A 144179-nucleotide genomic window follows, 5' to 3' on the forward strand; every position below is an offset into this window, starting at 1 on the left:
TTTGTTTGCCTGTGTGTGCTCTGTGTTTGGAAGAGAAACAGGCCACAAAGGGGCAAATGTCACAAGGAGCAATATTAAACATGGTAAAACAACAGAGTACAATAATCCTTTTTTAAAAATCCCCTTGGTGAATCAGTCATTTAAAAGAAAGCCTGCCTGAAGAGAAAGGTCTTCATTTGCTTGCAGAAGAACAGCAAAGATGGGGCGAGCCTGGCCTCCTGTGGGAGGGAGTTCTGGAGTCTGGGAGTAGTGACAGAGAAGGCCTTTCCCATGTCCCTACCAAACATACCTGTGATGGTGGAGGGACCCAGATAAAGGCCTCTTCTGATGATCTTAGTATCCAGGCAGACTTATAAGGGGAGATATGATATTTTAGACAGCTTGGACACAAGCCATTTAGCACTTTACGGGTTAAAAACAGCACTTTGAATTGTGCCTGGAAAGAGACTGACAGCCAGTGGAGCTGCTGAAACAGGGAAGTTATAGTTTCCCTGTAACCGGCTCCTGTTAACAATCTGGCTATGTGGCTTTGGACCTGCTGGAGCATCTGAACACTTTCCAAAGACAGTTCCACACAGAGCGTGTTACAGTAATCCAGTCGAAATGTGACTAAGGCATGTGTCACCTGTTGCAGAATTTTGGTTGAACTCCTTTAGCTGCACAGGACAAGTTCAGGGATTCACAGAGCAGAATTAGCTTTAAGTTCACAAGAGCAGTTCATCCTTTTTCTCATCAACTGGCACTTGCAGTCTCAGTAACTCTCTCTGGGGCATTAGTTGGAGAAAGAATAAAAGTTTTCATTTACTTACACTAAACAGATAATAGCAAGATAAACAAAACATGGCTGCCTACAGCTACAGGCTGCAACATACTTGTCAATAGATTTAGCAGAGGGAAAGAGAAACACTTAGCAGAGAGGTGTGGTTCTCTTTGTATTCAGAGGGAGGGAAGGAGCGATTGGTTACTGCTGGCTAGATTGACAGTCATCTCAGCCCAGAAAGATCCCTTCCAGTCACATCTACTAGAGGCAGCATGTGAGGTTGCAATAGCTATAACATCACCATGGCTAGCTCAGATCTCTCCAGGAAAGGGTGTAGCTGGCACACTAATTTTAACTGTGCAAAGGCACTCATGGACATCCAGACTCAGAGACAAATCCAGGAGCAGACCCTAGCTGTGCACCTGTGGTTTCAGAGAGAGTGTAGCCCCATTCAGCGCAGGCTTAATCCCTATTCCTTGATCTGCCTTTTAGCTGACCAGGAGCAGCTCTGTCATGTCTAGATTAATCATCATCATCATCATCATCATCTTGGAACTGCAGAGCTGGAAGGAACCCTATGGATCATCGTCCAGTCCTTCCCAAGGAGGCTTAGTAAGGAATCAAACTCCCAACCTCTGGCTCCACCGCCAGATACCTAAACCACTGAGATACCCGGCAGTTCATTGAGTTTCAGTTTGTTTGCCCACATCCAGTCCATTATTGATACCAAACACTGCTGAAGAACTGAAACAGCTTCATTGGATTTAGATGGAACTGAGAAATAAAGTTAGGTGTCTTCTGCATCCTGGTGACATTGAACCCGAAACCTCGGACGACCTCTCCTAGTGGTTTTTATGTAGATGTTAAATAGAATAGGGGACAAAACAGAACCCCAAGGGACACCACAGGCCAAGAGCCAGAGTGCCTCACAGGAGTCCCCCAGCATCACTCTTTGAATTCTCCCCTCCAGAAAGGACCAGAGCCACCATAAAACGATGACTCAAAGTCCCAGCCCAGAGAGATGACTCAGAAGGATATCATGGTTGATAGTATCAAAAGCCACTGAAAGATCCAGCAGAACCAAGAGGGACATACTCCTCCTGTCTAGTTTCTGGGATAGATCATCCACCAAGGTGACCAAAGCAGTCTCCATGCCATAACCAGGCCTGAAGCCAGATTAAAATGGATCTAGATAATCTGTTTTAACCGGAACCCCTGGAGCTAAGAGGCTAAGAAACTACAACCTCCTCTGACACCTTGCCCAAGAATGGAATATGTTAGAGACTGGTTGGTTGGGGGATCCTACCCTGCTTCAAGCAGGCATTCAGCACTCTTTTCTACCCACTTGACCAGTGCATTTCTGGAAGCTGTTATAAGTCAGGAAGGGCAAGGGTCTAGCCAACAGGTGATTGCCTTCACCTCTCCAAGGTGAATGGAAATTATCCATTCACGTGGGGACTACAGTTACATCTACTGGTCCTGTATCAATGGCAGCATCCAAGTTGGAGCAGATCCAAGCAATTTTGCTGGCAAAGTGTGGGTTTTTATTCATGACACTACCCTGTTTCCCTGAAAATAAGACCTAACCTGCAAATAAGCCCTAGTATGATTTTTCAGGATGCTCATAATATAAGACCTACCCCCCCCAAATAAGTCCTAGTTAAGTGAAACCCCACCTTCCACCATTGTGCAGCAACCAGAAGAAGATGGCATGACTATATTTTAATAAATGTAGATGGTTGTATATGGGGAAAAAATCTGAAAATAAATCCTAATGTGTTTTTGGAGCAAAAATTAATATAAGACCCTATCTTATTTTGGGGGAAACACAGTAGTTTTTCAAACCAATGCTGATTTAGTTTTTTTGCATCCTGGATTGAACTGAGTCAAGCCTCGCCCTATAGCACCTTTTAAATTAGATACCAAAGATATTAGCATGTCAAATAACAATGAAGGTGAAACCGCACAGCTTTCAGCCTCTTCAGTGGAGAGCATCATGGTGATTAATAACGCTTACATGGTGATGAGAAACGTTTGCTAATGTTACTGAAAACATTGATAGCATTAAGTAGATTAAATCTCATACTGCTGCCATTATATCTGCCCTAAGCAAAAACTAATGAATTGAATTTAAGGAATTAAAATAAATGAAATATCCGTTGGAGTTTTATTTGCAGCCTTGCGTTGCTGTCTGTGGTTTGAGTGACTGGGAGGGACTTTCCTGGGCTGGGGCAACTGTCTATCTATTTAGCACTAACTAATCATTCTTTCCAGCCTTTGAGAACTCCTCTGCTAAGTGTTCTTTTTCCCTCTCTTTCATCAGTTGGAAGCAATCTGCTGTTAATCTGTTCAGTTGGTTGCTAAGTATTGTGCAGAAAACCCCCACAACATACACAAGTCTTTAATTTGCTTTTGTTCTGTTCAGTTGTTTGTAAGTATGTGTGCAGTAAAGAAAGCAGTATGCACAGGTGTGCAATTTTAAGCAACTGTAAGTAAAGAAAACTTTTTATTCTTTCTCCTACAAGTGTCCCAGAGTGAGTTTCTGAGACTTCAAGTGCCAGTAACTGAGAAAGGAGTAGAATTTGGGGAAATTGTGGCTGTTCTCCTCTGTGGGTCTCTGTACTTTTACTGCATAGCAAAAAGGGAATATAACCTGAAATTCAAAACTCTGCAACATTATCTCTAGCTTCTGATCATACTACTTCACCCGCTCCGTTGTCTTCCCATACTTTTCAAATGATAGTAACCTAGACACCCAAAATCCATTTTGTGAGAAAGAAGAATTCTATTGCTCCATTCTGCTTTCCTGTATGACTGAAGGTAAATACTGTAAAGTGATGCCAGAAACTACACTTTTGCACTTAAAGAATTTTGAAATAGTAGCTGTTTTATATGAGATATGGTTTTCAAACAATGGTTTATTTAAATTCTGATCCATCTGCTGTCTATCACAATGTAGTTCAGGTATATCTCCTGAATGCAGCTGCACTAGTGATTGCCTCATGCCTCCAACACATTTCCATGATTCCAGGTAAGCCACTGTACTGTAAAAATATAGGTGAAGAAGTCTGGCCAAGGAAAATACCTCCCCTTGGTGTTTTAGGCCTTCAGAGCTTCATCAAAACTAGAGTTCTGTGTCTGATAAAACAAAAGTTTTGGAAGAAGTGTAGCATGCCTTGCGCGGACACAGAAACTTCAGAGAGAAACATTTTGCACCAGCCAGACTGGGAAGAAACTTCATGGGGTAGTTGGGACCAAAAGCATCTTGCAAGTGGGTCAAAGCAAGGGTCTGAACATGAATAAGTGGATTCCAGCGCATCCAGAAACATTGCACAGTCTGGTAGAAAACACCATATGTTTTCTGTGCTGAAGACATATGACATAAAAAAACATGCATATTCTGATAACATTTGGTATGACTATTGGGGTCAAATCACGAGCTGCTCCACACATGGAAACGTGGGCAAGGCCATTTTATGTACTCTGGGCTTTTCACCATCTTGGCATCTTGGAGCACTCAAACTGACACCCTAGAATCACTCCATATTGTGTGTTTCAAGCAGGTGCATTGTAGAACAGACTAATCCTGCTTTTTTACCTTTGGTGGAATGGAACAGATTTGCAGTTGCCTACATTCTGTAGTCCATCAAAGTCTGTCAGAGCAGAATGGACCACATGGTTGAATTCACCCCAGTGAATATACTGAAAACAGGAAATTAAGAGAGCTGTGGGAAGCTACACTATTTACTGGTTGTAGCATGGCCTGCTGTAAGTAGATAAAAAGAATCCAGTAAGAACATGGCAGGAGACTAGAGGGTTTTGATGCTACTGCTTCTAATAATATTTATCATAGAATGCAGCTACCATAGCAGTAGGGAGCGATCTAGTGTAGGCACCTTTGGAATGGATTAGAGTGATCTAATCAAGCCCGATGCTTCACATGGAAATTGCTCCTGCCAATATCATGAAGTGATTAAATAAGTGAGCCACTTCAGGATAGTGGCGTATTAATCACTTCCTCTGCTCCTCAGCAGAAGGGCAAGGGAAATAATTTTTTTAATGTATATGGACTATCTCTGAAAAGTATAAAAATTTTCTTTTTAAAAAAAAAATATATTTTCTTTGCCTTCTCTTAAAGAACTGGTCAATAAGACCCAATGGAATGAGAAACAGAATAAGAAAAGTGAAGAATATGCCACATGACTGAAATGAGGTGTCTTTTTGTTTAAAAGGTTGTGATTATGTCACTGAATTCATCAAAAGTAAAAATGTCCTTTAAGAAGCTTAAGGTCTTTAAAAAGACATTTTTATTATGCTTCAAAGTTTGCATAAGGATTTTTTTTCTTTTTAAAAAATCTTACAGTATCCTCTTTCTGCTTTTGGGTCATGTGGCTGATGTTCCTAGAATGTGAACAGCATCCAAGTAGTTAAGAAAGATGATTTAGTACCAACAAGCAATGTAATATCATCTATGCACTAGATCCATTCAGCAGACGTTTGCAAAGAGAGGTTGCCAGTAGCTGTACTTCTACTTACCTATGCCATTTAATGCTAACCCTACAGAATGGACAAAGCACTCTCTCTAGAAATCTTAAATGCGGATCTGCTTCATTCACTTACAGGGTTAAAAAGTGGAGATCCAATTTAAGTGGTATACTTAAATTGTAAATACTTTACAGAGTAAGGAGGGTACCTAACCTCTCTGTACTTCCAGAACTGCTTATATCCCTAGGGTTTGGGGCTGCATTTTTTTCCACTATGGGTCCCTAGTTTCAAAACGGAGGCTGTATGGAAAATAGCACTTAATTAAAAAAAAAAGCACAGGGTAGGCATGACAGGCATTCAGTTTTCTGCACTAGTGTTGCATTGTTCTTTAAAATGATTCCCTAGCCCTGTTTATATCCACATTTTGTTGCAAAGTTTTGAATTCCTCTAGCTACATAGCAGAAGTGCAGAGATTCAACACAGCAGAATAGCTTCAAGGTCCCCAATATAGACCAACCCAGTTTAATCATTAACTGGCACTTACAGTCTCAATAACTCACTCTGAGACATTAGTTGGAGAAAAGAATAAAAGGTTAGTTCTGAACAGATCTGTCAACAAACTAACAAAGCATGATTGACTTGCAGCTACAAGCCTCAACAGACTGACTGCTTCCAACAGACTGACTAACTGCCAGCAGACAACAGAGGGAGAAAAAGCTGAGCAAAGAGATGGAACTCTCTTTGAAATCAGAGGCAGAACTATTGGTTAGTGCCATTAGGGATTGACAGTCACCCCAGCCCAGAATGGTTCCTCCCAGCCACACCTATTAGAGGCAGCATGTGAGGTTGTAAAAACTCCAACACATGATATCCTTACCTTAAAAGGATTTAAAAGGAAGGACCTGCTGCTCACAAATCAACTTGTCACTAATTTTCTGTATGAGCAAATATTTGTTAAAATAGGTTCAGTGGATGTTGCAACTTCTTAAACAACATGCTGTTAACCATTCCAAACAGGAGTGCGGTATAAAATCAAGTATGTGGTATGGACAGATGAACTGCAAATCAGTGAAATGTCACGACTCTTGAGAAAGGGAATAGAAGTTCATAAATATATGGAATTAATGTAATGTTTAGTTAATATATGTAAATATTATGCAACTCAGCATGCATCTGTTGAAACTGGATATGAGAACATGTGTAGCCAATCAGATTGTGTCTAGTGTCAGCCAATAGGTGCTTACAGGGTTAACTGTCAGATATAAGAGAAAGTGTCAGTTAGTTTGAGGGTTGTCTCTTGATAAGTTCATTTTTCATTTAGGACTGTCTGCTGCTAGGTTGTCTCTTATTAGTGTGTTTGTTATTAGTCTTTAACAGTTAGTAATGAAGATGTTAGGAAACTGATAAGTGTCTATTATGAAACTGTTATAAAAAGTCTGTCAAGCACAAACCAAGCACATACCAAGTCAGTTATTCTTAGCTTATTCTGCAACATATTTTAAAGTACAATAAATATTATTAAAGTTTACTATCACTGAAACTTGGGAAGATTATCTGCCAACACACACACATACACAGAGATCAAGGCAGAATATTATTTATAATCTGTGTTGTTTTATAAAATTCATGTTTAATCTACTGTGTGCAAACTCACAAAAACCTCAACAATATTAATATGTAAACTATATCTCCCCTTTGCATGTAATGCTGGTTTGTTTGTTTGTTTGTTGGGTTTATACTAGACATGGGGACAAATATAAAAACAAATTGTGACATTTGTTGAATATTGCTGATTTGTCGGATATTTGTCCCTTTGTATTCATGAGATCTGGAGACCCCCCACAAATATAAAAGGACAAATAATACACCCTTTATATTCATCCATTCGTCTCTCTGCCTATGCCCACGCAGATCAGCTAATCCACACAAGCATAGGAAGAGAGAGGAAGCCTGACTGAAGGGAATTGGTCCCTGCTGTCATTGCAAACAGTGTGGGGGGGGGGATTTTTCCCCTTCAGTCAGACTTCCACTGCCTGCCTATGCCTGCATGGATCCCATGTGGTCATAGGTGGAGAGAGGAAGCCTGACTGAAGGGAATTCACACACAAACCACATTGTTTGCAATGGAACAGAAGCTAGGCTGCTGGAATGGAAACCACCATTCCGGCAGCCAAGGTTCCATTCTGGCACAGTCAGCACTGGCAGCAGAGCAGGAGGCTGTGGCAGGATAAGGTAGGGATTGGGAAGTGAAATGACAGTGGGAAGGGGATGGGGGAGGCTGTGGGGGCCCCAGTGTAACAATATCCAATGAACTGCCAAATCAATTCGTGAATCATCATGTCACCAGGGACAAATTTGTGGTTTTTGGGTCATGAACCAAGACAAACTACCATTTTGGTGGTTTGTCCCCATCTCTATTTTATCTCCTATAGAAACTGGCTGGATAGCTCAGTGAGTTTGGTACAGTGGTACCTCGACTTAAGAACTTAATCTGTATTGGGACTGCATTCGTAAGTCGAAATGTTCTTACGTCAAAGCACCATTTCCCATAGGAATGCATTGAAAACCATTTAATCCATGTCTGCTGTTTTTTGGTCTTAAGTCGAGGCGCTGTTCTTAAGTCGAAGCATTAGTTCCCATAGGAACTAATGCAAAGCAGCTAATCTGTATCTACCACTAAGGGGTGAATTTTTTTCTTCTTTTGACCTAAGGTGAACTTAGGTCAAAAAAAGGGCAGGAAAGGTTTTTTGTTTTTTGGTTCTTATGTCGTGGCTCCATTCTCAAGTCAAAGCAACTTTTTGCGAACAGAGCCATTTTTAACTTGAATCGTTCTTATGTAGGAATGTTCTCAAGTTGAGGTGCCACTGCACATGACTGCGGCGTCAGAAGTTGGGAGTTTGATTCACTACTGTCTTCTGGGAAAACAGCCAGCCTGTATAGCTTTGGGCAAACTGCACAGTCCCAGAGTGACCCCAGAAGATGTTGAGAGTTCTGGGAACTTGCTTAAGTTCCAGTAAAATGCACAGTGGAAGGCCAGCTCCTTAAGATTAGAATTAGCTGTAGAAGTCCCATTCTTTACCCAATAGTTATTGGTATCCACCCTCACCAAAGCTCAGCACTTTAGAAAATAAGACTCAGGATGCAATCTTTAAGTATAAAAGGTTTTGTGTATTTTACTCACTTAAAAGTCCATTTCTAAAACAGGCACTCATTAGGCTTAAAGTTGATAGAAAGAAAAATAGTAAAAATAAGGTTTGTTTCCTTAGCCCATGTGGCTAGGAGAATCTCTAGGGTTCAGAGATCCAACCTGGAGATCTAGCATCTTCCAAGGTGAAAAAAAGGCTCTGAGACAAAATGGAGTCTCTCAAAACGCGTGAGGAGGAGAAGGGAAGAAACAAGGGCGGAGTTTATCTAGCCCGGCACAAACAAACCCCTCTGATGAGTTAGCATGCAAACAAACAAACATGCCAACAAGTTAGTCTGTGATGGAGGCCATTCCTCCCATATCTTGAAATTTACATCACGATTGCTAACTAGCCAACACCCCTTCTCAATCTAGCATGCATAAATTTCAACAATTCCCATCATGCTTCACAGGTTCTGAAAGCGATCTCATGGTAGAGGTTTGGTCAGAATGTCTGTAGTTGAACAATTGGTTATCTGGATGGTACCCTTCTCAATCAGGTCATGCACAAACTCATATCTCACATCAGTATGCTTGGTGCATGCAAACATCTTCTCTCCCTATGATTGTTTGATGCAGCTTTGGTTGTCTTCCATCATCTAGAATGATGTTTCTTCATCTATCTCAAAGTCCATCAGCAGTTTCTTCAGCCATAGCAGTTCTCTGCATGCTTCTGCTGCTGCAACAAACTCAGACTCTCTGGAAGATAAAGCTACAATATCTTGTTTATGACTGACTCATGAGATAGGGCCGTTATCATACAGAAACAGAAAGCCACTGGTAGATTTATGACCTTTGCTATTTTCTGCCCAATCTGCATCTGCCCACCCTATAAGTTTTGGGTTCTTGTTAACTGGCAGTCTTAGCTTAAAGTCCATGGTCCCTTTCAAGTATCTAGCTACCTTTTTTACGGCTGTCCAGTCACTCTGTGTTGGTGAGCTGACTTTTCTGCTCAGTATTCCTACAATGTCAGGTCTCACAGTAGCTTCCCTATAGCTGCTCTTTACTGGCTATTGTTGGGTAAAGGTTCTCCTTTCTCTTTAAGAAAATCTGTATGCATGGGTGTTGCAGCAGTGTGGGCATCTTGGATATCCAACATGTCTAACAGTTCAAGTATCTTTTGTTTCTGACTCAACAAATTTGAACCATCTGCCTCTTTCTCAATTTGAATGCCCAAATAGTATGTTGCATTTCCCAATTCCTTTATTTCTACCTCTTTGCTCAGTTTCTGTACTACACTCCTGTACTCTTTTTCCTCATAGGTGGCCACAATCAGGTCATCAACATAAGCTAGAATAAATGTGTAGTGTCCATTCCTGTTCCTAGTATACAGGCATTGATCTCCCTTTCCTTGCTTGAAAACTTATTGAAATAGCATCTTCTTCAGTTTCTCTTTCCAGCCTCTAGCTGCTTGTTTCATCCCATATAGACCTTTCTTCACTCTGCAGACAAGGGCAGGGTGCTTCTTGTCCATAAAACCTGGTGGTTGTTCCATGTAGAGTTCCTCCTCAATCTCTCCATGTACAGGCACTGATCTCCTAGATGCTTGACTTGCATCTGTCTGGAGGCTGCTATACTCAGGAGCATTCTTATGGTGCTGTGTCTGACAACTGGAGCAAATGTTTCATCAAAGTCATCTCCATACTCCTGAAGAAATCCGTTGGCAACTAATCTTGCTTTGTAGCGTTCCACATCTCCATCTGCTCCCTTTTTCTCTTTGAATACCCACTTGCATGCAATTGCTTTCTTGCCTGTTGGGTAGCCTTATCAGTGTCCATGTTTCATTCTTATGTAAAGTGTCTATCTCCTCCTTTGCAACTTGTCTCAATTTGGCACCGTCTTGTGCTGGCATCTGTTCAACCTCTTCCCAGGTTGCTGCTTCATCTGTCTGCGAGGACAGGTGAGGGGGTGGCACACCTATGTTGGATTGTGATGAGCGTCTGACTTCTGGTTCCAGAACCTCTGGTGTCATGGTGCCATCTTCCAGTTCTACAGTGTTGCTGACTGCTCCATCTGTATCCCCTTCTTTTGGTGTACTGCTCTCATCCTGTGCCTCATCCTCATCCTCATCCTCCCCTTCCTTTGGTTTAGTTTGTGAGGGCACTGGCACAAGTATGTCTAGAAGAGGTTGGTTGCATTGATCCTGCTCATTAGAGCTGTCTAGCACAGTCCTTCTCTTGTCAGCCTTCCTTTGTTCATCAAAGTGAACCATGTGTCTTGCACTGACTTCACCAGTTCTCAGATTCATGACTCTGTACCTTTTGACATCGGAAGCATATATGATAATAATTATTTGTTCAGTTCTAGAGTCCAATTTATGCCTTTTCTCCTTGGCAATGTAAGAGTATGCAATGCTCCCAAAAACTCTAATGTCTGAAATGTCGGGATTTTACCATGCCAAATTTCAAAGGTTGTTTTTGTGGTGCCTTTTGTTGGCAATATGTTCTGGAGATATGTTGCTGTCATGATTGCATTATCCCAAAGCTTGTTGGGTAGGGAACACCCTCTGGGTGTTGCAAGTTTATCTGGGTAGGGAACAATAGAAAAGGGCTAAAAATTCAAATGGGGCCAAGCACTGTGGATTTCAAACTTCATGGAGGATTGTGTATCTTCTAGAGCAGTAGTTGCTAATCTTGAATCTGTAGATGGACTAGAACTCCCAGAAATCCTGGCCAGCACAGCTAGTGGTGAAGGCTTCTGGGAGTTTTAGTCCAAGAACATTTGAGGACCCAGGGTTGGGAACCACTGCTTTACATTGTAAATTTCCTGCCCTTCTATCCTCTCCGCTTTCTCAAGACTGGAGATGAGTGAGAAGGCATGGGGAGCTGGGCACAATTTTATATTCTTTCCTTGGGTACAAAATTAGCTACTTATGGCTTTGGCCCACTCACTTTATTAGCTGAGAGTGAATTATGGACCCCCTAATTTCAATCTGAGTGAGCAAGCTAATATGAAAGTGGAGAAATATCAATATTAAATTACATTAAATTTGAGAGATTACAGTATGCTTCTGCTTAGCCATTTGGCAGTACTAAGGTGGATTTGTTCAACACATAACACCAAAAACAAATTCTTGATTTAAGGTAGCCCATAAGGACTGACTGTGTATTCGTGGAAATGTGTAAGAAGCCCAACACTGTTTCTAAAAGCAAGGATCCATTTATGGAGAAGAAAATTAAGACCAATGGTGATGAAAGGAAAGATGTTCATCCTTTTTTCCCACCGGCTGTTCCATGTGTGTGTGCATATAGCATGTAGCTAGTCCCTTAGATCACCAGATGTCCTGTTCAATATTGACATCTGTTATGGACATCAGTTTCTGGTACAAGAGTTCATTGTTTCTGCTGCACCAAACTGACTTAGTATATGTTCTGCACTGTATACTCTCTTCTCCCCCCCCCCCATGCAAACATTTATCTGCAAGGGATGCAATGAAAACAGAGTCAGCTCATGGACCACATGTGGGGAGATTCTTCATCTCAAAATTTTGGAAGGACAGTGCCACCTTCCTCTGATTACAAGTTGCCTATGGATAAAACTCAGCAGCCGCTTCATGTTTAGGAGGGCTTAGGCGGAATCAGTGGATCAGATTGGGAATAACTAGCAACTCTGCATTACACAGCTACCTCTACTGCTAGCTGGAGAAATGGCATTCACTTTATATAGTTACTATGGATTTTTTTTTCAATTGAATGTTTTTAATTCTTGAGATAATTGTTTCCTTCTTAAATCTGCAAGCAGACATATAAGCATTAATTTGCTGTATTAGTCTTGGTGAACAGCAAAACAACAATTGCTGTATTTGGAAAGTGTAAAGCACATTATGCAAAATGAAAGGCACATTATGTCCTCCTTCTGCTGCCTAGGAATATGTGAACTACAGTCCAATCCAAGTTAGGATAAAGTTTCCTATGACCCTTAATGGACTTTGAGTGAGCAGAATTGCCCTTGTCATATAAGGATCCATAGATTCCTAGCTGCGCAATAAGACCCATAAAAGAGCATGCAGAAGTTAACACAATGTATTTAGAAATTGGGACACTTCCTGTTCCAAGCTGCTTAATAGCGCCACTTCCTCTACATGGTTTTACCTCATCTTCCTTTCCTATCCAGTTTATTTATAGGAATCAACACTCTTACAGCAGGTCGTGACTTGCTTGAAACTGGATTGTCCAAGGGACTATACCTATACCATAGCTGTTTCCTATGGGGAATTTCAGCTCCTGTGTCTAATCCCTTGAAAAGCCTATCCTAGCTTCCTGGTTTGTGATCTCCTACAACACCTGCATGACAGCACAAAGGTTATGTCATGCGTGATGACTGCCCTGTTACTTCACCATGGTAGCAACGGTTACTGAGTTGTCTTAAACTCTTATTTTGCATGTAAGACCAAGTAGCCTGAATATAGCTGGTCTCACCTGACTTCAGAAGCTAAGTATGGCCAGGACTGGTTAGTACTTGAATGGAAACCCACCAAAGATTACATTGATTTCCATCTTGCCTGAAATCGTGGAGAACCGCTGGCAATGAAGTAACAATGCAGGTGTTGATTGGCCAATGCCCCTATGTTCTTCACCTTCTGGATATTTCCTTTTAACCAATACTATACTGTATCTCACTTGAATGGATGAAAACAGCAATGGAAGGAGGGAGTCACAACACAATGGAAGAGCACCTGCTTGCACTCATAAACTCCTGACCACAGTTCTTGTCATCTCTCGGTAAAGGATCTCTGGATCTACAAACATGAAAAGATCTCTACCTGAGGAAGCTTGGGGAGCCATGGCCGGTCCAAGTTGAGAATGTACTAGCTAAATAGACCAGAGTAAGTCAGCTTCACACATTCCTTTGTAAGCCGACAATGTGACAATACAATGCTTGTTTTTAGTGAATCTTCCCCCTTTAACAGTGCAGTCTTGTGCTTTCTTATTCAGAGGTCAGTTCTGTTGCGTTCATTGTAGTGCACTTGCAGGTAAGTCTGCACAGGACTGTAACACGTCAGAGTAGTGTAGTGAGAGGCAACTATCAAAAAACTATACTAGCACCTGTTTGGATAAACAGAAAGAGGGATGTGTTAAATCAGTGGTTCTTAACCTTTTTGAAAGAAACGCCCCCTTGAGCCATTGCGGAAGTTATCATCGCCCCCCTCCCCGCGGTGATGATTGATTGATTGATTGATTGATTGATTGATTGATTTAAGACAGTTAAATCCAACAACCCCTGAAAACAAAATTAAATTCCAAGAAAATGAAATGCCCCCCAAAAAGTAACATTTAATGATTTAGTTGCAAGTGAATTTTAAGACGCAAAAAGAAATATAAAAAGGGCATAAAAACAAATGCAGGAACTAAAAATTTCAAGACAAAAAGTCTGAAACTAAATTAAAATTGGAGGAAAATATATATTCATGCACACTGTAAAAAGGCTGCAGCCATCTTCACAGGTTTGGCTTGCTCCAGCGCCCCCCTACCGCCCCCTTCTGCTCCAGCGCCCCCACGCCGCCCCTTTTCGTTCTACCGTCCCCCTGAAAAATGAAATCGCCCACTGGGGGGCATTATCGCCCACGTTAAGAACCACTGTGTTAAATGATTGTATATTATGGATTTTGCAGGCTGAATGTGTACTGATGAAGCATTCTACAAATTGCAAATATTCAAAGGAGCCACAGGATCATTTATTCATTTCATGGTTCCCAAATACGATGTATCTCCTGTAAAGTTTTGATTACTGGACTTCAATTCCCAGCCATTCTATTCTGCAAATTAACCATGTGTTCTTTATAGTTTCATATATTTTGTGGTATATTCAAGTAGATGGGGTAGACTGTTGTGTCTTGTGCCTTATATGTGCATGGTTCAAGTAATGATGATTACAAATAATATTTCAGACACACTTTTACAAATATCAATGCAATGTCCATGAAGTAAAGATGGATTCTGAAAATGTAGTAGATAAAAAATGAAAATGTAACAGTGTAAAACTGTTACACTAAGCAGCTGTAATTCTTCCAGAATTTGTTTCACTATCTCTCTTGTATGTGTTTAATTCATATTATCTTCCAGATTTTCAACTATCTGCAGTCTGTCTGTCCCTTTTTTTAAAATAAAGTGAGACATTATTTAATTTTTTTGCTAAGCAGGAAAGAAATTTTCTAGGGAAGCCATAGTACAGCGAAGGAAGAGGAGACTGACAGATGGCACGATAGCCATCTTGTTTGAAGGACTGTCATATAGAAGAGGGAGTAAGCTTATTTTTGGGTGGCTCTGGAGGGTTGAACCCAAACTGAGAAATTCAAATGGTAAACAAGGAGATTCTGTTTAAACATTACAAAGAATTTCCTAAATGACTCTTGGAATCCCTTCCAACTCTACCATTTTATGATTCCTTACCATAAATAATATTCCAGTTGCAGGACAAGCCTGCTGTATTCAGAGGGGACATTGTTGTATGATGAATTTTATAATTACTTGTAATGATGCATGTTTTGAACTCAAGCCTAATTAAATAGTACATGCTTACCTTTTTTCCAGCTTTCAACTTAAGTTGTTCCTTAAAACAATGTGCAAAAGTAAGATCAAGCAATGTACTTGAGCAGTGAAATATTTTTTCCCACATTTCATGTTTCCCCAGGCCCATGGAATGGGCTTTGTAGTGAAATCCCCATATTTTGGTAAACCAGTGTGATTTGCAAAACTGTGCAAGCAAGATCAAATGATCTTTGAAAAAGAAGAATCAAAAAAGGGAAGAGATGGTTCGGGGTTTGTTTAGGGGTAAGTACTGTAATGGGCATAAACAGCTGGTGTGAAATTCTCTGATGATTGCTCAGCTACCCTTTCCTGTCTCTACAAATCCCAACAGAATAGGAACAGAGCTACAGGTTACACAACATGTTGATATCCTCCAATGACATTTAAAGGCTCCCATTCTTTAAGCAGGTCATTAGTAGGAGGTTCCCTTGGATTCTAGGCTAAAATAAACATAAAATTACCACAGGGAAGCTGGGGAAGAGCCTGGGAAACTATAAGTCCTCTTTTGAGTCATGGAGCACGCCATCAATTTTCAGTGGTTTTTGAGAGGCACTACCTCAGAGCTGCCAGCCAAACTGGAAAACTAGCCCTTAAACCACCGCCCCCCCTCCCAATACTGCCCAGCCTGACCTAGAACAAGAAGATGTGGTGATAAATGGCATGTTCTGAGTGGGGGAAATGCATTAGGTTAAGAGAAAAAGAGTTACAAAGGCAATTACAGTTTGGTTAAGATCAGAGGAAAGCCTTATCACAGCCTTTGTGTTAAAAAAATTGGGAGGTTGGGTTGCTTGAAAGAATCTCAAGTAAATGGATCTGTAGTATGTGGTGGATGAGACACAGGAAGAAGAAGAAGAAGAAGAAGAAGAAGAAGAAGAAGAAGAAGAAGAAGAAGAAGAAGAAGAAGAAGAAGAAGAAGAAGAAGAAGAAGAAGAAGAAGAAGAAGAAGAAGAAGAAGAAACAGACTTTCACAATTTTTCTGAAAGAAAAGCATTTTCACCTGCCTAAGCTTCTCCCTGCACATGTACACTTTTTAGTGGGCATATGCCAGTTCAGGACATAAGGAAAATCCACATTTTGTCTCAGTCCACGAAGCTGCTTTATCTGACCTGGAAAAGGGAAGATTAGACGCCATTAGAGCCATCTTTGAACATGGAAAAGGAAGTCGGCTTGTTTTCTGCTGCTCTGGACCCCAGCCAGAGGATTCAAAGGGCCAGCGCGAGTGAGAACTTCCTAATAGGGAGACTTGTTCAGCAGGGGACTGGACTACCTAGGAAGGTGGTGGCCTCTCTTTCAACAGAAGGTTTATGAAGAGAAGATGGGTGGCTGTTTGTCAGCGATTTTTTTCAGCTGTGCATTCCTGCCTAAGCAGGGATTGGACTCCATGAACCCTAGGATCCCTTCCAACTCTACCGTTCCACGACTGGCATTGTTTCCCATACTGTATTTGCCAGCCAGATGCCAATGGGGCATCCATAAAAAGGACGTAACCCCACCCCCACCCCCCACTTGTGCTCCCTAGCAAGGGCATATATATAGCCAATACAACTGCTCTGTTATTAACCTGACCTTAACTTCCACTTTTTGGTAAACTTAAATCGAGTATCACAACGGATCTGCTCGTGCTTCCTGTAAAAGAGAAGATATTGGCGCACACCGGCAGTATTTAGGACACGGACCCTCTCTCCACCCCATTCAGGGGAGAGGCTGCCTGTAACGTTTGCTCCGGTAATGCAAATACTCTTTGGCAAGACGGCTATTCATTTGTTTATCGCGTTTACACTCCACTTTTCCTTCAACGCTTCTCCCGAGCCTTTTTTTTATCCTAACGACAGTCCTACCGGGTAAGTTAGGCGCACAGCCTCGTCTACGGCCGGCCAGTACCTTTCATTCGGAATCCGCGTCTGATCCTGGATCTCCCCAGCCCTAATCCAGCTCGCTAAATGCTACAGCACTTCGGCTCTCCTCATTCCCCAGATCTCTCCAGAACTCCAAGCGGTGACAACAGGGGACCTGGTTCGAGGTAACTGGGCATTGCAGAGCGAAAAGGTTATGGACTAAGCGGGCAGCTCTCCGCCCACCCCATAAGGTGCTCAGGACCGGCCTGCGGGGTGTGTGTGTGTGAAGGGGGGGCACTGGACGCGAATTTGGCCACACCGGCTTCGCGACGACCCGTGGGCTCGGGCACCTGGCCCTTTTCCGGGTCTCGCCCGTCCTTCCTGCGGAGTGATCTCCCTTTCCCTCCCCGGGGTCAGGTGCCAAGCCAGAGGAGGCTCGGTGCCCCCCCCCCAGCCCCGTACTGGACGGAGCCCACGCTCTCCGGGCACTAGCCTGGGACATCCCGGAGCAATTGCAACCGCTGTGCAGAAGCCGCGCCGGCAGCGCCATTGACGGGCGCCAGGATCGGCGGCGGCAGTTCCTGCTCCGAGCTGTCCCTGCTCCGAGCTGTCCCAGCGACCTGATTCTGTCCGTCTCTTTCTTTCCGTGTGTGTGTGTGTGTGTGTGTGTGTCCCTCCTTAGCAGCCGATTGGCTGGGGGGCGCTTGACGTCACAATTAGGAGTTCCTATAAACTCCCCTAAACATAACGGGCTCCGGACAAGTTCGGAGGACTCTGGCTTCCCTGCGAGGAGGCGCGCCGGGCGGGAGCCGACCGATGCCGTCGCGGCCGCAGGCTGCAGGAGGCGCGCCGTCCCCTCGAGCCCCGCGCGCACTTGCCAAGCCTGGCTCTTGTCCCGAGCGCCAGCAGCAACTGGGAGCCCAGCGCCTGCGGGGGTGAGGCGGCCCGGGACTCGCAGTCCGGCGCGCCGAGAGAGAGGGAGAGAGGGAGGGGGCCGACGACCGCCGAGCCTCCGCCGCGCCAAAAGCGGGAGCGCACGGGCTTGCCGACGGCCGGAGCAGCGGCCGAGGGGATCGGGACTTCTCCACAGCTGCCCGGCAGCGCTATGGAAACGGTGAGCGCCACCACTTCTTTGCACCCCACCCTCAGCGCCAATGGCAGCAGCAGCAGTAGCGGCGACCCGAACCCGGGCAATTCCACGGCATCCGAGGAAGGCTGGGTGGTGGGCATGGGTATCCTGATGTCCGTGATCGTGCTGGCGATCGTCTTCGGCAACGTGCTGGTGATCACCGCCATCGCCCGGTTCCAGAGGCTGCAGACGGTCACCAACTACTTCATCACATCGCTGGCCTGTGCGGACCTCCTGATGGGCGTCGGGGTGATCCCTTTCGGGGCCAGCCACATCATCCAGCGCACCTGGAAGTTCGGGAACTCCTGGTGTAACATCTGGACCTCCATCGATGTGCTGTGTGTCACCGCCAGCATTGAGACGCTCTGTGTCATCGCGGTGGACAGGTACTTTGCCATCACTTCCCCTTTCAAGTATCAAAGCCACTTGACCAAGAATAAAGCCAGGGTGGTCATCTTGTTGGTTTGGGTCATCTCTATCCTCACCTCCTTCTTGCCTATCCAGATGAACTGGTACAAAGCCAACACGCAGGAAGCCGAGCAGTGCTACCAAGACGAGAGCTGTTGTGACTTCTTCATCAACGGGGAGTACGCCATCATTTCTTCCATCATCTCTTTCTACTTGCCCCTGGTGGTCATGGTGTTTGTCTACGGCAGGGTCTTCCAGGTTGCCCAGAAGCAGCTCAAGAAGATAGACAAGTGCGAGGGGAGGTTTCACCAGCAAAGTTCACAGCAGGAGCAAAACTCTGGGAAGGGAAGCCACCGGAGAGCATCCAAGTTCTGCTTGAAAGAACACAAAGCTCTGAAAACCCTGGGCATCATCATGGGCACCTTCACTTTGTGCTGGCTCCCGTTCTTTATTGTCCACTTTGTGCATGCCATTGATGAGACAGTGATCCCCAAATTCCTGTACATTTTTTTAAACTGGCTGGGATATGTCAATTCGGCTTTTAACCCCTTAATTTACTGCCGGAGCCCAGACTTCAGGTATGCTTTCCAGGAGATCCTCTGCTTCAGGAGATCTGCCCTCAAAATGTATATGAACGGATATTCCAGTAGCAATGGGAAAGCTGACTTCAATGGGGATCACAATGGCTATCACGTGGCACAAAAGAAGGCCCATGAATTGTTGTGTGAAGAAGGAAGCCCCCCTCCTGGGGAGGACTTTTTGCACTGTAAAGGTACTGTGTTGCATGATAGCATTAGGTCACAGGGGGCTGAGCATAGCCCAAATGACTCCTTGTTAGCATGATTGTTATTGTCCCTATAGAGACACTTAAACAGGGAGTAGAAGATAGTGGCTACGTGGGCAACTACAACTGAATGGAAGTTTACTCCAGATGTGGGAGGTGTCCCATGCTGGCTTATTGGCAGGCTATGAAAAGCATTCAAGGAAGGGCATCTTTGGATGTGTGTCTGTCTGTCTACCCATATTAGAATGCTTTCGTCTATTGAGAGTTAAGCCACAGCTGAAGCTGCCCCACAATGCAGTTTCCTGCTAAAGTGTAGTTTCATCTACCTCACAGATGTAAGAGTAATATTGCTCAGAGCTGCTGTTTCTAAAGGTGAAATGCTTGCACTCCGGAATGAATTTGGTGCTATTAATGGCTCACCCTTTCATCTGATGCTAGCTCTAAAGATTGCTCTAAGACAGGACATTAGGGTTGCTTGTACATGCTTTAGGAATACTGTAAAGTCAAGTGTTTACGATATATATTATTGTCCATAGCGGCAGAATTGCTTGAACATGTTCTTTGCAGCATTTGGCTGTTCAAGTCCTTTGCACAGGGAACGTCCATAGTGCGGGAATCAGTGCAAAGATGAACTGAAACTGTTGATATTGGAACAACCAACAGCCCTTTTGGTTGAGACCTTTTCATTTGAGACTTACCTTTGTTTTCTACCTAGACAATGCCAGTGTTCAGCTTGTTTTCATTAGCCAGAACTGTACAAATCCTAGATAGTTATGTAGTTGTGAAACCAAGACTCGTATGTCTAGAGTTGCTTGGTGCCAAAACCAACTCACCTTCCTTGCCCATTTCTTAGATCATACCTGTACAGATAATCTGTGGGTATCTGTCTGGGCTTGGGCTCAATGTTCCATATTTAGAATCCTGACAGACAAAACACTTTCTCTCGAATAGCACAGAACTGGTGTAGATTCAGCCTCCTTTAAAATAATATATATATTATCCCAAACTTTATGCTCCTGTTGACCATAATCCATTTGTCGCTTGAGAGTAAAGTTTCTGCTACCCTGTAAAATAACATTCCCCCCCTAATGACGGAGAGAATTAAGTACCTGCTTACGCCCATGATTTTGTTTGCCCTCCTCTGACTTAATAGTCCAGTTATGACAGGAAGGTAAAGGTATTTCTTGCTCACAGCAGCAGCGCTCTACTGGGTTTGGGTCAGCCTGTGGTTGCAAACAGTTCCCATTTAAGGACCTTGGCTAATTGGTTGTGGAGCAATTTTAAAGCATTAAGGTGCTTAAGTTATAACAACACAGTAAAAGTCCCTTCTTTGGAAATGCTATTTTTTTCTATTTGGCTCAAATGCAGGGCACTCAAAAGAACCTGCAGGCAATGAATTCTGGAATAAAAATAGGATTGATCTGGGTCATTTGTATTATATTGCCAAATTAGTACCCAGTGTGCTTGATGCTCTTGCTCTGCCTCCTCCCTGCTGGGAGGTTTTTAAGCTATATAAAGGGCTTGTGTGTAGTCATTAGCATTTTAGGTTCACTGACTTGTACTAAATAGCTGTTTCCCGGTACCCTATCAGATTATGCCATGTTAGTCTTGATCAAGACAACTTTAGTTTTCTACTGTTCTGTGGTATTTGAATCTGAAATATGCCCCATATGTATTGCATGACAATGTGCAAAAATAACCAGTCTTGATGTCTTTCGACAAATTTGCCCAGATTGCAGAGATGGAAAGCACCGTGCCGCATAACAGTCTTGTCCCTATTCTCCAAACCTCCATTCTCTGATCTGAGTGATGGACGTGGTTCATGTGTACTTTGGTCTCCAGTACTAGAAGAACTGGCCCTTCCTTCCTTCCTTCCTTCCTTCCTTCCTTCCTTCCTTCCTTCCTTCCTTCCTTCCTTCCTTCCTTCCTTCCTTCCTTCCTTCCTTCCTTCCTTCCTTCCTTCCTCCCTCCCTCCCTCCCTCCCTCCTGCTATAGTCTTCTATGATGCCAAAAACCTGCTCCATAGGGTTTCCAAGCCCACTGGAACAGGTTTTTAGGGGGCATAGGAGCCGGAAGAATGGGTGCATGCATGCATCACAGATTCTGGCAGAATCCAGAACAAGTATCCCAGACTGGATTCTGAGTCATGGATTGCAGCTGCCTTTATATAAGAAAAGGGGAAAATTTAGAAGAGAACTTCACTGATTTATTAGGATACCAGAGAAATATAATGTTCTTGAAATGTTTTTAAACCCCTTTGGTTTCACGTTGGTAACTGAGCTAAGGAGGCATAGGGAGTTTCTGGAAATGCAGGAATAACCTGCCAGAGACCATTCAGTTCTGGTTTAAAAGTGTGTGTATGTGGGAAGTGTGCACATGCATCTTGACCGGGCCAGCAGACATTGCTAGTCTGCCACGTGAGTGGGTGTATATGCCCCGCCTCACCTGATTGCAGATCATGATGCTGCTCTGTGTCATACACAAGCCCATATTTCTAAGGAGAAGTTTGACTGCACTCCCTCCCTTGGCACAGAGCTCCCTCCTCTGGCAATGATAATGTAGCTTCCCCCCTTTTTTTTAAATTTAAAAATGCACTGGCAGGGGAGAGGAAGAGACAAAAGAAAAGAGGCATGTTTTCTCACATTGGGAAGACTTGTTGCAACAAAACAGATGATTCATTAAGTTTGTAGTTGAATTGAATCAGCATTTCTGCATTTTTTGGAAACAGTTTCAAGATGTTCTCGAAATGTTGTACAATTCTCTATGAAATCAGCCTAGAGCTGATTATGGGAGGAGGAAAACAGAAACTCTAAAGTTATGTACTTTAGTGAAAGGATATAACTGAATTTTAGGGAAGTGCCCCAGGCAGTGCCTCTCCCAAGCACTGTACATGAGGTTACTCCAACCTTTCAGAACCTGTTTGCTTGCTGCTGTCAGTCTTAGAGAACAAAAAAAAAAAAAAAAAAGGAGATCCTTTTCCTAGAACTGACAAAACTGAAATACAGGAGCCGTTGGAGCCCAGTCACCACTTGCACGGTTGTTGCCCAGTTGATTTGGTCTGTTAGAGGGTTTGTGTCATGTTGGTCACCAGCTCTCCGGGGTTGTCAAATGGGAACCTGATAGTCAGACAGGAGTGAACAGGTGAAGGAAAAAAGAGGGAGTAGGGGTTGTGAGGTGGGTAAAAGGCCAGGCTCCTATGCTTGCTACAGGGAGAAAAGTGAAGTTCTAAAGGCAGGATCTTTGGTGGTAGCATGACGTCAAACAAGTAAGCAGATGAACCGAGCAATCACTGTTCTTCATTTTATAATTATAAATATAATTATCTGCTCCATCGGTACCATATTGATTTATTTTCAGATCCTTGTTGAGCAGAAGGCGTCTACATCCTGTACAAGGTAGTGGCCCATTTTCCATCCATGTTTGTCCGTCCATTTGCATGTAGCATTTTTATTATTCCCCCCTTTAGTGTTTGGATTGCAGACTCGAGACCTTTGCAACTGTTCTGGAGTTATGAACTATTTTGAGCTCCTCAAGAGATGTGTGTTCCCACTGTTGTGAACGTTGGAGAAAGTGAAAAGAGGGAAATGCCCCTTGTTTTGGTTTTATATTTATTGACAAGCTCCTCAATCAGCAATCTCGGTTCCTCTTGTCCACCACTTTTAGTGGGGTTAGTGTACTAAGTGTCAGCTTCACTGAAACTGGTTTACTTAACGGGGGGGGGGGGAGGGGACACCCTGAGGTGAAACTAAGAATTGGATTTAGGCCTAAGTATCTGCCTTGTACTTTGAATGTATTGGTTTAGATTTCTTTGCATGAAGAACTATCCGGTGATGGTGTATCTCGTCCTGCGAGCAGCCAATTAACAATATTTTCATTGCTCTTTGAGAATTCTAATGGGAAGTTTTCTAGAATAACGCCTTGATGAGGAAAACATTAGGAAAGAAAATAACCTGCTTTTCAAAAAAGAGAGGAGAGCTGCTTACAAGCTCTTATAATCTCACCTCATTAAAAGGAGGTCAAAGCACTTTACTTCTATATACTGTATGTGCGTGTGTTTGTGTGTATATCATTACATATAAATATACTATTTTCTTTATTGTCTGAAGTATTGAAATTTCAAGCTAAATATTTTAAACAGGTTTTTATAAAAGCAGTGGCAGTTGGGTGGTGGTAAGGGGGAGAAATCTGCACTTTGCTATGAAAATTGGTATTTATTGTTTTCATTTGGGTGGTTCATGACGTCTGCAGGACAGACACCTCAATGCGGGGCAGGGGAAGAGGACTGTGTCAGTTCTCAGAACAAGAACCTGATCCTACAATGGACTGTTAAATTAATGGCAAGTGTATAAAATGTGTTGTGTTGACCAAAATGAATCCTCTGACGAAGAGCTGTTTGTGCTCAAAATACATTTGGGACCTTTGTTTTGTACATATTAAAGCACTGATTGTACTTTCCGTGGTTTTACACTTGAGTTTTTTGCTTAGCAAACACCACAGTGGGCATAAACACACTTCACTAAACCTGATGCATTTTAATTTGACTCCTGCTTCACGCAACACTCCTGTGTTAGAAAATGCGGACCCAGACCCTTCTGCGATTACCTCCTTTGGCTGAGCTGTCAAAAAAGTCGGTGAAGTTTGTGAAAGAGGCTGTTTTGCAGTTCATGCAGCATTTTGTTCTTTGCAAAACTTCCTCCTCTCACTTTACTACCACAACTGAGCATTTGTGAAAATGAGGCTTGCACGAAGCAGAGCTCTATATGAGTTCCCATACCAGAATGCACCTTCATAAACTTTCAACTTGTGTCCTCTCATGCTCAAGGTTTGTTTTTATTCAGGCTGAGTTATTAAGGGAGTGAAAAGCCCTGCCCTTCCTGAATCTGGATGCAAGAGGAAGGACATACTGCTTCAAGCTTTGGAGGGGAAGTGTTGTGGGGGGAGAAGGAGAGAGAAACTGACAGCCCTTCTTTCCATTTTGGAACAATTGTCAAGTATATTGTGAAACGGCCGAGAATAATTGTATTCCTCACAGGATTTTAACCTATATTTCCTTATTCACTCTCAGGTTCCAATCCTAAACTTATTTATTGAGGGGCAAATATCATGAAATAGCATGGGGTTTATTTCTGAGTAAATATGTATGTATTGGCTTATACTGTACTGGAAACATGAGACAATCAGTCTCACCCTGTTTACTTCTCATGTTTACTCAGAAGGAAGTGCCCCTGTATTCAGTTGGTGTTATTATTTGTTAGCTACAATTTATATCCCACAATCAAAATTGTATATTTGCCCATTGAGTTTAAGGTAGCATATGTGATTTCTGTCCTACCACTTTTTCCTAACAACAACCCTGTGAGGTACGTCATGTTGTTCAAGTGACCCTTGTCCAAGGTGCTTCAGTGTGTTTTCTAACTCAATGAGAACTAGAACCTGATATTCAGAAATTGCAACCCACCTCTCTAACCTCTGCATCACAATGGCTCTCATAAGTGATTGCAGATTTGAAAGAAACACATTGCAAGAATAGACAGGTCGCTGAACAAGCAGGGGGAAAGTACTAGGGAGATAATCAACTCATGTGGCCAACCATAAATCAAATGAACCTAATTTGGGTTGGTCAGAGTTACTTTAGCTTAATTCAGCAATCTGGACAATAAAGGAAAGCCAGAATGTAGCTCTGTTCAGGTATTCTCCCTGAAATCATGGAGGGCAAAATAGGTGGTGGGGTTAGAGAAGTGTATATGAGCCCCACGCAGAGATCTTTCAGATCTTTACATGATTAATCCAAAGATCTGAACAGAGCCAACGATTGTGTTCAGTCAAATGTGAAGATCTTCCAGACTTCTAGATAGGATGGAGACATTGGGTATGTCCACTTCTTTCCCTATCCACAATTTCAGGTGTGAGGCCTGAACAGAGCTTGTGTTTCTCCAGAATGATGTGAATCAGCACCATACAAAGAAGACGCTAGGGTGGGGGAAGGAGGGAGCCTGGCCTTCTCTCGCTGACTGGCCTAGTTTCCCACCAGGGACTACAATCTTACCACTGCTCTCCAGTCACAGCACTGTAGGGGAAAGGGATGATGACATTATCTCCCACTTGCTGTAGTTATCCATTAACATTTCTCAAAGACATTGGCTGGGCTCTGATGGCAATTTTATATTTACTATCACTTGTGGCTCTCTTTTCTTCATCTTAACAATATCCAAACTTCAATGCCTTTTTCTCAATCTTTCCCAATGAGGCTCATTCTTATTTTTACAGTTTTATTTTTGTTGCTCATTTGAGTGAGTGGGTGTAGTGATCTCAGTGCTGTAATAACTGTGGAGTTACACTGTTCCACACCAGTCTGGCACTAGTTATTTAATTTTGGCTTGATTTGCTCTCAGTCTCTCTTGTTTGGTTGGAACTTTGTTTCTTTCTTGCATTATCTCTTTGTTCTTTGTGTTTGCACATACATATATATTAAGTCTTACTGGACAAGCAGCATGCCTCCATCAGATATATTACCAAGTGCAAAAAAAAAAAAAAAAAGCAGCACATGTGTTAGCCAACAGATACCAAAGCAAAATTTAAAGACGGTAGCACAAAAACTGCTGGCTCTACCTGTCTGAAACTGAGCAGGATCAACCTTCTCTTGAGACACAGTAGTCCCTCAAGAGGGGCTTAGTAATAAAAACCTGTCTAGAAATGGGCCAAATAAATCTCCTCTAAGGGGACTACTAAATTTCATGCACTTACCTGAAAAAAGGGGAAAAGATACAGTGAGTTTTCTTTCCCCCAAAATATAAGTTAATGAGAAATATGACTGTTTGGATTTCTTTATGGTAGGTTTCGGTTCAGATCTGGATCACGGTGGAATTGGCCCAAACCAGATCAGGCTTCTCTCTGAATCATCAAATTCAGCTGTGAAAGATGGTTCTTACATAGCCCTCTAGTGGGAGAAAAATATTAATTTGTAGCACAAACAACATCTTCAGAACTATTGTACTCAGAGGGTGATGATTAGAGATGGGGGGTATTCATATTTGTATACAAATACAAATATCCCTGCGCAGCTGGCTTTAACGAGGTTCCGGCCCCTGGGGCTGGACCGTTCACTCACACATCTGGGGGTGGCAGCGGCCCCTCTCTTCCTTCCAATCGCTCTGGAGCACCACTCAGTTAGCCACTCAGCAGCCTTGCAGGGAGACTCATCTTCCCTCCCTCTGCCAAGAGTGGCTAGACAACTGGGAAGAGAATGGTACCCAGGAGTGATTGGAAGGATGTGAGTGGATGGTCCAGCCCCAGGGGCCAGACACTCCTTAACTCCAGCTGCGCGGGGATATTCATATACAAATACCCCTTTCTCTAGTGATGATTAATGGCTCCTTTTCAAACAGGGAGGAGATAACAAATAAGGTACACCCCAAGCTCAGTCCCGGGCACAGTGCTCTTGAACATTTTTATTAATGACATGGATCAGGGGATACAGGGAATGTTAATCAAATTTGTGGATGACACAAAATTGGATGGAACAGCTAATACCCTGGAAGACAGAAACAACATTCAAAATGATCCAGATAGGCTTGAGAGCTGAGCAGAAAACAACAGAATGAAATTTAACAGGGATAAATGCAAAGTACTGCACCTTGGAAAAAAGAAACCAAATGCACAGTTACAAGATGGGGGATACCTGGCTCAGTCAACTACAAGTGAAAAGTATCTTGGAATCATAATAAATCACAAGCTGAACATAAGCCAACAGTGCAATGTGGCTATAAAAAAGGCAAATGCTACTTTAAGTTGCATTAACAAAGGTATAGTTTCCAAATCCCACAAGATGCGAATTCCGCTCTATTCAGCACTGGTTAGGCCTCACGTTGAGTATTCTGTCCAGTTCTGGACACCACACTTCAAGAAGGATGCTGACAAATTGGAACAAGTTCAGAGGAGGGCAGCAAGGATGATTAGGGGGCTGGAAACCCAAGACTGAAAGAACTGGGTATGTTTGGCCTTGAAAAAAGAAGACTGAGGGGAGATGTGATAGTGCTCTTCAAATACTTGAAAGATTGTCATACAGAGGAGGGGCAGGATCTCTTCTTAAACATCCCAGAGTGCAGGACATGCAACAATGGACTCAAGTTACAGAAAGCCAGATTTTGATTGAATGTCAGGAAAAATGTCCTAACTGTTAGCTCAGTACAGCAGTGCAACCAGTTACCTCAAGAGGTGGTGAATACTTCAGCACTGGAGGCATTCAAGAGAAACTTAGACAACCACCTGGCAGAAATCCTTTGATTTGTATTCCTGCCGTAAGCAGGGGGTTGAACTTGTGTAGGCCAACTTCCAACTTCCTGATTCTATGATTGTAAACAAAACAGCATTCTATGTTTTCCAAAAACTCCTTTGTATGTTTTCTTAATGGGCTTTTATTATGGTCATTATTATTCTTATTACACTGCTGTCTGCATGAAAGAGAGGAATCTGATATAAATCAGGATGAGGACAGCTAATTTTGATAATCTAATTGCAGAAGGTTAGATAATGAGAGCTGTCCAACCAGAAGAAATGTGGGAGGAAGGGGAAGCACTTACAGCCCTCTTGCAAGGAATCACATCCCAACTCCAGGATGAGATTTTGCAGGGGAGGCTAGGCCCAGAGAGACTTCATTGGTGAGAAAAGTAAGCATGGATTGAGAGGGTAGCTCTATGTGGGATATGTTCTAGGGTTTCTTGTTGTTATTTTCTACAAACTAGCCATGCACATTCAATAAGCAGAGCATTTCTTTAATGTAATGTTTATTGGTTCCCTTTTTCCTGTGCATTGTAAGGTCATAAACAGATCCAGTGTACACTGTCATTTCAGGATAAAGGGTATCCCTATCTCAGGGCAATACGTGGAATAATGAAGTTGGATGGGTACACAATTGAGAAATGTCACCAAGTCTAAAAAAAAACACATTCCCCTCACATAAACATTAACTGGGTATCCTAGCAGAGTGAAACCTGACACAGGGAGAGACCTGTGGACTTGGAAAAATCAGGTGCTGTTTGTTCACGAGGACTGTTTAAAAGAACATTAAGGATTTAGGTGCAGGACAGTGGCATACAATACAGCACATGCACTTCTCCCTTCAGTGACATTGGGGTTGAGGTTCTGGACAGAGAGAGAGAGAGAGAGAGAGAGAGAGAGAGAGAGAGAGAGAGAGAGAGAGAGAGAGAGAGAGAGAGAACAGGTCTCTGTATTAGGGTTCTCTTCCACATGGTTGACAATCCTTTCCATATTGTACCATGTATAATGAGCCTTAAAGGTCCTTACGACCACCTCATCAAGAAGCTGAATTAGAGATGTTGTTTTTGGAGCAGGTTGATCACTTCGACGTCTTCAGTGTTTAACTCATGGGGTTCTGTGGGAGGCAGGGGCACTTTCTTTCTTTCTTGGGGGGGGGGAATGTGTAGAACCAAAACTGTGCTGTTCAAACACATGCAATTTAAGAACTGTACAGCAAAATGCCAACAAGGTCACTCTGCACCAAAGCTTTCTCAAGAAGATCAATTCACATTTAGAGTTAAAGCTGCTTTTTGTTTATTTATTACATTAGAAAATATATAGATCAATTCTTAAATCCCAAGAGCTTGAGCAGGTATGCATGGTTCTCCTCCCCTGTGCACAGTCCTGTGTGGTGAGTGAAGCTGCAAGATGATGACTTTCCCAGAACACCAAGTGAACTTCATGGATAAGCAGTGTTTTCAGACTGGGCCTCCCATATTCTAGTCTGGCACACGAACTGTTATTCCATGTTAGCAGACACCAGCACGTGTCTGTCCATCCAGTCCATTCATTTACCAACAGTTTCTGAGCTGATCATTGGAAGTGGATTGTTATAGGTTCAGGTTCTCCCGTGTTTGGATGGGCTGCTCCATATCTGTCTACTTTGGCTCCATGAAACTCTGTGGAGCTACCCTTTGTAATCCAAGGTGGATGACTGGCTATGTAAGGTTTCTGTGACGTTCTAGATTCTTGAACACCAGGAGGCTTGAAACGGCATTCTTCCCATGAGCCAACATCCACTGTAGCTAACAATCTCTTTACGCAAGCAAGCATGGGTGGTCCTTCTTTAAAATAAGTCTCACTGACTAACACATGATTTTTTTAAAAAAATAATTAATTAATCCTGCATCAGCATGCATAGAATTAGGACTTCGTGTTAATATGCAGAAGAAACTGTTCTAAATTTGAAATCTGCCATGATTAAAAGAAGAAAACAAGCTCATGAGCATACTCTGCATATCAGACAAGACACTGATGGTTTCAATTGCTTATTTGTGAAGATGATTATGCTTCCTTTGTTATGCAATGCAAAGTGACTGGTCATCATGTTCTGAGCTGCAAAAATATGAAGGCATGCAGGGCAGGATGATAAAAAGATTCTGCAGTGTTTCATGTTGTCATTTTTTAATTTGGTGTTTGTAGCTTTAGGGTTCCTGCAGGCAGGATTGTAGTTTAAGAACTGAAATAAAGCTGGATGTTGTTATTGATGAGGGGAAGGTCCTTTATATCCTGCAAAGATAACAAAGCTGTGTAGTATGATATTGGAAATCCTACAAACAAGAAAACTAATGGCTCTTATTGTATTTTTGAGAAGCAAGTGAAGTTGTGGTATAGCTGGAAATTCTGAAAACCGGTTCCTCATGCATGCCAAGCAAAGAAATGTACCTATGATTTATAATCCGCAGAAGTGAAACACTCCTGAGTCACTCCCCCATGAAGTGCCATGGATGGAAAAGGACTTTGTTGGCTTCACTTTTCAGCACAAACTTACATATTTAGCACCTCTAAAGACTGCTAATGGAACATAATTGATCTTTCTTGGGAAGTTATACATTTGTCAGGCTTATGAGGCATTTCATATATCCAAAAATGCACACAAACCCATTATTAACCCTGTTTGGAGACTGCAGAACTTTAAAATGTGCACATTTAAAGAAGATGTTTTACTCATTGAAAAAAATGTGTTCATTAGAAAATTGTATACAAAAGATGCATACAGTTTGAAAAAAAAGTTTGAAAAAAGTGTGCATAAAAATATTAATTTCTGGGCAGGGGAAAAAGTCTCATAATCCAGTATGGAAAGAGAGTGGAAAGAGAATACCAGAAAGAAAACGAGAATCTCAGAAGATGGCTATATGGGCATTTAACCCATTGTTTAGTCTGCTGTGGGGATGGGGTGGTTCACTCGAAAAGACACTGGTAAGAGGACATACAGTATTTGCTGGAGTGAGCCTGCCTGCCTCCAGAGTGTTCCTTATCTGCACCTATCTGGAACTTGTCAGGGACTCCTACATTTTTTGGAGCATATAAGATCACTCCATTTCGGTTTCTTTCTAATGTGTGAATCAATTTGAGCCTTCCCCTGTCAATTTGCATAATTTGAATTGGTTTTAGAAGAGAGACATTTCAGGATATTGGCAAATTAAATAAAAAATGAAAAAATGTGTGAGAGCAGTGCCGATGTGCTGCATCACTTTACAGTGGCGCCTCGCTAGACGATTGCCTCGCGGGATGAAAAACCCACAAGACGATTGTTTTTTTGTGATCACTATGGTGCCTTGCAAGACTTTTTTTTCTATGACCATGCTTCGCAAGACTTTTTTTTTTTTGAGACCGATGCATGGGGAACCTCACAAGACGATTTTCTCACAAGACAACGATTTTCATGGAACAAATTAAAATCGTCTTGTGAGGCACCACTGTAAAAGAAATGAAAGCCTGTTGGGGGCAGGCTCTTGACCAGACTTTTAAAAGCAAACAACCCCACCCCCCATCATTGCCAACTCTTGTCCCCACCCACTTTGGGGAGAAACTGCTCCATTTATCTTTTTTTTTTCTTTAAAGTGATACAGTACATCTGCATTGCCCTAATACACTTAATTCCTCCCACACACTTCCTTGGCCCCTCCACAGAGCCAAAGAAGTGTTTAATTTGCCAATATCCTGAAACCCCGTTCTTCTTAAGCCACTTCAAGATACCGGCAGATTGACAGCAGACTGGTCCACACAAGGTAGGTGTGCCTGAGGTCCATATGACATTTGGATGTCAGGATCACTCCACAGTGACGTATTAGGCTTTATAGCAACCCTATTTAGACTGCTCCAGCCAAGCTGTGTAGCCAGGTCCTTGGTGAGACTGATACTGACAGACATACACATACTTATGAAATGCACTGTGGCCCATCCCCTTGAGTCCTATTCTGACACTCTGTCCAGTGTACCACACTGGCTCTCAATTTATATGTAAAGTGGCAAATTTAAAATAGACGTATATTACATTTCACCAGAATGGAGAACAGCTGTCATCAGGTAGCCCATGTACCAGGTCAGTCTGCTTGACTGTTGCTAGTTGCTTATGGGCAGCTCAAAGGTCCCGGCTGCTCTCTTTAAGCAAGAACTAGATGTTCCTTAGGTGGCCTTTCAGTTGATCATAACTGCTGCCCAGGTGCATATATCCTTATTCCTCCACATGTTGGCTATTCAAATATGACGTCAGCTCTCCAAAAACTAAAGCTACAGTTCTTACGTCCAAAGCCTAGGCCGGTGTTGTATATTTACACAAGGCATTGTCTGCGCAGAAGTGGTAAGCAGTGCATGGAAGCTGGGCGGGCATGGCCAGCACATGCAATCTGATCCTATCCTCTGTTGCTTAAAACGTCAGAAGGCTAGGAATGTGTTGTGGGTGTGGGCGTGCTATCGCCTTCATGTCCTGTTTGTGCACTTCCCAGGTGCATGTGGCTGTCCAGTGTGGTGAGAGAATGATGGGCCTGAACAGCCTTTGGACTGACCTAGCTAGGACTCTTCTGGTGTTTGTCTATTAATCCATGTTTGCATAAGTGGCTCTGTGACTATTGCTGACTGTCCCTATACATGCATTCTCCCTATATGTGTGAACCAGCCTGCCTCAATGTTGACTAATCAGCACTCACAATGCTACTGCTTGCAGATTTTTTAAAAAGCATTCTGAGATTGGTTAAGCTTTTACTGAGGCTGTTACTTCAGCACCACCTTGTACACTCCATAGAGGCTATGGAGGTGTTGCGCTGTGTTGTGTGTCTGGGCCCTCATGACAACAGGAGATAGGGGAAAATTTACAGCTCTACCAGCTGACACTTCAGGCACAGACAAGGTCTTAACATCAGCATATTATATGCTGACCTCCAATGTTTGTATTGTATCCAGGTGGCTCTTTTTTTGTGCTGTTGCCAACTGCTACTACTACTCTAATTCCGAAAAGAGGAGATTCAGTGGATGGTTTCTGCTGCTGGAATTTCTGGCAGAGTTTAGACCTGATGTTTTCCTGTCCATACAGGTGTTCAAAATTAAATTTTGCTGGCCATTTATTTATTTATTTATTTATTTATTTATTTATTTATTTATTTATTTATTTATTTATTTATTCCATTTATACCCTGCCTATCTGTTCATCGCGAACACTCTAGGTGGCTTACAATATTTAAAATATTTGCCATTATGCTTCTAATTACTATTGTTTAGATACACTGATAGTTTCGTGGTTATTCCTCTCTGCTACAAGATGGTTATTCCCCCATAAATGCAACTGAGTTATTCCCCCATAAATGCAACTGAGATGAGGATGAGGAGGGGGGGGGAATATGTACTTTGAAGATAGTATGCCTGCCCCCTTCCCACTGCCCCTGTTGCCTGCCTACCTGCTCCTGCTGCCACCTCCTCCTCTGCTACTGCCATCCTCCAAGAAGCTGGCCCCACTGCTAGGCCTGCCGCCTGGCTGATATCTGGGTGCATGCAAAGGGGCAGTGGGCCTGGCTTGCAGGGAAGCTAACCCGTTGCTTCTGCACATGCACCCATCACTCAGCTAATAGGTGGCAGTGGCACCACAGCAACGCAGAGGCAGCAGTGGTGGCTGCAACACAACAGGAGGAGGTAGCATGCCCCCAAGCAAAAACCCAAAATCAATTTTCTGGTTGGCTCATGGTGGGTTATACTCGTGGCTTGTGGCATAGTGGCATCTTAGGACACCGCTACAAACAACACACTGGTTCTGTCTGCATACATAAAATAATGATGAAAATTAGTATACTGGGTAAAGAAGCACTTCCCCAGACTCCCCTGTCCCCAGATCCCCACTGATATACTTGGAGTTGTGCTTCCCGCAAGAGGTGAAGGTGGGAGGCTGGATGACTCCATCAGGAAGTGAATGGACAAAATGCTTCTTGGCTGTATCATCAGCCAATGCACTGGGATATTTAGGAAAGCAATTCTGAGGTGGCGATGGCTAAGGATGAATTCAAGTTGCAATGAAACAGAATGTCTGTCTGGAGGACTCACTGAGGATTCATCCGGACTCATTTTTTTTAAATCAGTAACAACACTGGGATACACTGTTTTAAAAACCCAGTTTCTCCAAAAAGTGAAATAATAAGCCTCAGTTTTCTTAGTGGAAATCTGAAAGAATGCCTTGTTTAAAGTCACAAGGAAAACAGCACCAGAGCAGTAAACTGACTTGTTAACTTCTCAGTAAGTGTGGCCTATTTAAAAACAACAACAAATCATAAGAAATCAATTGAGTTAAAACTGTTCTTATCTCAGGACAGCACAATCACTCAAAAGATACCCTGTCAGCAGAAGGGAGTTTTATTTTTTAGTTGCACAGTACTGTTGGAAGGAAATCATCAAAGAGAGCACAGGAAAAATGTTTTCAGGGGTACATTAGCACATATGTACATATGAGGCAGGGGAGCAAATTGTTACAGCAATTTTATTCTCAAAGCTAATTACCCATTATGGATGGTCAGGGTTTTAAATGAGGCATGCAATTTGTTCAGCATGCTGTGTTATCAGAAAAACAGTCATTCTGGTACTTCCAATGGTTGAGTTTATTTTTGAAAGGATTTTTTCTATTACCTTACTATGCACTTACTTTAAGTCTTCCAACTGTAATGACTCATTGCTTTAATATCAAAAGTTGCTTGGTGATGAATAAGCAGGCTAACATGACTGGGAGTCTACAGAAGGCATTCCTGTCTTGTGATCTCCTGTGTACCGTTGTTGTTGTTATATGCTAGCAAATTACAGTGGTGCCTCGACTTATGAACTTAATTGGTTCCAGAACTCTGGTCGTAACTCGAAATGGTTGTAGGTCGAAGCACCATTTCGCATTGAAATGCCTTGAAATGCAATTAATCCATTCCAGCCAAAGAAAAAAATGACACGCACACACTAAAATCACTGCAAGACCCATCGGAAATGCGATGAATCCATTCTGGCTAAAGGGGGGGGGGAGAAAAGCAAGCAAAGTGTGCAAGATCCATAGGATATGCAAAAAAAGCAAAGCAGAAAGCAAGCGAAGCATGCAAGACCCATCGGAAATGCAAAAAAGCAAAGCAGAAAGCAAGCAAAGTGTGCAAGACCCATCAGAAATGCAAAAAAGCAAAACAGAAAGCAAGCGAAGCGTACAAGACCCATCGGAAATGCAAGCAAGCAAAGCGTGCAAGACCCATTGGAAATGCAAAAAAAGCAAAACAAAAAGCAAGCAACTCCCCCAAGACCCATTGGAAATGGGGAGAACCCAAAAAACAAACAAACCCCCCAAGACCATTCACAGCACAGAAACATAAACCCCCCCAGCCCAAAACCACGCTGCAAAACCCACCCAGAACAGTTTTTTAAAAGCAGAAAGCAGCATCATACCTTACCAGGCAGCCCAAAGCCTCCTCCAATCACACTCACTCTAACCGTTGGGGCAAAAGAGCTTCAAAGAAGCAGCCTCTCCACCTACCAACAGTTAGCAATTTGAATTTCCCGTCGTTTTCCCCTGCCTTTTTCTGTTCATAACTGGAAGCTCCGGCCACAAGTTGAAGCAAAATTTTGCGGCCAGAGCTGGTCGTAACTCGAAATGGTCATAAGTCAGGACGTTAGTAAGTTGAGGCACCACTGTACATCCAACTTATGGCAAGGTATGGGAGATATTTAGTTGTGGTTTTATCAGTGCCAGTAAATTTCAGTGGCTGAGCAGGAATCTGAACCCAGGTCCCCTGAGTCCTGGTCTGACATTCTATCCTTTACACCACAATGGTTCTCTTTCTACCCTACTTCAAGCTTTTTGTGGAAATCAGTTGTTGCCCACGTGTTGTAAGGGAATCCAGATGGCTTTGCTTATGGTAACAGAGAAACTTTATTCAGCTTTTGTAAAGCAGTGAAGTTCTGTAGATAGTCGGGCGAAATATAATTAACATAAAGAGAATAGAGAAATATGTCGAATGGTGCATCCATCTATTTGCTCCAACAGTGAGCCACTATCCAGAAGCCCAGTGTGGCAAAAACATTCTTTTTTTCCTTCATGGCACCTGCAAAAAATTAGCGAGCTGTAGCAGAGTGAAGAAAGGCTGGCTTATATCCTGAACATTTCAGCTCTTGCACATTTGAATTCTTTACCTTCCAAACACAGAGACACATGTGAAGATCCACAAGGATTTTAATTCGGTGTCATAAAACCTACACAATAGGCAAAACTGTAAGTCAACCGTCTTAAGTCCAACTTGACAGCAAGTCCTACCACTTGAGTCCCCATACCTGGTGATCTCATTATGGATATTCTAGATGTTCAGATTCTAAATTGCGATGGGCAGTCTCAGGAGTCTAAGAGCTCCACATAGCTATTGAGGGGCTTTGGAAAGTCATACCCAGTCCCATAATTCCCATTTCCCTAATGTTCCTTCAAAATGATATTTTTAATAGAAAAAAAAAATGACACACACACACACAAAAATCACTGCAAGACCTCTCTCTCTCCCCCCTCTCTATCTGTCTGTCTGTCTATCGATCGATCGATCGATATAGATATAGATATAGAGATAGATAGAGAGATAGATAGAGAGATGGAGAGAGAGAGGGGGAGAGAGAAGAGGGCATCACAGGGATGGTGGGCACCCCTCAAAACAGGACAAAATTGCTCCTCACATCTCCTAAACAGCGCAAGGAACCTTTTTGAGCTAAATACTGTACAGTATTTAGAACAACATTTTAATGGGTTGGAGATTGGGGATGCTGGGGGAGCAGGGATGTGTTTGGATTGCTGGGGACTGCATGTGGCCTGGGAGATGCATTCTGCCCACTCTGTATTAAATAATAATAAGTGTGAAGGGAGGCTGGTCTATTAAATAGAAATAGACTGTCTTTTTCTATTGAAATAATGAGAGATTGTTGTTACTGTTGATGTTACCTTTTATTAATGTTACTATTACTACTGTTATTATTATTGTACAGTATGTCATTAAATGACTGCATTGGATCTTTTAGAATGTTAAAAGTAAAATATTGGGGTATATGTTGTGAAAGCTACAGCCAATATAAACTCAGTAAAAAAAGAGAAAAGAAATGAAATGAATACTGCACTCCCAAAGCCTACTATACCAGAGCACAGAGTGCTGTCCTCTGAAGATGCCGGCCACAGAGACTGGCAAAACGTCAGGAAGAACAACCTTCAGAACACGGCCAAAGAGCCCGAAAAACCCACAACAACCATTAGATCCCAGCTGTGTAAGCCTTCGCGAATACATTTCCAAGGACTCCCTTCCTAGGCATCCCTTTCTTACATGCATCTGCCTTTCTATTATTATGTACATGAATGCCTTGCAAATCATAGCTTTCCATACTTAGAAGGTACTGTTTCATTATGTCCTGGGTGGGGAGTACAGCAGGAACTTTACATGCTACAGAGATTAAACCATATGACTGTCCCTCTCTGTTAATTTATGATTGATCATGAGATGTCCATACTGCATTCTCTCTAATTGAAGTTGTGTCTCTGTTTGTACTATCTCTGGTGAAAATAACTTGCGCATGCTGCCAAACATGTTCTCTAAACATCAGGTTCAACATTCACCAATGTCTCATATGTTAACTCCTTATACTGAATCAAAACACAAAGTAGACCAGAATTTGGAAGCAACAGCCAGTGATGTAGATATTTGGCTGCATGTTTGTTTGTTTTTTTTAGAAAGCAGGCTATGTATGTTGGCCAAGCTGGTTGAGATATTCTGGAAGAGGAAGGATTCAAAAAAGTAACTTTTCCCATCTCTGAGCTGAACTCTGTTTTCCAGAAAAATCCCCAAATCCTAGCTGACATTAATGTACATCATGCAATACTTTCCCATAAATTGTAAATGTATACCAAGGAATTCTGTGGATTTTAATCAGTTAATTGATGGATCATTTCAATATACAGAGGTTTGCCTGTGGATAAAACAATATTTAGTAGAAAAGTAAGCTCTGCTTGTTTTAGATTATGTGCATATGTCATACAGCTGGCTGGACAGCTCAGTGGTTTAGGTAGCTGGCTCCGCAGCCAGAGATTGGGTGTTTGGTTCTCCACTGTGCCTCCTGTGAATAGAGTTAGACTGTGTAGCCTTCAGCAAACTGCATAGTCCCAGGGTACCCCCAGAAGAAGCAAGTGGGAAACCACTTCTGAGTATTCTCAACCAGGAAAACCTGAAAAGGGTTGCCATAAGTCAGAAAATGATGGCACATCATCATCATTAAAAAAACATGAGGCACAGTCAATCAAAATTATAAAAACACATTGACTGGTATTATATAACAGATACAAGTTTTAAGCAAAAACCTAAGTATCTGTTAAATATCAGCAAAGTATGTATGCTGTTCCTAATATTGCAGTTTTTTTGTAGTTTGGTGGTGTTATTTCTGAGATCTGCAACTGCTTATAATACTGTGTGAAATTTCTTGATGTTGTTCCCAAAGCCCAGATGACTATGGGAACCACTAAAGTGTGTTTCATCCACAAGCAAGATGTTTCGATTGGCAGGTTGTTAGTTTTTCCCCTGGAACTGCAATGTCAATCATCCAGACATTTCTTCATTCTATTACTACTACGTCTGGTGTGTTATGTTCAAGGCGTCTATCAATTTGGATCTGGAAATCCCACAAGATCTTGACATCCTCTTTTTCTGATACCTTCTCTACCTGATATTTCCATGGGTTTTTGGAGGCTGGCAAGTTATATTTTTTGCATAATGACCAGTGCACTAATTTTGCCACTCTATCATGTCTAATTTGATAATCTGCTTGTGCAGTCTTTGAACATTCCAGGGGCTATAGCATCTGAGGGGGTCCTTGTTGACCCAGGCGATGACCGATGTGATATGGATTTCTCTTTATTTCCTCTCATCATAATTGATGGTTGGTGGACACAGTTGGTCTGGCTTCTCAGCTGAGACCTGTCTGGCTTGGGAAACCCTTCAGCATAGCTCTCAGCCTCACTGAAGTGCGCAAGACCCACTGTCTCAACAAGGCAAAGGGAATGATGTGCCCATGGTGGGGATGATGATGATGATACATGTCATGCAGGTTGGAGCATATTAGAAGAATATTATTTCTTGTGTAATAATGATGCAGCTATTTCTTGTGTGAAACAGAAGACATAATGCCTCTTCTTAAACAGTGTTTACCACTTTGAGTTTTTGTAAATCCAAAAATTTAAAATAATTTAATTTTCAAGCACCTGCTGTTCAGTTATTCAGTAGGAATTGATGGATTGACGAACCATGAATGACAAATTTCCAGATGCTTTACCGATGGACCACAAATCTGTTCATCAGTTCATAGGTGCTTTTTTGTCTTTTTTTTTTTTTTAAAAGCGGAGCATTTCTGCCCCCACAACCTGCCCCCACCCCCTTTCCACTACCTTGTTCTCATTTGCCGCTGTCCATGCTGCCACGGCCACCTTTACAAACAGCGTCTGGCTTCCCTTCCAGCAGCTTAGCTTGCCCTGTCTGCCTATAGCCTGCCGATCACTAAGCTGCCGGAAGGGAAGCCGGCCACTGTTTGTAAAGGTGGCAGCAACAAATTAGGACAGAATAGGGAGGCAAAGAGGGGCACTGGGAAAGGGGCGGAAGGGTGGGAAGAGACAATAATGCTGGGAAAAGTCAAATGCAGAAGGAAAAGAGGAGGACCAAATATGAGGTGTATTGACTCCATAGAGGAAGCCACATTCTTGGGTTTACATAGCTGAGTAGGTATCTTAAACACAGGACACATTGGAGGTCACAAATTCACAGGGTTGCCATAAATTGGAGGTGGCTTTGATGGCACAAAACAACAATGTGTATTTATTTATTTATTACCTTTATACCCTGCACTTCTACTAAAATATAGCACTCAAGGTAGCTTTCAGACTTATTAAAAGAATAAAAACAAATAAAACCACTTTTAGTAAAAATATTAGAAAACCGTGTTACCAACTCTACTGTAAAACCAAGTAAAAAACATTAAAAACAATTAAACTCAACAAATGATATAATTGAAACAACACCAGTGGGCAGATTAGACAACGGGTAGGTAATGTATTGGTAAAAAAAAAGAGTTAACATCCTTATTAGAGTAATAGCTTTTATTATTTAATTTATTTGATTTCTGAGTTTCTTATCAACAAAAACTCCTTTCCATTTCTAAAGCCATGGACTTTTCTCATTGCTGCCCTTTGCTATACTTCCTAGACTCTCACCAGTTGCATAAATGCATTCTCTCCATTTGGAAACTGTCTGAAAAAGAGCAAAGACTCATTTTTCAAAAGAATCACAATCTAATGCACATTTATAGAGTAAAATAGCTTCAGATCTTTCTTGCTTATACTGACATATAACTTCATAATAGCATTTCAGGACCATAAATTATGGGATTCTTCTGTCTTTCTTCAAAACAGTTTTCATTTCCCAAGCCTGGTCTTGCTGTCTTGTGTGCCACTGTAAATCAAGAATTAGTTCACAGTGCAATGAAAGTAGTAGGTAGGTAGATAGGTAGGCAGGCAGGCTGGCAGGCTTCTGTGTTTTAATGTTTTTTTTCTGCCTTCTATTAAATAAATGAGAGAACAAAGGTCTTTAAAGAATCTTATAAGCACTGGATTACATAGTTGAAATACTTTAACCATTTATCTGGAGCAGTCCCATTTAGTTTTGTGTCTGTATGGTAATTAGCTTCTCAGAAGGGTTGAAATGGCTGTTCAGCATTGGGGCTGGCTTGAAAATCCCCATTTCCCCTCTCAGCACAGAGAAATGGTGCTGTCACTTTCATAGAATCATAGAAAACTGAAGTTGGAAGGGGCCTACAAGGCCATTAAGTCCAACCCCCTGCTCAATGCTGGAATACAATAAAAGCATATCTGCCAGGTGGTTATCTAAGTTTTTCTCAAATGCCTCCAGTGTTGGAGCACTCACCAACTCCCGCGATAACTGGTTCCACTGTTGTACTGCTCTAACAGTTGGGAAGTTTTTCAAGATATTCAACCAAAAACTGGCTTCCCTTTAACTTGAGCCCATTGTTGCTTGTCCTGCATTCTGGGATGTTTAAGAAGAGATCTTGCCCCTCCTCTGTATGACATCCTTTCAAATATTTAAAAAGTGCTATCACCCCTCAGCTTTCTTTTCTCAAGGCTAAACATGCCCAGTTCTTTCATCCTTTCCACATAAGGCATGGTTTCCCTCCAGCTACATTATGCTCAATGCCTATCTCCATGTCTCATACCATAATACAGTATTAATCCTGCTAATATATTACCTGATTCCCAGAGTGGTGTAGCGCCTTTTTGGGACCACTGACTGGCTGAGCCTCTGAGGAAAGCCGGGTACCCCCCTGTGCTCATGCGCTATCTCTCTCTCTTGGGCACATGCACATGTGCTTTCGGGTGCATGCGCAAAGTGGTGGGGGAGTGTTGCGCCCCCGCCAGCACCGGCGTGAGTGCTCCCCGACCCCTTTGCACATGCGCGGGAGTGCCTGCATGCCTGTGTGTATGCCTACCCCTTAGCACGGGTGTGCAGGTGTTCAGGCGCATGCGTGAAGGGGTGGGGGAGCGCTCACACTGGCGCTGGCATGCATGTGTGTGCACAAAGCAGCTGTGCGGAGGGGAGTGCATACGGGGGGGGCGGAGGTCTGTCTCCACGGCCTGGTCCGGCTCAGGCCACATACCGGCACTGGGTCGCAGACCGGGGGTTGATGACCTCTGGTGTAGCAGATAAAGTGATGGACTACAAGATGAGGGTTCAGATCCCCACTTGGACATGGAAATTCACTGGGGGAGTAAAACTGGTAAAGCCACTCCTTAAATATCTCACTTAACTTGTCGGTTCCAACTTGATGGCACACACCAACCACCAGTATGTCACCCAGAGAAATTAATTGAAAAAAAAAGCCATCTCCTGTAGTCCAGAAAAATAACTTGTGCAAGAAAAAGCCATAAAGCTCTGGTTTCATGCTAGATTACACCAGTGTCTTCTCTGGTCCAGCATTTTTTGATTTTAGCCCATGTGCACAGGAGTGGCTCTTCCAGGATGGAAATCTTACTGAAATGGATTTGCATTTTTATTATTGAATTTACATTATTGAAACATGTGTCTAATCTGTGTTAACACCCCAAAGAATGACCTCTACCCTCACAACAACGTACAAACTGTTCCTGGGGGTGGGGTGGGTCTTCCGTCTGAACCTGCAGCTGACGTGTTAGCGTATGTGAAGTGACAGCTGAGGTCAGATTTCTCTAACAGCAGGAGGTGACGACAGACTCTGTGCAGTACTGTACAGTGCTCTACTGACAAGGGGCGGGGGGAGGGTGAACAGCTGCAATGAACTTCACAACAGCAGAGCTGTAGAATTCAGGTCTGCAACTGAGTGCTCATGAGCGGATGCTTAAAGACATTCTCTGGCTCAAGAGCGGTTGTGGGTATCACAGGAAGTGACACAGTTATTTAACACAGTCAAGTTTTCTTTGGCTTGCAAAAGTACAAATGAAGAACTGACAACATACATCAACGGAGAGAAAACTCTGGCTTTTGTTAACTGCCGACTTCGTAACCATCCAGCCCTCCTAGTATCCCAGTGTTTTTGCTTTTTACACATGCCAGAAAGTTACTGCTAGGTTCTTTGGGGAATGCCCTGTAATCGAAAAAGGGGCTGCACTTTTTCACATGCAGATTATAACAGAGAAACACTACGCTAGAGTAGATTGGTGTCTTTTCTGGCCCATCATTCTGTTCCAACAGTGGCCATCCAAAAGCTTAGGGCAAATGCCCAAGAAGGATACTGACACCCTCCAGTTCACGTTCACATGTGTAGCAGTGCAGATTCTGTTACAGAGTTTTGAATTCCTTGCAATTTCTTGTAAAAATCCTTTTGCTATACAGTAGAAGTCCACAGAAACGGAATAGCTAAAATGTTCCCCAGAGTCCACACCTTTCTGACACTTAAAGTCTCAATAACTCACTCTAAGACATTTGTAGGAGAAAGAATAGAAGCATTTATTTACTTACAGTTGCTTAAAATCACAGACCTGTGTTTGCTGCTTTCTTTACTGCATACATACGTACAACAACTGAACAGATCAACAGCAAACAAACAACAGCTATCGACCCCAGAAAGAGAGGGAAAGAGAACACTTGGTAGAGAAGTGGGCCTCTCTTTGAATTCAGAGGCAGGAATAAATGAATGATTGGTTAGGCTGGATAAATAGATAATCACGCCAGCCCAGAAAAGTCTGTCCCAGTCACACAAATTACAGACAGCATGTGAAGTTGCAAATCAAAACTCCAGCAGATTCTGAAAGTAATATGTGACCATCATGCCCAATTACAATTAACCGTTCATACCCATGAAGATACTACAGTGATGGAGATTTGTTGAAATCCAGTATTAGACCTCAAGTACAGCACACACATAACAACCAAATGCAAGCAAGCACTATTTTCAGGGGAACCACAAATACTACCTCATACAGTATTCTGCTGAGAAATTAAACTGAAGTCTAAGAATACTCATTATTCCTTTTAACGCTTTAGGGGTGAGGAATGTTGGAAATAATGAATCAACACAAGTGGGCAGGAGTACTGTATATAGACAGGTAGACACCTCAGGTATTTTCTGCTGTTTTGTCTTTTTAATTTATGTGTAGATTAGTACTCTCAAGTTTCCTTCTTTCCTTCTCCTTATACACACACTATACTTTGCTCTCCTTGCTAGAGGAGCAGCAGTACATGGCCTTTCCATAATGGCAGCTAGCAGACCTGTGGACTACTGGCTTCTGTGAATAAGTGTAAGGACATGTCTTCCTTTACTATTCATTTTCTTGAACAATAACAAAATATGCTTGCTCTCATTAGCACTAGTATTCAAAGTGCTCATTTCTGCTCCCTACGTAGAAGTTCAGTACAAGACTGCTGTACTGTATCAGTACAGTATAAAAGATTGGATGGAGAGGATGGGTTGTAAAGAACAGATAACAAAAGTGTTGAGAATGGAAAAGTTATGGTTTAATGTTATTCAACTGGAATGTTGGATAGAGAATGGGTGAAAAGAAAAGATGAATGCAGAGAGTTTACAAAATTTGAAGAAATGCTATTACAGAAAGAAAAAAACCAGGAGTAAAAAATAAAGGGAATGATAAGTAAAATTTGGGAGAGGAAATGAATATTGAGGAGTGGAGGAATATGTGGAACAAATAAATTTTAAAATGTATGTTTGTAAGAATAAAGTATTTTTTTACAAATTGTTTTGGAGATGGCACTTAACACCAATGAAACTGAATTGTGTGGCCAAAAATATTCCTAAGATATGTTGGAGATGTGAGGAACCTACTTCCATATGTGGTGGGAATGTAAATATATAATGAAGTTTTGGAAGTTGTTCTTTAAAGAGATGAGTGAAATATTAAAGATAAATTTAGGAATTTATCTTAAAGTAGCACACACTTTTATCATTCTTTGAAAGGGAACAATGAAACTGGACAATGAAAGAACTGATCACAAATTTAGTTACAGGAGCTAAATTTATAATAGCAAAGAACTGGAAAGTTAAATGTGACCTTCAATTAAATGAATGGCATAAAGAAATTTCCCTTTCATGGATTGCTGCCTTGTCGTGGCGAAGGGGCTTGAGTAACTTAGAGAAGCTATGGGCTATGCCATGCAGGGCCACCCAAGACGGACAGGACATAGTGGAGAGTTCCGACTAAACGCAATCCACCTGGAGTAGGAAATGTCAATGCCACTCCAGTATCTTTGCCAAGAATGTCCCATGATCAGAAACAAAAGGCTAAAAGATATGACGCTGGAAGATGGGCCCCTCAGGTTGAAAGACGTCCAACACGCTACTGAGGAAGAGCGGAGGACAAGTACAAGTAGCTCCAGACCTAATGAAGTGGCTGTGCCAAAGCCGAAAGGACGCTCAGCTGTGGGTGTGCCTGGAAGTGAAAGGAAAGTCCAATGCCGCAAAGAAAAATACTGCATAGGAACCTGGAATGTATGATCTATGAACCTTGGGAAGCTGGAGGTGATCAAACAGGAGATGGCAAGAATAAACATCGACATCTTCAGCTCAGATGATTATCATATCTACTATTGTGGGCAAGAATCCCATAGAAGGAATGGAGTAGCCCTCATAGTCAACAAAAGAGTGGGAAAGGCTGTAATGGGATACAATCTCAAAAATGATAGAATGATGTCAATACGAATCCAAGGCAGACCTTTCAGCATCACAATAATCCAAGTTTATGCACCAACCACCATTGCTGAGGAAACTGAAGTTGAACAGTTTTATGAAGATTTGCAACACCTTCTAGAACTGACACCAAAGAAAGATGTTCTTCTCATTCTAGGGGACTGGAATGCTAAAGTAGGGAGCCAAGAGATAAAAGGAACAACAGAGAATTTGGCCTTGGAGTTCAAAACGAAGCAGGGCAAAGGCTAATAGAGTTTTGTCAAGAGAACAAGCTGGTCATCACAAACACTCTTTTCCAACAACACAAGAGGTGACTCTACACATGGAAATCACCAGATGGGCAATACTGAAATCAGATTGATTATATCCTCTGCAGCCAAAGATGGAGAAGCTCTACACAGTCAGCAAAAACAAGACCTGGAGCTGACTGTGGCGGCTCTGATCATCAGCTTCTCATAGCAAAATTCAAGCTTAAATTGAAGAGAGTAGGAAAAACCACTGGACTACTCAGGTATAATCTAAACCAAATCCCTTATGAATACACAGTGGAAGTAAAGAACAGATTTAAGGAACTTTGGATAGAGGCTCATAACATTGTACAGCAACAAAAACCATCCCAAAGAAGAGGAAATGCAAGAAAGCAAAGTGGCTGTCCAACGAGGCCTTAGAAATAGCAGAGAGGAGAAGGGAAACAAAATGCAAGGGAGATAGAAAGTTACAGAAAATTGAATGCAGACTTCCAAAGAATAGCAAGGTGAGACAAGAGGTCCTTCTTAAATGACCAATGCAAAGAAATAGAGGAAAATAATAATGATTTTGTACTAACAAAGGGGAAGGGCTCTGTACCTTCACAAGACTCAAAGTATTTTTCGAAGAGCAATGTTGTTGTTTAGTTGTTAAGTCATGTCCAACTCTTCGTGACCCCATGGACCAGAGGACGCCAGGCCCTCCTGTCTTCCACTGCCTCCCAGAGTTCCGTCAAATTCATGTTGGTAGCTTTGGTGACACTGTCCAACCATCCCATCCTCTGTCATCCCCTTCTCCTCTTGCCTTCACTCTTTCCCAACATCAGGGTCTTTTCCAGGGAGTCTTCTCTTCTCATGAGATGGCCAAAATATTGGAGCCTCAGCTTCAGGATCTGTCCTTCCAGTGAGCACTCAGTTGATTTCGTTCAGAACGGATAGGTTTGTTCTCCTTGCAGTCCAAGGGACTCTCAAGAGCCTCCTCCAGCAGCACAGTTCAAAAGCATCAATTCTTCGGCGATCAGCCTACTTTATGGTCCAGCTCTCACTTCCATACATTGCTACTGGAAAAACCATAGCTTTGACTATGCGGACCTTTGTCAGCAAGGTGATGTCTCTGCTTTTTAAGATGCTGTCTAGGTTTGTCATTGCTTTCCTCCCAAGAAGCAGGCAACTTTTAATTTCCATTGTTTCTGGGGGGGTGGTGGTGGAGAAGCACATTGACTTTATGTGCACTTAAAAAAAAACCTTTTGTTTTGTATGTACATTTTTTAAAAAAATTAAAACATGCCACATTCTCCTGTGGGACCTTTTCCATTCTCCAAGCCATAGTGTTACTAATCATAAACTTTAGAGAGGAGGGTTATACATAGTTCAGTCTCATGTCTCTCCAAACATGAACATTGCTAACAACTGTAACAGTTGGTGCTAATGATTAAATGTGCTTCGGTATCACGTGAATCCAGGTTTGCTACATGGAATTAATTGCTCTAAGAATAGTAAAATGCTGACATAATGAGTCAAACTGTTGTCCATTATGTATTCGGCTTCTGTTAGCAGTCCATACTAGATTTTTTTAAAAATTAAAGTATAAGCTTCTTACATGTTAGAAGCAGATGCAATCAATTTTAAATTCTGGAAGATTTTGGAAGAAAGATTATAAACTTTGATTCTTTATCTGTTATTGGTTGGTTGTCACTGAAGAAACTGATTTTCCATGAAACTGCCACTCTCATGTGTGTATAGAACAGATCCTCTTATTAGGCAAAGGGACATGGTTATGTGGTGGGAAGACAGCAACAACATGCTGGAGGTAAAGGATGTGTTGCTTGAGGAAGTGGATTTTGATCTATAAAAGTTCCCATGAAGCAATTCATTAGCCTTTAAAGTGCCACAATATTTTCCTTCTTTTTTCCCCCTTTCCTTTTTCTTTTGCTTTAATTTTGCAAACATACCGAGTCAGAATGACACCGTGGCTTCTTTGGAAATGGTATACCAAGTAGCCTGCTCCGCAACCCCTAGGCATAAACTACATATTACAGGTAGCATTAGAAGAGGAGATCCTTCAAGAACAGGAAAAAGTGTGATTCTCTCTGCAAGAGTTTTTTTCACTTCTGATAGCTGGCAAACTCACTTGCTTTTTTGGGGGGAGGGGTGTAATTGATCACCAGGAGGTAAGCAGAGATTTCATATGATCAGATAAAAAGGTGTGCTGGAATCTAATCTCTGGAATGTGAATGTAATTTCACCATCTGAAAATGTACTATCTGACCCTTAGCCTGCTCTTTCCCAGCATGGTAGAGGATGTTGTCCCATCAGCTTTGTTAAAAAATGATTCAATTCTCAATCTAGGAATGAGAATGGGAGGGGACATATATAAAGCCCTAGACATTTTGTTTTAAATAATCATGGTGCCCTCTGAATACAACTAGCAAGATATACTCTTGTTTCAAGATATATCTGTGATCTTGCAAATTACTGGCCCACTTCATTCATGTGTGTATCTTTTTCAGCCATAATTGCAATCATCACAAAATGCCAGCCTGATTAGTTTCAGCTCTTTATGTCACATGATCTTTTCAATACCTCCTTTTCTTGTGCTCCAGGACTATGATATGCCTCAGTGATAAGTTAATCTTCCAAAAGCCGCCACCAGCTGGGAGCAGAGTCAAGCTGGACCTTCTCTTGACTTCATTCCGGGAAAGTTCATAAAGAGGAACCTTGTTCATCATTGACTCTCCTCCAGATAGGCCTTCCTGAGTTTTCCACCTCAGGCTTCATTTCACACTCACTCATGTGATAAATACTGAAGTTTGCATTTTTGCTGAAGAGTTTCTACAGAACCTTTTTGCCTGGCAGTTGCTGGTGAAAACAGTGACCTCATAGAGGCAAATTTGGCAACAGGGTGCCTTGTTTTGCTAGTGTGTTGTGTCCATGGGCACCTGTGCTTACAAGTACACATCATAACCTTACTCATTAGTCTGACCCAATTTGGCCTGTGTTTCACAAATTGGAAACAAAAATATTACTAATTATGGTATATTTACAGCCCCCCCCCATGCAAGTCTCCTAGCGGTGTATAAAACAGATTTCAAAATTGGCAAATGATGAAAATAAGGAATCTGTGTTGGCCATATTCAGCTGCCGAGTTTTGGAAAGCAGCAAAAATGGAAGGGCAAAAGGGAACCCTGTTTTCTGTACTTAGCAAATCCAGCCCATGGGGATGTGGACTGGAGAATGGCAGAGAGAGAGAAGGCAGTGAGTGAGATTTGAATTTTAAAAAGTTGTGGTGTCATTTCACTTAATTATAACATATTTAGTCACTTGGTGTCAAGCGAAAGAGGCAGCCGAGTGGAGGAGGGTTGTTTTCTTGACACCCGGGGCTTCCCTCCACCCTTCTCTCTTTGGCTCGGCCTCAATGATAGTTGGTTAAAAATAGTATATGGATGCAGTACAGCTGAGAGAGGCGATGGCCCAACGTCAACCCAGTTTGACTAGGCTCCCTTCTCAGAGCTGCAGGTGCTCTAAAAGAAAAAGAAGAACTTCAAAGCATAGTTGTACACCTCATTGACTGAAGAGGGCCGCAAAGTGTGCCAGTAATTCCGGCCTTAACTTCTAAATCTCTCAAGTGCTGGATCATGAAAATCGCTTCAGAGTGATATATTTTCAGAGATGAAAGAGGAGGTAAGAGGATGCTTTACTGGTGATGGAGGAGAATACCTGGTCACGGGGTGTCAATGTTTGTATTCACATTATAGCCAGCGAAGCACAAGGTGGTGAAATTTCCTATGACCCCATGTGAACTGTGTGGTGCACTGTTTCTTTGTGTACCCTGCTTTCCATTTTCCACCCTTCTTGGCTGAGACTCCTATTTTTCATACAGCTGCTGTGAATATTATTGCCTCCTCATGGGTTTGGGGCTAAATGAATTTTATAATCCTCTGAGCAAATTCAAAATTTGTTATTGTGTTTTCCAGTGAGTCTTATGAAAGTCTCACTTATCTTAGTTATTTTAGCTTCTAGTAAAAAACCAGCTTTGTCTAAAAATTACTTCTTTTGTCTTTTTGATAAGTCGGTACACGGAAAATAAGAAATGCTGTTAGAGATACAAAATGAATATAAAGAGTATCTTGATCTGTTTAAATACTTTGGAATTAAAAGAGCAGTGGTTTCATTGCCAAAGCAATAGAAGTCAGAAAAGAGATGACCCAGAGCAGTTTCCTCAAGATAAAGAATTCAATATGCAACAACAAAAATTAGAATTGGCTTAGAAGGCACATGTTACAATGCCAAGTATTCTTACTTCTATTGTTATGATATGGGAACTATGGACTTTAACACTGTTTTTACATGGTGTCACTTCTGACTTATGGAGATTCTGTGAATTAGAGATCTCCAAACTGTCCTGTCCTTTACAGCCCTGCTCAGAAACTGCAAACTTAAGCCAGTGGTTTCTTTAGAGAGTCAATACATCTTGTATTTGGTCTTCCTCTTTTCCTGTTGCCTTCAGGCTTTCCCAGCATTATTGTCTTTTCCTGAGAATCTTGCCTTCTCATGATGTGCCCAAAGTAAAACAGCTTCAGTTTCTTTTTCTTTTTCTTTCTGCTTCCAGAGATACTTTGGGCTTAATTTGACCTAGGGCCCACTTGCTGATCATTCAGTGTAAACTATATGGGAAAAGAATTGCAGCAAGAAGAGGGAGGGTGTAAAACCTGGGAGGGTGATTTGGATTCAATATCATTGTTTAGAATGCGGCATATGAACTCAGGCTACCCTTAAAAGTGCAGAGGTGGAAGGGACCATATAGATCATCAAGTCCAGCCTCTGTCAAGGAGGCACAGATGGGAATTGAACTCCCAACCTCCAGATCTTTTAGATTTACCTGGATCTTTGCTCCTTCTGCCCCTTTTTGCAGCTTCTGCTTTAGTTTACAGTCTTACCAAAATGACCCATTTCCTCACCAAATTCTAGCATTTACTATTTTCCTTACTGGGCAGGCACTTTTTCCAGGAATACCTACCACTACAAAAGAACAGAAAGTCACAAAGCAGTTCTAGATGAATTTGTTTCATTTTCAGGCTGGACTTGAAGTATCTCCTCCTGGGTGTTGATTTAATTTTTTTTCCCCTTCACTTTTCTCCATACTTCTTACTCGTATTTCAAATATTTCCATGAAGCATGCAACAGCCAGCAGTTCTGTTGGCGTAGTGCTACAATCACTGAGTCGTTTCCTGTCAGCTTGAACTGCAGCATTGGGAGTGTACCTTTCTATCGGTGGTTTTAAATATACAGTTAACTGCTAATTGCCTATACTATTTCTCTGCTGTTTCTGTAGATTGCACACCTGCTTGCTCAAAGTACATGTGCTGTTCAATGAAGTGAATGTTGTCTCTTTTTAAAAATAAATTGATAAAGGCAGCCACAGGAAGCTGCAATTCGGAGTGGAAATTTGCCTGGGTTCTGGGACAAATGTTAAGAGAAACACCAGTTGCCCTGTGTGATCTTACACTATAGATTGCAACTTTTGTGTCTGCGTTGTTGTTGTTGTTGTCGTCAGAGGGACCATTCTTGTGGCTAATAACCCACATACCTTGCCCTTCCTTATTGAAAACCAGTATTTGTTCCAGGGTAAAGTATACTGTAAGGTGTTGCAGGGCTGATGGCCTATTTTATGGTCTGTGTTCTGCCTTCCCTATCCCAATGCCACATCATCTTGTCTCTACAGTATCACTGGTATGTATTTCAAGTGATGCCAACATGCTGCTCAGCCTTGGGTAGCCATTTTGAAACTGCAGAAGCTGGTGCTTAGAGCACAACTGAAGAATATTTGGCCTTGCGGACATGGTCGACTTTACCTCCCAGAAGCTTTCCTTCTTTGCAAGGCATGCTTGTCCAGCAGATGGCTGGATAGAAGTGGTAGCAGTGGCTGAGGAGTGTGTTGGCAGCGGCAGCACCAGCAGTCCCCCCAGCTATCAAAGACACTGATGCTCCCATCCAGGACAAGCAGGTCCAGCAGAGAAGGAATGGCTGTCTCGCCAGGCTGACTGCAGAGGAAGACCTACTAAATTAGAGCACAGTGGGTGTTATTTTAAGCAACAAAAGTAATTGACCATCGGCCAGTCATCCCGGGGTACATTGGCTCTTCATGCAGAATCTGCATGTGTCATTTCAGCATAGGTTGCCTTCATAAAGTCTATGCTTATTGCTGAACACACACACTCCGGGCAGGACCAACAAACATAACCCTGCCCCTCACGGCAGTGTCTTCAGTTGTGTATCCCATTTAGACCTCTACATGTTGTTGTAGAGGTCTAAATGTTGTAGAGGCTTGCTTAGAGCTTTAATTCCTCATACCCTTGTCATTAGTGGTGTTTTTATCCACAAAACACACAGTGTAGTCACCTAAAAAGATTTCTTCCTCTTCCTCTTTTGTAGGTGAGATGGAAACAGAGATGGTATGAGGACAACTGGTGCACATAAGGTGGCTGGGGTGTCTGACAAACATTTTTGAGCCTCTTCTTACAGTCAGGTCTTGTGGTAATCCTGAGTCATTTCATTGTTTTTCCTTAGATGTGACCAGGTTTGGGTTTTTTGTTTTGTTTTGCTTTTGCTTTTTGAATTTTGAATGATGGGTCCTACTAAGCTGATGATGAATCTCCCAGCCATCTAGTTGTGTTTATGTCCACGCACACCCAGGGTGTGGTGCTGCTGGCATGTTGCAGTCTGTCAGTGTTACAGCCAGGGTTTAGTGGTGAAAATACTTTTTGATGTTCTACTTCCCAGACATTCTTTTGACTATCACGAGTATGCGAAGTGACCACACCGACGACAGGTAGCAACACACCTAGCTTGTTTTGGAGAAAATCACTTGTGGATATAGAGAATGGATTTGACTAACATGGGTTGTGGGAGCTGAGGAGGAAGATGAAGTGATTGCCAAAGAGATTCTAAACTGTGCTAAGATCTGTAGAGAAACACTGTGTACAACAATGTCCTCCAACACACACCCCTCTCCACTCAAAACCTGGTGTTTAAATCACTTATTAATGCAATTGTTTGCTACCTTTCCAATATGAAGGCAGTGAAAAGAAAAAAGCTAGAACCAATAGAACTGTTACTAAGCCCACTCATCCACCACAAGTGTACAGCACTGAGAAAACAAATCAGCCAGTACAACTGCCAGCAAAACAAAAGAGATGGGATTTGTTTTATATACTCTTTGGATGACTAATAAAGAGTGAGTATTTAAGTGTTATAAATCTTGTGGGGAAGCTTGTGATCCAGCCTCACTGTGGCAATGCTTCTGGGTTGTTGTTTTTTTATTGAGTTAGGAATACATAACAGTATTTTTGGAAACCTCCTGACATTGTGCAGTGGTGATATATTCTATGCCAATGGAAGCAATCAATCAATCAATCATTGCTGAGCCCTGATTAATTAATGCCTTTGCAAGATCAATGAACAGACTTTAATTTCCTTTATAATTATTAGGATGATGCTATTTTTCAAAGAGTCATGGTTAAAATATGCTATGCTAGAACACTGATCTAGGGGTAGTAACAGGAGCAGTCATCCATAAGATTGGGAGGGGGATGTTCTGTTCCCCCAGAAATGCTTTTAAGAGGTAGTGGATGCAGAACTGAGCGAATGTGTGTTTGAAAGCAAGACCTCTCTCTTAGCTTTGAGACAGTCGTGTCAAGGAATGTGTCTTAATTCCATCAAAGGCTGCAACTGCATGGTCAAATACTGTGGGATCTACTCCCCTTATTAAATGGGTGAATTTATTTGAATTGGTCCAGCCCTTTTTGCTCCTAAAGTGGTTTTTTTCTCTGCCACTGGGAGACTTCTATTTTTATAAGCCAGGATAATTCAAACAGGCTTTTCCCCGTGTGGTTAGTTGGGATATATTATTTTAATGATGGAGGGCATGTCTATAGGTAGTGTAGGCTGTTGGGGCATGGTGTTCAGGACCATGGGAATAGAGCCCCACATTCTTTCTTCTCCTCCTATCATCCCCTGAATTAATTTTTATAAACATTTCTTACATATATGAGATAGTGCTAGGTCACCTTATCACCTAATCGCTGGGTCATCGTTGTTATTATTTCCTGTATCTACACCCCTGTCAATTCCCCATCGAAACGACAGAGGCAGGACCAGAGGGAGGGAGGGAGGAAGGAAAAGAAGAAGAGCATTGTGATCTGGAATGTGAATTGCATCACATGCATTGTGGACAGTGAACTCCCAAATCAATCCAAAGTCCCTGTGTGGGCACTGACTATGGTTTCAAATGTAATAGAGTCTGTGAATCAAACCACAGCAAAGCTGAACCACTCCATTTTGGCTTTTTGGTCATACCCATAGTTAAAACTGTGAAGAGAGTTACCTATTTCAGTCTGTTCTATGGCTGACAAGATTCATTATAAATTAACTGTCCTCCTCAAGATAGTTCCTCTACGTCTTCACTTACCTCTTGGCTGTTTAGAGAACTTTTGAGGTGGAGATGGCCATGTTAGTCTCATGCAGCAAAAACATTAGTCTCATGACACTTTAAAGTTTAATACGTTTTGTTTAGTTCACATTTTGTGGACAGAGGAAGCTGCATCTGGTGAAATGAGATGCAGTCCATTAGAGCTTGTGGCAAATAAAATGTGGCTCTCTTGGATGTGACAAGAATTGTTGTTGTTGTTGTTGCTGCTGCCGCTGTTGCTGTTGTTCCTGCTGCTGTGTTCAAACATTGTTTTGTTTTACTGCCCAGACCACCAATGAAGTTGCTTAAAAGGAATGCAGTGACTTTAGCTAAATAGGTATCTGTTTCAAAATGCAGTGGTGCCTCGCAAGACGATGTTAATTCGTTCCGCGAAAAATGCTGTCTTGCAAAAACATCGTCTTGCAGAACGCAGTTCCCCATTGGAATGCATTGAAATTTATCTAATGCGTTCCAATGGGGGAAAATCATCATCTTGTGGAAATCGTCTATAGAAAACATCGTCTTGTGAAGTGCAACAGCGATCGCAAAAACCAATCGTCTTGCGGATTAATCGTCCCGTGAGGCAATCGTCTTGTGAGGCATCGCTGTAATTGTTCTTTTCAGATGCAAAGCCTTTGGGGTGATACTAGGGTATTTTGGAGTTATGTGAAAACTAACCCATTGGAGATTTATCTCTCTTGGATTAAATATTATATGATACAATAATTGATTGAAGCAATTTCAGCTATGGACCTGTTCCCAAATTGTTGTAGTTACCTCTGAATCAATGTTCACCAAACTAGTGCCCCTTCAATGTACTCACCACCCTACCAATGGCATGCTGGTTGGAGATGGTGGGGATGGTGAAGGGTACCATATTGGGGAACGTTGACACCAAAGCATGTGATTTTGTGTTCTACCATTTCAGTTAAGCCTGTAGTAATGCTTATCCCAAAGGTGTAACTTTTTCTTTCACACTAACTGCTCATTGCCTTTTTCTCCACTTTGTTCTGTGTGCTGATTACCAAGTGGCTTCACACCTAACTTCTCCCTTCACATCTGTTTTTCTGGGTGCTTTTTCAGGGAGGCAATAGCAAGTTTATTAGCCCAACCCTAATAAAAGCATAGTTGCATAATCAAAAGTGGCACTTTCACATACAATTGGCCAAATCAGTTATGTGGAACCGAATATATGCCATTGAACCATAATTCAAAGATCTAGAAAGAAAGAATAGCAGCAGAAGAAGAAGTAGAAAACAAGAAGATCCTAAAGTGTTGCCTCACTACAATTTAGTGTTTGGTGATTGGCATGTCAGAAGATGAATCCTAGGAATGGAATGCAGAAAAGATCAAATGATCGTCTCAAACAGTTTTGGATTGATTATAGCAGCCCTGAAGCTTAGCCCACAAAAGTTAGTTTTCCGCAGGATAGGTCAGGATAGGTTACTAGCCTGCGAGACAGCTGGTAGACTGTATTTCCATGCTGGCCTCATCTTGTTTTCATGCTGGAGAACCTTTGCGTGAGTCAGCAATTTTGATCAAGCTGTGTTGATGACTGGAGGCAGTTAATCTCCCTGAGACCATGAAATTTTGCAACTATTATTCACATCGCTAGCCTAAATGGAGGAACTTATTGTATTTCTTGGCCTTTGTTTCTCTTATCTCACTTTAAATTCCTTTTACAATCATCTTTCTTTTCATGTATTTGCAGATTTTTTTATTATAAATGCCTATAATGTGATGGTTATAAAACATATTACTTTTAAACAAAAAGCCATTTGTTTCCTACTACCTCTCCAATAATTTCTGCAGCCAAGAAATGAGGAAAAGACTAAGACTCGGAAGGGCAGCAATGAAGGAATTGGGGGGGGGGGGAATCAAGTGTAAGAATATGTCGCCGGAAACCAAGACCATGCACACCTTTGTGTTCCTGAACACCATGTATGGGTGCGAAAGCTGGAGAGTAAAAAAGGCTGAGAAGAAGAAAAAATGATTTATTTGAAATATGGTACTGGAGGAAAGCTTTTTGAATACCCAGACCTGGTAGAAAAATGAACAGTAGGGTTCCTAGATCAAATCAAGGCTGAACTGTCTTTGGAGGCAAAATAAAAAATAAAAAAATAATAAAAAAATGAAATGGAGGCTGTCCTAGTTTGGGCACTTTATGGAAAAACAAGGTTCTTTGCAAAAGATAATAATTCTGGGAAAGGGTGAAGGCAGTAGAAAAAAAGGAAAACCAAATACTGTATGAGTTGGATTGACTTCCTGAGGAAGCCACGGGCTTGAGTTGAGGAAGGCTGTTGAGGGCAGGACATCTTGGAGATACATTTTTTATAGGGTCATCATAAATCAAAGGTGAGCTGATGGTACATGACAGCAAAAATTGTTAATGCTTACAGATCATCCAAAAAAGAGGGCATGTATCACGAACCCCCTCTTCCTCCAAAATTGGACACTGATCTACACCAAATTCCATTTGTTGGTTTATGGATGCAAAACCAAACTATTTTTTAGAATATAAAGAGAATTATAGTACATCTCACCTAAGTGAGGAAGAATATAACTAGGTGATCTATGTGCCTCGTGAGACTGCTATCCTGATGCACTCTGTAGATGTGTAATTTCAAGGTCTTGATCTCCCTCCTAATGGTTCTTTCTCTTTAAACTGGAAGGATAACCCTTTGGATAGAAGTATTTTTCAAAATAGGGTGGTCCTTAGACAGCCCTTTAAATAAAGAATGGTCTCCTGTGAAAGACAGCCATCTTCAAGTCCAGAGAACAATACATAAATAGCTGCTAGTTTTAGTTTGGTTTTTAATGTTGAAATGTTCTATTCTTTGCTGCCTCTAACCTTAGTTTTATATTCTGCTTCTTTAGTTAATGTTTGATTATATTATTGTTGTGTTTCATCTTTTTAACAAATTGTATGTTGTGCAGAAAACTTTGGGTTGGTTTAAAAGTGCAATGCTATAAATTAACCTTATCATATACACATTTGCACATGTGTTAAGAATCAATGGCCCAAATCCTCTTCACTAGAATGCTGTTGTACCACAAACAGCGTAGCATTTGGAGGTGAATTGTCTCAAGTTAAGAAACCAGCACATACATTATCAATGGCATACTGAATTGTATAACTCGGCATGCAATCGGCAACGGACAAAATGGCCAGATCATAGATCCTAGCTGAAATCCTATTGCTTAGCATAGTAATTGCACTAAAGTAGACCTATTGAAGGGATGTGGTGGCACTGTGGGTTAAACCGCAGAAGCCTCTGTGCTGCAAGGTCAGAAGACCAGCGGTCGTAAGATCAAATCCACGCAACGGACGTGACCACAGAAACTAGCTATGGACAAACACTGGCTCTATGGCTTGGAGACGGGGATGAGCACTGTGCCCTGAACTAAATGTCAAGGGGAACCTTTACCTTTACCTTTAGACCTATTGAATGAGGATTTGTTGAGTCAACCCCCCATAAGTTCCATTGATTCAAATGTGCCTCCTCTATAACTTACTTTAGCATAATCAAATATACTACCCTGCTTCCCAAAAAATAAGACCTAACCTGAAAATAAGCCCTTTTATGATTTTTCAGGATGCTTGTAATATATGTCCTACCCCCAAAATAAGCCCCAGTGAAGTGAAACCCCGCCCTCCACCATTGTGCAGCAACCAGAAGAAGATGACATGATTATATTTGAATAAATGTAGATTGTTGTACATGAAAAAAAGACACCCCCTAATGTGTTTTTTGGAGAAAAAATTAATATAAGACCCTGTCTTATTTACGGGGAAACAGGGTATACATAGTAAAACACTGCAGTTAATTTTTCTAAAGAAGTCCAAAAATTAGAAAAATGCACAAAAACGTGTGTAGTTTGCCCAGTAGGATGAAAATTTTTACTTTTTCTCTCACTTGCAGGATTGAAGTAAGCAAAGATTTAAGGTTCATTGTGTGCCATCAAGTCAGTTCTGACTTATGGTGGCCCTTTGCAAAGTTTTTTAGGTAGAGAGTACTAAGAAGAACCATTTCCTTCTAGGGGCATCTGCAGCTTGCCCAAGGCTACACAGGCTGGCTCTTCCGGCATTTGAACTTCCAACCTCTGGCTCTTCAGCCAGATACCTAATTCACTGAGCTATCTAGCCAACTAAACAAACAATTAGATCCAGATTTTATGGAACACCATACTCTCAGTGATTTCCCTCCAGATTAGATGGGAATGGAGTTAATGGGCTGCATAAGAGTCCCTAAGTATTTTTGTGCAGTTCCTCCCATCTCCACATAGTACCTCCCTATTCCTGGAAATAAATGTGCACCACGTAGAGAATGTCACTCCCAGAAGCTCACAGGGAGCAATTCTCCTATTAAATGCCATTCCCTTCTGACCTTTGGGGGACACCAAGTTGAAGTGACCTTCTGTACTCTTCCCCCATTGCCCACCCCATTCTAAATAGACACAATTAGAGTTGTAATTGGAGTCTTCTCATTCTTTTGCTGAGATGGCAAACAGTCCGAGATGGCTTATATGATATCTTATATGAGAAATAATCATCAGTGTTATTAAATACGTAACTATCATCACCACCTCTTTAATGATTATTGTACATTCCCTGGCCAAATGCCTCTGCACCATGTATTTTGTCTTGGTAGCTTGATTTCCAGATTTTCAGCCTATGTAATTCAATTAAATGTTAGTAGAACTTGATCCATACCTAATGACTCACTGCCAGGCTAAACCCTCGGGATCGTCTATGCTTTCAGGCAGTCTACAGTGCTTGTATTTTGATCTCATGCCACGGCATGAAGTTCCATCTGGACTCCAGAGGCATCATGGCATGCATGCTAGCCATATTTAGTGCAACAGTAGGATATTTTCTAAGAACTGGCAGAAGAATTTCAACACTCTGTTGCCTATTCAGTCTTGTCTGTAAACTAACCATGACTGAAAACAAGGCAAATTCTAGCCCCCATTTTCTGAATTTCTGCAGCACTATCTATAATTGCATGTCAGCAGTTGTTCTCATTTGAATACAGTGGGGTCTTGACTTAAGAACGGCTCGAGTTAAGAACATTTTGACTTAAGAACCACTCTCATAGGAAAATATTGACTTGACTTACATACTTAGATTTGAGTTAAGAACTGAAAAAAAACCACGTGGGAGGCAGGGAAAGTGCAAAATTTGAACTTTCAGTTAACTGTTGGCCAGTGAAAAGGGTGCCTGTCTGCTTCCTCACTCCTCCCAGCGTTTAGAGAGTGGATTGGGAGACAGTCTTCAGACTGCCTGGTACTTGTACTGCCTGGACTGTATTTTCCCTGCCTTCCCTGAACCTTTCTTGCCCTAAGAAAAAAAGAAACAAAATATCCCCCTCTAGTGGTCGAAGGCGGAATAGCAGCTTCCCATTAGTTTCTATGGACGGAAAAGAGCAGATACGGATCAAATGGTTCTCAATGCATTCCTATGGGAAATGCAGATTTGACCTGAGAACTTTTTGACTTGAGAACCGCCTTCCAATACGGATTAAGTTCTCAAGTCAAGACCCCACTGTATACTAACTTTTCAGAGGAGGAGATGTATTTTGAATTAATGAGTATGTTGGCCTAAATATAATTGCTAGTCCAAGCTTAGAGTACATCCACTCAAGTGCTGCATAGAAAACCAACACTTGTGTACATCCCACTTGATCCAGCTGGAACTAGTAATTTGCTTTATACCAGGTTTGAGCATGAGAACTACAGTTTAGAGATATGTCAGCTTCATGCTTGGACCCAACCAGTTTGGAGAAAGACGAGGCATGTGGACTGCCTTCAGACAAATAGGCAAAAGCAACCCAAATAAGGGGTCTTTGTATGATTCCAGGGAGGCTATGGGTTAGAGCAGTGCTTCCCAACCTTGGGTTCCCAGATGTTCTTGGACTATATCTCCCAGAAATCCTGGCCAGCACAGTTAGTGGTGAGAGCTTCTGGAAGTTTTATTTATTTTTTATTTTATATTTCTGAAACATTTTTTAAAGCCCGGCCTCTTGTGAAAGGGAGTTCCAAAGTCTGGGAGCAGCAACAGAGAAGTCAGAGAACATCTGGGGGCCTAGGTTTGGGAACCACTGGGTTAGAGCAAGGAACAAAGAGCCACTGCTCACCTCTGGGGCAGAGCAACACCACAATGAATCCTTTGTATCCCTGTCAGCCTTTGTAGGGTTAAAACAGTGGTTAGTGATTTGAATGGAGGAAAAGGGAAATTGAAAGTCATAAAGGACACTGAGCATCTGGTGCTAAAGGAGAAGGTGCTGCAATGCAGAAATTGGCTGTTACTTTGCTGCTTTCCCACCACTGCTTGGCTTCCTTTCAAACTGCTTAACAATGTTGCTCACTAAAAGTCCCTTTCACACTGGTGGTCATCTTCTTCTTCCTCCCTCCTTCCTGTTGTTGCAATGCATGGTGGATCAGTTAAAGGTCTCCCCACCCCTTGTGTCCTTCATGTACCCTGCGAGGCACTCACTTCCTTCATGCCAACATGAAGGGGAAGGGGTATGTGAACACAAGGGATTCACGAACAAAACATACCAGTCAAATGAAAACATCAGTATTGCCCTCAAAACCATAAACAAAGCTAGCTAGCAGCCACTTATAGGAGTGGGGCAATGATTATGGCATATCATTTTGCCTTTAGGAAAGATGTCCAGCAAACAAAGCACACAATGAGGGGAAAACTATGTGTCTTTGGGATGGACCAGTACCTCCTTACAGTTTTCTCTCTTTTAACTTGCTCACTTGTTCCCTATCCCTTCCTAGTAGTTATGATGGCAGCAATGGCTCATTCATTGCCTCACTGTTGATCCTTTGATCCTTCCTTCTTCTCCCCTCTCTCACTTCCAATCACTTTGCATAGCTACACAGAGCTGAAGGCAAGCCTTCAGTGGCAGAAAAGTTGATAAAACCTCTTCTTGTCACCAAGCAGAGAAATAAGGAGAGCCAGTCAGACTAGAAGTACAAATGAGGACAGGGTTGGGAGAACATCCACCCTCAAATACTTAGCCATGCGCCCAAGGGGCAAATCATGACAGTCCAAAGACAACACACCCAACATATCCCTGAGTCATTACAAGATAGGAAACTGAAAGGCCCAAAACATACCAAAGGTAGCTCTTACAGTGGCTCACACAGATTCTTGTCAGTTTAAAAGTGGTGTGAATAATTACAGTTGACCATAAGAGTTACACTGAGTAGCAGTGATTCAAGATGTATGTTGTCATTTGCAAAAAGGACTGAAACACTTCGCAGACTTATAACGTAATAAATTCCCCTGTCTGTTTTTCCTTGATGAGTGACAGCTGAATCCACCAAAACAACACAACAACAACAACAACAAAAACACACCAGACACACAACAACACCAACAAAAACACACCAAGGCTCTAGGAAAGGCTTAGATTATGGGTTTAGATTAAGTATTACGGGTTTAGATTAAGTATTCCCCTGCAGCCACCCCATCAGCTATTTTGTGGAGATGTGGTGTAACTGTTTAGTTAGCATTTTGGTTTTTTGGAATATTCTTTTTGTTTGTTGGCTTATATTATTAGAATAGGCATCCTTCAGTCTCTAGAGACTATGGTATCATGCTCTGCATGGAGGACTTGGAACAGGAATGATTGAGTATGACTGTGGGAGGGTTTTTTTTTTGTATGCTTTTGAATGGATAGGTCACATAGGGCTCTGTGTAGGCCTCCAGGAGATAGTCACTCATTTCCAAGCCATTGTGGGAATGCTGCTTCTTTTGAAATGAAGGGCTAGAAATGCACAAATAATGTCACAGAGAGAGAAACAGATTGGGTTGGAATGTCTTCTAAAGGGCACAAGGTGAGTCAGTTCTGAATTACGTCCTTAATCCAGCAGGAATCAAATCGAGGAGGCTTCTGCACAGCCCTAGAAAAGGTAATACACAGAGTGTGTTCCAGCCCTTCCCAACAAGGACACAATTGTCATACCTGGTATCATTATGATATTTGATACAGTATGTGCTTTATTTTTTGCAAAGTTTCCTCGTTGCTATTTGAGGCAATGGTGATGCCTTTGGACACTGAAATACTCCCTTTTTTAAAAAGCTATAATTGACTGGAATTTCCCTTCCCCCCATGTTGAAGGAGACCAGGACTTTTTTTTCTTCCTAGGCTGATCCCAGTCAATCATGGGTCATTCAGTTAACATGTGAATTTAACCATGAGAACCAGCAGTGGCTGTTCAGGATAGGGCTTCATGCCTGGGCAATGTTCATCCTCTTTTAGATCAAATCTTTTTTAAGAAACGAAAAAGACAGGGTTTTTAAAGCTGTTTGAAGCATTTGTGACCATGACTCCTGCTTTTGGCTCAGCCTTTTTGCAAAATGTCTCTGCCAGAAAGGCCCTGGGAAAAAATGTGGTGCAATTATAGACCAAGAAAGTCCTCAGCCTGGGTGTTACACATGCTCTACCCAACTGTTCCAGGTCATTACTTGTCTTGCATTCACATTTTAGACTGTCAGCAGGTTGTGTTATGTCATGCTGTTTTCAGGTTGTTATATAAGAGGTGATGCTTAGCACTTGAAAGTCAAGGTAGTGGCCTGGCCTTTACTTTGTTGTATGAATGATGAAGGAGAAAAAGCTTCGTATGCTGTCAAGGAGGCCCTTATGAACATGACCTTCTTGTGCTGCCTTGAAGAAGCCCTTATGCAAGACAGAAGGATTGCTCGTCTTAATCTTTTCACTGATTATGATAACCAATGTTGACAATTTCTGTACATAGTTGGCACCAAATATTTTCAAGCTTAAAGCATCTCCAAACACAGCAGTGTATCTGAAAAGTATTTGCTGTGGTTACTTTTTTGTATACTTGCATAACTGTAACAAACCAAGTCAGACCCAACAGTTGGCGGGAAAGGGATTAATGCTTCTGACATGGAAACCTAATACAACAGGCCTCTTTCCTTGTTTGCATAATCACCATTGTGTACTTTCAAGAGTCTGTCAGTATGCCTGATAGACTGATGTTCCGAAGCAGGAGGTGTGTTGCAGCTAAAAGATTGGGGTCCAAACCCATAGGATGCCAATTTTCAGGTGGGGGCAAAATGAAAGACATGTAGGGGGGGTTGAGTTAAACAACACAATCTGTTACATACATATTGTACGATCTGCATCGTTTTCTGTTTCATTCTCTTGCAAGATTGTGTGGCCTTGATCTGAACTGACACCAGTACAGTGGTACCTCGACTTAAAAAGTTAATCCATATTGGGACTGCGTTCTTAAGTCGAAACGTTCTTACGTCGAAGCAACATTTCCCATAGGAATGCATTGAAAACCATTTAATCTGTATCTGTTGTTTTTCATTCTTAAGTCGAGGCGCTGTTCTTAAGTCGAAACATTAGTTCCCATAGGAACTAATGCAAAGCCAGTTAATCCGTATCTACTACCAGGGGGTAAATTTTTCTTCTTCTTTTGACCTAAGGGGAACTTAGGTCAAAAAAAGGGCAGGAAAGTTTTTTTTTCCTTTTTTTGGTTCTTAAGTCAAGGCTCCGTTCTCAAGTCAAAGCAACTTTTTGCGAACGGAGCCATTCTTAACTCGAATTGTTCATATGTAGGGACATTCTCAAGTCGAGGTACCACTGGCACTACTGGATAATTTTTAAACATGCTGCCATCTAGTTCTTATTTTAGTCCACAGTGGAAATGGAAGCAAGATGGAAAAAGTGGTCTCTGTGATTTTTTAAAAAATATCCCTACACTCAGGAGGGAAGAAGGTTTAACCCACTGCCCCCACATTCACTTTCTGAAGTTTAGCCTAAAAACAGGTTGTTAGAAACAGGATCCTTGCCTGTATGCCATCCCTTGCCACTGTGAAGTTGGTGCCAGTTCAGATCAGGCCCCTGCATGCTTATTAGAGAGTAACCTCCGCAAGAGTCGTAGAGAGCCTAATATTTATTGTTGCATAATGTTACATTAGGAAAATGTTGAAACCAATTGGGTCCATACATGAGATACAACAGATACATAGATTTGAGAAGATGGCTTCATAAAAGGAAAAGAACAGAAATGAAAAGGACTTTCATTAATACAGAGATGTTTGAACCTCTGAAGAGACACTATGTTCATCCTCCTAAGAAATCCTGCAGCAGAGAAGAGTGAGATATTTGTTTTCTGTCATGTAGAGAAAGAGTGGAAGTTACCCAGTGTAGTATGGTAAGATAGAATAATGAACTAGGACTCAGAAGGCCTGGGTGCAATTCCTCAGCTCAGCCATTGAAACTCACTAAGGGAGGGGACAGAAGTGCTAAAACTATTATTTAAATACCTTGCTTACCTTGAAAACCATATGAGGGCCACTGTAGGTCAGTTCTGACTTGAGAGCACATAGCAACAGAACATGAGTGAGGCGTTTGTTTGCTACCATGTAATGACTAGAGATGTGCAGAATACTTTTTTGTGACCCATGTAACTTTTGCAGATGCTGACCCATCCCATTTATGCAGTTGTCTGCAAATATTTTTTTAAACCACATGCAGTTTTGCATTTGTTGAAAGATTTGGGAAGGGCAAAATATGGTGGACAAGAGAGTTCTGTACATTTGTCTAGGAGATGCCTCAGGGAAAAGGGAGACACAGTGTCCTTTCCAGCAGGGGATTTTCGCCCTTCCATGTAAGATACGTGACTGAAAAGAAGAGTCTGCAGTCAACTGAGATTTGTTTGACTTGCCTCAAGGAAAGAAGGAGTGGCTTTTCTTTGACCAGTGGGAAAAGGGAATTACATTAATTGAGGAGGTCAGAGGGCAGCTACTGCAGCTCAGTTATATATCAGCAGTTGCTGTTTTGAATTCTGATAAGGAGAGCATATTTAGAAACAGGAGGCCATAGGTCACTGTTGAAGGGAGTTCAGTTTTTGAGCTTGTATTGCCACAGTGGGAACAAAACTTGGGTGTGGAAAAGATAGATAACGTTAAAAAAAGAGGGAAAAGCCAGTCAATTGAATTGCTTTCCACTTCACCAACAGTAGCAAATATCATATCAGTAGTCAACGCGCAGGCTGTGTTTTCAAGTGAAGCTTCATCATGTCACCACCTTGCCTTATTGACTGAATTGTTCAAGGGCTTCAAAAGATATTGGTCTCTCACAATCCTCCTTATTTCTCTGCCACTTCTTCCATCTTTTTGCTTATCCTGGAAAAAGCCATCAAAAAGGGAAAACTTGAAATATCTGCCTAGTGCTTTCTCATTCCCTGTGTGAGTCCTGAAGCCTTGGAGAGAGTGAAACTAAAATGAGCCATTCCTATAGAAGAATGGGGTTGTGGACTGAACTGCACATTGTAGTCACACACATACTCTTAAATTTCGAGGGCAGCTCCCATCATGAGCTGCCTATGCAGAAGGAGACAATAGGCAGGTCTCCTGGATCTATTTTCTTTTTGTCCTAATTTTAGAAAAATAGTAACCACACTTGTCACTTCGAGCAAAAGTATGGAAGGCTAACCTAGTACAGTGGGGTCTTGACTTGAGAACTTAATTCGTATTGGAAGGCGGTTCTCAAGTCAAAAAGTCTGTAAGTCAAGTCTCCATTGACCTACAGTGCATTGAAAACCGATTAATCCCGTAACAGGCCGTTTTTGTTCCATTTTGGTTTTTTTCTGGTCTGTAAGTCAAATCTCAGTCTGCAAGTCAAACCTAAATTTTGCGGCCAGAGAAGTCTGTAACTCAAAAAGTCTGTAAGTCAAGCCGTCTGTAAGTCAAGGGTCCACTGTACATGAAATAATTAGAGGAGGCGATGATTAGTTCTCTAGGAGTGATATGATGGTTGTTGTCGTTTTCATACCCATAAGCATTAGAGGGTTATAGGTAAAAAGCAATATTTAGGCAGAACAGATGCTGCTGCTAGCCCTAATAAACATGCAATTAATAATAGCTGCTTGGTTGATGTAACATAAAGCCATTGGGGCAAGCTCTACAAGGAGGAAGGCGCCAGAAGGGCTGTTTGGCCTGGGCCTTTCTTCATAGGGGAGGTTTCCTTTACATCAACCTAAAACGTAAAGATAAAGTGAGATAAAATGATACAGCCATGCAATTTTTTTCTTCTTCACATGCCATTCTGGATATTACGTACTTTTTTAAAACCCCTCTTCAGAATGAGAAGGCCTCACAATATGATTACACAGCCCTATGGAAGCTTTTTGGAAAGTCTAATTTCACCCTCATAATGAACTCCTTAATGTAGCAGTCCTAATGCTCAATGTTGTTTATAGTCCTTGTTGTATTTGAAACCATTCTATGAGAGAGGATTCTACGTACTGTGTAGTGGGGTTGCCAGTTGTAGCTCTCCAGATGTTCTTGAACTGCAGCTCCCAACAACCGCAGCCAGTACACCTAATGGTAAGGAATAGCAGGAGGTACAATCCAAAAACATCTGGTTGTCTCACCTCTGCTCTATAGCCAGGGGAGGCAGGATGGAGTTAGACACACAAGCCAGAATCGGATTGACAATTTACATTTGTGTAATGGAACTCATGCAAGTCTTGCTGATAAAATGCTGCCCATCAACCTGTTTGCTCAGTGGGCATCCACCCAGGAACACAACCGGTGCCTCATGAATGAAAGGCCATTTGCTACCTAGGTTTATGTGATTTGTGTGGACAGCACCAGTAGGATTCTGGCCATTATCTTGGTGAAACTGTGACTGCAGCTTGTTTTGCATGGGGGAAGTGCCATTTGAGCAATGTAAGGAAGAGCACTCACCTCCAAATATATGCTTCATTCCGGTAATTAGTTGTTCGTGTCAGGTATCTTGATTTGAGAATTGAATTTGTGGCTGTCAATCGCAACCCACCTTTAATTTAATTTTTCTCCTGCTGTTGTATTAGGTTTCTTAACTAGAGAAGAGAAGCCAGAGATGATCTCTTTGATATATCTTTGGTTATTTGATTAACCAATGACTATCGTTTCAGTGCTGGAGGCTGAGTATTTTAGAACAGCTATTTATCATAATGTTTGCTGTATAAATACAATTGGATTAGACAATAATCTCCTGTTACACAATTTATCAAGAAATAGCTGCACTGATAGTTGCATCAGTATGACGGATGTGTGTGTGTGTGTGGGGGTCAATGGCAGGAAGCCAAGCACATAAGCCAAACACACTAACAGTTTCACATCTTCAACTCACTTTTTGAGAAGTTGGTTTTTCTTGTCAGTGCAGCCCTTTGTCACGCTCTAGGCCCCTGAAAGATGGGCAAGAGAGGGGTTGTTGTTTTTTTCCTTTTTTAAATTTTTTAAAAATTTCCAAAGCAAATACAAGAATACAAAGTACTTACTAATACAATCTAAAACACAGTGCACCCCCATACCCACGGGACCCCTTAGAAAAATACGTTTATTACAAACTTCCTTTCCAAAATTGTATTGCTTGTTGCTTAGAGGCTTTCCCCTTTCCTTTCACTAATACAATTTCAATATAAATCTACCCCAAATACCATTCAAAATATTTAAACTTATATCCCATCTTTTCATCTTAAGTTCAGTAGTCAACTGAGTGCCACAACAGGTGTGCAGTGGTTTAGTGCCCCCTCTGGTGGATGCCCACTCTGAGGTAGCACCTGAAGGAAGGTGGGACAGGGGAGCCGGGATGCTGCCTCTGAATGGGCCTCCGCTGGAGAAGGCAGGGCACTGAACTGCTGAACACCTGTTGTGGCACTCAACAAACCAGGCCAAACCACCAAACTGGTGCTTCATGCCCATCTCTAATCATGGCTGCATTTATAACACACATCTAGAAGAAGTGCATCTTGCAACAAAACCTTGGCTGAACAGATTGGTCCTGTTCAGGATTTCAACCAACCAGACGTTCCTTCTTCCATGATGCCCCATGTTATTCCACCTCCCAGCATCTGCTGTCCTCACTGGCCAGCTTTTGACATTTGCTGGTAAGGCCACACCTGGAGAATTGTGTACAGTTCTGGTTGTCACGCCTCAAAAAAGACATAGTGGAACTGGAAAAGGTGCAGAAGACAGCGACTAAAATGATGACTGGGCTGGGGCACCTCCCTTATGAGGAAAGGCTACAGCATTTGGGGCTCTTTAGTCTAGAGAAAAGGCACCTGCGGGAGGACAAGATTGAGACGTATAAAATTATTCAGGAGGTGGATAAAGTGGATAGAGAGAAGCTCTTTTCCCTCTCACGCAATACCAGAACCAGGGGAAATCCACTCAAATGAAGTGTTGAGAGAGTGTGAACAGACAAAAGAAACTATTTCTTTAACCAACATGTTGCTAGTTTGTGGAACTCCTTGCCACATGATGTGGTGATGGCACCTGGCCTAGATGCCTTTAAAAGGGGATTGGACAGATTCCTGGAGGAAAAGTCCATCGCAGGTTGCAAGCCATGATGTGCATGTATAATCAAGCTTAAAAGGAAGGTACCTCCATTTTCCAGATGCAGGGGAGGGGTATCAGGAGACAGGTATCTAGCTGTCTCATGTGCAAGACAACTAGATATCTGTTGTCTTGCACTCAGTGGGGCCACTGTGAGATACAGGAAGCTAGACTAGATGGGCCCTTGGCCTGATCCAGCAAGGCTTTTCTTATGTTCTGATGCCCCCTCCCCTTTGAAAATTCTTGTTCCCCATTTTCTATTTCTGCAGATCTTGGGGTCAGTAGCCTTGTTTTTGCTTCATAGCCATGATAATTTAGTCCTCCAGTTCTCTGTTACAATACACTATTAAAGAAAAAGGGCTGATAAAGAGAAGTATTTAAGAAGGTGAATCATAACTTGACATGTATAGCCTCATTCTTCATTACACATTGATCCTTGGCAGCTGCTTGTGACATCAGCACAGCAAGTTAACAGTCCTGCATATGGTTGTGTGTACTTTACAGTATTTGATTGGAATCAAAATGCTTCAGTACTGCAATTGGCTGCAAAACTGCAGCCCATGAATGTTTGTGTTGTCACACTGCTCTGTAAAAATTTGGCTTGGCCTCTCTAAAGTGCTAGTTCATTTCTCCCAAAGATATTTGTTCTAGACAGATAGGAAATCTCCTTTTGTTCTCTTTGGAGCCTTTTAAGTTTTCATTTCCAGCAAACTCATAGGAAATTACTTCTTCAGAATCTATTGTATGAATGCAAGGTCTTGATTAATTAGAGGTGGCTGTTTCCTTCTCCAAATTGTCCTCAACAAGCCTCTCTCCATCATTGTAGACAACCTTATGGATAATCTCCAGACAAAGTGCTTGGGAGACATCTGGGTGAGGGACTCTGGGGGTTGTAGTCCAAACCAGTCCCTTTTCTGAGTTCTGTTTACAAGTGAGTGGTATACATTCCTGTAGTGACAAATATACCCTTCAGTAGGGTCACTACTTCAAACAGTTGCTCATAGTATCTGCAAATAACAATGCTACCGGCAGGATATGCACCTCTGGAGACAGCTGTTGTGGCCATCTGATGAGGAACTATTCTGATGCGGCTCTTCTCATGCGCCTGGTTGTATGCTACTGCCACCTTGTCAGATCACTGTGGCAGCTTTCTCAGTTGGGATTCTGCATGCATGTAAATGCTGAACAAAACCCTGGCCAATGTATTTAAAGGGCTATAGGATTCTTTGTTGCTTTGCTACAAGAGACTAACACAGCTAACCAGTTGGAAATAATTTTCCCACAGTCTTCATCTTGGAGGTGGGAGGGGGAATTCCTTTAACAGTGCAGAACAGAGGTTAAGAAATCAGATGCTGAAAATAAAAGGAAAAAGAGAGAACTCTCTCTAGAAAAGGAGCTAGAAAAAGAGCTTTCTGAGTTAAGATATTTAAACTGTATAAAACCATCAGCGGTGTTTTTGCAAACTGACTAGATGAAAAAAGCACCAAGCTGTTTGTTTGCTTTGCCAAAACATTGTACAAAATAGCCCTTATTCAATCCAAGACCACTGGAATCTGGTGAAAACCACTTTCAATCACATATTGAGTCTATTAACATCATGCTAGATTTTTGTAAGTGCTTTATACCAGTGGTCCTCAACCTTGGGCCTCCAGATGTTCTTGGACCACAACTCCCAGAAGCTTTCACCACCACCTCTACTGGCCAGGATTTCTGGGAGTTGAAGTCCAAGAACATCTGGAGGCCCGAGGTTGGGGACCACTGCTTTATGCAATGAGATTTGAGGCTGAAATGCCCTTTTTACACCAGTCCAGTAGATTATTCCAAGCTTTCATTAAAAGCAGTGAAAGTTCCACCCAGATGTTTTTCTTGGAAAATGTAATTATACAACACTGCATGTATACACACACATACACACACACACACACATATAGATGTACTGTATAATGTATGTGTTTATGTGGGAAAGACTGGAATATGATAGTTGCATGACATAACATTCTAACCAATAAGAATCTGTCCATCATAAGCCAATAGAAGCTGGGAAGGTTAACTGTCAGATAACTGCAAAGCAAGTGACAGTTGCTCATCTGTCAATTAGATCGTTAGTTGTCTGTTAGATATTCTTGAAGTTATGTTAGTTAGAGACGTATATAAGGAATAACTATGTTTGTTAAGTTTGAAGATAATATACCAATACAAATAAGTCAAGAACAAGTCTATGTATAAAGTACCAAATGTCAAAGAACTGTTTATCCTATTCTCCGTGTTACACAGTAAAAGTTCCTTAGCGTTTTTTTTAGCCAAGACTAAGTGATCATTTATTTTCAACTACTGGCACACACACAAAAAGGAGGATACCATTTTACTCTTTAGTGGTTTTTTTTTTAGTAACACTTTAAACATCTGTGTTCAAACTTTCATAAACATTTTCTATAATTTTGAGGACGTGGTCTTGAGTAAAAATGCTCCAGATACCCTTAGAGCCGTTTCAGAAATAGTACCTGTGATAGTTGTAACAGACTAACAGTAACACACTTTTGTTTTAGGGCACTGGTTCCCAACCTTGGGTCCCCGGATGTTCTTGGACTACAGCTCCCAACTTTAGTTGCCAAGGTGCCACCAAGACTCTTAGATGCTTTTGCTACAGCAGAGCAGCATGGCTATCCCCTTTTTTGGCATTTCTGCAATGGGAGAAGATAACGTCTTTGCCGCAATTTCCATTTACATGGAATATTCATAGCCTTCCTACATAAGAATGTTGTCAAGATGGCTTATGCTATGTTTTAAATGCAATAAAATAGGTAAGAGTTACTGTGGAGAGGCAAAAGTATGCATGCATTTCTTCCAAATTCTCCAATGCTGTTTGTGCCAGTTTGGCCAGGATCCAAGATGAACACATCTGCTGACCGGAGTTCTGTCACCAGATCATGGAGGACGTGGCTCCTCCCCTGATACTGCCCCCCCCTTATCTGCAGCAGGACAATCTCCTCTCCCTTTTCACCTCCCCAAACAGCCCTGCGTGTGTCACCCAAATCTCTGTTCTCAGGGCTTCCCAGCTCTCTGAGGCACACATTGAGAGGTGGGGCTGGGGCTGTGTAGGGAGATCATTTCTTCCTGGACCTGCTTGTGGGCTTCCCGCAATAGATAAGCACAACTGCTTTTCTGGGTGGTGAAGACCAGAAGGGATTGTGAAGTGCTCCAGAAGGATCTCCAAACTCGGAGAAGGGGTGGCAAAAAGCGCCTGAGGGGGGACATGATTTAGACATATAAAGTTATGCAGGGAATGAATAAAGTGGGTAGAGGAAGCTCTTTACCCTCTCATGCAATACCAGAAACCAAGGGACATCCGCTTAAATATGGAGTGTTGGGAGAGAGAAAACAGATAAAAGAAAATATTTCTTTATGCAGCATATTGTTTAGTCTGTGGAACTCCTTGCCACAGGATGTGGTGATGGCATCTGGCCTAGATGCCTTTAAAAGGGGATTGGACAGATCCCTGGAGGAAAAGTCCATTGCAGGTTACAAGCCATGATGGGGATGTATAATCTCCAGTCTTAAAGGGAAGGTACCTCCAAATGCCAGATCAGGAGACAGGCATCTGGTGGTCTCGTGTGCTCCCAGAGGCATCTGGTGGGGCCCCTGTGAGATAAAGGAAGCCGGACTAGATGGGCTCTTGACTTGATCTAGCAGGGTTCTTATGTTCTTATCCTTCCTCATGCTTCTGAAGGTCGAACCACAATTAAAAAACATAGCTAGCAGGTTAATCTCTCTCTCCCAAAACTTATAAAAATGAATTGGGGGGGGGGGGATTAGCATCCTAGTTTGAAGATGGGGCAATTAAGTATCCTCACATACTGTGTCACAGTATGGTACGCTGGCTTATGAACCATGGACAAGAAGGCACTACAGAGGGTGATGAGCACAGTACAAAAAAATTATGGGTTGCCCCATAACCCCACTGGAGGAAATTGCCAGGTCTCACTGTCTCAACAGAATGAGTAAAATCCTTAGGAATGACTCTCACCCGGGACTGCATTTCTGCATACTTCTACCATCAGGCAAGAGATATAGAAGCATAGCCAGCAGGACAAATAGGCTGAAAAATAGCTTCTATCCTTGAGCCATTAGGCTTCTAAATGCCATGTAACACCATGACTAGACTTAATATAACACACTCACAGTGCCAGTGCAACATGCAATATGTACATACCAGTGGAATAATGTGTACCTGTATGTATGTGTGTGTGTGTGTGTGTGTGTGTGTGTGTGTGTGTGTGTGTGTGTGTGTGTGTGTGTGTATGTATGTATGTATGTATGTATGTATGTATGTATGTATGTATGTATGTAGAAATGTGTATCTAGCCTCAGTATTCCTGGGGTTGGAGATTTGTTTATAAGGTTGGATATGTATTTTGTGTCTGAATGTGTTCTGTGTTTTGTGCTTTGTGTGGTTGTACCAATGGAGGCTCATTCAATTTCACTGGGCTAATGAACATAAGCATAAAAAGCATGAGCAGCCATACCCCACACAAACCCAAGGTCAATTTGCCCAAAATTGAAAGACATAGCTGAAATTCTGTGCCTTCTAGTTTCTGTTCAGAATTTGGAAAGGTTGCTCCTTAAATTATAGCTCCTAGGATCCCAGCCACCATTGCTACTGAGCATACAGATTCTGGAAATAGGCCAACACAGAATCCGAATTAGATCTGGTTTTGCTTGTACTTTGTTTGGAGTGTGGTTGCTATCCAGGTCCTACGCACTCCACTCTTAGATTGGTTGCCATGTTAAGAGCCTTGCTCGTGTCAGGATGCAATGGGATTGGCACTGAAAGGTGGCTGCTGAACCATAAATTTTTGCTTTGGGGGGATACTTGGCTTGGCAATACTGAGAGGAGGTATGATAACACATTTCAAATACAGTACTTGAAAGGGTGTCATACAGAGGAGAGGCAGGATCTGTTCTCAGTTGTTCCAGAGTGCAGGACATGTAAGAATGGGCTCAAGTTGCAGGAAGACAGACTTGGGCTGATTATCAGAAAAACACTTCCTGTTAGAGCAGTGTGACAATGGGAGCAATTACGTCTGGAGGTGGGGAGTGCACTGGCACTGAAATCATTCAAAAGAAAGCTAGATAGCCATCTGTCAGATACACTTTCACTGGGATTCCTGAATTAAGCTGGGGGGGGTTGGACTTGACATCCTTATAGGCCCCTTCCATTATTCTATGATAGGTGTTCTCCGCCTGTGCTGGGTTTTAGTGGGGAAAGGCATCTATGCCAGAGTGTTGGCCTAGGTCAGGACTCACAGGCAGTAAAAAAAAGGCAAAAGCCATTCTTCGATCTTTCAGAGATCATTCAAATACATGACCATCAAATGCATTCATTGATAGCATTTTCATTAATGAGTTCATATGAGTGTGCGTGGCACACTTAATAATAATTAATAATAATTATGTGTCATCAACACAATTCCAACTTATGGCAGCCTTCCCAGGATTTTCCAGGTATATAAATCACTCAGAAGTCACTTATGTTTCCTTTCTTCTGGTGACACGCTGGGTCTCTGCAGCTTGCCAAACATTGCATTCATTTTTCTCTATTTATTTAGAGTACCATTGATGGGTTCCAGTACAGCCGTGGAGAGGAAACTCTGGCCCTAATTTTGCACGCAAGGAATCTCAGTCTGTCACAATACCCTGTAGTACATTATACACAGTATCTCTTGCTTATACGTGGGGCACAAGTACAAGATTTACAAACCCAATACTGTAAACTTGCTGTAACCCACCTACGTTCAAAATCTTTATCTTTGTAGCAAATTATATAAACAAGTCATGTACAGGAGTGCATATTAAAAGTTGCTGAAGTCAACTTTGCAGACAATGTTTGTTTCTTACCAGTAAGAAATGATAATTTTGAGCCTTGGTATTTCCTAAATGTTTTTATACGTTTGCTCAGGGACAGATGGGGAGTGACTTTGAAATGAATTGTAGTGTGATGAATGCTGGTTTGGACATCCCTTCAAATTACTTTATAGGTTTTGTTCCTGTGCTGAAAGCAGCAGGATGAAATGGAAATCTTTCATAAACATCCTCCACCCAAAATATACTGATCTGCTTTATTAATACTTTGCCAGAGGATCAAATAACAGTCAAGTAAAATGAGGCTACTTGCATACAGGACACATTTTATTTATTTATTTATTTATTTTATTTACAATATTTTTTAGCCGCACCATTGCCAGTGGCTTCTGGGCGGCGGAGACTTCTGTGACTGTGGAGAAATTCAATCAATGCAACACTTAAGTGCGTGCAATTCATGCCCCACCATGTGTACAAAAGAAGATCTAGCAAATGACCAAGATAATGCTATTGAAGTAGCCCACTTCTGGTCAAAAATAGTTTAATTACTGTAACATTTTAATTGGTTTTTAATTGTATCTATATTTCATATATACAGTATCTATGATTTTAAATTGTGCAGTGCTCTAGTACAAATTAAAAAATACCAAGTCCCACATTAGGTGAGGACATCACACATATTTGTTTTATTTATATCCATGTTCAAATGAAGCTCCAAGTCTTGAAAAATACAATTTTGTTGTACAATATACTTAGTAAACTTTAGTCAATTTTGAATAGGCATTCATGGAGCCTTCCTCATCCTAGTGCCTTTCATCTACGTATATGAGAATACAGTTCCCATCAGCGCTAGCCAGTATGACCTGTGGTTGGGCAACACTGCATTAAATGCGTAGAGAGGAGGGCATATTGTACCCAAATTGTTCCTATAGGAAGAGAATTCTAGTATCCAAACTATTGTCTCCCTTTTCTATTTTAATTTCCCCACATTCTCCATAGCATCAAACTAAAGAGGAGTGATGATTTCCCAAGTGGTAGAAAATAGAGATATCACAATGTGGTATTGTTTGTGCACTGATCTCATAGGCAACTGTTCTACTAATTAGGCAGATGACAAAAATGTTTGATTTTCATACAACAGGTGTTCTGTTGGCTCTGCCTTGCAATTTCCATCCTCTCTTATAAGCAATAAGTATTGTTTCTGCCATTCCAAGGAAGGAGGTCTGAGAACCCCAACTGATCAGCAAGTACAAGTGCTCATTATAAGGCCCAAGGTATGTTGCTACAGATACATGGTTCAGCTAGAGGTCCTCAAGGGTCCAGCTCTGGAATTGCATGACCAGTCAATTCCTCATTCCTTGAGCCAACAGTTCCCAACCTTGGATAACTGCCCCCCTCATCCTCTGGCTGCCAGTGGCTTCCTAACAATGAAAGGGATTCCACAGAAGCCTCAGGACAACGAAGTAGGAGAGGGAGTGAGAAATGCGTTATTTCCCAAAAAATTGCCATAGCTGATTACATCATCAGCCTCACCCAGTCTCGCTATGGAACAAGATTTCAACCATCATTTTTTTAATTACTATGTTCTTGGTGGCATATATATACAGAAGCTTAGATTTGTAGTGTTATGCAAGGGAAATGTTGAAACATTGGCTATGTGTTTCGCTTCATTTTTAAATCCATCTAGAGTAGCTGGAAAAAGCTGGAAATGGGAAGAGTAGCACAAGCCTATGCAGACATACTCTGATTGTTATCACGATCTTAGAACCCTACCATAGAACAAAAGTGATGTCAGGACAGTATTATGTTGCTAAGACTTTACACAGACCTCTTGATGGTTGTTAGTATCTCGTAAACTTGTCATCTGCAAGAAACCGAAGAGTTTGATCAAGAGGAAGTAACATTTCCCATGAACGGTCAGAACAGCTAGCTAGCTGGTGGGAATCACAGTGCTTTCAAATTCCAAAAAAAAAGTGTCTTACATCTGGAGAAATATTTCCATTGGAGGAAGCCAAGTGTCTGCAAAGGTTTCCTCATTAAGAGCCTCAATCCATTTGAATCTGAAACATTTTAAAGTCATTTATTGCCAATTATAAAAAGGTTCATGTGCCAGCAATGAAAGCCCTCTTGACCTTGTTTTGTAACCTTTGATCTGTCACCTTCATTACCCTTTCACTTTGCCTCATGTACAAAATAAGGTAAACTATTAATGTGGTCTAAATATCCAGAAAGGGGTATGGATTTCTTGGAGTTTCTATTCGAAATCAACCATCTTTTGAAGGAAGATATTTTGAGCAGATACTCGTTTAGGATGATGATGACTGTCATTGCCACCATCACCGTAATAGTTTATGGCTTTTCCCTCAAAATGTCCTCCAGAGTGCCTCTAGGCTGCCCTCACCTAAAGATGTTTCAAGTATCATTGCTTCTCAAGCAGAGTTCCTCAATCTAATCAGCCTGTTTGAGTGCAGTGATTTAGCTTCAGCCTTTCCACTAGGGTGTATTCTAGAACTGCTACTGCAAGGTGAACTCCATTTAAAACAGAATCATTGTACCCTTTGGTGTACTTTACACCTAGAGAAGCTTGGGAGGGTTGCTAGAGGTGGGAATCAAGTTCTTTACAGCAAATAAACACAACAGCTCTTCTGGGTTAGGTTGTGAGAAAAACGTTTGATGGGTGAGTCACTTTATCACCAACAGGCTGGACTGTAGCATCCTGGAAAAGCTGTTCTACAAATGGATACCTTTACTTCCATATTGTAGTGATCAGTAGCATCTGTAAAAGGCTGTGAATAACCTACAGATAAGGTGGGGCAGTATCTGAAGATGGGGCAGGAGCAGAGAGACACCAGGTTCTATAGTATCCTCTCCCACTATCCATTTGGGCTCAGACCCAGACACTTCCTGACTCCAGGCTAATTAAAAACAGCCTTGTACTGAAACAAATACAGTGTTTTAACCAATCCTGTTTTGGTTGGTGAGGATAACAATATTTTTTGAGATCTTGCAGCACTCAACTCTTCTTACTCAAATCTGAAGTTCTTTTAACAGAGCAGATGCCAGAATACTGGTGGGAAAAAACAAAGTGCAAGTGGTTCTTTCCCTTTGCGATGGTGCCATTACATGATTTCACAATCTGTGTGTGACTGGTCGAGCGACTGGCCTCCTGACAAAAGAGGAAATGTTTGCAGCATCATCACTACACACAGTGTTTTCCAACACAATTCTGGCTTATGTTGCTTATGGTGCCTATCGTAATGGGTACTCAACACATGTTTAGCAGCATCAGCAAGAATCCTGTGAGGTTAATTGATATGCTGCCACCAAGTTTGCTAAAAGCTGTCTCCATGACGATTTGTCTTGATAGTTTTCTGGGACAACCACTTTGCCAATGGCTAATTTCAAAATGTAGTTGGTACAGCTCAGTGGGTTGGAGCGCTGGCTTGCAGGGCCAGGGAATTCCTCACTGTGCCTCCTGGGAGATGGGCTAGTTGAGACCACCTGGAACATGTGCTACAGCTGATAGGGTTACATGCCTTGCCATCTGTGCTACCTTGGGAATGCTCCGGAGTCCCAAAGCATCATCACAAAGAGGGACTGGTGAACCCCTTTGGTGTACTTTATACCTAGAGAAGCTTGGGAGGGTTGCTAGAGGTGGGAATCAAGTTCTTTACAGGAAATAAACATGACAGCTCTTAAGCAAGAGATCAGTAACACTGTATTTGTTGCATTCTGAGTGATGCTATCCATTGCTGAGACACTTTACTAATACTAAAAACAAGAGCCCTTGGCCAGTATTTGTACTTGGGCATCCACTTCTGTGGGTTCTGCTTCCCCCACGATTACTCTCCTGTGGCTTCAACAACACCAGGATGTTTTATTATTTTGGCAGGTGGGAATGAATGCCCGCTTAGAGATGAGGTGGCAAAGGGTTACTTGCAGCAATCAAAGAGGAAGCATTTTGCAAAGAGATTAAATGTGGCAATCGACACTTAATGACTGGCTGTGTCTCCATGGCAAGAGGAGATGGAAGCAATTAGCCTTCTGTATGAGCCAAAGCAGTGAGGTCCAGTATTCAGCACAGTGTTCATCAGTTGTTGAAAGCAATGCATTTAATCCCTCTCCCACCCCCCAGTGTTACTGATTTAATCAATTACTTTGCATCCTATTTCTCCCTCAGGTTCTGATCTCACTGCATTGTAGACAGACAGGAGGTGGGAGGTGAATCAGCAGGTTCAAAGAAAGAGGCAGGAGTCCAGGCTGATTAAATGTCAAAGAATGGAAGGTGTTATTTCCTGTTGTTTTTTTTTCCCTTTGGCAGCAAGTTCACCATTGTTTTAATAAGCAATTTTGGAAAATTGTTGTTACCACTGTCCTCTCAAGTTTTTCCATCTTCAGCAGCACAGCAATAGAGTGGAGAATAGATTAGATTAACTGGCATACAGTGGACCCTCTACTTACAGAATTAACGGTGGAACGGTGGCTGCAGGTCGAAAAGTCTGTAGGTCGAGTCTCCATTGACCTACAATGCATTGAAAACCGATTAATCCGTAACCAGCCGTTTATGTTCCTTTTTTGTTCCATTTTGGGTTTTTTCTGGTCTGTAGGTTGATTCTCAGGCTGCAAGTCGAACCTAAATTTTGTGGCCAGAGAAGTCTGTAACTTGAAAAGTCTGTAAATCGAGCCGTCTGTAAGCATTTTAATCTTGGGTGAGCTGAGGGGGGTGAAAGCAGAGCATGCACATGCATTTACACCCCATGCTGCTATTCAATTCCCATAAATATAAAGATTCTTACAAATAATCATATTTTAGCAGAGTTGCTCTGCAAACAAAAGTGCACTTTTGGTGTGCAACTGTAACATCTGCTAAGTGCTGAAACGACAATATTTTATACCTGGGGAAAACACAATCTTTCCCTCACATAGTATGCCCATTGATAGTTAGAACATAGCTGTCATGCTGTAGAAACTAGTACTAGATGTGAGAAGGAGTTGTGGTTGGAGTGGTTTGGGTTGGAGGTCAGATTTTCTTCCTAGTGACCCTCCATGACCATATAAGGAAGCACAGCCACTTGATCTCACCCCATCCCATACACCATTGGCTTCCTGCATCATCCTTCCCTTGTCTGCTCTGTGTGAGAAAGACAAGGGGGATTCAAGTGGGACACAAAACTACTACTATTTGCCACGACATCTGTCTGTCCTACATATGATCTTTCCAGGCCAGGCAGTTGAATGTATTGACTCTGAGAGAGGCCCGGAAAGAGCTGACTAGAAACCAGGCCTTCTCAGCAGTTACTCCCCAGCTTTGGAACAATCTCCCGCCCGAAATCCACTGGGCCCGTCACTTGGAATTTTCAAGGGATTGCCAAAAACATAGGGCTTTTTTTTTTTTTTTTTTTGACAGGCCTTCCTGGATTTCATAACATCCTAATCTAGGGGTGGTCTTAACATTTATATTATCAATCCCGCCACCTTGCTTTTATATCATTTTATATCCTGTGTACTCCCTGTAATGCCAATAAAGGTTTCTGCATGTATGTGTGTATCATTTAAATTATAATCAGTTAAATTTTGTTGGCGTGTTTGTGTGTAACTTTGATTTTTTAACTATTATGTTTATTGTTTTAAATTGTTTGATTATATATTTGTTTAATTTGTAAACTGTCCGGAGTGGCAGCCAGATGGGTGGTATAGAAGTCAAATAAATAAATACATACATACATACATACATAAATAGGCTCAGCTGATGGTTTGGCGGTGTTGTGACAATGGAAATTTTGCCCAGTTTTGAGGGATTATGCCTTCCCCTCTCACTCTCAGTACCACAGCTTGCATCATTCAGCAGCCCAACCATTCGATGTAACAGATACAAGGGGTGAAAGGGATTCCTATGAGTAAAAGCTGGAGAAGTCTCATCAGTTGCCTAAACGTAGATCTGGCCAATGGCTAAAGTATGCATTCTCTCATGGTTTGGGAATCATTACAATTTCACACATGGGGAAATCCTAGAGGCTCACCATGGCTGCATTCTTATTTGTTTATCAGTAACACTTCTATGTGGTTAAATAGCCATGTTAATTTGTTACAGCAAAATAAATAAATAAATAAATAAATAAATAAATAAATAAATAAATAAATAAATAAATAAATAAATAAATAAATAAATAAATAAATAAATAAATAAAGGGAGCCATGTGACACTTCTAAGACTACTTTTTTCAGGTACATAAACTCTTGTGGATTAGGGTGCACTTCACCAATTTATACCCCAGGACACCCTTCCCAGGACAAGTAAGTAGAAAGTAGCAATTAGAATAGTTTGTTTTTGTGAGCTCTTGAGGTCTTGGCTCTGTTCCATAATGTTATGTAAGATGGAGAATTGTTCATTTCTAGGGAAAATGGAGAAAACCTTTCACCTCCTTTAATCCAAAATGAATATAAATTTCTGATGCCATGAAGAAGCAGCCTGAACAACCAACCCCCTTGGAACTGTTGATGGCAGCAATGTGCCATTTGTTTTCTCCTGGCACAGTGGCACCACCGTGTGGTGATGTTGTAATCCATTCCACAATTAAGTGCAAAATAACAGAAAAATTCAAAGCCAGGACTTTTAAATGCACAGCTCTTGAAGCATGAGGCTAGCTTTGTAAAGTGAGCAAGCTTGAGGGAGCACACGGCCTTCCTTGTTCCTTCCTTCCACACAGAGCTACAAAAGTGCTTGTAAACAAAAATTAGATACAGCAAGCCGGTGTTTCCCACCTCAAGCCGAGAAAAGACATTTCTTCATACCTTGCTGTTCATGTCTTGCAATGTGTGCACTGCAAGTTTCCTTAAAAAATGAGCATGGCTAGTTGTTGGTCAGGAAACTGCCCAATTTAGGAGTATATTGGAGTACATATTGTGAACTGCCCCTCAGAAGAACTTCCTAACTATTAGAGTAGTATGACGATATAACCAGTTAACTTGGGAGGTGGTGAGTACTGTAGCAGTGGAAGCATTCAAGAGAAAATTGGACAACTATCTGTCAGATCTACTTTGATTTCGATTCCTGCACTGAGTGGGGGGGGGGGCGGTTGGACTCAATGGCATTACAGGGCCCTTCCAACTCCATTTTTATATGATTCTATGATTCACTTTTTCTGTGATTCTCAATTATAATTGTGGAGGCTTTAATCTCTCCCCCTCCTTTTTCACTAAGACCTGTTGTTTCGAGAACTGGTTGAGCTGATTTTCCAAATTGTAGAGACCAGAGTAGCTTGTGCATCTTTGAGATGGTGTTACTCATTTAGTAGAACAGTGAACAGAGGAGAAGAGGTGCTTTGCCCTCCTGCCAAGAATATTTCTCTTTGAATCTGATGGTTCCAAGAACCTGCTCTCTTTATGGCTGTTGCTATTACTGTACAGACTCACCATCTGTCATAGAGACTCCCTTGGAGTACAGTGCTGAATCCATCTTCTCATGAACTTGGGCCCACTCAGTTTTAATACACTTTCTCTCTCTTAAAGCCTCCTTCTATAATGAATAGCTTTAGAGAAGAACGATGGGAGGCAGGGATCATTCGATGTCTGTTGAGTGTGCTCATGGGGTTGCTTCAGTTGCTTGTCTTTTCTAAAGATCTGTTTGTATTTTGGCAAACTTTGGTGTTTCCCTCCCACTCCCGTGTCTTGTAATGCCTCTCCTTGCTATGAAGATCATAGTGTTTTGGCAACATAATGACCAGCACTCACCTCACAACATTGCTACTGGAGAAATGATTTTGCATTGGGTCCCACTGCTGTGTTGTCTGTGGTGCCTTAGCAAGTATCTGGATCCAAAACAGAGCTAAACTTTTTATAAAATGGAACATGGCAGGGAAATGTGTGGGGTGACCCCTTATGCACTCACCTCCCGAAAAGGACAAAAGAGGACACTGATTTGCATAAGATTACATATGCATCTGGACGTTGAGTCATGGCAACTGGACTTCTTTCTTGTTAGGCTGAAACATTACAAGAAAGAAGTCCAGTTGCCATGACTCAGCTTCCAGATAACCACATGTGAATGACTGAGAATCTTCACAGATAAGATCACATATGTTAACTTACGTGTACAGAGGCAAAATATGAAGTGATTTACAATTGAAGCGAAATTTGAATACATAACTGCTCAGAGTGGACTTGTCTGCTAGATAGGTGGTATATAAATAAATAAATAAATAAATCGATCGATCGATCGATCGATCCATCCATCCATCCATCCATCCATCCATCCATCCATCCATCCATCCATCCATCCATCCATCCATCCATCCATCCATCCATCCATCAATCAATATCTTCCCTGAGTATGAAAGACTGTAAGAAAATGATTTGCATGTCTCCAGGGTCTGCAGTCAAAAGTACTAATTGTGGATGGGCAAACCGAAAGCCCCTGATAATCTTTGTTATGCCTCTTTAGTTTTAAACTAGACTTGACTGGACTGCCCTTCAAATGGAGGGCTACCCTCCATTAGCCCTTCAAATAGTGGACTGTCCTCTGTAAAACAGGAACATGGTCACCTGAGAAATGTAGCAATTATGGCAGTTCTATTTGCCTATATATTAAAGTCAACTGAATCTGACTCCTACATCTCAGTGTTATATTTTATAAATAATGACCCATTAATTTTTTTAAAAATCTGCATCGTATCTGTTTTATAAGCATGCCTGCCTAGGTACCTCCAGAGGTATCCTACATATCTCTGCGTGGTGTCTGTGCAAAGGGGGTGGTTGGTGAATATGTCTCCCCAAAGCAGCCAAAAGGAGAAGATCCGTGAAGTGGAAACTTCCATTAAATCCCTATTTCATAGAACTGCAGCACATCTTCTTAGTTTTAATAAGCTCTCATAAAAGGAAGAAGCAGCTTAGTGGATTATTTTCTGCCCATTAATTTAGCTTTAAATTCTGCTTTTAAAGATGAATGTAGAGGGAATAAACAGTGCATAATGCTGGTTCACTGATGCATAGAAAGTGTTCTGTTTCATCATGTCTGAGCTATAGTTCTACTTCATGTTAATGCAGTTAGCCTCAGCTACAGTACTGTGTTCCAGTTTTTGAGATAAAACAGTTTCAGAAGAATACAGATATACTGGGATGAGATCAGGAGGGAAGAAAAAGGATTGTCAGGCATATGAAAAACATATGAAATTTAATGTGGACAGGTGTACTAAAACGGGCATTTCAGCTCAGGGAAGAGAAGACTGAAAGGGAAAATGACAGCACTTTCCCCATGTCTAAAGGGCCGTGGAATGGAAGAGGACAAAGAGTTATTTTCCCTCCCCCCAGAGCATAGGACTAGACCTAATAGGTTTAAGTCATGGGAGACGGTATCTTGGTTGAATATTAGGAGAAAGTTCTTGATGGAAGAGCAAATTAGCAATGAAACAAATTGTTTAAGAGCTGTGCTGAGCGGTTATTCACAGTAGGCCTTGAAGGTAGGATAACCACCTGTTGGCAGTACGCTAGTTCTGAATTATTCTGCACTGAACGGGATGGTTGACTAAAGAGTCTGAAAAGCCTGTGACAGATATATGATTCTCTAACTTGGGTCTTATTTGCAACCCATTGAAGCAATGCAAAGTAAATAGGCAAGAATGCCTTCCTTTTTTAAGGAGGCAGTCAATGGTCCTCTTTTTGAAGTAGACAGTAATATAGAAAACCTTCCTGTTTATAGCCAAGACTTGGTAGAAGCTAAATTTCTCTTTTACATGGTCTGGTATGTCGGCAGAGGCAGCAGCTATAAAGCGGGTCTGCCTCATTACCAGCATGCTGGGGTAGTTTTTCTTTCAGGGCTTAGTGACACAGAGGAGTAGCAGGAAAGGGAGCAAGATAGGAGCACATGAAAAGTTATTTACCAAGGGCTTTTCTCTGTAGGAATGAGCAGGTTGACATGTTACTTTGGGTTTTACCCAAAGAATGGAGAACACTGCAGTTAAATTCATTCCATCGGGAGGGAATCTAGTACTTGCTTGGCTTTCAGATTAATTACTTTTTTCCCTAGTAATGGTATATGATTTATGAGACCCCCTAAAAAGAGACAAACTATTTGTTTATATCCCTTGTGTGTATTTTCATCTAATTTGTAACTCTCTTTGTTCTTTATTTGATCATAACCCAACTAAACAGTTATCCAAATTTTTTTAAAATTGTAAATAGAGTATGATAAAATTCATACCGTGCTATCTTCTGATTACAGAAGACAATCCGTGCAGTCAGTAATTGGACAGGTGCACTGAGCTCCAAGTGGAACGTCAAGTGTTATTCTTCTATGATATCATGTGGAGCTATATCATAGCCGGAACCGCCGGAACTAAATAAAGGTGGAGGGTTTCAAGAGAGGCAAGAACAATCATGTAGAATTAAGAGAGCAAAGGAACTGTATGGTGCACTATTATAAATGGCAACAAAGATGAGACAGCCAAGGTTGAGGGCTAGGAACCTCAACACAAAGCAGCCAGTTGAGATTTCATAGCTGAAGGGGAGAGGTCCTAAATTAGGAATAAGGAGCCTATGGACCTCTGGCTATTTTGGGTTTCTTCCCACAGATCCTCACCATTGGCCATGCAAGATGGGGCTAATGGGCATTGGAACATTGCAACGAGACATGGAGGACCGAATGTTCCCATCCAGGCCTGGAAGCTGGACAAGGTTAAACAAGGGATAGGCACAGTGCAAAGTATTCTCCAAATGGTTGTTGTGAGTTTTTTGGGCTGTTTGGCCGTGTTATGGAGGTTTTTCTTCCTAATATTTCACCAGTCTCTGTGGCCGGCATTGTTGAGTATTTGTAGCTGTGGGATACAGACTAAAACAACCAGAAATATTGGCAGTAGCTGAACATGCCCTTAAACAAGCTGGACATGAATCTAAAAACACAGAAGTAGTGGACACCACCAGCAATCATTATGTTAGACTACACAGGGAAGCCACTGAAATCCACAAACACCAGCTCAGCTTCAACAAAAAAGAAAATCTAAAAATTAACAAGGCCTGGCTCCCAGCACTGAAAAATACAGCCTGCAAAAAGGTCAATGAACTCTACCCAGCCACAAGGACAGGTGATTACTGCACACAAAAGACTAGCTAACAATACCCATCAATCACAGGGACAGATCATCTCCCCTTTTATCATAACAAAAAACACCCTGATCACAGGAAATACCCAATCTCCTGAAAAGAACAAAGACCTGATCCCACAGCTACAAATACTCAACAATGCCATACACTACACCAGAACACAGACAGAGTTCTAGCTCCTGTCCTCTGAAGATGGTGGCTACAGAGACTGGTGAAATGTTAGGAGGAAAAATCTCCAGAACACAGCCAAAGAGCCCAAAAAACCCACAACAACCATCTGATTCCAGCCATGAAAGCCTTTGAGAACATATTATCCAAATGTTGGACTGGAGTCAGCAAACCCAGCATTAAGGACTGCTAGTAATTGTAGTCCAGCAAGATCTAGAGGGTTGTCTTTTGTCCATTGTTGGATTAGACAGCAGGCTAAAAAACATTGTGAAGGAAGTGTGAGCAAAGAAGCACTGAGGAAAATATAAGTCAAAATGGCAGAAAATAGTATTTCTAAAGAGAGAAGATATGGTGTGCCCTGGGCATAAATAAACCATCTGTTTTGCTCAGGGATTCACCATCATCCTGCATGGCTTAGTTTTGTACACCATGGCCACTGCTCTCCAGGGGGAAAAGGGGAGGATGGGGAGGTCAGTCCTACGGAAATAAAACAAGTGCAGCTTTTGCAAAAGGGGAAGCCAGTGATGAACAACAGGCAGACCTTACAAACATTTCTGGCAGCTGACTTTTGTTTTGAAGTGTCTGCCTCAGTTTGTGGATTGGGTCAGCTTTTATTCATGGGTCAGCAGGATAGCCATGAGAGGTCATGAAAGCTAAATCTCTCACTGGGTTACACAAAACAGTAGATAGTTGGAATTCCAGTTTAGCATCTGAGTTTTGACTTCACAAGACAGATGTTTAGGGGGAAGAGTGTGTTGTTGTTTTTAAGTTAATCTGTTCTCCTTGTAACTTTTTATGTGTGCAGTCATAGCTAATTTCCTTAAACTGTAAAATATTTAATGTTATATTTTCCATCACAATCTGTACAATATGATGAATGGAATGCTTATATTGTTTGAGGTAGCTTTGTATCATGCTGCATGTTCGTCGAGGGGTGGAAAGTTGTAATTCTTCCTCATTCTTCATTTAAAACAATGAAGACAAAAGTACAAATCATATGGGGCTACAAAAATAGTTTTCCTGTGTTGGTATAAGACTCTAAATATGAATATCAATGTTTCCTATAAGGGCATAGTTGTACTATAAATGTATACTGATTTTTAGGTTGTGGGTTTCATTCCCACTGTACCTCCCAGTTGGAGAGCCAGCCTGTGAAGCCTTGGGCAAGTTGCACAGTCCCAGAGCACCCACGGAAGAGGGAAATGGTAAACTTTCTAACTCCTTTTACCCAGAAAACTCTCAAAAAGGTTGCCAGAAATTAGATTCAGCTTGATGGCACATAATTAGTATTATTATTAACACTCAGAACTTCATAATTTGTTGGGACTACTAGAAATATTTGTTTGAAAATCCAAAATCGCTTGTCAGAATTAATTTTTTTTTCAGAAAGAATGAATGACTGGCTATTGAACTAGTTTCTTTGGGTATGCCTGAAATATTCATTTCTCAGACTGGCCATTAGTATTCTTATAGAACAGTTCTTCACAAAACACTGAGGGCCGTTCACTAGCCCTCAAGAGATAACTTTAAACTGAAGATATTAGTCCAGTTCTGTTGTAATGCTAAATTTCAGCAATGAAACCATAGTAGTTCATCATGAACTGAAAAGCTGTGATAAGTTCAGAAACATTTGTTCGCTTAACCCACTTGTGGTTTCATTTGAGTCTGTCAAGCTCTGGTAAATTCTGTAGCTATGGTTCATTGGACACTAGGCATCTTGAAGCCATGAGCCATTCACCTGGCTTGTTTGAACCAAATTATGATTTATATTTTTCACAATGCTGTGTTCCGATTTTTACTTATGGCTCATTTGTTTGGTTTTCCTAGTTTCCATACTGATCATCATCTCCCCAAAACTTCTTTCCTAGTTTATCATCACCAGCTCTGAGTCCATTTTGGTATGTTTTCCCCCAGTGGGCATCATCGGGTGCTTATTTACATCTAATATAACTGTCCATTCACTCAGTTTAGAGAGATCCTCTTAGAGTGCCTTGCAAGTGTTTGCTGTTGTTGTTCTTACCATCCTGAATAGCTGGGGATCAACAGCCTATAATGGAGGATTCTTAGCTATGGGTACAAGACTAGAAACTAAATATCCAAACCAAATCCCTGTTTTTTGGTGGTTACATATGCTCATGATAGATTAGAAGACAAGAAAGAAAACAAAACCCAGGGATAGACGGGTTTTGAGATCTGCTGTAGAAACACTAAGTTAGTCTTCTGAGAGATTAATACCTGAAGAACAATGATCATGTTTTTTTTTCTCCAATGAAATATGAAATGCTTTCATAGATTTGGACCACTGTGACAATGATAATACCTGAAAATGTATTTAGAAATGCTGCTAAAGAAAAGTAATATATTCAGACAACTATTTGTTAGGTTGAAGATGAGACAATTAATAAAAAGCAAAGAAGGAAAGTAATATGCTGAAGAATTATAGATAATAGTTGCATTATGTGACTCAGGACTTTGACATGCTATTGTCTCATTGCATTAAAGTGGAAATGTGTTTAATTAAGATGCACAAACAGATAAAACTTAAAGCACAATGTCACTGCACCGCTACAAGAAATGTCTTAATTATATCTGTCAATGTGACAGTCTCCTAACTTGCATAGACATTGTAGTAGACTTAACATCACAATGGGACTGTGATCCTGCTTCACTTATTGACCTCAAGAACTGCCATCGTTTTCTAGTTCAGATCTGCATGATCTTGCCTAATTATATGTTAAATGGCAGGTCTCAAATTCAATATCATTTCAGCCTATCCATCTGAAGCTAAAGAAAACAAGGTTAAATAAATGATGTCATATTTTATATTTTGTCTTGCGCTGACCACTGCATACCAAGTCATTATTAGGAAAACAATGAGGAATTGTTATAACATAGCTCCAAAATTTATTATTTATTATTATTCATTTAAATTATTTTACCCCTCCTTTCTCCTTAAAAAGGACCCAAAGTGGTTTACATCAGTGGTTCTTAACCTTGGGTTACTCAGGTGTTTTTGGACTGCAACTCCCAGAAGCCTTCACCACCAGCTGTGCTGGCTGGGGTTTCTGGGAGTTGCAGTTCAAAAACACCTGAGTAACCCAAGGTTAAGAACCACTGGTTTACATCATTAAAAAAGACAATATTTAAAAGCTCAAAGTACAGTAATATTCTAAAAGAATTAAATAAATATATTAAAAACGGCAAATAAAATCAATACTAAAAACGCATTTAAAAGCAAGAAGGCATGATGTGCATTTAAAAAAAAACATTCTCAGACAGTCAGTCACTAAGGAAAAGCCTGCCTGAAGGCAAAGGTTTTCATCTGCTGGTGGAAGAACAGCAAAGTTGGGGCAAGCCTGGTCTCCTGTGGGAGGGAGTTCCAGAGTGTGGGAGCAGTGACAGAGAAGACTCTCTCCAGCAGACCACCAACATGCCCGTATCACCTGTCAATGCCTTTATCTCTAATCTGTCCCACTTCTTCTGAATACTTCCACACAGTTATTCACCCAGCCCCAAAAGAGCCCTGTCTGGTTAAGGAAAACTCCTTTACATCATCATTCAACTGAAGTAGTGGTGATGATGACAATGATAGTTAATGCCACACACACATACGTACACACACAGAGCAAATGATCAAAAGCAACGAGTTAGAATTTGATAGACCAAATAATTCTTGTATATTTGAATGTAGCTTTTGGTGATATCTCCTCTTCTCAGAACCATCAGCTGACCAAACTCTGTTTCTGTCCACTCCACAGAAATTCCTGGATGTCCTGGAATGGTTGAAAGTTGAATGGGCCAAGCATTCCTCCTCATCATCTGCAACAGGCAGAAGCTTGTGAAGAGTCAAGTCCAAGTTCAGCTATACTTCTCTTGGAATGAGGGAACTCTACATTCTTTTGTGGAGAGGTAAACAGAAGGGCAGCTAGTAAGCCAAGACTCCGAGATGTGAAATATCTGGAATGAGCAGTGAATGGACCATAAAGGGAAGGTGGCTACAAGAAATTTAATTCATTCTGCAGAGCTATTGTTTGAACGTAGAGAGTCTGCCTGGCGGAATAATGAAAAGCTGTATTTACAGAAGCAGGAGAAGGAGTTAACACAATCTGTCTCACTCACACTTGTCTGCAGAGGGATAAAATTGTGGGGAACAAAAAGTGTTTGGGAATATATTTCCCATTGTTATTGTTAGCCCACTAGAGGAAGAGGCACCAAACATGAGACTTCCTGGTGAAGCTAGCAAACTGCTAAGACTGGGATTGATTTTCCACACAGCCCATGGTGTTCAAATTTGCAAAGGACTGTGGAAATAATAAAAAGAGAAACACTATCAAAACCAAACTGGTTTAACAATGTACTTTTGGAAGTAGTGTCTGTTCCTGCAAGTTTTTGGCCAACATCTCCAAAGCAAAGAGACCCAGAAATCAAGATGTGGTGCAACAAAGATAGAAGTGAATCACTGCCCTGCAATAAGATTAAAAACCATCACCGAACTTTTAAAACACAACATTTGTTCAACATTCATTAACTCAGACTTTCAGAAATAGTTTGCTCTAATGATGGCTTTTGTGAAATCTTGTTTACTTGAAAATTACAAGAGGTCAAAATTGGCGGCAGTTTCTCTTCCCACCCCCTTTTCTTTAACTTCCAAACGATCACCTTCTTCCCCCATATACATTTCCCGAAGCAGGTTTTCTTGCATGAGCATAGAGCTGCCATACGTAGTGTGGCCCAACTCTTAGAGTATTAAGAGCTTTCAGATTGTTTATTCAGCTCACTTCAGGTGCTCCTACTTTGGTAGTTTGCCAGGAGACACTTCAGCCATGCCCGATATTACGAGCGAAGGGAAGGAGATTGCATCAAGCAATTAGGAAGGACAGGCATGTGCTGGAGAGATGTCTGGGTGGAGTTTGGAGGGGAAGTCAGGTGGCACAGTACAGCTTCAGATTAGGGAAGAATTTCTAGTATTGTAATTTTAGAACAGATCAGTACGCTGTGTACATTCAAAACATTGAGATATAAACATTATTCTTAAATGTAATCCTCCCGCCCCCCACTCCATCCAACCTTGAAGATTACACATAGCTTTAAAATGGTGGAAAGGTTTGTTCATTTGTTTTTTAATTATTAGAAATGTGTCCCGTTAGCTCTAAATGTCTGGCATTCCCTATTAAGCCTTCTAGTACATGTACTAGATGTACCATCTCTGTGGAGTCCAACACTGCCTCAAAGGAAATGATCTTTCATCCTTCACCATTTGTGGCTCCCCTTGGGCCATAAAGCCAAGCAAAGATGCCCGTGTTCTTGTCATGGGCCATGACTAATGACTGTATTGCTGCTGGCTCTCACTGACTGGGCACAAGCACAACCTCTGCTCATGGAACCGCTTTTAGTTCCTGGAACTCTTTAAGTTTGGGGGTGCGGGTGGGGTTAAAGGGTGTGGGAGAAGGAAGGGATTCAGTCTCCACAGCCATGTTTGTTGTGCAATCTAGACACACTGGGCTTCTACCTGTGCTGTTCTGTAGTTGTGAAGTGTATTTATTTATTGGTTGGTGATAATAATGAAGAAGAATGTGGAGATCGTAGAGTTTCTTTGTCTAGTTTCCTGGCCTTCCTTTCTAGGGAGGAGACGGTGATAAACTTCACAGAGCCATGGGCCGCTGACTCCACCTAAATAAACCGGAACCTATTACATGACTGGTGTCCAAGGTCCATACAGGAATGTGGGGGCTTTCATTCTCAATTTTTCTTCTTGCTCTGGACCTCCAAAAAAGTACAGCTGGCACAATTAGATAGCATTTTCCCCTCCACTGCATTCTCTCTCCCTTGCTGCCTTTTCAGTTATGCCATGTCTAACTGGAAAACAGACTTGATTTAAGGCAAAGCAGCCTGGTTAGGTACCCTCATTGTATAGCAGCAGCAGCAGCAGCTCTGGTGGATATAAACCAGACTAGCTTCACTACAGTCACTGTGTTTATCTATGCATATTTCTACCGCTGATGCTCTCCAATGTGCCTTGCTGTCTCATGCTGGAAACCAGTTATGAAATAGGCCACACTGGAACTTGGTTGTGATCCATTACAGCCAAATTAGGTATGACAGAAAAAAACCTGGGACCACATTATTAGAGTTAATCCTCTCCTTCTGAGTCACATTTCTCCACATCAACCTGCTGCTCTACAAGTAAGTATGTTTTCATGCCAAAAGAGAGTGGACAGCTCTGCTTCCTTTCAGAAGCCCTTTCAGGCATTCCCACATGTAAGCTCCACACATAAGAACAGTGAGACAAGTATGCTACCTCCACCTCTTTCCCTCATCATTTGCGTCACTCTCCATACCTGTGGAGTGTTGCTATTTGAGAAGCATTGTTTCTTCAAATTTGGAGATAATGCCCTTGAGATTTTGGGGGCACTGAAAGATCAGGATATGGAAACTTCAAAGGAGATCTTCTGGAAACAGAAGAATCTCCCCTCTGTAGCCAACGTCTTGGATACAGGGCATCAAGAATGGTGAGGGAGTGGATGGAGGTTGGACATGTGTCCCCATGACCCTCCTTGCCTGTGGTGTTGACGCAAAAAAAAAACAACCTCTGGACAATGCTGGAGACATCTTTTGTTGGTATGTGCTGCCATCTCACTTCAGACTTAGGGTGACCCTAACAAGGTATTTGAGGTATGTGAAATATTCAAGGAGAAGCTTAACTTTGCTAACCCCAGTGACATTTCATGGCTGAACAGAGACTTGAACCAAGGTCTCCTGAGTTCTAGTGCAACACCTTATCCACCTTATCATACTGGCTCTCACTGCAGATAGCTACTGATCTAAAAAACTTAGTGGGATTCATAACAAAACTATCAGATGTTGGTATACTTAGGATAGAAACAAAATGAAGGCAACATATTATGCACACCATTTTTGGGGCTCGGACAAAGCACTTGCCATGTATATTCTTTCAGCGCAATACCTTTTTAAAGATGGTCAGTTGAAACTTGTAGTCTCCAACAGCACCTGCATGATAATCCAGAAATACCATCCTGGTCCAGAGATCCCATTTTTCACATTGTTTAAAAAGGAAATGTAGTATAAAAATGCTCTAAGATAGATAGATAGGTAGATAGGTAGATAATAGATAGATAGATAGATAGATAGATAGATAGATAGATAGATAGATAGATAGATAGATAGATAGATAGATAGATAGATAGATAGATAGATAGATAGACTGATTGATTGATTGATTGATTGATTGACTGATTGACTGATTGACTGATTGACTGATTGATTTAGGATGCCAGCCATTCTCTACACATGGGCACACTAGCTGCCAAGAGCTCAGGTGCAGTTATATCTGTTTCTGCTATGTCATAGGAATATACCTGTCTTACACAGCCACATCCATTTTTAAATATAGCACACACTGTTCTCTTCCCCATCCAAGCTGCAACCATATGGCTTGCTTGACATTTGCTAAATGCAACATGTGAATGACGTTTTGAGAACTGTCACAGAGCACCTTAGGTTCAGGCAATGCCATCCTGTGGAGCTGCTGTGCTTGTAGTAACAATCATCAATGAACAGAATGTAGCTTCATGATGCTCCTATTCATTCAAATGGCAAAAGAGCAAAAAAAAAAAAAAGTATACTGCTATGAAGGAGGGCGAAAGAACAGCACCAGTAGACATTCCCATAGCTAACATTAACAATAACAATTGTGTGCTGTTAAGTCAATTCTGACTTATGGCGATCCTTTTCAGGGTTTTCCAAGTAGAGAATATTCAGAAGAGGTTTACCATTCCATTCTTCTGTGGTCAGCATGGCATGGTGCAGCTTGCCCAAGGCCACACAGGCTGGCTGTACTCACAGGAGGCACAATGGGGAATCGAACTCCCAACCTCTGGCTCAGCCAGATACCTCAACCTCTGAGCTATCTAGCAAACAATTACTATCAGAATATTATTATTCACCACTCTTGGTATTATAAACAGATCACCCCGCAATGTTAGTGATGAATATAAGGGACTCACCAATATAGAATACCAGTCAAACGACACCATTATGTCACCTGATCTGGAAGTGTGGTGTGCACAGAATACAAGTGGGCTCCCACGAAGACATTACAGCACACAAAAAAGTGTCACAACAACCTCATGTGTCCATGAATAGCACAAATTTTGGCGCTGCCTGCAGCTAGAATCTTAAATCGCATTGTACCAGAAACTATTGTGTGTGTTCATTTTGGTGGTTGTGCAATTCTCTTGTATCTTCCCCACCTTTACATCATCAATGTACATTGAAACAGCATTAAAAATTTGGACAATTTTTTGTGGTTGCATTAAGGTTCTTTCCATATTGTATTTTCTGATGCATGCCATCACAACAAAACAAAATGAAACAAAATAAATGTGGTATGATTGAACTTTGGGTTTTTTCAAGATTCTTTCAGGAAGTGCTGTATAGTTTTAGTGATGCCCAGGAGCACAAGGGCACATTGTTGAAATGTTTCATTAAAAGAATCTTGATGAAATCTTATGGAGCATCATAGCAAGAGCAGGAAGCTCTTTCTTTCTTTCTCTCTTTCTTTCTTTCTTTCTTTCTTTCTTTCTTTGTATTTTTAAAAACTAGGGTTAAGGTAAGGAGTACAAAAGGTAGAGGGGGGTATGGGGGGGAAAGAGTGGGAAGGAGAACACAAAACGTACTGGTTGTTGTGGGTTTTTCGGGCTCTTTGGCCGTGTTCTGAAGGTTGTTCTTCCTGACGTTTCGCCAGTCTCTTTGGCCGGCATCTTCAGAGGACTGGAGTAGGAACTCCAGACTGGGACTCCAGAACACAGCCAATAAGTCCGAAAAACCCACAACAACCATTAGATCCCAGCCGTGAAAGCCTTCACGAATACACAAAACACAGTAAAAATAACTGTGGGGTTAGTGGAACATTACAAAGCAGTATTTTTTGTAACAGAGTATGTACTGCTTCTGTTACTGTTTCACAACTCTACAAGTCCACCACATATGGTAAAAGCTTCCCTCTTGTGCTTCACACTTCCAACAAACATTTGACACCTCTGTATAAATCTTTGCCAATTTTTCCCGAGTCATATGCCACCTATAAAACATCTTATATATATATTCTCCTTGAAATTTACCGATTTTATGAGCTTTATGTTATTTTTCCATATTTGCAGCCATTGATCAATATCAATATTATGTCCTATATTTTGTGCCCACCTAATCATACATTCTTTTACCATCTCATCTTGCATTTTAGTTTCAAGCAAACAATCATACATTTTCTTAATTGCTTTATTATTTGAGCCCAGCAGAAATTTATCAAATATTGTTTGTTCTGTGTAAAAGCCCTCTATTTTATCTTTTCTATACGTAGATTCCACTTGTGCTCTGGACCACCAGTCTAGATATATGTTTTGTGTTTCTATCTCTTCTTTGGACCTTAATCCACAATCATTTTTAATAGATCTTGATATCTTAAAAGTTTTGCTTCTGTCATGAGGTTAGGTTGTGTAAAGGGCTCTATGGATGATACCCAGCCTGGTGTTTTTTGGTAAATCTGCTGGATGATGTTTTTTCTTAGTAGGGCTCTTCTTATCATATGTGAGTTGAAACTTTTCTGCTCTTTATCTTTTTTGCACCATATAAAAGCATGCCAACCTAACTGTAAATCTTGTCCTTCCAACTTGAGTAGTTTATCATTATCTAAAGTTACCCATTCCTTTATCCAGACTAATACACAGGCTCTATAATACAATACCCAATCTGGGAAAGTACAATATACAGTAATACCAAGCAGGCCGAGGCAAAGAGGCAGTCACGGAAGCAGCAAAATCAGGGAGCAGGATGGGGTACAGATGGTATTTGTCTTCAGCGTGGAAGGGATTGTCACTTTCGAATTGGCCTCCTCAGCCACACTAGATGCTGTTCCAAGTCCTCCATACAGAACATGTTACCATAGTCTTTTGAGACTGAAGGATGCCTAATCTAAAATCTGGGAGACTAAAACTTGCTCTTTGTTTGGCATCTTGCATTGCTTTGATTTTAATTCTTGTTTTTTTGCCTTGCCACACAAATCTCATGATTATCTTGTTAAGTTCTTGAAAAAAATGACTGTTTTAATATTATGGGAATTGTCTGAAATAAAAATAAAATTTTAGGTAGAACATTCATTTTGATGGTTACTATTCTTCCCATCAATGATAGCTGTAATTTGTCCCGTCTAACCAAGCTATTCTGTATCTCTTTAATCAACTTCATATCATTATCTTTGAATAATGTACTTATTTTCTTTGTGATTTGGATCCCTAAGTACTGTATCTGACTCTCTTCTCTTCTTGAAAGTCAGTCCTTTCTATTAATTTCTGTCATTCGTGATCAGTCATATTTTTAACAAGTACTTTTGTTTTCTTTTGGTTTATTTTCATTCCTGCCATATCACCAAAATTCATCAGCATCTCCATCAGATCTTCAATTAAGTCTATTGGATCCTCCACTATAATAACTAGATCATCTGCAAAAGCTTGGAGCGTAAAAGTATGATCTCTTACTTTCAGTCCTTTTGTTTCCTTTTTATCTCTGATTTGCTCAGTTAGCCGCCTAGAGTGGTCCTGAGTTGGCTAGATAGGCGGGATATAAATATAATTAATTAATTAATTAATTAATTAATTAATTAATTAATATTTCTAGAGTAAGAATGAATAGTAATGGAAACAGTGGGCACCCTTGTTTTGTACCTTTCTGAATTTGTATTTCTTTCATCAGCTCTCCATTGATTCTAACTTTTGCCTTTTGCTGGGCATAGATTGCTTTAATTAATTTCAAAAATCTTTCTCCAACTTGTAGGACTTCCAATTGGTGTAGCATAAAATTCCAATTCAGATTATCAAAAGTTTTCTCTGCATCCAAGAATATCATAGCCATTTGCTTTTCCGGGTGAGCTTCATAGTATTCAAAAGTATTTAAGATTATCCGTATATTAATTTTCATCTGCCTTTTTGGAAGGAAGCCCTATTGGTCTTGACGTATTGTCTGTATTAAGATTCTTTTCAATCTAGTTGCCAACATAGTTCCATATATTTTGTAATCCACGTTTAGTAATGAGATTGGTCTGTAATTTTTGATTTCCTTACCCTCTGTGTTTTCCTTATGCGTGAGACAGATTATTGCTTTGGACCACGTTGGTGGCAATTCTCCCTTCTACCAATTCCAAGAGTTTCTTACATTGTTTAAGCAATACATTTTCTAATTATTTGTAATATTCAGCTGGAAGACCATCTGGGCCTGGTGAAGCTCTTTATTAATGCACCTGTGCGTTCACTGATAAAGAGAGCAATAAAGATATGAGTGAACAGAAGGAAATGGCGAACCAAACATGCTCCAATCCTGGAATTAATTTTAGAAATGCTTCTGGTTAAATCAGAAGTCAGAAGTACAACGGGGAAACATCTCTCATTTAATCTTGGATATCAGAACAGAGAGAGCCTGGGGATTTTATGAATTTTCATTCCTAACACTTTTGAACTCCTTGGCCTCAATCTCTTGGATCATATGTCCTTTTCACTTCCTAAAGCTACCTCTTAGGCCTCTCTTTATATACGCTTTCCTTGTTTACTTCCCCCAGGCCTTTAAGACAGCTATGACACATGCCACCAGGAGTACTTGAATGTATGATTTTCCTCAGGGTGCCTAATTTGAATTAGAAAGAGGGAAATGGAGAAAGAGCTGACAGCAAAAGCAAAAGAGACCAACAGCCACCAGGTAAGAGGGTTAAGAATCTGGGTATCTAGTTCTGAGTTTAATGTGATTAAGCTTTGGAATAATGAGAGAGAAGAGAAAACATGTGAGCTTTGTTTTCTAAAACAGATCTTTGCCTATGGTCCCTGATGCTTTGCCCTCTCTAAATATTTTCCTACAGTTCCCAAAGGTTTTCAGTCCCAGCCCCCTTTTTCTCCCTATAAACCCTGGAAGTTGTTGTAGCTCTTGGTCCTTTCTTAAGCAAGCAGCTGCAATAAAACCCACAGTTCCATCCTTTCATGGTTAGATGTGCAAATGTGAATTATTGCAGTTTAAATGGTCTTGATGGGAACATTTAAAATTACTTTACACAGCCTTTGTTAAAGAGCCTCGTTAAGCTGACGAAGCAGACAGCGCTTGCAAACAATGCTGTCCAAATGGGGTTATTTTATTAATATATTTAATCTTCTAAAAAGGAAAACAGCTCTTATCCACGCACATGCCACACAAAGAACTGTGTTAAGAGTCGCTCAGTGCCTTAGCCGCGTGCAGGCCTTCAGTCTGGAAGCAGGCAGGGCTCAAAGGGTGACGGTGTAGGGGCATCCACATACGTCTCACTCTTTCTGCCCCCTACTTTAACAAGCAGTACTACTGACCCTGACATCTTCAGCATGAATATCAGCAGAGGCACAACTTCCCTATCGGGGTTGCCCGTCTTGGAAACATTGTGAGCACAGTCAGCTGGATGCACTTACAGTGCTGAACATGTGCAGACCTTCATGCCTTCTGGGTCACCACCACGCCTCCAATTGAGACCTACACACTTAAAGGCTGAACACCTGAAGGGGGCTTTAGTTTTCTACTGTATTTGCTAGTTTGTGTCCACCCCCACTTACATGTAAATAAAGCTGCCCTCAAACGCCTTCCTATCCCCAAAAAGCACGCTTCTGCATCTACCATGGCTTATTCCTGTTTTGCAAACACTGAGGAATCAGTATAAATATAAGACCTGCAATATGAACTCTCCTTTTTTTGTTTACCAGGACAATTTAAGCAATCATAGGGATGTGGTGGCGCTGTGGGCTAAACCGCAGAAGCCTGTGCTGCAGGGTCAGAAGACCAAGCAGTCGTAAGATCGAATCCATGTGACGGAGTGAGCGCCCGTCGCTTGTCCCAGCTCCCACTAACCTAGCGGTTCAAAAGCATGCAAATGCGAGTAGATAAATAGGGACCACCTCGGTGGGAAGGTAACAGCGTTCCCTGTCTAAGTCGCACTGGCCATGTGGCCACGGAAGATTGTCTTCGGACAAAACGCTGGCTCTATGGCTTGGAAACGGGGATGAGCACCGCCCCCTAGAGTCGAACACGACTGGACAAAAATTGTCAAGGGGAACCTTTACCTTTTTAAAGCAATCATAATGCACCCCTTGCTATTTCACATCTTTACATTAATCTTAATAGTCAAAAAGGGAAATTAAGGTTTAGGTGTTTAGTTTCTCATACTTTATATTTTTGATAACTCATGGCATCCAGTGTAGGTAGAGTTGCTACCACTCTCTAAGAAGAAGAAAAGGTCACGATATTTCATTATTTGGGCTATCAAGTTGGAACTTACTTATAACAGACTTAATGGGGCTTTCAAGGTAACTGAGATATTTAAGAAGTGATTTTACTAGTTCTACCTTCCCATTGAGTTTCCAAGGCCAAGCACACATTGAAGTCAGGTCTCCTGATTGTATCCACAACACTACACTGGTGTGTATCAGTATAAATGTAGTTCATGTTGAACAAAATCTGTCCAGAGATCATGTCAGAAAAGTTTAAAGCTGGCTATTGCTGAATAGGGTCGTACAACCTTGGGTTCTGTGGGCTATCTTTTTTAAAATGATGATTGGAAACACATTTTTTTAAAAATCAGGTAACAAAAAGACAGGAAAGTCAATACAAATGCACTCCAGGAAAATCAATACAAACTGCACAATATATACAGTATTCCCTCTGTATTTCATGTGCAGAAAAGTCTTTCTACCAAAAATCAGTTAGTCAGTCTCAGAATATCAGTGCTTTTTCAGGTTTTCTCTTGCACAGTCCTAGGCATATTGAAAACCAATAATTTCAACAGGTTGTCTTTACAACACTACAATAACATGCATAGGTACAAACATGTTATACAAGTGCTTCTTTCCCTCAAATGCCCTTTTAGTCCTCTGTCTTGAAGCTAAACACCATTATCTAAATCAGTGGTTCTTAACGTGGGCAATAATGCCCCCCAGGGGGCGATTTCATTTTTCAGGGGGGCGGTAGAATGAAAAGGGGCGGTTTGGGGGCAATGGAACAAAAGGGGGGCAGTAGGTGGGCGGTGGAGCAAACCAAACCTGTGAAGGCAGCTGCAGCCGCGGTGCTGACAGTGGATCCGGTGCCGCCACTGCCAGAAGATCCAGCTCTTTCTGCCTGCCATGTCTCGCCTTTCTCCCTTAGCGGAGCATTGAGTGTGGATAGGGTGGAAGGAAAGGGTCTCTTGGGTCCCTGTCCTCGCCTGGTGAAGTACTGCCTCACACCCGGGTGGGGAGGGAGAGACGAGCCCCATTTGTCCGTCCTGCCTTCCTGCCCATCTTTCTGCCCGTTGCAAGGGAAGCGCGGGGAGAAACGGGTCGGTTTGGGGTGGCGCGGCAGGATTTCTAGGGAGGGGCTGGCTCAGGTCATCCTGGGTGGGTGGGAATTCAGCAGCTTTTTTGGCTTTTCTTGTTGTCCTGTTGTGGCTGGCTGGCTGGCAGTGGGGAAGAAAGTTCACCTGGCCGACTTTAAATGGCTTTGAGGGACGTCGGACTTGAGATCTCCCCCTGTCTTCCATGTACACGGGTGTGATGTGCTTCTACGTGTAAATCCTCTGGGAGAGAAAGCTCTCAAATTGAACTGAGAGCACTGAGGGCAAAACCCACGGGGCTGTCATAGAGAGACTTAAGCAAACACACTGCGGAAAGTCAGCCGCTCCTCTTTCTCCCTGAACCCTGAGGATCCATTCAGTGAAGGCAAAAAGGGCAGCATGTCAGTGGCTTGAGTATAACAGTTTGCTTCAAGAAGGGGGTAGCGGGGGGCGCTCCATAAGGTTTAGAGTACAACTCCCACAATCCCCTGCCCTTGACCCACCTTCCCACCCATTGCAATGGAAGCGCGGAAAGAGACGGGTTGGATTGGGGTGGGGCGCCATCTCCCATTGAGCTATTCAGCAGTTCAGTTATTTATTGTTCTGTTGGGTACTTGAAAAGATATTTTTAAGGTAATTCATTATGGATGTTGTTGTAATCCTCCTTCCCCAAAGTAATTTGTGTGCGTAAATGTTGCAAAGAGTGTTAGTTACTCATTACTTTCTGACTATTGTAAAACTCTTAGGACTGTGAAGTGATTGGCATAAAACTTGAAAATTCTTCTCAAAATCTTCTGAAAAGACAATGTGAAAATGTGCTGCCTTGTCCTGGCGAAGGGGCTTGAGTAATTCAGAGAAGCTATGGGCTATGCCGTGCAGGGACACCCAAGATGGACAGGACATAGTGGAGAGTTCCAACTAAACGCAATCCACCTGGAGTAGGAACTGGCAATGCCACTCCAGTATCTTTGCCAAGAATACCCCATGATCAGAAACAAAAGGCTAAAAGATATGACGCTGGAAGATGGGCCCCTCAGGTCGGAAGGCGTCCAACATGTTACTGAGGAAGAGCGGAGGACAAGTACAAGTAGCTCCAGAGCTAATGAAGTGGTTGGGCCAAAGCCGAAAGGATGCTCAGCTGTGGATGTGCCTGGAAGTGAAAGGAAAGTCTGAAGCTGCAACGAAAAATACTGCATAGGAACCTGGAATGTAAGATCTATGAATCTTGGGAGGCTGGATGTGGTCAAACAGGAGATGGCAAGAATAAACATTGACATCCCGGGCGTCAGTGAACTAAAGTGGATGGGAATGGACAAATGCAGTTCAGACGATTACCATATCTACTATTGTGGGCAAGAATCCCAAAGAAGAAATGGTGTTGTCCTCATAGTCAGCAAAAGGGTGGGAAAAGCTGTAATGGGATATAATCTCAAAAATGACAGAATGATGTCAATACGAATCCAAGGCAGACCTTTCAACATCACAGTAATCCAAGTTTATGTACCAACCACCAATGCTGAAGAGGCTGAAATTGACCAATTCTATGAAGACTTGCAACACCTTCTAGAACTGACATCAAAGAAAGATGTTCTTCTCATTCTAGGGGACTGGAATGCTAAAGCAGGAAGTCAGGAGATAAAGCTTATTGAATTTACATGCAGAATACATCATGCGAAAGGCTGGACTGGAGGAATTCCAAGCCGGAATCATGATTGCCGGAAGAAATATCAACAATCTCAGATATGCAGATGATACCACTCTGATGGCAGAAAGTGAGGAGGAATTAAAGAACCTGTCCTTCCAGTGAGCGCTCAGGGTTGATTTCCTTTAGAATTGATAGGTTCGTTCTCTGTCCAGTCCAGGGGACTGTAGTGATCATGGAGTCCAAAAAAAGTAAAATCTGTCACTGCCTCCATATCTTCCCCTTCTATTTGCTAGGGGGTGATGGGACCAGTGGCCATGATCTTTTTTTTTTTTTTTTTTGATGTTGAACTTCAGACTGTTTTTTGCACTCTCCTCTTTCACCCTCATTACAAGGTTCCTTAAGTCCTCCTCACTTAGCAGAAAGTGGGGAGGAATTAAAGAACCTCTTAATGAGGGTGAAAGAGGAGAGCGCAAAAAATGGTCTGAAGCTCAACATCAATAAAACAAAGATCATGGCCACTGGCCCCATCACCTCCTGGTAAATAGAAGGGGAAGATATGGAGGCAGTGACAGATTTTACTTTCCTGGGCTCCATGATCACTGCAGATGGTGACAGCAGCCATGAAATTAAAAGATGCCTGCTTCTTGGGAGGAAAGCGATGACAAACCTAGACAGCATCTTAAAAAGCAGAGACATCACCTTGTCAATAAAGGTCCACATAGTCAAAGCTATGGTTTTTCCAGTAGTGATGTATGGAAGCAAGAGCTGGACTATAAAGAAAGCTGACCACCGAAAAAATGATGCTTTTGAATTGTGGTGCTGGAGGAGGCTCTTGAGAGTCCCATGGACTGCAAGGAGAACAAACCTATCCATTTTGAAGGAAATCAACTCAGAGTGCTGACTGGAAGGAAAGATCCTGAAGCTGAGACTCCAATACTTTGGCTATCTCATGAGAAGAGAAGACTCCCTGGAAAAGACCCTGATGTTGGGAAAGTGTGAAGGCAAGAGGAGAAGGGGACAACAGAGGATGAGATGATTGGACAGTGTCATCGAAGCTACCAACACGAACTTGACCTGACTCCGGGAGGCAGTGGAATACCGGAGGGCCTGGTGTGCTCTGGTCTATGGGGTCACAAAGAGTCAGACATGACTAAACAACAACAATGAAGACTAAGTCTTTTGGTTAAACTAGAATGGGGCATTAATACATAATCCTGGCTATGTTTTCATCAGGACGTGGCCAGAAGCCATGGAGACATATTGTTTTTAATTGCCACCCTTTAGGCACATTTAAGTGTCAGAGGTAGTTTGTGGAACATAAAGTAAAGCTTTTATCAAGCTGCATTTTTCAAGCTTTGGAATACACAGTAAGGATCATCTTGCTGGTGGCAGGAGAAATTAGGCTGCTTCCCTACCCCAGTTTTCTTTTTCTTGTGCTGTCCTCATTCTCCATTGCCACCACACCAAGCTCAGTTACCCAACTCATACTTAACAGCAGATCTGAAGTGGTCTGCAAGAGAGAGGGGCATCACTAAAACCTGCCTCCTTCCCTCTTCTGAAAGGGACAGTGCCTTCTATCAATGGAGTGACTTCCACTGGATAAAAACCTTAGCACTCTTTTTTCATTTTCACGTCTTGTTTTGTGTTTTGTGTTATGATTGATTGATTAGGCATCCTTCAGTCTCGAGAGACTATGGTAATGTGCTCTGTATGGAGGACTTGGAACAGCATCTAGTGTGGCTGAGAAGGCCAATTCAAGAGTGACCATCCCTTCCATACTGCAGATAAATCCAATCTGTCCCCTGTCCAGCTCCCTGATTTTGCTGGTTTCAGGACTGCCTCTTTGCCTGCTGAACAAGGGTCTCTTCAAATTGGGAGAGGCCATGTTGCACCGCCTGCCTCCAGGCTGAATGCTCAGAGGTCAGGGTTTCCCATCTGTTGAGGTCCATTCCTAAGGCCTCCAGATCCCGCTTGCAGATATCCTTGTATCGCAGCTGTGGTCTCCCTCTGGGGTGATTTTGCTGCACTAATTCTCCATACAGGAGATCTTTTGGAATCTGATATCAAAGGGATATGATGTTGAGCCATCAAAAACTATGGTGCCCTTCACTCCCTCATGAAAGGACCTGACGATGTTAAGGAGTCGAGGTGGACATCCAATCTTGGGAAGTATTTTTAGAAGGCCGTCCCTGCTAACCAAATCAAAGGCCTTTGTGAGATCTATGAAGGCCACAAAGAGTGACCATCGTTGTTCCCTACTTTTCTCCTGCAACTGTCTGAGGGAGAATACCATGTCAGTGGTGGATCTATTAGCTCAAAATCCACACTGTGATTCTGGAAAGACTCTGTCTGCCAGGACCTGGAGCCTCTTCAGCACAACACGGGCAAGCAGCTTCTCTAAATCAAGGTGAACAGGACCTAACTTCCTGCTTCTTGGTGAATCCAAACTCCTTTGCATTCTATCTCTCCTTCTGTTGAGGAACCCCCTTCCCTAAGTTTAACACATTAAAAATCAATGTTTATCATATATATAATATATAATATGGACAAACAAAAGTCAATTTTTTAAATTGCAAAAACTAGATATATTAACATCTTTCAAACTGACTAAACAAAAGCATGGCTTCTTTTGGAAGATCAGCCATCTGTAAAAGAAAACTCTAGCAATAAGAGCCTTCCAAATTATTTGTCTTTCTAGACATGGATGACTAATGGAAAGACATCCAACCATATATGAAACCGATGGTGGCCCTACTGTTAGGCAAAGAGAGGCAAACATCTCAGGTGACAGATGCTGTGGGACAGCACTATCTTCCTGATCATTACTCTGTTGGAGGACAGAGCTATGTGTGTTACATGGCCTTTCCTGCACCTATAGGCAGCTCAAGAGGATGCCCAACCCTGAAAATTTGAGTTTAGGTACTCTCCGGTCAGACTCAAGCCACTTCCATCTACCTGCAGCACAGATGTAGACAGAACAATGCCCCATCAACAGTCCTGAAGGAAATTCAATTCCCAATCCAATTGGCTTCCCTACATGAATTGTTCCTTGCTTCAGGCAACAGTCTAGAACCAGCCCCATGTGAAATGTAGGGAAGACTTCCCACTTAACGAAGATCCCAAACTTAAGTAAATGTAGAAATGTGTGACAGAAAAATGTACACCGTGTTTATGGAAGTACCACAGATGGTTAGGAAGCAAGGTATGTTGGGTATTTCTATATATTTTTCTTGGTATAATACATAATTACCAGAATCCTATTGGTGTTTAATGAAGGTTAGTGTAACTTGTCCAGGCTAATTGCAGCCAATTGACAAAATGCCTTATGACCAAGCACATGACTAAGATACATCCCAGCATCTCATCAATTAGTCACAGTTAGTTGTGGCACGTTATGCAGACTTCATGTGAACACCAACAGGGGTTTGCCCACTCAGTTCTAAGTTACAATCCTACGTGTAGTTACCGGTGAGTAAGTTTGGTGACAGCCTGAAGGCCTCAGTAGAGGAGAACATATATTGCAGGTGGATGAATCCAGACTCAACCCCCAGGTTCTCCAAATAGGAATTGAAAAACTGTCTGAAAACCTATCAGTTGGAGTCAGTGGTATTGGGCTAAATGGACCAGTGGTGTTTCTCAATGTAAGCCAGTTTCTTTGCTCCTAAGTATCACTAAACAGAGTGAGATTTGCTTCTGAGTAAACATACAGATGGCTAGGTTGTCAGGCATGTCAGTTCCTGCCTCTCTTTCACAACCAGCTGCTGCTGGCAAGGGTTGAAAAACAGATTGTAAGGTATGAGGATATGGCTGTGTTTTTGGAAATGTTATGGAGAAGGAGCAGCCACTCAATTTATGTGACTTGGAGCCCTACCAATGCAGTACAACGCAGACATAAATCCTGTTACGCTCAGTGGGCTTTGCTCCTAAGTATGTGAGGTGTGAGTGTTGCATAATACTCGGGAAGTCAGACTTGTGGCACATGCAGTTATGTAATTATTTAATATATAGCAATACTGAAGTAAATAATTAAGAATGGCTAGAATACAAAGAGAAAAATTGGCAATGATCTGGAATTCATTTTCTCAGAGATCTGATGAATTCGCTTTTTTAATTTGTTCTCCAGATTATTCCAAGCCTGCAAATTAGCTAATTGTTTCAGAATACTTAGCAAGAAATGTGTATCACTATAAAAAGCTTTTCTGCTGAAAAACTTGCTTGAGTTCCAAAGATCTTGGGTATGCTAGAATGAATAAATGTCTGGACATACACGTTAAATTCCCTTACCATTTTGACTCTACACATGGACATCACCAGTTGGGCAATACGAAAATCAGATTGATTATATTCTCTGCAGCCAAAGATTGAGACCCTCTATAAAGTCAGCAAAAACAAGGCCTGGAGCTGATTGTGGCTCTGGTCATCAGCTTCTTATAGCAAAACTCAAGCTTAAACTGAAGAAAGTAGGAAACACCACTGGGCTAGTCAGGTATAATCTAAACCAAATCCCTTCTGAATACGCGGTGGAAGAACAGATTTAAGGAACTAGACTGGGTGGACAGAGTGTCGGAAGAACTATGGATGGAAGTTCATAACATTGTACAGAGGGCAGCAACAAAAACTATCCCAAAGAAAAGGAAATGCAAGAAAGCAAAGTGGCTGTCCAACGAGGCCTTGCAAATAGCAAAGAAGAGAAGGGAAACAAAATGCAAGGGAGATAGGGAAAGTTTCAAAAAACTGAATGCAGACTTACAAAGAATAGCAAAGAGAGAGAAGAGGGCTTCTTAAATGAACAGTGCAAAGAAATAGAGGAGAAGAATAGAAATGGAAACACCAGAGATCTGTTCAAGAGATGTTAAAGGAACCTTTTGTGCAAAGATGGACATGATAAAGGACAAAAATGGTAGGGACCTCACAGAAGCAGAAGACATCAAGAAAAGGTGGCAAGAATACACAGCGGAATTATATCAGAAAGATCTGGAGATCCCAGACAATCCAGAAAGTGTGGTTGCTGACCTTGAGCCAGACATCCTGGAGAGTGAAGTCAAGTGGGCCTTAGAAAGCATGGCTAACAACAAGGCCAGTGGAGGTGATGGGATTCCAGTTGAACTATTTAAAATTTTAAAAGATGACACTGTTAAGGTGCTGCACTCAATATGCCATCAAGTTTGGAAAACTCAACAATGGCCAGACCATTGGAAAAGATCAGTCTACATCCCAATCCCAAAGAAGGGCAGTGCCAAAGAATGCTCCAACTACCATAAAATTGCACTCATTTCACAGGCTAGCAAGGTTATGCTCAAAATCCTGCAAGGTAGGCTTCAGCAGTTTGTGGACCAAATACTTCCTGAAGTACAAGCTCGATTTCAAAGGGGCATAGGAAATAGAGACCAAATTGCTAACATGTGCTGGATTATGGAGAAAGCCAGAGAGTTCCAGAAAAACATATACTGTACTTCTTCTTCATTGACTATGCAAAAGCCTTTGACTGTGTGGACCACCACAAACTATGGCAAGTCCTTAAAGAAATGGGAGTGCCTGACCACCTTATCTACCTCCTGAGATCTATATGTGGGACAGGAAGCAATAGTTAATACTGGATATGGAACAACTGATTGGTTCAAAATTGGGAAAGGAGTATGACAAGGCTGTATATTGTCTCCCTGCTTATTTAACTTATATGCAGAATACATCATGCGAAAGGCTGGACTGGACGAATTCCAAACCAGAACTAAGGTTGTCAGAAGGAATATCAACAACCTCCGATATGCAGATGATACCCCTCTGATGGCAGAAAGTGAGGAGGAATTAAGGAACCTCTTAATGAGGGTGAAAGAGGAGAGTCCAAAAAACGGTCTGAATCTCAACATCAAAAAAAACTAAGATCACGGCCACTGGCCCCATCACCTCCTGGGAAATAGAAGGGGAAGATATGGAGGCAGTGACAGATTTTACTTTCTTGGGCTCCATGATCACTGCAGATGGTGACAGCAGCCATGAAATTAAATGACACCTGTTTCTGGTGAGGAACGTGATGAGAAACCGAGACAGCATCTTAAAAAGCAGAGACATCACCTTGCCGACAAAGGTCCACATAATCAAAGCTATGGTTTTTCCATTAGCGATCTATGGATCATTAGCGATTTATAAAATAAATAAATAAATGGAAGTGAGAACTGGACCATAAAGAGGGCCAACCACTGAAGAATTGATGCTTTTGAATTGTGGTGCTGGAGGAGACTCTTGAGAATCCCCTGGATTACAAGGAGAACAAACCTATCAATTTTAAAGGAAATCAACCCTGAGTGCTCACTGGAAGGAGAGCATTGAAAGATTAGCCTGGTGTGTGAAGCTTGTTCTGCCAGCCTCTTGCCACCCTCTCCCAGTGCCCAATATCTGCCACCTGAAGTAACCTTCTCACTCTCTCTGAAGGCACAGCCAGTCCTGTTAGACACTCCTCTTGCTCTCTCTAGACAGTAGACTAAGAAACCTTTTATTATCTCATCATTTTTAGAAATCCAGGATACAAATTGTGCCATTAAAAGAGACCATTTTAAAAAGAGATAGAAGAAAGCAATGGTTTTATCCACTGATCTGCACTGGCCCAGGACACATCCTATTTAACAGAATTATAAACAATCTAGAATCGTGGATGAGATGGTGAAACAGCCATGCTCGCAGATAACATCAGATTGTTTGTAGTGCTGAAATCCCAAGCAGACTGTAAAGAACTCTAGATGAACTTTCTAGACAGAATGATTGGGCAACACACTATCTGATGGGATAAGCAGGAGCAAAAACAAACTGATTCACTCTGGTTGTTGTTGTTTTTGTTTGTTTTTTTGTTGTTGAAGGAAATAAAAACTTAGTATTTTCACATATATGCCAAGAAGGTTTAAGCTGATAACAGCTTCACGTGGATGAGATATTTTAGACCACATCAGGAAGCTTATGGGAAGCCTATGTTCAGTTTGCTGTGGCCCTAAAGCAGATAAATTCACTTGTAAGGGTTATGAGACAAACCAATGACCATCCACCAAGCAAGGATCTTACTGTGCACTCTAGTGTCTAAGTCTGCAGCTAGATATATGTCAGCAATTTGGAACCAACGTATAGCAAGCCTTATAGGGCTTTCAAGATAAGTGAGATATCTAAGAAGTGGCTTTATCAGTCCCCAGTGAGCCACGTTATCCAACTGTTGATTTGAACCCTGGTGTCTAAGACCCTAGCCTATCACACTGTCCATTACACCACACTGGGTATATGTCTGAATTCTCACAGAATTCCCACCCCTCGAATACTGAATTCAGTTCTGTCGCCCTATTTCCAAGAAGTACTTCATCCCAATCAGACATTCTGCCTGGAAGTATGAAGGACCAAATGAGTGGGGAGGAGAGGAGGATGCATATATGCCCTGCCCCATGTTTTTACCCCACCTGGAAGTAAGGCAGACTTTTGCATATTCGGTGCAAAGGTCTCCTTAAAGCATTTCTAAGCACATTATCAGCAGAACACACTGACAGTGTTTCCATGAAGGAGAGCTCTGATAAAGGAGTGCTCTCAAGTACGAGAACACTGTAAGCACATCCACCCAACCTCTCCAGGAAACATCTCTGTAGGCCTTCAAACTGAACATATGAAGGTGTGCCCTAGTTTTGTGTAGGGCCATGAGGTGAGTCTTCCAATCTCCCACCATAATTAGAGCCTTTAGGCATCTTGCTGGACTAAAGCTGCTGTGAAAATGGAAAATGTGCAGAAAGGGGCAATAAAAATGACAAGGATGCTGACATATCTTTTTCTGTGAGGAGATGGTAAGACTTTGGAGGGTCATGGGTTTTTTGGAGGTAATAAATATTACAGAGAATACTGGCACATACAAAGTTAAAGCTGGTGTGGAGAGAATGAACAGCTTCTTCAGGAGGTACACTTTCCTGAAATATTAGAATTCAGGGTTTTGCAGCAAGACTGATTGGCATAGGTTTAGGGAAGATAAACAGAAGTGCTTCAGCATACAAGAATATAACTGAGCTCTGAAAACAACTGCTGAAGATATAATGATAACCATCAGTTCGAGTAGGGTGGTACATTTTTCAGTCACACAAATACAGAAAGGCTAGATAATATTATCCAGTATTCCATACCCAGTCCTCAGAAGTATAGCCAAGAAAAGCAGAACTACAAAGAGATGTCAGTAGACTCTGAGAAGTCCTGAGGTGTATGGCAGTACAAAATATATTTAAGGAGAAAAGCAAATTTTATGGCTGGGATTATCAAATCAATGTTCAGGGCCAGATATGGGACACTTTCGTTGATAACTCTTTGTTGGAAATAAGATAGGTGGGAGGCATTCCTGTAGGTTCTGCAGGGCCTCACAGCAGCCTTCAATGATACAGATTATTGTGTCTTTCTGGAAAGTTTGACTGGATGGCACTACTGCACCATAGATGTGGGAATTTCTGGACATGGCCCCTGAAGGTGGTGCTATGGGATGGCTGTTTGTCATTTTGGCCACTGGCCTTTGGGGGCTCACGTGGTTCCATATTCTTTCCCTCTCCCCCTGCCGCCCTATAAACTAGTGAATAAGGTTTTCATGACTTTGAAATTTGGTGCCACCCATAAATAGATGACATCAAAATCTATGTCTCTTTTTCATCGTAATTCAAGAAAGCTATTGATACTCTGCATCCATGTCTGCCACGTGTTGGATTAGATGAAAGCTAACGTGGCAAATTCAGTTCAGACTTGACATAGATGCTCCTGGTCAGTATAAAAGCAAGTGGAGGAAACCACTTCAGCCAGTTTTTATGGGGTTGTGGATTATTCCTGGATTCACTCCTAGACCTGGGTGCCCAGATTTCAGCAGAAGTCAAGAGTGCTTTCAGTCTGTGGAGATTGTAAGCCCATTTCTCAAGGCACCCAATGGTGTCACAAGCTGTAGTTATTTATAACTTGGTTGGACTATTTTAACACACTCTGTGGGGCTACCTTTGAAGACTGCTTGAGAAAATTAGAGTGTAGTTGCCAGGCTATTGACTGGACCTGGTTCCAGAGAGCATATAAATCTAAGGTACCAACAGAGAAAATGTGAGTACGGCTCCATTTCCAGGCACATTCCAAAATGCTTTGGCCAATAAAGCCTTAAATGACATCTTGATTACATCAAGGACTGCTTTTTTCCCAATACAATCCTGTCTTAGTACTGTTGTCTTCCAAAGAGGACATTCTCTGAGACTGGGCTACATCTGAAGCGTATTTTGTGCAAATACAACAAAAGCCTTTCCCAGTAGCTGTGCCAGATTCTGGAACTCCCTTGCATCAGGTCATTCCTCACCTTCCTCCTTGTGAAGGTGAGTAGGTGTGGGGGGGTGAGGGAGGGTGTTGCTGCAGCATTCTCATCCTCCTTCTCTAGTGCAGGGAGAGCATTGCTGCAGCCAATGCATGAGGACTCCCACCTCCACTGCATGTTAGTATTGTTGTGGTGTTCTCATTTGATTTATATATGGTTTTATATTGTCTGTTTTATTACCTCAATCACAGTAAATTTTGTTAATACCTTGGGTGTGTTTTATGGAAATACTGGGTATAAATATACTGTAGTTACATTGAAACAGATATAGACATCATCATCCTAAAATCATCAGTCCAAATAGAAACTGTAGCCAAAAAAATCAGGAGACCGAGACTTGGAAGGGCAACAATAAAGGAACTAGAAAAGGATGTAAGGATGAGTCACTGGAAACCAAGACTAAGATCATTGATACTTTTGTATTTCCAATCACCATGTATGGGTGTGAAAGCTGGACAGTTAAGAAAGCTGACAGGAAAAAAAAATGATTTGTTTGAAATGTGGTGCTGGAGGAGAACTTTGCAGCTACCCTGGACAGCCAGAATGATAAACAAATGGGTCCTAGATCAAATGAAGCCTGAACTATCTCTGGAGACAAAAATGTTGAAAGTGAGGTTTTCCTACTTTGGGCCCATCATGAGAAGACAGGATTCTCTGGAAAAGACAATACAGTGATGCTAGGAAAGCTGAAAAGCAGCAGGAAAAGAGGAAGACCCAATACAAGATGGACTGACTCTCTAAAGGAAGCCACAGGCTTGAGTTTGCAAGAGCTGAGCAGGGACTTTAAGACATTTTGGAAAACACTCATTTATGGGCTCGCCATAACTCGAGGGCAACTTGATGGCATACAGCATCAGCAGCAACAACAGAATGCTATCATCAATCTGCACAAGATGTAAGAAGCCCTTCTGGAAACAACAGAGCAAAGTCTAGAGTACAGAACAGAGGTCAAGGAATTTGAAGTTAATTTTGTAACCAACTCTAGATGTTGTACAGATTTGCATAAAGTAACAATTTCTGTGGCAGAATGAGAGGTCTTTTTGCCCCTGACCCTTGCCTGATTGCTGCCACTTCTTTCTCTTCCTTTCAAATAGGGGAAATATTTTGCTTAAAATTTTGTTGTTTGTGTTTATTGTTAGTAAGATGACTCTAACTATGAGTTAGGGCAACCTGGGTTGTAGGGTTGTATGCCAAGATACCCACCCTCACACGTATTATAATACTGATTATTATGAAAGAATGTTGAGTCTGAGATACTTTATTTGGTCTCTGCGGAAACAACAAAAACAAAAACAAATCTTGTCTTAAGAAAATAATAATTGCAGGACGCCGGCAAAAGATGTACTATTAAGATTCAGGCTCCCTCTTTCATCTGTTTTGCCAACTGACCTTGTTCATCATCCTGTTAAGAGAAATGAATTGAAACAATCCTGGATGTGTGCCAGCTGTACCTCTGACGGTGCTGGGAAAAGATCAGGAGATGGAAAAGGTGTCACCAAAACATGGAAATTACAGTAATTAAATCCTGGAAACAGTAAAACATACCAGTGTGTTGCAAAACCAGATGTGCTATTGCTACCCTTGGGCAAACGTCATCTTGAGGGTATTCATTAACTGTTTTGTAGCTGGTCTCCAAAGCAGTCCAGCTGGTCCACATGCAAAATATAAGATGTGTCATATCTTAGTTCAGCTTCTTTGCTGAACTAGGGGTGATTGCAATGCCCAAATTATGACAACCCGCTATTGAGAAATAAAAATGAATCCTTTGGACACGTGTCTCATCCTTGAGCAGCTGGCATGTCATTTAGTCTGCACAATTTATTTCTGAATAACTATTGTACATTGTGCTTTCTGTGCCACCTGGGGAAGCAATGGAGAAAAGCAGTTCCTGCAAAAATATCAGGATTCCAACACTTCTGAAAAAGGTTTTGACATTACCAAAAAGGGCACTAATTTTTTTATCACATGTCTGAGTCACACAAGAAGCAAATACGTCACTCCAAATGCAGGGCTATTTACAAATATTACTTATAATGAATTCCCAAAGCTTGTTAGTAGTGGCTTGTAGGTAACATACAGTGGGGTCTCTACTTAAGAACGTCCCTACTTAAGAACAATTCCACTTAAGAACAGCTCCATTTGCTAAATTTTGCTTCTACTTGAGAACAAAAATCCATGTAAGAACAGGAAAAAAAACTTTCCTGCTCTTTTTTTAACCTTAGGTCATCTTAGGTTAAAAAAAAGTTCTCCCCCTAGTGGTAGAGTACGTATTAACCAGCTTTGCATTAGTTCCTATGGGAACTAATGCTTCAATGTACGAACGCACCTCTACATAAAAAAAACAGCCAGAACGGATTAATTGGTTTTCAGTCCATTGCTTCAAAATTAGCTTCGTCAGAAGTGCTTTTAACACTGTTCCCTGACCTAAGGGGAAAAAAAAGAAAAAAATCCCCCTCTAGTGGTAGAAGGCGGAATAGCAGCTTCCCATTAGTTTCTATGGACGGAAAAGAGCAGATACGGATTAAATGGTTTTCAATGCATTCCTATGGGAAATGCAGATTCTACATAAGAACTTTTCCACTTGAGAACCACCTTCCAATACGGATTAAGTTCTTAAGTAGAGACCCCACTGTACTTTTGCCTTTTGTAACAAAGGCACAATGTGTTGGAGTTTTATTTGCAGCCTCACATGCTGCCTGCAGTTTGTTTGACTTAGAGGGACTTTTGTGGGCTGGAGTGATTATCTGTTTATCCAGCACTAACCAAATGTTCCTTTCAACCTTTGAATGGAAAGAGAACCCCACTCTCTGCTGAGTGCTTCTTCCCTCTCTTTCCTTGGCCGGGGACAGTTGTTCGCTTGCTGATGATCTGTTCAGTTGGTTGCCAAGTATGTGTTGAGTTAAAAGAAAGCAGTATACACAAGTCTGTAATTTCAAATAACTGTAAGTAAATATTTTTTTTTCTAGAAATGTCTCAGAGTGATTTATTGAGTGCAATTAACTTGTAGCTATTCTCTTCAATGGCTCTTTACTTCTGCTGCATAGCAAAAATGAATTTTACCAGAAATTCAAAACTCTGCAACAAAAATGATGCTCTGTTGCACAAGAAACATAATCTGTGGGAACTTCCTTAATTTTTCAGTAATTGGTGTTGTTTTTGTCTTATTTTTTGTTATTTTTAAAGGGCATTTAAAAAAGAATTTCACAGGGAATCCCCCAAAACTTTATGCCATTCTCTTATCAATTCAAAGAGCTTTTTTCTCAAGGAAGGAAGGAAGGAAATTACCACTGTGGTTAATAATGAGAAGATTTATTAACATTTTATTTTGCATTGTTTAAGATAACAAATAAATTTCAAGAACAATTTTCCAGACTGTGTAAGTGAGCCACAACTATGTATCATTATGAACTAAAGGTTTTGCTATTTTTACATTTTCAGAAAGTTTGTGTAAAAATGAAAACTTTGCTTCCTTTTGAGTAACATGCATAACGAGAATAACAAGAATGTTACTTTCATCGTCTCATTTCTCCAAGTGGCAGTCCTTATGAACCTAAAATGACTCCACCCATGTAACAAAGGGGCAAGTTATTGCATTTATGTGGGAATCCCGAGGTTTGCAAAAATACATAAAAACATGCAGAAAAAGACTTCAAGATGGACCCACCGATGGCCACTCAAAAATGGCCCAACAAGGTGTAGGCATGTTCAGTTTGCATTAAATGCTGATTATTTATGGGCACAAGGCAAGTGAGGAAGAGGAACAAAATAGAGTGGCTGGAATCTGGAACAGGGAACACTCCTCACTGCAACATTTCTTTTGCAGGTCCCATTCATTCTTTTAGCAACAGTGTGTAGAGATCCTTATGTCTATATTATAATGAAAGGTTTGTCTGGTACAGCAGAGTGTGCAACAAATGGATATTCATCTTATGCAAAAATGGATATTTTTGTGTCCTGTTGCTGCAGTTCATGTTCTTTCAACCTGTCTTCTAATATTTCAAAGAATAAACTCAACTTCATGGTGACATTTAGGAGCATAACATTGGTGCATATTAAAATTCTGTTTACTGTTCATGTGAGCCTTTGTTTTGGAGACATAGGCAAACTGACAAACCACATGATGGCATCAACAAAAGTGAAATATCAAATGCATATTGTTTGGGCTTTTCCAAATGATAAACAGATGATTCCTTTTTCCTGTCAAAAATGGAATTTTGTGAAATTTAAAAAGCCTAGGTTTTTTCTTGGGTGCTGTGTGAAGCAAGGAAAAGAATGGAACTCTTCTCCCTAATGTATTTATGAAGCCATCATTTATGGCAGATTGCATTAGAAAAGAAGCAAGCTGTCCCTGAAGCCCCAAGCAAGGAAGAGCTTTATCCATTTCTAAACTATTTCTGAATTCACTCATTTTTTTTTTACAGGGACCCCAATGCTTCAAGTGACCCGTATGCAAACTGACAGAGATGTTCACCTTCCTATGGGGATGCTTTGAGGGGTGCCCTGGGAAGAGGAATCTGCTCAGGGAAGGGCAAAGCTGCCACCCCCCCTCCCATGGTGGGACTGTCTTGCCCCAAAAGTTACTTTTGGGAGAGGATCTTTTGCCTCCAGCCTCAATTTTGGGGAGGGGTAGCAATCCTTCAAAGCATTTTTTCTGAAATGCTTGGATTCAGGGGCTGCATCTGAAGAGCTAGCCTTGGTGCTGAATGGGGAATCCACCTGCTGTAAGAAACTGTCTTGTTCCAACCATTACCTACCATGATTTTTAAAGTAACAGAAAGAATGAAAAACATATGAAGGTGGAACCTCTCCCTCTCACCAGTCCATTTGTTCTTCTAGGTCCCTGAAACATACTGTTAACCTTGGCTTGTAGCAGATGAAGTGAATTCTGTGATTCCCCATTGGTAAGCTGTCACACAGCTTCTTTTCCTAGCTACTTTTCCTATTTGATTATTCAGAGAGGGCAGTGAATAGATAGTGGCAGCAGGGAGTCTCAGCAGCAAGACCAGAAGGCTCCAGGATTTAGGGACAGGGTCTTTGTTGGGATAAGTGTTTCAAAAGGTACCCAACCCGCATTTTTGAGGTTTCTTATCCTTTGCTCCATTTTGAGTGCTTCCTTTTTCCTTCCTGTGAAAATAGCAACCATTCCAAAGAACGAAAGAAAGAAAAGAAATTATTTCCACCACTCCTGTAATTTATTTCTCTCTGTTCTTGAATGCCCGTGACCTAAGTTAACTCTGAACAAAACTTCCTTTAATGCTTTTCTGAGCTCAAAATGGATGCTGCCAAGAGGAAGTCAAAATAAAAACAGAGTGTGCTTTCCATACCTTGAAATACCTTGAGAAGTTCTTGCAGATGATGAATGATCTTTCCATCTCCTTTGGCGGATTATTCTGTCCAGGATGTTGCTTGCTCACAGGTGACTTGGACTAAGCCTTAGACTAAGCCCAATATCAGTTTGACGGCCAATAGTCTTGCATGATAATTTTCAGCATTCTTTTCCTATTCCAGTTTTTGCCTTTAGAGCTAAAATTCTAAAACCATATGGAGTTATACGATAATTCTGATTCCCATTCCATTCTCAGTGCTACTGCATGTGTAGCCAAAAATTGGTAACAGTCCCACAAGAACTGAAGGTAACAGCAGATATGTGGTAGTTGTGAGACTTGGTGGAAGTACAAAAAGCTCAAAATTTGAAGGTAACACATTGCAGCTAAAAGTGTCTGGGAATAACAACACCTAAGGATACAAGGAATAATGGTTGTTGTAGTTTTTTTGGGCTCTTTGGCCATGTTCTGAAGGTTGTTCTTCCTAACGTTTCGCCAGTCTCTGTGGCCGGCATCTTCAGAGTGCTGTCCTCTAAAGATGCCGGCCACAGAGACTGGCGAAACGTTAGGAAGAACAACCTTCAGAACATGGCCAAAGAGCCTGAAAAACCCACAACAACCATTAGATCCTGGCCGTGAAAGCCTTCGTGAATACATGCAAGGAATATTTGTTAAATTCTTCATTCTTGTCAATTTTGTCTGTCTTGACTAGAGATGGGCATGAATTTTAAAAACGAATCACCAAATTTATTCAAAAATTGCTAATTCATCTATTCATATTCATACAAATCGATGCCTCCAATTAATGCAAATTGATTAATTTTTAGCAATTTTTGATTTGCTGATTTGTTTGGCTGTGAAGTGCCCCCCAGGGCACTTGGAGATGCCAAAATTGCAGGAAAACTCTACTATCCTTCCAATTGTGGTGAAATTTGGGTTTTCCCAAGTCAGCTGCTAAAGGGCACTTTCCTGGGCAGACCCAATTTGTGGATGTATAACTTGGATGTCTTCACCAGACTTGGAGAGATTGTAGAGGAGAGTCAGTAGAAGCTTCTCTATGGTTTTGGTGTCTCTAAGTGCCTGAGGGAGAACTTTCCTATGGGCCCTCTTTGTGGGTGTATAATTCAGATGTCTCAAACCCAAACCTCACCAAACTTGTAGGGCTTGTAGAGGAGAGTCAGGGGAATCACCTCTGCAAACCTGGTGTGTCTTGTTGCTAGGGGAGGGCATTTTATAGGGATCTAAAGTCAAAAACAAATTAACAATTCATTTGTCAGTTCATCAGAAAAAAATTCATAAATTTGTAATTCACAATTTGTCAACCTTGATGAATCATGGATAAAAAAGATTCACTATTTTTCTGATTCATTCCCATCTCTAGTCTTGACCTAATGAGACACCTTAAAGAATTTTCAAGTCCAGCAAGCTTCTTCACTTCCAGAAAAAGCTAAACAAAGCATATTAATTTTTCTTGTGTAACTTGCATTAATCTGGCTTGGGAATTCAATTCTGCACTGTGCCTCCAGGAAAGAGCCCACCTGTGTTGCCTTGGCCAAGCTGCACAGCCCCAGAGTGCCTTCAGAAGAAGGGAATGGTGGACCACTTCTGAGTATTCTCTACCTGGAAAACCCTGAAAAGGCTCGTCGTGAATCAGAATTGACTTGGTGGCACATGATTATGATGATGATTAATTTGTACTAATTGCCTCTGTGCAAAATTATATCCTTTTCTTTGGAAAACAGAGCACACTCATGGCAAGGACAGAGTAAACAACCCATCCAATATTCTAATCCTTGAAAAAGCAAAGCAAAGCATGCTGCTTATATACAGCCCCATAGCGCTCAAAGCAATCTCTGGGTGGTTTACAAGATAATAATGCAGGCTACACATTGCCCAGGTCATGAGCACAGTTTTGGCTGCAGTACAGCAGTTTAACCACTGTGCCATGAAGTCCTAATGTCCATGCAATAAAGCAGCAGCAGTTTTGAGCTATTTGTGTTATTTGTATTATGCTATTATTTGCTCAATTTTGAGCAACTTGCATTATTTGTATTAAATTATTATTTGCTCTACTTTCCAGTTTTGCTTAAATTGTGCAAAAATAATTCTTGCGCTATTCTACAAGTGCTGGTATACCTGGGTGAGTTGGAAACACCAGCTGAGAAGCCAGGAGTTTGAATGTTCATTGTGCTTCCTGACCAAGAGAAAGATCACCCATCATATGTGTGCCCTGCCAGCTGTGCAGCCTTGGGCAAGCTGCCTAACTCCAGAGCACCACCAGAAGAAAGGATTGGTAAATCACTTCTGAGTATTTTATATCTAGAACACCCTGGCAGGGACACCATAAATCGGAATTGATGGCTTATTGCTGTTGTTATTTTGATTCTTTTCTTTTGTTAAAAGCATCATGAAATACCTCACCCACTCACACTGAGGAAAATAATTTTGTGGTTTTGATATCCTTTTGTGCACGAATAAGACAACTGAGGACTTACATGTCTTCTAACAAAGTTCCTTTTGAAAGTGATATAAGGTAACATTTTCAGGTTACCATTTTAATCATTGCCTCTGAGGAATAAAAAAAAAATCTTTAGAGGCCCTTTTTTCAGATGTGATGCCTTTTTCTTTTTGTTTTAGGTGGATTTTTTAATAAAGAAAAAGCTATGTGTACAGTATCATAACACCATCTTTCCATTAAATCTACACCATTACTTTTAAAAAAAGTCTAGTGAATAATGATAAAAGTTATTTTATTTAAAACAGGGAGATTTTTTTAAACTATTGAACAAACTTTTAGAGAAATAGACTAGAATGGCTGCAATGACAAAATACAGATTTTTTTTATTACACACCCCATCTTGAATAGCTTCAGAGGGAAATGCCTCATTCATTTATTAATCTTACAACGAATCCACAAAATGAAGCAGGGGGTGGGGTCTAGAGCTAAATAAACAATAAACATTTAACTAATATGATCCTTAAAAAATCAGAAGAATCACTAGGAGTCAAGTGTTTCTTTCTGATGCTTCCAGGATAGTCAAATTATTTTACAAGTGGTGAGCTGTCATGAGTTCTGCCTAAGAAGATCTGGAATCTGAAGGGTTAATTACAGCTGAGGAGAAAGCTGGGCAATCAGAATCACAGGCAGATGAATCACCACCAGATTCTCCTTCCCCAGTAGCCAGAGTGGGGGAGAAGCTTTGGCAAGGACTCATGACATGAAGATCCAAAGCCCGCATGAATGCTTCCCATAGAAACATCAGGTCAACCAGCCCTGGGCTTTAGCAGGATGAGGTGTTTAGATCACTGCTCTTGCTATAAAATCTGCGCCCAGAGGCTTGCAAGTTTGTGGAGACAACAAGTCAAACACTTTGGCTTACATCCATGCTCCTGCTTATCCTGGACCCTGTTCTCTGGATTCTGACTGCTGACTATGGTTTGTGTTTTGGCTTTGGCATTTTGGTATCTGCTTTGCATCTTCTGGACTTCTGATATTGGACTGGTTTATTGGACTGTTGCCTGTTGAAACCCCCTGGGAATGTGACATGGGCTCACAACAACACGTCAAAGTCCAGAAACCAAGTTGCCTCACAGACAAAGAGTGCTGTGTTAACAGCAGAGATTTTCTTTCACAACTAATTGCACAATTTGTCTTAATTAACAACCTGTATTAAGTTATTGTATACTGTGAATACTATGGTATCCTTCTGGTGGCACTCTGGAGCTAATGAATAATAAACTGCCATCAGGATTGCTTGCCTATATTAATATTGTTTACTTTGTAAATTATCTGTTTTGACAATGTTTTCTAAAATATATTCTTTTTTAATTTAGCATTAAAAGGAGTATTTAAAAGCAACAAAAAATCCCTGCAATTCTGTAATCAATTTGGTTATCATAGGGCCGGTCTTAACTGGCATATACATACGATGTATGGATTGTTGAGGGAACAGATTGGACTGGGAAAAAACACATCCGCAAGTGTTTCTACCTAGTATGATCTTTCCCCTTTAATATCTGTCACACGCATTTCTGGCATGTTCATCTCCCTGTTGAGCCTGGGAGAGAGCAGCTTCCAGCAACTGAAGATTCCAAGGGAGACTTTGAGAGAGAATGCTCCTGATACACTGGTCTCTGCATGGATGTCGAAGTTCTCCAGTATAACAAGTCAAAGCAACTGCATTACCAACTGAGATCAGCTCAGGCAGGAAGACTGTTGTGCATCGTGGTGGGCGGGCAGTGCATCAACAGAATCCTGTCGTGGGCTCCCACTCTCAGGAACATGCACTCAAACCTCACAGTCTGTTGGACAGGGCACTTAGTAATGGTGATTGAGTGTTGATATATTATGACAACTCCAGCTCCCCACCTCGCAGGTTTGGGCTGCTGCTGCACAGAGAACCCAGGTGGACAAAGTTGAGGAAGGCTAACTCCTCCAGTCTCACCCAACCAGGTCTCTGTAATGCAAGCCCAGTCAGCACGTTCATCAAGGATCAAATCCTGGTTATTAACTGTCATTAAGACAAAAATTAGGACTATGGAAGAAGAGCACAACTTTAATGTAGACAGGGAAGAATCTGAAATTGTTAAATATTTGAATACCTTGGTTGACTCATCAATTCAAATGGTGACTGCAGCTGGGAAACCAGAAGGCAGCTGAGACTCAGAAGGAATTAGAAAGGATCCTCAACTGTAAATATGCGTCATTGGAGACCAAAAGCAAGATCATCCACACTATTTTAATCCCAGTTATTATGTATGGCTGTGAAAACTGGACAGTGAAGAAAGCTGTCAGGAAAGAACAACAACATTCATTTGAAATATGGTGTCGGAGAAGAGTTTTGTGGGTATCCTGGACTGCCAGAAAAGCAAACAAATGGGTCCTAGAACAAATCAATTCTGAACTATCCTTAGAGGCAAAAATGACATGAGTAAGGTTGTCATATTTTGGCACATGATGAGTAAGCAAACCTCTCTGGAAAAGACAATAATGATAGGAAAAGCTGAAGGCATCAGGAAAAGAGGAAGGCCAAATATGAGATGGATTGACTGTGACAAACCCAGACCTACTGGGATATGTCACACAGTTACACTAAGCTGCCACCAACCATTCCCTGTAAGAAGTCACACAGACCAGGGATGGATTTTTAAACAATAAAAAGAATAAGGTTTATTTTAAATACACACAGGGAAAAATAAACAATCAGGTGAATAGGATAAAGTAACGTGGCTTATTCTCACTCATACAAGCATACAGTTTGGTTCACCCAGAACCCTTAACTTAAAGCACAGACCCTGAACCTATCAGTTCTGGCTAACCAACAGACACCTGAACCTATCAGGTTGGTACTCTGACACACAGAAGTACCCTGTCTGACACACAGACTCCCACAACAGCTTCTTCTTCCCAGCTGCTGCTTCGTCACATCCCAGTGTCTCACAGTGTCTCTCAGTGTCTCACAGCATCACACACGCATCACATATTTATACAGTACAGCCCCTCCTCCTGATGTCCCGCCTTCCACTCCCCATAGGATGGAATTTCCCTCCAAACCCATGACAGACAGGTAACATCAGTGCTGTATGTAACACCTCCCCTCTTTATAAGTTGTTTTGTAGGGGGAAAGCTAACGTGCTTTTCACCAAAAAACAACCTGAATAAAATACACAAAAACAGTTATACATACCATATAATACTTACTTATCCTTACACTCTAAGTTAACCATAGCAATTATGCATTTAAACATTTACCATATACATTACATCAATTTACCTTTATTCTTACAAACCAAATTCAAAACCAGGTACATTTAACCTTTGTCATCATTATATACACATAGTCCATGTTCTTTCGCCGTCTTCATTCTTCAGGTCTTCTTGATAAGGCGTCAGCAACACCGTTCACTGACCCTCTGACCACCTTCACTTCAAAGTCATAGTCCTGTAGGTTTAAAGCCCACCTCATAAGTTTACTATTGTGGGTTTTCATTGTCTTTAACCATTGCAATGGTGAATGGTCAGTGCACAGAATAAAATGTCTTCCCCAGATGTAAGGCTTGGCCTTCTGGATCGCGTAGACTATGGCCAAACACTCCTTCTCCACGGTTGCCAAATGTCTCTCACCTTTTTGAAGTTTCCTACTCAGGTAGGACACTGGATGCTGGTCACCATTCTCATCCTCCTGGCACAGAACTGCTCCTACCCCGCTGTTAGACGCATCGGTGTAGATGATGAACTCCCGGTCGAAGTCTGGAGCACGCAGGACAGGATAGTTGATTAACGCCTCCTTCAACCTCTGGAACGCCGCCTCACAGTCGCTGGCCCACGGGATGCGGTCATCAGCCTTCTTCCTCGTCAGATCGGTCAGCGGAGCCGCCATCTCGCTAAACCTCGGGATGAACTTTCTTTAATAGCCCACCAACCCAAGAAATGATTTGACTTTTTTCTTGGTGTTGGGTCTAGGCCAATCACGAACAGCTTCTATTTTGGCCTCCAGGGGTTTTATCACTCCTCCCCCTACCATGTGACCCAAGTATTTTATTTCTGGGCTACCCAGCTGACACTTGCTGGCCTTTACTGTTAGCCCTGCTGCACTTAACCTCTGCAGCACTAACTCCAGGTGTATCAGGTGATCTTCCCAGGTATTACTGAAGATCCCTATGTCGTCAATGTAGGCCACTGTAAAGTCACTGAGCCCTGCCAAGGTCTGGTCCATCAGCCTTTGGAATGTGGCTGGTGCATTTCTGAGACCAAAGCTCAGGACTCGAAACTCATAGAGACCAAAAGGGCTGCAAAAGGCAGTCTTTTCTTGATCCCTGGGATCAATTCTTAATTGCCAATATCCCTTTACCAGGTCCAATGATGAGATGAACCGACAACCCCCTATGGTTTCAATCAGGTTGTCTAGCCTGGGCATTGGGTAGGCATCAGGAGTGGTTACACGGTTTAATTTCCTGTAATCGACACAAAACCTAATGCTCCCATCAGGCTTGTCCACAAGGACTATCGGAGAGGACCAAGGACTAGAAGAGGGGACGATTATGTTCTCCCTCAGCATCTCGTCCAGCTCCTTCCGCACCTTGTCTCTATAGGGTCCCGTTACTCGGTATGGGGATACTGCCTGCGGGGGTGCATCCCCTGTGTGGATCCGATGCATCACTCCCTTCACTATCCCCGGCTTGTTGGAAAACACCTGTTGATATTTACTAAGCAGCATTTTTAGTTCTTGCTGCTGGTCTTGGGTGAGTGCAGGACTGATCTTTACCTCCTCTGGGTTGTATTTTACTTCCCCTCTACCCTCCCAGAAGGGCAATTCCGCTTCCTCACTCTCAGCTGCTTTTACCGCGAATAAAACCCTCTGTTCCCCTCTGTAGTAGGGTTTTAGGGCATTCACATGAACCACCCTCCTTGCTTGGTTCTCCTCCTGCTCTATTAGGTAGTTCAGGTCTGACATCTTGGAAATGACCCTATATGGTCCTGCCCATTTGAGCTGCAGTTTATTCTCTCTGCAGGGCCTAAGCCAAAGCACTTCCTCCCCTGGGTCAAAGTGCCTCTCTCTAGCTTTGTGGTCATACCATGTTTTCTGTCTGACCTTCTGAGCTTGCAGGTTTTCTGCTGCCAGCTCTAGATTTCTCCTTAGGTCATTCATCAAGGTGTCTATGTATGTCACAACGTCTTGTGGGTCATCCTGGGTGATCTGCTCCCAATCTTGCTTGATCAAATCAAGGGGCCCTTTCACCCCTAAGTGTGCAGCAGACATGTCAGAGTGACCCCTTTGTAAGATCATGGGGCGATACTTTTCAGGTACCACCAGCTGACTTCTGATCCCATCTCCCCCTTTTGAGATATTCCTCAGGGTTTCTCTATATAAAATCCCCTTTTTCTCCAGAAATCTCACTGGGGTTTCAGGTGTTAGCTGGGCGTCAGTCACCTGTTCAAAACACTTTTGGAGAGTGGCGTCTGCCTTTTGCTCCTGTCCAAATCTGCTGTCTGTGGTTAAGGTTTCCACCACAGCTTCTGAACTCCCCTCTGCTTCCGTCTCTGGCTCATCATTACCCCCCTGAACTGTCCCCGTGGTGGCTTGTGAGCGTGTAATCACTAGCACCCGTTTCACATGTTCAGCTAGGTCATTTCCCACGAGCACGGCTGCTGGCAGAGTCGATGAAATCGCTAGCCGCCAAACTCCCCTCCAGCCTTGAAAGTTGACAGGTACCTCTGCTACTGGCAGAGAGATTACCTGCCCCTCAATCCCTGCCACCTTCATGCTCTCATTTGGGATTATAAACTCCCTAGGGATGATATCTGGATGGCACAGGGTTACCTGGGAACAAGTGTCCCGCAGCCCCCTATACTGACGGTCAAGTATTCCTACGTCCACCCCTGCTGTCTCAAACAACTGAGAATCTGTTTTTATCAGCAAGCAGCGCTTTACCTCCACAAGAGGACCATTTTCCTCAGCCTGATCAGTAGAGGTAGCTGTTCCAGACTGAGTAGCCATGGCAACAGGCTCCCTCTGTGACACTGAGCCTTGCTCTTTCTGGACACAGAACACAGCTTTTGGCTTGGTCCCACTAGAATTCTGAGGCACCATTCCTTTTAGCTGCTTTAATTTCTCACACTCTGAGATTAGATGACCCTTTCCCTGACAGAAATAGCATTTTCTGGTGTATTTTGATTCTCTCTCATCTTGTTTTGGTTTTCCCTCCAAAATCTGAGGTCTTAGTTTCATGTCTGAGGGCTTCCCTTCACCATGGGCCCCTCCCCCTTGCTGGCTTTTCCCTGGTCCCTGAGAGTACTTGCTGTAGGTTTCTTTGGGTTTACCTACAGATTTCCCCTCACCCAAGGGCTTTCTTATTTGGGAAATAAAATCTGCGATCTCTGCGGCTGCTGCCACAGATTTCGGTTTCCTTTCCCTCACCTGGAATTTCAATTCCCCATGCAGGACTGAATAGAACTGTTCCAGTGCTATCAAGTCTTTAAGCTGCTCATAGGTCTCTATCCCCTCCTGCGATAGCCATTTCTCAAGCAGCCTCACCAATTGGGCCCCCACTTGGGTAAAAGTCTGTTCTGGCTTCTTGGTGAGGGACCTGAATCTTTGTCTCAGCTGTTCTGCATTTATCCCATGTCTTGCAAACACCAGTTTTTTAAATTCTGCAAAATCTTTCATCAGTTCCTCAGGCATCTCGGCATAAACCTCAGCCAGGCTACCACTGATTAAAGATCGCATGATGGTCATCTTCTCAGTTTCCCTCACTGAGAAGTCCACAAACGCTCTTTCCACTAAGGAAAAGAACACCTCAGGACAATCTCCCTTGTGGTACACAGGGAATTTCTTCAGGTCAGCCTTAGACAATTGGCCTCCCTCAGAATCCCTATTGTTATTATTGTTCTGGTTCATCAGTTCCAGTTTTCTTAATTCAAACGCCATTTTCTCTCTCTCCAATGCCAATTCAAATTGTCTCTGTCTCTCCCTTTCCCTTTCTTCTCTTTCCCTTTCCTCCATTTCAAATTGCCTCATCCTCAGTTCATGCTGCTGGGCTATGAGCAATTTTCTAAGTTCTGGGTTCTGCTCTCCTGTGCTGTCACCCTGCACTGAGCCAAATTCATCCTCAGAACCTTGGTCAATCTGGGGGTCTTTCACTTCACTCATTTCGGCCATCTGGCTTCGAGTCAAGGGCATAATCCCCCCTCAGAACAGGCTGCTTTAAAAAGTCAAGCCTCAAAATAAAACGACCACTTTTTTCCTTCTTGCCTCAGAACCAGCTTTCCCTAGAGATTGCTGCTGTTCTTCAGCACTAAACTTGCAACAGTATCGAGTCAGAGCCTACCCCCCTCTGCTGGGCCTCTCAGCTGGCAAGCTAGCTCACTGTTACTACGCAGTTTTGCCTCAGCTTTTTCCCGCCAAAACTAGGCTGCCTCAGAGCACCTTAATCTAAGTCTCCCCAGTTGGCACGTTCTTCTACTAGCGCACCTCCCCGTGAGGTACACCTAGAAGATTACCTACGCGCCTCAGACTGTCCCTGACTAGACCCCCCTTGCTCTGGGCACACTTGCCAAGGCTTTGCTGGACCGCTGGACAACTGGACCAGTCGTATCCCACACGCTGGACACCAATCAATGTGACAAACCCAGACCTACTGGGATATGTCACACAGTTACACTAAGCTGCCACCAACCATTCCCTGTAAGAAGTCACACAGACCAGGGATGGATTTTTAAACAATAAAAAGAATAAGGTTTATTTTAAATACACACAGGGAAAAATAAACAATCAGGTGAATAGGATAAAGTAACGTGGCTTATTCTCACTCATACAAGCATACAGTTTGGTTCACCCAGAACCCTTAACTTAAAGCACAGACCCTGAACCTATCAGTTCTGGCTAACCAACAGACACCTGAACCTATCAGGTTGGTACTCTGACACACAGAAGTACCCTGTCTGACACACAGACTCCCACAACAGCTTCTTCTTCCCAGCTGCTGCTTCGTCACATCCCAGTGTCTCACAGTGTCTCTCAGTGTCTCACAGCATCACACACGCATCACATATTTATACAGTACAGCCCCTCCTCCTGATGTCCCGCCTTCCACTCCCCATAGGATGGAACTTTCCCTCCAAACCCATGACAGACAGGTAACATCAGTGCTGTATGTAACATTGACTTCTTAAAGGAAGCCACCAGCTTCCATTTCCAAGAGCTGTTGAGAACAGGACATTTTGGAGGACATTTTATTCATAAGGTTGCTATAAACTGGGGGTGACTTGATGACACTTAAAAACAACAGCATAGTTTCCTCATGATTTCACGGGGAGGATGTGACAGAAAAACCAGTGTGTTCAAAGATCCTAGACATACCTGCCATCCTTCGCTGACATTCTCAGCACTGTGACAACCACCAATCAAAAGGAATGGCTCCACCAGAAGAAGGGTTGTCTCTTCTCTGCAGCCTTCCTGCCCTCTGACAGCTCATCAGATTGATGAGCATTTAGCTAGTAGAATATAAATATGTGTACTAAGGGCTGTGATTATCTTCATGAATGCAAAGATGTCACTTCAGCAGTAAAGGAGGATTCCCCCCCCCCATTTCAGTTTACAACGTTGCGGTAGGAACACGTGCTGCTCTAGGCTCTCTACATGCAATGTGATAAGTTTTCTGGAATTCGTTCTGAACAGTATGACATCAGGATAATAACTGTCTATAAGTCTTACACTTTTGCCATATTTGTGCCAGTTTGATGGTTTCAGAACTGTGTTTGATTTTTTTTACAGTGACCCCAGTGCTTCACTCTGCAATTGCAAATATGCATCACCACTAGCCAACTGGGAAGTGGGGAGGAAAGGCCAATGAGCTTCTGAATGACTGCACTTGCTTTTATGCTAACAAGGCAGAACAGATGGAAAACTGCTCCCATCAGGTTTACCTGCTCTCAGGCCTTCTCCCCACTTCCCAGTACCTATTTATCTACTTGCATTTGCATGCTTTCGAACTGCTAGGTCGTCGAGGAGCTGGGACAAAGTGACGGGAGCTCACTCCGTCCTGTGGATTCGATCTTACAACTGCTGGTCTTCTGACCCTGCAGCACAGGCTTCTACGGTTTAGCCTGCAGCGCCACCACGTCCCTAGCAATCTAGGAAGGTCGATATAAATCAGACCACGTAAAGGACAGTTGAAGAAACTTGAGGAACCACCACCACCCCGCAATGTTTCCCCTGCAAAGACATGCATCTTCTTGAGTGTAAGCTGAGTTGCATCCAGCCACTTCCAGCACAATGAAAAGTGCCTTTACCTTTGGATATTTGTCTTCTTGCGGCTCTTCATGGAACAAAGCCTTCTTATGAGGAAGGGTTAATTCTAACTAAATTTTCCCTCTGTTTCTGTTATGCACTGTTTTCTTTTTGTCTCCCCAAGGTTGACAATTTCTTCTTATTTTATATATATTGGAGGCCGATACATTTACATATCTTGGTCTGTCTATGTGAAGGTTTGGAACCATTAATTTGTTTCCATGGAAATTAAATGTATGAGAAGCAATAACTGCCGCCTCCACTGTGGAGACAGCCACCCTGAAAAAGAAATTTTAGTTCTGAGGAAACCTTGAAAAAGATAATGGAAGAGATAAAAACAACTTCCAGATTTTAGACATTAAATGAAATTAATGGTAACATAATCTAGAGAACTATGTACTTGGTTGCCTGAATGTACTCCTTCCAGGAGAAATAATACACCTGCCATGCCTCATTTAGTGTCCATTTGGCATGCAAATTAAGGGGATATCTTCCCCCAGGGGGATGGAAGATGAAAATTCATGTTTGCCTTTGCTTAAAGAAAATTTCCCCAGTTTGTTTCACAGCCTGTTTATATGTGTATTTGTCCCCTGACAAACCATCAAGACAGAAATCTGTATGTTTATTAAGAAGTAAGATCCATTGAACTTGGAAAAACTAACTTCTGAATAAATTGGTAGGTTTTGCCTAACAAGAAAGGTGTTCAAAAGAATAACAAAAGTGCTTCATGTTCCTTGTTGATTCTAGTCATTAGAACATCACAGCCATCATATTCTGGAGTTACCTCAGAATTGATCTCACAAATATGGAAATGACTGCAACTTTTTCTTTTTGTGAACTTGATTCAGGGTTATTCTCTATTACAGAAGTAAATGAGGTACAAGGAAGACCCTGTAAATCTCCGAGTGCCTGCCATCTTGTTAGGAAGACTGAGACACCTGCCTCAGACAGTAGATACTCAAGTAAAGATAATTTTCTGTGCCAGATAGTCTCACCTTCCCCCATCTGAAGTAGATTGCTTCCCTTTATCGGAGAGGAAAATATTGTTTGATTGCTAATGCCGATTAAACTGCCTATCTCATTGTGTTCCATAGGTAGAGTGGTGAGGGTGGGGAGTGCCATAGGTATCCAAATATCCTGGGCCAAGGAAGGTGTGAGGTAACATAATGCTCAACCCTATGAGAAAAATTTAACTTGCAGTCTACTGCCAATTTTAGGAATGGCTACATGTTAAGTGAAGGTAACGGTGGGGGGAGAGCCTGCTTGTCAAAACCCAGGTAAAATAAATGACCTGTTGTTCCCCAGTTTCTTTACTGTAGAGATGCCAAGCACTTTAGGGATTCTGCTATTTCATTATTCTCTGGTCAGTGCCCTATACCTTGCCAAGCTATAAAATATCATTATGGCAAATTGAAACAGCAGTCGCTGAGATACAGACTGATAAATGAGTTTTTACGGCAGATTGTGAAGGAATAAAAGCCATGTGATGCAAAGTATAAGTTAGCTTTTCACAGAAGAGTTCAGGAAGTGGATTCTGCCAAAATAGCCACCGGGATTATTTGTAATTCTTGTTAGTTACAGAAAAAACAAATTAAGCCATAATCGGAAGGAAGGAAGGAAGGAAGGAAGGAAGGAAGGAAGGAAGGAAGGAAGGAAGGAAGGAAGGAAGGAAGGAAGGAAGGAAGGAAGGAAGGAAGGAAGGAAGGAAGGAAGGCTGGCTGGCTGGCCAGCTGGCCGGCCTTTCAACTAAGCCACAGGGAGGAACTGGAAGATTTGTTTTTGTTTATTTAAAGGAGAAAAAAAGAGCTTTTTTTGCTGTGGGATTTGGGCTACAATATGCAATTGGGAAAAATACAATATCGAAAATGTGTTAATATCCTAACAAATGTGTTTCCTGCTCCCCACAATCATATAAATTCTTCAAAAAATCCTCTGGTTTATGTTTGTGTTTCGATACCCACAAATCAAAAAACTAAGAAATGGCCTGATATTGCCAGCAGGAAAAGGAAGTGATGGGTTATATAGAAAAGGGAAGCCTGAATGTTGACAACACCAATGGCAGCAGTCAAGATGGGCTATGATGCCCTCTTCTACTTACTACCATTCACAAAATGACATCACACAAGTGAAAATCCCAGAAGCTGACTCCTTTTTTTCTTTAGTTAACCACTTCTCAATCAAACACAAAGCAAATATCAGGACTGTTTTTTCACAAGTGTGAAGTGTGAATCTAGAAAAAGAGGTTTGTATAGTTGCTATAAGTCAGAAGCAACATGAGAGCACACAACAAAATCAGTGTTCCATTGATCATATACATGACAACATCTACTTCCATCAAAGTCTCCTGAACTACCTTTCAACAAACATTGACAAAGATCAAAACTTCTCTAAGGATGCAAATCGTTCAAATAATAGAGTAGGAAATGCTGGAACACTCAAAATAGAGGGCCCATAAATGGACTCCAGAAGATCCTGTAATTCAAGATACTCTCCATTTAGCACTGCCAAGTAAATGGTATTTAAGATGCAGTGCTGAAAGGGGGGTAGATCTCCACCTGAACCTATTTGCTGGTCTAAATTCGTAAATCCAACTTATTTCTTCTAAAAAATATTGTTTCTTTATTTTCTTAAACCAGACTTGCAGTGTACCCTCAGACAGTCTTTCAACTAGTCAGTGGCCCTCTGTAAAGTAGGACACATGGACTCCAAATGGGGAAAAGTGGCAAGCTATTGAAAATTCCATACTACTGCTGTGTTGTTGTTTCTGCTGGTGGTGGTGTTACTATTGCCACCACACACATCCATACCCATCATTGTACCTGCCATGTGTGCACATACCATTTAAGGAATACAGATTACTTCTAATCTCTACAGACACCACAGTTGTCTTGAGAACTATAGAATTCTATACACTGAAAATTCTTTGAATATATTTCAGCATATATGAACTCTCCCGATTCAACCTACACAGTCGCTCTCTCATTCTCTCTATAGATAGATAGATAGATAGATAGACAGACAGACAGACAGACAGATAGATAGATAGATAGATAGATAGATAGATAGATAGATAGATAGATAGATAGATAGATAGATAGATAGATAGATAGATAGATAGATAGATAGATAGATAGATAGATAGATAGATAGATAGATAGATAGATAGATAGATAGATAGATAGATAGATAGATAGATAGATAGATAGATAGATAGATAGATAGATAGATAGATATCCTGGCAGCTGTGTTTCAAATTCAGCCAATACTGATTTCATTTTTCAAATAGTGCCAGTAGGTTTACAGGATACTTTCTTGTGCTCCCTGTCATTCAGGCCTGTTGAAAAACAGCCATAACAAGAGCTTTGTCTTTGGCTAAGAGGAGCCGGAGGAAACTAACCTAAAAGAAACCTCAACTTTGGACCAGAGGAGAATACTAAGGGAAGACAAGGGGACAAAAACAGTAAAATTAACCAAAAAAAGCCTGGAAAACTCATCGAAGATAGACCAAGTGCTTAAAGAGCTAGTGGACATAAACCAGATGCACAAAATAGTTTCAGAGGGCATGAAAGATGGCATAATGCTTAGAGATACAAGAACACAAAATGAAAATAGGGAAATGAGAGAGGGAATTACTTAGAAAGATGAAAGGGAAAAAATGAGAAGGGGCCCTTTAATGCTGGAAAACATGTATATATTTAACATCGAGAATTGTAAAAGGGTATACTGTATTCTTTATATTAAAAAGTAGAATTAAATTGAAATAAGGGAGCTCTAATCAGGATAAAGATGCAATATGGTGGTCTTTCATTTTAGGTAAACTAAACTAAATATAAAGCTGGAGTATGGACCTGGAACTACCTTTAATAAGAATGTTATTAGAAGACCTGAGAATACTGTATATTAGGAAAGTAGTGTTATGATAATAGCCATACTATATATCAAAATATGTATATGAATGGTTTGAATGTTTGAAAGATGTTTGGAATCTGGGGGATAATTGGGAAGATACTGAGATGTAAAAAACAAATAACTGTAAGCAAATATGTAACACGATGTTTGACAAGCACAAACTAATGTAGATAGGTTGAAAAACTAATAAAATGTTTATTAAAAAAAAGAGCTTTGTCTTTGGCTTACGTTAATTGATGAAAAAAGAAGTCAGGTTCTAGGATTTTCCCTTGCTTGGTGTCACTTTGTGAATGGTCTAGATTCATTTAGGGGTGCTTGTTTTTTATTCCATGGGAGGGAATAGTTTACTTTTAAAAACTCATAGTTTGAAGACCCTTTCTCCAAATTTCCCCTTGTTTGGCACAGAGCAGGAGCAGACTGTCTCATATATCTTGGCCAAATTTGGTGCTGATGAAAAAAGTAGTTTCAGTTATAAAGTTTTGTTTGGGTTGTCCCCATTTTTAGAATTGCCTTGTAGAACATTGATTTGCTCTGCTGCACAGTAATATTGCAGCACTTCCATGCAGCTGTAATGTATTCATCTGCACACATGCATGTGCATTCAACCACCCTGATACAATTTTTTTTAAAAAAAATTATGTTCCAGATTGCATTTGACGTCTGGGACTGTGCAGGTTGCCCAAGGTTTACACAGGCTGGTTCTACTCCTGGAAGGCACAGTGGGAAATTTTATTTCTAACCTCTGGCTCTGCAATCATATTAATTGCTGATTTTAATAAAAGGTATGGTGGTGAAAATAGCAGGTTTTAAATGGGGAAACATGCTATAGAAAAGAGAGAGTATAAAATAGCATATATTCTGTAGTATCAATGAATGTAGTATGCATTTGTATTGTAAAATTTACTTAGTAAGCAAGTAAGCATGTATATAAAAATTTAAAGTTTCACATATATTTGTATAAAGTAGATGAGAAATGGATAAGTATATATCCACAGTTTTCTTATACAGAACTGTAACTCATGTACATGGGCAATATTCAGTCCTCAATATATGCTATAGCTTAAAATGTAAACAATATTTATAGGGCACAATCCTTAAAGATACATTGTTAATGTCTAAAAAAGAGAAATACATAAACTTTCACATCTCACTTTAAAAAATTACTTAAAATCTATTTTGTGAAAATGTTTTCAAATATTATAAAAGCATGACGTTCTAAATAAGTCACACCTTATTATGTAATTCTTACCCACTTCCATCTCAGCAGGAGCAGAGAAATTTTTAGCCTCCCCCTCAAAAATAAAAAAAACCCAACCACCACCAAACGGTGCATTGTACAATGAGCTATTGAGAGCAGGATGATGTATTATAACCTTGCAAGGAGTTTTGAGGAATACCAGTTTTTAAAAGGGGTCCAAGCCAAACTGCAGTTCAAACCTAGATGGGTCAAGGTACAAATATACCAAATACTTTAAAAGGACTGCTAATGCATTTGCCAGTGAAAATGGAAGAAATTCCACTTCACATAACATATAAACTGACCACACTGGTTGCTGCCTCAGGGCCAATGAATACCAATGAAAGTTGAAGGATGTTGTGCATCATAATGCCACCTGATTTGATTCTGCCAGAAAAGGACTGTGAGAACCCATCAGTGTTGTTTGCTTGGATTTTATGACTATAAAAGGTATAGCATCTGTTTCAGTTCTGGGAGCAGTGATGCAGAATGGAGTGAAAACCATGGGGTATGCAATAGCCTGTTCACTGGACATGAGAATGTTATTTCAGTTTCAGGTGATATGGTGAATTCTAAAAACACTGATAAAAAGTGATGTGGCAAAAATAGCAATGAGAAAACAACTTGATGTGAAGCCTTCCGATGTTGAACATGCAACAAACTTTACAACTTTTATTCAAGATGGGTTTTTTTTTCAGGTGCAGGATGTCCTTTGGTCGCTCTCTAGGTGTCCTTGAAAAACAAAGAAGCTGATAAGAAGCAGCATGCTATTGAAAAAGAAATAACAAGAAGAGACACCTGGTAATTCACAAGTGAGAGCCTCAGGGAGAGAACCAATCCAAAGGAGAAAGCTACCATATCATGAGAGAAATCCTCCTCAATGCTATATTCCCAAATGGACCACCACCAGTAGAGAGAGAGAGATAAAGAAAAGTACTTCCAACCCAGGGAGAAATGGATTAAAAGGGAATCCTGTAAACCTGAAGAGATTCCCACACCATCCTCAATGAGAGACAGAGAATCATTTTGCACATCATATTCTGTATCTTCCAAAACTGGAACCATGGTGAAAACTGAAGCCAGTACTACTGGAAAAGGTCCAATAGTGAAGTCAACCAAGACAGCAAGGTGAGTTCAAGTGCAACCAGAGAAGAAAGACGATTTTCAGGATGGAGTTGAAGGTTCAGCCTCATCCAGAGACTGAGTTCCTATTGGCAAAGGTGAATACCAGAGCAGAAATACGTGTTCTTACAAATGATTCGCCTGAAAAAAAACTACATAGGAAAACAGCTACTCTAAATTTATCCAGAGATTTCATTATATCATTTATTCCAATTTGTCATATAGAAGTGTGGTTTGAATATTGTCCCACTTCATTGAAGCAAAGTAGCTGAATGTTGGACTTTAAATGAAAAAAATATGCTCTATTGCTCACAGAGAACAACCACCCCAGGTTCTCCCGACTGAAATACCTATATGGGTGAAATTGATTTGTTTGGGCTCCTTTATGGCAATGAAACATTCTTTTCCCCCCTCTGTGGTGGGTCTAACCAGGTGGTGCCTTATTGGCCTTTAGAATAATTTCTCTGATGAATGCAGCCATCAATTTAGTAGTATATCACTTTTTAAAAATTGCCCAAAGTGAATGAACAGTCTCTGAATAAAAATAGAAGGAAATGAATCAATTTCATCTGTGCCACTTCCAAAACAGGTTTTGATTACCAGAAATACATCAAATTAATTTAAGTCAATGTGAACATGGCTGCTGATCTATATACCATGTGATTTCATACTGAAATTAAAAATGTTGGAACAAGATTTGATTTAAATGAGCAGCGGGACCACACCCTGAGACTCAGAAAGGCAGCTATGGAGGAACAGGAAAATATGTGTCTTTGGAGACCAAAGCCAAGGCCAACTGTACTATGGTCATATCAACTGCTACGTACCAGTGTGAAAGCTGGACAATTACAAATCTTGACAAGAAAAAAAATGACTCACTTGAAATGTGCTCTTGGAGATTAGCTTTACAGAAACCACAGACTGCCCAAAAGACAAGTAAATGGGCTCTAGGTCAAATCAAACCTGAACTCTCACTGGAAGCTCAAATGATAAACTGAGGTTCTCATACTTTGGACATGATAAGAAAAAAAAAGGCAAGACTGGCTAGAAAGGGCAATCATCTTAGACACTTATTCTAGGAAAAGTTGAAGGTAGCAGGAAAAGAGAAACTCCCAATATTATGTGGATTGATTCAATAAAGGAATCACAGACTTTAGATTTGCAACACCTGAGCAGAGTTGCTCATGACAGGACCTTGAATTCGATATCTGGCTGCAGAACTGGAATTTAGGGGTTCAATTCCCTATTCTACCACCTAGTGGAAGAGCCAGCCTGTTTGTCTTGGGCAAGCTGCACAATCCCTGGATGCCCCCAGAAGAACGGAATGGAAAACTACTTCCAATCTGAGTGTTCTCTACCCAGAAAACTCTGGAAAGTGTTGCCATAAGTCAGAATTGACTTGACAGAATATGATTATTATATTTGGAGGCCATTTATTTCCAGCTTTTCCGTAAGCCAAAATAACATTGACAGCATATGACAATTAAAAAAAACAACAACAAGAAGCATCCCAAACAAATGCTAATATGCTGAGTGCCATCTGGGAGTAAGAAGTAGACACTGAGTCTCTTATTCCCATTCCCTAATTAGGAAGGTCTGCTATGAATAAATATTTTTCACTTAGTTTCTTCTATAATGAAGAAAAAGTATAATTATTGAATAGCTTTTGCTTTCAAGAAAGGCTTAACTTCATTCTAATTTATACGTGGTTGAGCTGATGCATGTGGAATACATGCCAAAGTATTTATGAGAATATGTATGCTGTTTGTGACAATAAAGATACAAAACACTGCTACATTTTTTCTGTCCTACAGTGATGTGAGAATAAACCACCTTCAGTGGAGATCTGCATGGTGCCACTGTTCTACTACACTCCTGATCCTGTGTCCTATCTTGCAAGATTGTCATTTACAAGGGAATTGACATGGAAAAATAAGAGATCTTTATATGCAACAATCACCAAATTTCATTGACCAGAAACAACCAGAATTTGTTTGCAAGTTAAAGAAAAGACTATAGGACAGTGGTTCTTAACCTTTGTTACTTGGATGCATTTGAACTGCAACTCCCAGAAACCCCAGTCAGGACAGCTGGTGGTGAAGGCTTCTGGGAGTTGCAGTCCAAAACTCCTGAGTAACCCAGGGTTAAGAACCAATGCTATAGGACATAAACAAACAACCAGAACATGAAATTGGGGCACGGGGGGAACTAAAGAAGATGCTGATTCAACAAGGATTTCAATTAGGTGGTGATTATCAATGTCTCTTCACCAGAAGAAGAAATAGACATTTTGCACATATCCTTTATTTTGTTTGTGATATTTTGGTTGCTACAAGTAATGAGCAAGAATATAAAAAAAGAATGAGAAAACTTAGTTCAGAAGTAGGAAATAAAAATTGGGTATTGCAAAATATTGTTTAGATTATTGGTTCATATTTGTTAAGACAAAAACAAAAGACAATTGAATTGTTAGATACTTTAGGTCTTACAATAGTAAATGTAAATCAGAAAGTAATATTTTACTATACAATACTAAGAATCCAAGGCAGACCTTTCAATATCACAGTAATCCAAGTTTATGCACCAACCACAAATTCTGAAGAGGCTCAAATTGACAAATTCTATAAAGACTTATAACAACTTCTAGAACTGACACCAAAAAAAAAGATGTTCTTCTCATTATAGGGGATTGGAATGATAAAGTAGGGAGTCAAGAGATAAAAGGAACAACAGATAAGTTTGGCCTTGGAGTTCAAAACAAAGCAGGGCAAAGGCTAATAGAGTTTTGTCAAGAGAACAAGCTGGTCATCACAAACACTCTTTTCCAACAACACAAGAGGCGACTCTACACATGGACATCACCAGATGGGCAATACCTAAATCAGATTTATTATATTCTCTGCAGCCAAAGATGGAGAAGCTCTCTATACAGCCAGCAAAAACAAGACCCGGAGCTGATTATGGCTCTGAACATCAGATTTTTATGGCAAAACCCAAGCTTAAACTGAAGAAAGTAGGAAACACCACTTCATAATCACACATTCATAATCCCTTATGAATACACAGTGGAAGTGAAGAACAGATTTAAGGAACTAGATTTGGTGGACAGAGTTCCTGAAGAACTACGGATGGAGGCCCGTAACATTGTCCAGGAGGCAGCAACAAAAACCATCCCAAAGAAAAGGAAATGCAAGAAAGCGAAGTGGCTATCCAACGAGGCCTTACAAATAGCAGAGAAGAGAAGGGAAACAAAATACAAGGGAGAAAGGGAAAGGTACAGAAAAGTGAATATAAATTTCCAAAGAATAGCAAGGAGAGAAAAGAGGGCCTTCTTAAATGAACAGTGCAAAGAAATGGAGTAAAGGAATACAAAGGGAAGCACCAGAGATCTGTTCAAGAAAACTGGAGATGTTAAAGGAACCTTTTGTGCAAAGATGGACATAACGAAGGACAAAAAAATTAGGGACCTAAGAGAAGCAAATGACATCAAGAAGAAGTGGCAAGAATACACAGAGGAAATATACCAGAAAGATTTGGATGTCCTGGACAACCCAGATAGTGTGGCTGCTGACCTAGAGCCACACATCCTGGAGAGGGAAGTCAAGTGGGCCTTAGAAAGCATGGCTAACAACAAGGAGGTGATGGCGTTCCAGGTGAAGTATTTAAAATCTTATAAGATGATGCTGTCAAGGTGCTATACTCAATACGCCAGCAAGTTTGGAAAACTCAGCAGTGGCCAGAGGATTTGAAAAGATCAGTCTTTATCCCAGTCCCAAAGAAGGGCAGTGCCAAAGAATGCTCCAACTACCGCAAAGTTGCACTCATTTCACACACTAGCAAGGTTATGCTCAAAATCCTCCATAGTATGCTTCAGCAGTATGTGGACCGAGAACTCCAAGAAGTACAAGCTGGAATTCAAAGGGGTAGAGGAACTAGAGACCAAATTGCTAACACGTGCTGAATTATAGAGAAAGCCAGAGAGTTCCAGAAAAACATATACTGTACTACTTCTTCATTGACTACACAAAAGCCTTTGATTGTCTGGACCACAACAAACTATGGCAAGTTCTTAAAGAAATGGGAGTGCCTCACCACCTTATCTATCTCCTGAAAAAACCTATATGTGGGACAGGAAGCAACAGTTAGAACTGGATATGGAACAACTGATTGGTTCAAAATTGGGAAAGGAGTACAACAAGGCTGTATATTGTCTTCCTGCTTATTTAATTTATATGCAGAGTACATCATGGAAAAGGCTGGACTGGATGAATTCCAAGCCGGAATTAAGATTGCTGCAAGAAATATCAACAACCTCCGATATGCAGATGATACCACTCTGATGGCAGAAAGCGAGGAGGAATTAAAGAACCTCATAATGAGGGTGAAAGAGGAGAGCGCCAAAATGGTCTTAAGCTCAACATCCCCCCCCCCAAAAAAAGATCATTGCCACTGGACCCATCACCTCCTGGCAAATACAAGGGGAAGATATGGAGGCAGAGACAGATTTTACTTTCCTGGTCTTGATGATCATTGCAGATGGCGACAGCAGCCATGAAATTAAAAGACACCTTCTTCTTGGGAAGAAAGTGATGACAAACCTCAACAGCATCTTAAAAAGCAGAGACATTACCTTGTCGAGAAAAGTCAGCGTAGTCAAAGCTATGGTTTTTCATTAGCGATGTATGGAAGTGAGAGCTGGACCATAAAGAAGGCTGGCCGCCAAAGAATTGATGCTTTTGAATTGTGCTGCTGGAGGAGACTCTTGAGAGTCCCCTAGACTGCAAGGAGAACAAACCTATCCGTTCTGAAGGAAATGCTCACTGATCCTGAAGCTGATGCTCAAGTACTTTGGCCATCTCTTTAGAAGAGAAGAATGCCTGGAAAAGTCCCTGATGTTGGGAAAGTGTACAGGCAAGAGGAGAAGGGGACAACAGAGGACGAGATGGTTGGACAGTGTCATCAAAGCTACCAACATGAATTTGACCCAACAGTGGAAGACAGGAGGGCCTGGTGTGTTCTGGTCCATGGGGTCACGAAGAGTCAGACACGACTTAATGAGTAAACAACAACAACAACTAAGTACACAGCTGCAGTTGGTTAGTTATTGTATCTTACCAGAAGTACTAGGCCAGACATTGCTACTGCTGTTGGTATTTTAAGTAGAAAAATAAATGCACCAAGATAAAGTGATTGGGAAGCAGTTAAGAGAGTAAGTAGATATCATAAAGGAACCATAAATTTTAAATTTAAAATACCAGTTAAGGAAAATTCAAAGTTAGTATGTTATATTGATGCAGATTTTGCTGCAGATTGTTCAGATCACAAATCAATTACAGGTTATTTGTTTCTATATGGTTATGCAGCAATTTCTTGGGTAAGTTGTAAAGAAGATATTATAGCCTTAACTTCTACCGAACCAGATTTTATTGCAGAAGTAGAAGCTTGCAGAGAACTGCTGTGGCTAAAGAAATTGATGAGAGACTTTGAGATTAAAGAAGTATTGCCCACCAAGCTGACAGAGGACAATCAAAGTTGCCTCAAACAGGCACAAAGTGAAGAGATGAATATGAGGATTAAACATATTGACAATAGATAACACTTTTGCGTGAACTAATAGGAAAAGGTGTAATTAAAATGCTTTATTGTCCTACCAGTGAGATGACAGTGGAAACTTTAATGAAACCACTTCCCAGAGACCGTTTTCGAAGACTACAAAGTAAAATAGGAGTTTTGGGATGTATTTTGTATACAGAAGGGAACTGTTGGTATATATAATTATACAATACAGTATTGTAGCAACCCCAGACCTACTGGAGTATCCCACCCTGTAGTTATGCTGCCACCAACCATTCGTTCTACCAAGTCACCCAGACCAGGAATGGATTTTAATAAACAAAAGAACAAGGTTTATTGAAAAAACAAACAGGGTAAATAAAAGGATCAGGTAAATAGGATACTGGAACTTGGTATAGTCCCAATCATACACATACAACAGATTGGTTCTCACGGAACACTTTAAGGTAACGCACAGACCCTGAACCTATCAGTTCTGGCTACCAAGATAGAAACCTGAACCTATCAGGTATGTACTATCTGACGAACAGTTGTACCCAGTCTGACCCACAGACTCCAACTCCACTTCTCCACGTCAGCTCTCCTACGATGGACTTCCCCCAAATATATATACAGTACAGCTCCTCCCCCCTGATGTCTCGCCTTCCACTCCCCATAGGATGAAACTTTCCCTCCAAACCCATGACAGACAGGTACCATCAGTGCTGTATGTGACACCTCCCCCCTTTATAAGTTGTTTTGCGGGGGGAAAGCTAAAGTGCTTTTCTCCAAAAAAACAACCAGGATCAAAACACATAAACAGTTATACATTATAATACAATCCCATAACCCTTACTTACTCACTCTAGGTCAAACATATCACTTATGCATTTAAACATTAATATTTGCAATACATTAAGTTACCTTTATTAATACAAACCAAGCCTGTTCAATAAACAGGTACATTTAACTTTTGGTCACCAAAATATACACAGTCCATGGTTTCTTCGCTGTCTTCACTCGTCGGGTCTTCTTGACAAGGCGTCAGCAACACAGTTCATTGCCCCTCTGACCACCTTCACTTCAAAGTCAAAATCTTGCAGGTTTAAAGCCCACCTCATAAGTTTACTATTATGGGTTTTCATTGTCTTTAACCACTGCAGTGGTGAGTGGTCAGTGCACAGAACAAAATGTCTTCCCCAGATGTAAGGTTTGGCCTTCTGGATCGCGTATACTATGGCCAGGCACTCCTTTTCCACGGTTGCCAAATGTCTCTCACCTTTCTGGAGTTTCCTACTCAGGTAGGACACTGGATGCTGGTCACCATTTTCATCCTCCTGGCAAAGAACTGCTCCTACCCCGCTGTTAGACGCATCGGTGTAGATGATGAACTCCCGGTCGAAGTCGGGAGCACGCAGCACTGGATAATGGATGAGCGCCTCCTTCAATCTCTGGAACGCCTCCTCACAGTCGCTGGTCCACGGGATGCGGTCATCAGTCTTCTTCTGCGTCAGATCGGTCAGCGGAGTCGCCATCTCGCTAAACCTCGGGATGAACTTTCTGTAGTAGCCCACCAACCCAAGAAATGATTTGACTTTTTTCTTGGTGTTGGGTCTAGGCCAATCACGAACGGCTTCTATCTTGGCCTCTAGGGGTTTGATCACTCCTCCCCCTACTATGTGACCCAAGTATTTTATTTCTGGGCTACCCAGCTGACACTTGCTTGCCTTTACTGTTAGCCCTGCTGCACTTAACCTCTGCAGCACTATCTCCAGGTGTTTCAGGTGATCTTCCCAGGTATTGCTGAAGATCCCTATATCATCAATGTAGGCCACAGTAAAGTCACTGAGCCCTGCTAAGGTCTGGTCCATCAGCCTTTGGAATGTGGCTGGTGCATTTCTGAGACCAAAACTAAGGACTCTAAACTCATATAGACCGAAAGGGCTGCAAAATGCGGTCTTTTCCTGATCCCTGGGATCAATCCTTAATTGCCAGTAACCCTTTACTAGGTCCAACGATGAAATGAACCGACAACCCCCTATGGTTTCAATCAGGTTGTCTAGCCTGGGCATTGGGTAGGCATCAGGAGTGGTTACGCGGTTTAATTTCCGGTAATCTACACAAAATCTAATGCTCCCATCAGGCTTGTCCACCAGGACTATCGGAGAGGACCATGGACTAGAAGAGGGGACGATTATGTTCTCCCTAAGCATCTCGTCCAGCTCCTTCCGCACCTTGTCCCTATAGGGTCCCGTCACTCGGTATGGGGATACTGCTTGCGGGGGTGCATCCCCTGTGTGGATCCGATGCATCACTCCCTTCACTATCCCTGGCTTATTTGAAAACACCTTTTGATATTTGGTGAGCAGCACTTTTAGTTCTTGCTGCTGGTCTTGGGTGAGTGCAGGACTGATCTTCACCTCATCTGGGTTGTATTTCACTTCCCCTCTACCCTCCCAGAAGGGCAATTCAGCTTCCTCACTCTCAGCTGCTTTTATGGCAAATAAAACCCTCTGTTCCCCTCTGTAGTAGGGTTTTAGGGCATTCACATGTACCACCCTCCGTGCTTGGTGTTCCTCCTGTTCTATAAGGTAGTTCAGGTCCAACATCTTGGAAATGACCCTGTATGGTCCTGCCCATTTGAGCTGCAGTTTGTTCTCTTTGCAGGGCCTAAGCCAAAGCACTTCCTCCCCTGGGTTAAAGTGCCTCTCCCTGGCTTTCTGGTCATACCAGGTTTTCTGTCTGACCTTCTGAGCTTGCAGGTTTTCTGCTGCTAGCTCTAGGTTTCTCTTCAGGTCATTCATTAAAGTGTCTATATACATCACAACATCTTGTGGGTCATCCTGGGTGATCTGCTCCCAATTCTGTTTGATTAAATCAAGTGGACCTTTTACTTTTCTCCCAAACAAAAGTTCAAACGGACTGAACCCGGTACTGGCTTGGGGCACTGATCGGTAAGCAAACAAAAGGGATTGCAGCTTCTGGTCCCAATTGTTTGGATTCTCTGCCAAGTAAGCCCTAATCATGCGCATCAGAGTCCCATTGAACTTCTCCGTTAACCCATTACTTTCGGGGTGATAGGCAGTGGTTTCCTTGTGTTTAATTCCACAGATTTGCCATAACCGTTTCATGAGCTTTGATGTAAATGAGGTGCCCAAATCTGTGATTATTTCTGAGGCAAATCCCATCCTGGACATATACCCCACCAAGGCATCTGCCACTGTGTTAGTTTCGATGTTAGTCAAGGGAATGGCTTCGGGGTACCTCGTGGCATGGTCCACAATGGTGAGAATGAACCGGTTCCCCCTCTTTGTGGCCTTGGGCAAAGGTCCCACAATATCCACTCCTATACATTTGAACGGGGTGTCAATCACAGGCAAAGGGCACAACTTCGCTTTGGTCCTGTCACGGTTATTCCCCTGCCTCTGACACACATCACATTGTTTACAGAACTCCTTGATCTGCTTCCCTATTTCAGGCCAGTAAAAATTTTGTGTGATTCTCTGCTGTGTTTTGTTCACCCCCAAGTGCGCAGCAAACATGTCAGAGTGCCCCCTTTGTAAGATCATGGGGCGATACTTTTCAGGTACCACTAGCTGACTTCGGATCCCATCTCCCCCTTTTGAGATATTCACCAGGGTCTCTCTATATAAAATTCCCTTTTTCCCGTGAAATCTCGTTGGGGTTTCAGGTGTTAGCTGGGTGTCTGTCACCTTTTCAAAACACTTTCGGAGAGTGGCGTCTGCCTTTTGCTCTTGGCCAAATTTGCTGTCTGTGGTTAAGGTTTCTGCCACAGCTTCGGGACTACCCTCATCTGTTTCAGCCTCGGGCTCTTCAGTACCCCCCTGAACTGTCCCCGTGGTAGCTTGTGAGCGTGTAATCACTAGCACCCGTTTCACATGTTCAGCCAGGTCATTTCCCACGAGCACGGCTGCTGGCAGAGTCGATGAAATCGCTAGACGCCAAACTCCCCTCCAGCCTTGAAAGCTCACAGGTACCTCAGTTACTGGCAGTGAGATTACCTGCCCCTCAATCCCTGCCACCTTCAGGCTCTCATTTGGGATTATATGCTTCCTAGGAATAATGTCTGGATGGCACAGGGTCACCTGGGAACAAGTATCACTTAGCCCCCTATACTGATGGTCAAGTATTCCTACGTCCACCCCAGCGGTCTCAAACAATTGTGAATCTGTCCTAACTAGTAAGCAGCGCTTGACCTCCACAAGAGGACCATTTTCCCCAGCCTGATCAGCAGATGTAACTGGTCCAGAGTGAGTCGCCATGGCAACAGGCTCCCTCAGTGGCAAGGAGCTTTGCTCTGTCTGGACACAGAACACAGCTTTTGGCTTGGTTCCACTCAAATCATGAGGCAAATTTCCCTTTAGCTGCTTTAATTTCTCACACTCTGAGATTAGATGGCCCTTTCCTTGACAGAAATAACATTTTCTGCTGTACTTGGAGTCTTTCTCATCTGTTTTTGGTTTTCCCTCCAAAATCTGAGGTCTTGGTGGTTTCATGTCAGAGGGCTTCCCTTCAACCTGGGCCCCTCCCCCTTGCTGGTTTTTCCCTGGTCCCTGAGAGTACCTGCTGTAGGTTTCTTTGGGCTTACCCACAGTTTTCCCCTCAGCACCTAAGGGCTTCCTTATTTGGGAAATAAAATCTGCGATCTCTGCCGCTTCTGTCACAATTTTAGGTTTCCTCTCTCTCACATGGAACTTTAGTTCCCCATGCAGGACTGAATAAAATTGTTCCAGCGCTATCAGGTCTTTGAGCTGCTGGAAGGTCTCTGTCCCCTCCTGAGACAGCCATTTCTCTAGCAACCTCACCAGTTGGGCCCCCACTTGGGTAAAAGTCTGCTCTGGTTTCTTGGTGAGTGACCTGAATCTCTGCCTCAGCTGTTCCGCATTTATCCCATGTCTGGCAAACACCAGTTTTTTAAACTCTGCAAAATCTTTTAACACCTCCTCTGGCATCTCTGCATAGACTTCTGCCAGGCTGCCACTGATTAAAGATCGCATAATGGTCATCTTCTCAGTT

The 144179-nt window shown here is 41.7% G+C and overlaps 1 protein-coding gene across 4 annotated transcripts; it reads left to right on the plus strand.

The window, feature by feature from the left end:
• The first annotated feature begins 17407 nt into the window (after nucleotides 1-17407).
• Nucleotides 17408-93253, plus strand: ADRB2 (adrenoceptor beta 2). Of its 4 annotated transcripts, XR_013541924.1 has the most exons (3): nucleotides 17408-22377; nucleotides 22470-22507; nucleotides 88596-93253. XR_013541924.1 is itself a non-coding variant. In XM_020806958.3 (2 exons), exons 1-2 carry the CDS (start codon nucleotides 17897-17899, stop codon nucleotides 88628-88630), a joined length of 1239 nt encoding a protein of 412 aa, XP_020662617.2. In that variant the 5' UTR covers nucleotides 17410-17896; the 3' UTR covers nucleotides 88631-93253. The 4 variants fall into 4 exon arrangements, 1 of the variants encoding a protein (XP_020662617.2); XR_012083739.2 differs by having other exon boundaries at nucleotides 17408-22507; XR_013541923.1 differs by lacking the exon at nucleotides 88596-93253 and having other exon boundaries at nucleotides 22470-23567.
• The last annotated feature ends 50926 nt before the right edge of the window (nucleotides 93254-144179 follow it).

This window comes from Pogona vitticeps, chromosome 2, assembly GCF_051106095.1.
Source record: "Pogona vitticeps strain Pit_001003342236 chromosome 2, PviZW2.1, whole genome shotgun sequence".
NCBI lineage: Eukaryota > Metazoa > Chordata > Lepidosauria > Squamata > Agamidae > Pogona > Pogona vitticeps.

Coding starts and splice junctions, on each gene's coding strand:
- ADRB2 (XM_020806958.3), top strand. CDS start 17,897: ATGGAAACGGTGAGCGCCACCACTTCTTTGCACCCCACCCTCAGCGCC. Junction 19,101..88,595: donor GGACTTTTTGCACTGTAAAG/GTACTGTGTTGC, acceptor TCCACTCCACAG/AAATTCCTGGATGTCCTGGA.